Consider the following 137,639-nt stretch of genomic DNA (forward strand, 5'->3'; position numbering starts at 1 on the left):
GCTCCTCAGGATTCAGCTTGTATAACCAGCAACACTTTAAGCGTCCTGAAGTACTGGTTCTGCCTGCCTACCAGTGGGTAAAGGCAGGCACACATAGCAGCCCCCACCCCTGGGGTGTAAGAGGGGACTCATCAGGTGAGACCTATAGCCTACCAATTTTAACTTGTAATTTGACTACAGTAACCAATCCTTGGGTTTATGCCACAGCTACTGTTGATGCTTGATGTTTTTTGCTGATTGCTTTCTATTCTTCAAATTTCACAATCCCCTGCTTTGGTATTTGAAATTTGTTACTTGATTGTGGACTATATCCTGCCTTATACCCAAACTGTCTTATACCACTGCTTATTCTGTTCCTGTTTTGTTGTTTACTTCAGATGAGAAATGAAAAGTCAACTCAAGCCACCTCGTGAACTAAGGTCTGACAGCTCAATCCAATTCTCTGGATCAGAATCTGTTTCAGAGCAACTACTCATGCTCACTAACCACATAAATAGCATAAAAATCAAACATAAAATGCTAGCAGATTCACTACAACCTGACAACCTTAAATCTTCAGTGAAAGGGTTACTTGATGACCTTATATTGGCTAAGATCTCTTCCCAGGTAGATGAGACAGTGGTTAAAATGAAAGCGGAACAGACATACATGCAACATAATGTCACTATCTCTTCAGATAAGCTGGATGCAATCAAGCAGGAGGTGCATGCTGGCCTCAACCTAGATCTTAGTAATCTAGTGGATAAAACTCTTGAAAGCTATAACAGACGCATATTTTCTGTTGAATCTACTTTGACTACTTTAGAGTCATCCATGATAGACCTTAAAAACTCTTTCCAGCCTATCCAGTCCAACCTGGCAAGATTAAATGACCATTTTGAACAGCAGGCTTTGAGCAACCAAATTATTGTCTTTGGGGTGAAAGAGGTGACCTCCATTGAAAACACTGAAAGTCAATTCTTGTCACTATGCGCTGGGAAATTTCCTGGCATACCAATTATTTAGTCTGATGTTGTATCAGCCAAAAGAATTGGCAAACCATCTGCAAAACCCAGACCCATAGTTGTTGAATTTTGCAACCTACGAGTTCGTCAACTGCTTCTCAGACAAAAGAAGGATTTGAAGGGATCGGGGATTCTATTTTCTGAGACGCTTACAAAACCACGCTTACAACTTCTTTCATATGCCAAATCAAAGCTTCGCTTGCGTAATGTTTGGTCCAGTAAAGGTGATATCCTGTATAAAACCCAATCTGGAAGAGTGGTTAAGTTTAATAATCAGAATGAAATTGATTTATGTGCTGCAAATGCAGAAAAATTAAAGTGATGGATTTAGATTATTAATAGTGTCTTATTTGTTTTGTTGGCCCTTTACAAGCTGAGTTTCTTGGGCGTGTATAAACTTTAAGTTTGTAATTGTTTTGTTTTTAGTATTAAAAAATTGATTGATTGATTGATTAAATCTCTTTGTAAAGTCAAAAATACTATTCTGATTCATATTATAAAATTCACTTGTTTCAATTTGCTTATTTGAAGCAATGTCACATACAAAATTCTCATATGAAGAATCCCTTTCTGTAACAGCCCAATAATAGTCTGTAAGTCTATAGTCAAAGTAGCCAGTATCTTCATAGCGGTGTCGTAAAAACCGGACTCTTTTATTATTTCAGCAATTGAAGTGTAGACCAGGTTCTTCTTCCATTGATCACAGGTTCTTCCATTGATCACATTTGTCATAGAGACAATTAGAGTATAAGAATCCTCTATGAGAGTCACAAATCTCTTCAAGACAGGATTTACAGTCTTTAATTTGCACAGCCTATCCTTTACGCAATTTACATGGATTGCAAAATTTACACTTTTCATCAGATTAATCAACAAAGGTAAAATTACTACATGATGGACAATCGCTCAGATTATGCTAGTATATGGAACATATGTTGACTGTATTTTGATATTGTTTGTCTGACTTTTAGAAGGCAACCGACTCACTTTCAATAAAAATGTCTTCTAGGACGTCACAAACATGTTTAGAAATGATTTCGTACAGAATGGCCGTCTAAATAGTGTAGAAGAGCAAAACTATTTTGTTTTGTCTCAACTAAAATATTTGTAAGTTGAGTCGAAGTATCTGGGCCAGGAAGACAAAGCCTTATACAATGGTCAAAGTTGAGAGAATCAGTTCTCGGTATATGGTAAAATATTTCTCAAGGAAATATTTTTCGTTGAAGAAATAGTCCTAGAAAGTCATGATCTAAAATTAAACAATTTTCCAATTTTACCAGATTGCGTAAGATTTTCTGATTCTCAAATCTATCCATTCTACCGCTCTCGCTAGCAAATATAGACTAACAATTGCTAATAACAAACCATTTTCTATAGCTTCTTTTCTTCAGTATAATTTGCTAACACATTTAATCCATCTTGTAGTCACTGCATATCCACTATATTCACTTTAGCCGCAAAGCATAATTGTTCTTCCGAATTGAATTTGTTTAATGATATAGCATATCTGGCATAAATCTTGTCCCATTATAGGGCTAGGGCTAGTTGGCAACCCCTTGTAATTTCCACTGCTACTTTAGGCACTCTTGGTTCCATCTCGCTATTACTTTAAATATATTTACTTTAAATATATTACTTTTAATATATACTTTAAATATCCAGTAATTTGTAAGCATCGATTTTGATGTTGATACGCTGAACTCTTTTTGAATACTGAAGAAATACTAGAACACCTGGATATATTCCATAATAGTCGTCTAGGCAAATATATGGGGTAATAGATAAACAATAGGAGTTTCTCAGGGGAAATATTGGAACACCTGGAAACAGGGCTGCGTCTAAAATCCCATGTTACTTTCCCTGTGGTTGTCTTTAAAATCTCATGTTAATTTCCCCATGGTTGTCACAGATATCCAATGTTAATTTCCCTATCTGACCGTTTAAAGACGAGGGAACACCTAAACATCTTCCTTAATAGCCGTCTAGACACCTACATTGGAAAATAGAAAATCAATAGGGGAAATAATAGAATACCTGGGAAGTCTGCCAACTGGAAACAGGGCTGTCATGATGTCACAGAGTATGTGTTTGAAATCCTATGGGAAAAGGGAGGGCATGCGTATAAGTGCCTAATGGGAAAAGAGAGGGCATGTGTTTGAAATCCTATGGGAAAAGGGAGGGCAAGCGTTTGAAGTGCCTAATGGGATACTACTTGTTCTTTTGTTATTGGTAAGGATACTTAAACTATCATGCAATATATGATCTGGTTAGATATATGTAATGTAACCTAGGCTTAGAATTTCTCGTTTCACATCGGATGACAGTTCAAGCAAGCAAAAAAATACTTTGAACAGATCATTGAGCCAAGGCCGTATCTAGGGGGGGGGGGGTTACCCGGTTTGACCCCCCCCCCGAAATGTTTGTTTGACTCGGAAAAACTTAACAAAAATGGACATAAACAAATTTTGTATGCGTTTTTTGAGGTTTTTTATGTACCCCCCCTAAAAAAATTAATTAAATCCCCCCACCCCCCGAACAAAAATCCTGGATGCGCTTCTGCATTGAACATTCAAAGTTTTTGAAAATAGTTTCTTATTATGAATTAGGATTTTCATTTGAACATAATATGTCTAGTAACAATCGTAAAAGTTTGATGCGCAGAGGGATGGGGGGGGGGAAATCTCCCGCAATATTTTGTCGAATGATTAAAAAAGGCGCTCCGTGGTTTCATTGCTTTGTGTAAATTCAGTAAATCTCAAAAATTAAATTAAAAAGACAAACGCAATAAAATGAAGATATTGATATGACCATCAATGAAATCATGGCCTGGCAAAGTCTCTCCTGAAGACGTTATTTAGGTTTTCCTGACTTCCAAGACTAAATCGGGAAGAAAAACTTTTTTGGACTTAGATTATGGTGATTATTAAAGCATCCTAGATGAAAGTGTGAGCAAAATAAAGGAACTTTTAGAGGTTTTGCAAATTCAGGGTGCGAGTATAGGTTTCAAAATTAAAGTTAAGAAGACCAAGTCGCTAAAGCTAGGAATAAGTGAAAATTAAAGCGTGACGCTGGGTAAGAAGAATATTCATCAAGTGGACAGCTTCACTTACCTTTGTAGTATTATTAGTAAAAATGGGAGGAGCTGTGAAGACGTTAAGAGTATAATAGCCAAGGCTCAGGGTGTTTTTTCACAGTTGACAAACGTTTGGAAGAATAGGAAAATAAGTCTGCAAACCGAGATTAGAATATTGGAAGTTATAGTTCTGATCAAATATGGTTCTGAAGCAATGGGCGCTAAAAAAAACAGACGAAGAGTTTATAAATGTTTTCCAGAGAAATTGCCTGCGGATTGTTTTGGGTACCCGGCTGCCTGACCGTAATTCAAACTGTTGGGTGCACGAAAAGTGCGGTTCAATCTCACTTTCTAGGGCTATAATGAGAGAAAGGTTGAGATGGCTTGGGCAGTTTCCGCGGATGAAGGATGACATATTCCTGAAGATTGTCCTTATCGGCCAACCGTCTAAGACTAAACGGAAAGTAGGTTGTCCGTGGTTGGCGTAAGACGATGTGGTATAGAAGGATTTAAGGGAAATTGGAACTTACAGCGAGGGTGTGCAGATGGATGCTTTCAATAGGTTAGGATGTAGGAGGAGCGTTCGTAGCTGTGTTGGCCTCAGGCTGCTTGGTGCTGCGGTGAGTTTTCAGTAGTAGTAGTAGTAGTATTCTACAGGAAGGTTTCAAATTTGCAAAGTTTCAGAAACGGCTTTTGGGAGGCAGCAAGTTCGCAGCGTCCACTTAGCAGTAGTCGTAGCAGTTAACAGTTTTTGAGTCCTAAATCGGCAATCTTGGGTGATCGCTTCATTTCCTTCTTCTCCATCTGGTAAATCTTGAATATAACGCAAAGACACATGCAGTAGTCTACTGTCTACTAAGATTTAATGAATTTACTGTTACAATGGTAGAGTAGCAGTTGTTTCTCTCTTTCTCGCTCCCTATCTTTCTATCTCCCCTCTCTCTGACTCTCTTTCTCTCTGTTGCTCTTCAATATGCATATGCATGTTAATTTTATTAGCGGTTAATTTTATCATAGTCTTTCTAATTCCTACATTCCATCTTTTTCTTATCCGTTACGTCGTGTCACATTCACCTTCCACTGCTTATTATTGTTTTCCTCTCTTTTCTAGCTAATATACCTTCCAATGATTGCCGTTCCAAGGAAGTGAATTTGAAAAATTGTAGAAATCATTTTTCCAACTCATTTTTTCACTTTACTGTTTTCCACCTGAGCAAATATCTCGTGCAGATTTTGAGGGAAAAATAGTTTTCTTCGTATTTATTATCTTTTTGTTAGAGTTACTACTAAATATGAATTATCTTTTTATAGCGTGACAAGAGTAGCCCTTCTATTCTATATTTGTTTAAGTCCCTTGAGCTGAGTCTAAAATTGTTTTCCAAGCATGAAGAGCGAATAAACTATGCTATGATCTAACAAGTATCGTCACAAGTATTATTAATTGTAAACACAAAATTGCAAATATTTATATTCATAGTCAGTATGTTGTCAATTGTTGATAATCAAAATTCAGGCACGTACGCTTAGTTTTTGCGGTTTTTTGGGAGAGGGGACTTATAATAAAAATAAAGTTTATTCCATAATTTGAAAAAAAAGAAACAGAAAAATTCAGGAAAACTTAAAATTTTTGGAGGGTCGAGGCCCGGAGGCTACACCTCCCCGCAAGTCCCTGCCAAAATATATCTATATGAATTTAATATATATATATATATATATATATATATATATATATATATATATATATATATATATATATATATATATATATATATATATATATATATATATATATATATATATATATATATATATATATATATATATATATATATATATATTTGCATCAAGCCACAATTAGTAAACAAAAAAAAAAACAAATAATCATCAGTGAATTAAAAATGTACAGTAGATAATCATATCAACTAGTGTAAATATGACAAGAAACGGTAGAAAACAATTAAACGGCACTTTCGCCCACTGGTCTTGAACTCAGATCACTCCCAACAAATGATTCATTTACTCCCATATGCTTAGATATCAGATATAAAGAAATTATTCAATTACAAATCCTTTTACATCTTTACTTAAAGCGATATGCTTAAAAGAACCGATAATCAATAAACATTTAAATTATTACTAATATATGCAATATATTATTAGAGAAAAATTAACACCAAAATTGAGAATAACCAGTGTCACTTCAATTGGACTAATACAAAAAGAGAATAAATAATCAATCAGTTTAAAACTGTAGCAATTACACTAAGTGCGAAAACAAACACTTAAAAAAACAAAATAAACACAACAAACACATCTTAACTACTGGGCCAGTACCGACGACCAAGGATGGTCCAACTTCGTTAAACGGGAATTATAAGCATGAATTTGCTTTTCCACAGCTATAATTGGCTCAGTAATGCTGAATTCTCTAACTATATAAGAATTGCGGGTCCAAGAGGGAAAACGTAAAAGATATTTTGCGAACCGGATGAAAACTGAAAGAATTTTTGACTGGTCAGAATTTGTGAGGATTTTCCAAAACGGCGATATGTACAGATAATGTGGTAGAGCGACAGAGTTAAAAAGTTCCGAAAGAAGACGGTGGTTGAAGCGTAACTTATTAGTTACAAAAGAAGCATATGACAACCCAACTCTACGTTCAATGTGAGCAATTAATAGTTGTCGCGTGTGCATTATTGACGAACCAATGGGAAGACCGAGATAGGTGATATGATCTGCTGGCTTAATCCTACTATTTCCGAGAGGAATATCCTTAGGCGACGCTTACTTCCAGTTGAAGAATACAACTTCGGACTTTTCAGCATTGAACTGAAGACTTAGTTTTGCGTACTCAGATTGTAGCGTTGCGAATATTTCGCTTATGCGCTGGATAGTGCGGCTCAAATTCAGAACGTCGTCTGCATAACATAGCCTACGAGAGATAAATCAAGACCGGCAAATATGAAAGATGTGTAACATCTGACTGTGCATCAATAACTCCATTATTGAAGAGTGAAGGTGAAGAAACAGCACCTTGACGGGTACCTTTTTCGACATTGACAAAAATATTATGGGTTGGTGCGTAGACTTGAGAGCCGTCAACTTTAGCTAACGGGTGAAGTATTAGGCAAACTTTAAGACGATAATACATGTCTTGAAAGGCTCTGATATATGGAGGGCTCACTCCACGTTTTGCTGCATGGAGTAGCATAGCGGCGTGAATGAGAGAGTCGAACGCTTTGCGAACATCATGCCTGGCCAACACGAGAGTTTCACCTGATGCATCAGCATCAATCAATGCGTTCGCGACTACCGACAAAGCGTGAGCACAGCCGAGACGTGGCTGGAATCCAAATTAGTGAGGTGGGAACATAACATCTCGCGTTCAGATGGTCAATGAACAGAAGTTCAAAAAGCTTACAGAAGGTAGTAGCAACTGTTATAGGGTGGAAGAACGAGCACTGGGTAGCGAGTTTACCTTTCTTTGGAATTGGAGTGAGATCTCCGATTGAAAAAGAAGAAGGTACAACTCCTTGGCTAGCAATCATCTGCATCAAAAGAGCGATATGGTTTACCAGCAGCTCACTTCCATGCAGAATGTGAAGAGCACTGATTTTATCAATGCCAGAAGATTTCTTACGCTTTAGGCGTTGGATTGCTCGCAGTACAGAATCCACCGAAACAACAAAATTGTCGGTTGGACAACTAGACAGAGATTTGTCAAGCTTATCTTCATATTCGGACTATAGGGAGGCATCTGGTGGGGAGAATTCAGCAGATAAGTATGAATTCCATCCGGAATCATGAATAACTTGAGCAGACAGGCGGGCGCTAGGAGGATCTCTTGATACATTTCTCCAGAAGGAAGGTTGGGACAGAGAAGCTTGCTAGGACGTCTCTTCAACTATCTGGTCCATGTGGATCACAGTTCATATAATTATCCAGTAAGCTTATCGCAGATCATTTCTTGTCTTCGTTCTCGGTGCGAACAAAAAGCTCCTCCCACTTCTTCTTGCAGTTAATAATAGCGGGTTTCCACTTGTTTCCGATTGTTTCGCGTAAAGTGCATTATTCGTAATGGCGGGTTTCCACTTGTTTCCGATTGTTTCGCGTCTGACTTGTCTACCCGTGAAAAGATCTGACGCCGCTTATGTTTCTACGTTCTCTGGAGCACTCGCACCCCGGTCCGGGTTTTATAATGGGTGAGATAGGGAATGATCATACTGGATAATTATATGAACTGTGATGTGGATAGATAGTTCTCTTGCGAAATTTCTTTTGGTAGAAAGACGAATGTCAGAAACCCAGCCAGAGCGAGGACGGTCACACTGGAGCCACAAATGGTACCAAAATTTGGATTTTCTCCAAGCTTCAACTAGGCTCGAATTACTAGACCAATGCTTTGTGACACCCCGACGCATACGTTTAAGAGGTATAGCGGCTTTTTCTGCGCATCGCAGAGCGAGGCAAATTTGTGCAAGATAGATGTCTAGCAACACCCGTATTTCATTTGGAACAACTTGCTGATTTTTCATGAGCAGCTGGAACGGAACATGAATTTTATGTAGGACAGAATTAGTAACTGCAGCAAAAAGATCATCTTGGATGTTTTCCCTATCCCTGTAAAATTGGGTGTGGGGCTAATGTGGTTGTGCGGTGGGAGTAGATTGAGCAGAGGGACAATAAATAGATGCAGATATTGGAAGGTGGTCTGATAGTTGGAAATCAGTAACGACGTGAACAGATGACACTAGAAAATTTATAGAAGGAACTGCATTGTCGAGGTTTGACACGTGACTTGAATTAAAATCTCCTATAATAATACAACACTTACCTAACAGGCGAATCTTTGAAAGCCAAGACCCTAGTTTCTCACACGCAGAAGTAAATAAAAATTCCGATCGGTCATTGCGGTAATCTGTCGGGAGATAGACATTTACAAAACCTACTCTTTTACACGGACAGCAAGAAAGAAAGCACATGAATCAAAAATACTCGACCGGCACGAGGTATATATATATATATATATATATATATATATATATATATATATATATATATATATATATATATATATATATATATATATATATATATATATATATATATATATATATATATATATATATATATATATATATATATATATATATATATATATATATATATATATATATATATATATATATATATATTGTAAAGTTCTGCTGTCACCACTCTGTAAAACTCTCTTTAGGTTCTTTCTATATGCCCTTTTGTATTGGCAGATGTGATGGTTTACGTAAATTCCAAAGATAGACGATAAACGTTAGTACATGGTCTTTATTAAATAACGTGAGAATGCACATAGAGAAAATAAGGTAGCACAAGAACAACTAGCTACGATGGAGGCGAAAGATGGACTGCCTTTAGAACTGAGCCAAGAATGTAACTTTCCTGGAACGGAAGTTTTAGCTATTGGTTGTTCAACCATGCCTGGGAACGGACCCCTTTCCAACGACTAGCTTTAGTCCCAAAAGCCCCCCTGGACTGTTCTCGTTGACATATACATGGCCAAATATCTAAGAAACGAGACGCCGGAAAAGCCTTCTCGAATTTACGTTCCAAATACTTTACAGATTCTCCCCCCTGTTTTAAGTTAAATTTCCCAAATTTGGCTTATCCCCTTCTCATTAAACCCTCAAACTTTAATTGAATTCAAAACATTCATCACACTTCCCAAATTATTCACTTCTCACCTACTAACATTTTTCAGCATAAACTAGTAAAGAATTACATAATATAAACACTACACAATACTTGCATAAGTAAAAATTTATATAGTATAAACGAACCACACCAATAACAGTAGTCGGAAACTGGATATTTTAACACTTCATTTTTCTTTGTATACTTTAAAATAGACTTGTTCCCCATACCCCTGAATTTGATGAGGACAAGGAAAGTTGGGATTATGTATAAACTTTGAATTAGGGCAAAAGGAATGACCGGGAAAGGCTAATTAATCCTGAAAATACCAGCGACAAATAAATGAAATTGCAGAAACTCTAAAAATCATACCATGCAGCAATGACGTTAAGATATTATTCCCAATAAAATCCTCGGGGTTTTATTGCTATGGAACGCCTCGGTTTTGACCTATTTGGTTTTGCTCTACTAACTTGTGGTTCGACAAATGGCAGTACTACTGTTGATATCTCTACATAACTATTAGCGCTGCGCATTAAAACCATCCCGTGAGGCATCAACCTCATCTCGCGTGATATTAAAACCAGCTCCCTATCCCTGGGTAGCCAAACCGCCCTGCGAGGCATCAGTAACATCTCGCAGTGCAACAAAAAAAACCATCCCGTGAGGCATCAGTACCATCCCACGGGACCTCAAAACCAGCTCCCTTTTCCTGGGTAGCAAAACCGCCCTGAGAGGCATCAGTACCATCTAGCAGTGCAACAAAAAAAAAACATCCCGTGAGGCATCAGTAACATCCCACGTGAACTAAAACCCCGCTCCCATTCCCGGGGTAGCCAAACCGCCCGGCGAGGACTCAGTAAAATCAAACATTTACACCAAATTAAACACTCCCATGAAGCATCCGAACCCACCAACGGGACATTAAAACAAGCTTCATTTACATGGGTCGCCAAAACACCCTGCGAGGACTCAGTACCATCTCGCAGTGCCACAAAAAACCCATCACGTGAGGCATCAGTACCATCCCACGGGACTTCAAAACCAGCTCCCTTTTCCTGGGTAGCCAAACCGCCCTGCGAGGAATCAGTACCATCTCGCAGTGCCTTCTCATTATCATTGAGTCCAAATTTCACCCTCGTCAGCGCAGAAAGAAATTCATCGGAAAAAGAAGACGTGTCTCCTTTCCCCACTATCTGTTCTATCTGTTCATATTGTATTGCAACCTTATACGCATCACCTAAACAAAAAAAAATTCTACACTATTCTCTAACAAATACCGTTTGTAGGACGGTCTGATCCACTTCTTGAATAAATTTAGAGCAAATCTTCCAAGAACTACACCATCATCCCTGGCTTCTAAGGACACCCTAAATGACCTTCCTAATCTTTGCATCCTTCTATAGAATAGATATACCCTTTTCCTTAAATTGAGCCACGCCTACAAACCCTGCAACCATTTTGCCTACTATTTTGCCTGGGGTATATACTACAAGTAATCCACCTTTTATACTTGACAAATTTATAATCGTGGGATCCAGATTCCCAAAAAAGGAGCGAACCAAACCATGGGCCAAAAATGGCGCAAAGCTTTTGAATCAGACCAATTTAACAACAACTGAAAATTTTTTTTTTAACTTTGCAACAAAATCAATTTTTGTAACTTTGTAACAAATTTTGTAACAAACTTAATTATTTTTCCATTTTCTGACTTTGTGAGTGGCGTTATTACTAAAAAAAGGGTCAATTAGCGATCCTATTACTTGGGACTGTTGAGGCTGTTCTATTGGAGGATTAATTGGGGTGGTACTCAGGGGAGTTGGAGGGTTTGTTGGGACCCATGTCTTGATCTTTTGAAGGTAATCATAAAGTTCATCTTGATCGAAATTAGGATCATTTGAGTCAAATAAAAGAGGTGGAGATATGCCATCTCCCCTCCACTGTTTTACAAAATCAAAAGCAACCTTTTTTTTATATCTAGTTTCCGCCGGATCGAGAATAGGAATAAAAACTGACATATTGAGATTAAAATTTGAAAAGCAGTTATTCTAAAAATTTAAATATTTGTTTTAAACACAGTTCTTTAATTACGGACGCTAGATTTTGGGCAATAACTTCACCTTCTAACAACAAGGGTCTAATAAAATTTACTGGGTTGTTTAGTCGTGCTAAATCACTTACGAAAGGTCGTCTGTCTTACATCTAATTGCAGTTGGTCTCAATTAAATCACTAGCGTCAAATGGAGTCACAATTGAGAATTAATTTTCGATTATCGAATTCACAATTTTAAATTTTGTTTGGAAACAGTCAAATGTAGATCACACGTCAACTGTATAAAATCATGTAAAATAAACCACCAACCGTAGAATGGCTAAGTGAAGGTAGAAATCAACCGGAGACTCTCAGTTGTAGAAATTTGAATTAGTAGGCAGAAGCTATCGCGAGGAAATCCATATTAGGCATTGTGTAACAGCCTATTTCAAAATGTTCATTTAAAAGAAAGTGCTTCTCAAGAAGGCGCTTTGAATAGAAGAAAGTTCAATACCTCGTAACATTTCGATGTCTTTTTAATCAGTCTTTTGTTAATATTTGTGGCTCAATATCACAAGCAATTTTGGTAGTGGGCGAAATAGCTCTTCAATATGTTGTCTGTATTTAGCGTGAGATGTCGTCAGTACTTATAACGGTCACTCAAATGTCACTTGGAGGTTTTCCACTAGTGATATATGCTCCACTAGTCTTAACCGCTTGCCACCACTCTGTAAACCTCTCTTTTAAGTTCTTTCTATATGCCCTTTTATATTGGCAGATGTGATGGTTTACGTAAATTCCAAAGATAGACGATAAACGTTGGTACATGGTCTTTATTAAATAACGTGAGAATACACATAGAGAAAATAAGGCAGCACAAGAACAACGAGCTACGACGGAGGCGAAAGATGGACACCCTTTAGAACTGAGCCAAGACTGTACCTTTCCTGGAACGGAAATTCCAGCTATTGGTTGTTCAACCATGCCTGGGAACGGACCCCTTTCCCACGACTAGCTGTAGTCCCAAAAGCCCCCCTGGACTGTTCTCGTTGACATATACATGGCCAAATCTCTAAGAAACGAGACGCCGGAAAAGCCTTCTCGAATTTACGTTCCAAATACTTTACAATATATATATATATACTCTTTTACAAAACCTACTCTTTTACACGGACAGCAAGAAAGAAAGCAAATGAATCAAAAATACTCGACCGGCAACGAGGTATATATATATATATATATATATATACACACACACACACACACACACACACACACACACACACACACACACACACACACACACACACACACACACACACACACACACACACACACACACACACACACACACACACACACACACACACACACACACACACACACACACACACACACACACACACACACACACACACACACACACACACACACACACACACACACACACACACACACACACACACACACACACACACACACACACACACACACACACACACACACACACACACACACACACACACACACACACACACACACACACGCGCGCGCGCGCGCGCGCGCGCGCGCGCGCGCGCGCGCGCGCGCGCGCGCGCGCGCGCGCGCGCGCGCGCGCGCGCGCGCGCGCGCGCGCGCGCGCGCGCTGTGTGTGTGTGTGTGTGTGTGTGTGTGTGTGTGTGTGTGTGTGTATATATATATATATATATAATATATATCCTCAAAATCCCTGTGCCTTCCCAAGGCCAGAACATACATTTGCACTTTACGGAAAAAATACAGATGAATTTGTATTTTCAGTTTAATATACATATACTGATATTTAGTAATCAAAATCTTAATATTATTTGATTTATTAAAGTTATAAAAGTAAAAACACTTATATTTTTTTCAGTAAAGTGCAAATTATGATCTGGCCTTTGGAAGCATAGGGGTTTTGAGCCAAACTCATGTTAATGTCTGCTCGTTTTGAGTTGACTCGGTTATTTATTGTAATTTCTGTTCGTTTTGAGTTTCATTTATTTATCGATGCTGATTTGTGGTAGTTTCGCGCTTGGTAGATTATTTGATTTTATTTTTGCTCATTTTTTGTTTAATGGAGTTCTTTACTTTTCTTTGAAAAACTTATTTTGTGGAAAAAGTTTTATTAATTAATTTTTTAACAATACCCGTTACTTCTTCTGTGTCCAAGTAAATATTTCTGTAAACATTTTGATCTGCAAATAATTTCAACCGGGCCTATACCATAGATTTCGTGCAAAAAAAAGACAAATCGTGCATAAACTGATAAATCGTGCAAAAAGTAAAAAATATTGCAGAATAAATAATAAATGTCTAAAAATGCATTGAGGCTATGAGTGCCAACGAGAAGAAAGGTAAGGAGTGGGGCAATATTCCCCTAGATTCTTAAAAAAATACCTTTTTTAGTGTTTTCATAATAAAAATCGAAACAATGGCAAATACCCTCCATTCCTATATTATGAAATATCTTTTTTTGTATGCTCGATTAAAAAAATGAAAATAAATACACCCCTCCCTACTATATTTCCTAACTGGCATCCCTATATGGCACGGCCTTATCCAACGGGGGGGGGTTACCCGGTTTGAACCCCCCCCCCCGAAAATTTTTGACCGAGTTGAAAATAAGTCGAAAATTAGTAAAACCTAGGTAAAAATCAGTATAATTAGTCGAAAACTGAGTCAAAAATCAGTAACCCCCCCCCCCCCCGAAAAAGTCAAAAAATTATAACCCCCCCCCCCCGAAAATAAAAAAAAAAAAAAACCGTGGATCCGCCCTTGCTATATGGGACCTAATCCTAAAATTTCTATCCTGGGTATATACCCGTCCGTACTCAGGCTTCTTCAAAATTTTAATTCAAAATATGTATTTGGAGTATAAATAAACGAATAAAAAAATAAAGTATCTCTGTAAAGAGACATCGAATGTCTATCACATAGCACAATTCTTAAATAGAACATAATTAAATTCCTAACTCTTTTCCAAGATTTGTTGTAAGTAGCCCCTCAAATTTGTCCGTATCTTGATCAATCTCACTCAATCAGAAGTATTCACACACTTAATTTCACTTCTTTAAGAAAATACACCGCTGCCTATTAACCGCTTATGAAAAACATGAGAACTCAATTTAGCTTCTGCTTAACCCGTCCAGAAGAACCTGATACCCACCACCTCACTCAATGAGGCATAACCTCTTGTGTCGGCTGAAAACAAATTAGAGGTTAGGACCTCGTTCACTGGGAAACTGCTGAGTTTCTCTCTCACACATGGAAAAGGTGATAGAGAACGAATTTCTAATGAAGCATGATTTGAACAAATTAAGCAAGCAATTAGAGCAACCGGACACGTTTCCACATCTGGGCCAGGGAGAAATTAGAAAAGAGTGGCGGTGACAGATTTAAGGCGGAATAAAGTTCTAATTGGGATGGCTTATTTGGCCTTTGTTGCTCTTTTATTTTCAGCGTCTGGAGCTAAAAATTCAAGACAAAACTTATGTATTTAATTGGGGATTCTGGAAAATATAATGAAAGTTATATCGCACGAAGCCAGCATTTGCCCTTTTGCTCTATGGGAGGTTTCTGTCCTATCCATGAGAAAAAAATAAATATTAACCTAAGATTAATGAGGTTGTGAAAGGTTAACCTAAGGTTAAGTTAAGGTTGGATTAAAGTTTAGATTAAGGTTTGGTTAGGAGGTCATGTAAAGTTAAACTAAGAAAAGTATGTTTATTCAAATAAAAAGGCAGGGAGAAGTGAAATTCAAAACGAAAAGAACTTATTCTATATATGACGGGGCTGCCATCCCCACCTCCACTCTTTAGCACGAAGCATCAGAATTCATTACTTTCTGTGACACGATTTCTTTTTTAAACTTCTAAACAACACTACAGCTTAGAATTTTCGTTCGAACTAGCCTTTTACTGGTATTCTATGACCGCTGGTTCGACGAGGTCATCCCTGGGAAAAAAAGAACAAACGAGCCAAAAAAAACAACAAATAAACACAGATTTATAACCAAATTTCGCGGGAAAAATGAAAAATTGCGTTTTCTGCGCACAGGAACTTGAAACTAAAATATCAAATATGGTGACGTAGCTTTTATCAAGATCGCTTTCTTTTTTTTGGAGGGGAGTTGTCTCATTTTACCGAAATTTTCATGCGCTCACAACTGTTGATGGGCAGCTTTAAACTTAATAACTTAATGAAATTTATATATTGGGAATCAGCATGAAAATTTACTATTTTAATGGTTACAAAAATTTGTTTTTGTTACTTTAGAGTTTCGGTTACCGTTAGTACGAGTCACTCTTTACTTGCAGTTATTAACCACGAACTGTTTGACAAATTAACACTTGTACTTATCATGGTTGAAGTGGCAGCTACAACCTAGTAAAGAGCCAACCTCGGCCCACAGTAACTAAAACCTTAAAAGCAGTTTTTGAGTTTTAGATGAGAAAAAATTAACATTTGTACCCGATTCAGTAATGATAACAATTATTTCGATGAATCTTAACATTAAATGTTGTTACCAAAACAGATTATAGGAATTTCCAGAAAGAGCCTAACCTCCCTGAAATTGGCGTTAGATCGAAAAAAGTGTACCACAGGAATTTCAATGGTCAAAAGTCCTACTGATGGAAATTACAGCGCTCCATCTTGAACAACATACGAAATCATTTTTGTATAAGAAGCATGGTAAATTACTGAAAACGCAAAACCGAAGCAACAAAACAGACCTAGGAACTGAAAATCCTCAAGTATCCCGCAGAAGATAAATATCTAATTTATAAAGCTCTCAATAGCTTTTACCGGCAACGAAATCAAGGAATTAAATTATACAATTGGACCTTTCAACTATGTTGAACAAAATGGCTATCACCTAATTTTGATCAGACGACTTTAGGAAAAAAAGGATGTGCCAGGGGTGTAATGGCCGTCCAATTTTTGGTCATTTAAAAAGGACAATAGAGCTTTTAATATCCGCTCGAATGAGCCCTCTACCTATCTTCTAGGACTATTGGTTTGATATGGTCACCCCCGGGGGAAAAAAGTAAACATCCTTCCATTATCTTACTTCTGGCAAAAAGAATCTACATTTTTGCAGATGGGAGCTTGAGACCTCTACAGTTAGGGTTTTCCGATACGATAAATCTGATGGTAGGATTTCCATTAATATTTCTAGACGTTTTAGGGGTGTCCCGCCCCCTTTTTCGAAAGTCAGGCAAGTTTTCGCATGCTCGCAGCTTTTGATGGTTATCATTAAACTTAATGAATTTATATATCTAAAACCATCATGAAAAACCAATTCTTTTCATTTATCTATTGTTATAAGCAATCCGTTTTTTAGAGTTTCGGTAAGGTAAGATAAGTCTTCGAACCAAGACTAGAATACTGGATGCTACAGTGATGACAATGATCAAGAATGGTTCTAAACCGTGATCCTTTTTGAAGATGAAGGAGGATTTGTTAAATGTTTTCCAGATGAATTGTCTGCGGAAAGTTCTGGGTACCTGTTTGACTAAAGGTAGTTCAAGCAGTGAGCAATGCGAAAAATGTAGTTGTATCTCATTTTGTAGGACAGGGGTGCAGATAAGGGGGAGTTGGGCCCCTTGAAGTTCCAAGGCACTTTGAACCTTGGGTGTTTTTGGCGTCTTAATTTAGCTTATGTGTCCACATTTTTCGGTAGACTGGGCGATTTTGTCGGCCCATTCTATATCCCCTCCGCCCCTGTTGTAGGGTTATAATGAAAGTAAAGTTAGGATGACTAGGACACATTTTGATGAATGAATGATGACATATTGCCAAAGATCGTCCTTTTCAGATATCCGTCTAGGGCCAAACGAAAAGCAGGTTAATGGGAAGAGATTGAATTTAAAGGAAATCGAAACTTCTTGGGAGGTGTAATAAGGGGAATTCTGAATCAGTTGGGATGGAGGAGGAGCGTGCGGATCTGTGCTGGTCTTATGTGGCTTGATTCTGTAGTGAGTTGTAAGTAGCAGTAGCAGCAGTAGTAGCTGTGTAACAGCTTGAGGGTAAAATATGAAAAAAGGCATGGTTTCATTTTCTTTTCTTGTCCCTAGGCTGGACCTTTTACTTAAAGTAGGAGGTGTGTTAATGTACTAATGTCGTATGGAAAACCGAGAAAAGGTGACGCCGTGTTAACTTCTACAAGGGGCAAAAGATACTAGGGGCTAGATTTAGGGCAGGGTTAAGTATGCCCAAGCGTGCCGTCTTATACGCTATGTACGTAATTATAATGCTACATGGATAAGTTACGTCACATACAGTAGAGCTTCTCACGCTTAACAAGTCGTTTCACGCTAAACTAACGTAAAAACGCATAAAACCATCATAATCATTTTAAGGAAAACATTGATAAACTGTAGAATTGAGATGGATATTCTAGTTCAGATCAAGCATGAAAGTTTTTCTAGAAGAACTTCATGAATTTATTCTGAAATTTATAAATTACTCATCCAGAAACTCCATTTTGTTGCTGCTATATTGACTTTTCTAGGATGTAATGTAATCTTGCGCTGCGTAAATTCTAAGTAGGGTTCGACTTTTCTTGGCAGTACCTACGTATGGTCAAAATTTGCTCCAGATATTACTTAACTTGACGTAAAGTCTTGAGTCATACTAATGTGTCAGGTTCTACGGCGTAGTGTGAAAGAACCATAAGACTAAAGAAAACCCATCCTTAGTTTTATGTGCATTTCTTATGGGAAACCAAGAAAAGTTGACGCTATGTTAACCTTTACAAGAGGTCGAAAGATAAAGGGGGCTAAACCCCCAGGATGTCATCCGATAATGGTTGCCAATAAATGTCTCAAATCTATTATTTATCGGCATATACCTATTACTTTAATCGTTACGGCTCGATGAAACCTTTAATAAGAAATTTTCTACTATGCCTCGTAATAAAATTTTTACAACGCGGCCTATTTTTACGATATGACGGAAAATTAGGGTTTATTGGATGAGAGATTAGAATTTGGACTGGGTGCCATCAAACGTAGACATTGGAACGGGCAGATAAAAGAAAAAATGTTAGCCTATAAATTCAATTATTCACATTAAATTTAAAAACAAGACTGAAAAAATAAAACACTAACAAAAGTAAGGATAATTAGTGATTTTCCAGAAGATTATTATTCCGAGTGTTTATTGAATTTACAAAGATATCCGGTCTTCTTGTACGTCAACCAGCTTTATACTTTTTATAATTTTTTAACATTGTCTATTTATTACTTCACTCTTACAGCAAGAAATCTGACAATGGAAATGTAGAAACAAAATACTTCGAATGAAAAATAAAAATAGAAAATCATCCTATAAAGGATACAATTATTTATTAGTAGAACAAAATTTCAAAAAAGGGAAGAACTGTATTCGTTACAATATAAAGAACTTGCATAGGGCGCGCCTTCACAAGTTCTTCATCGATACGATACTTTTGTAGAACAAAGAATTATGTTTATTAAGGAGACTGAGGTAATACAAAATATTTATAATAGTAAAATAGTTTTTCTACTTCTCGAAAAGGATTCATTTTTTTGTGTGTACTTTTTACCGTTTTAGTGTGTACTGTTTGTGATGCACAATGGCAAAGAATTAGAGTTCTTAGAATGTCATTCCCTGCTTTTTTGCAGTATTTTAAGAGTTTTTAGCCATTGCACGAATATTGAGGTAAAACTTAAAACAAGGGTGGTCTTATTATCGCTGAATCAGCCAGGGAGTTAGCTTTTTTTGGAGAAGGGTGTATCCTCAAAAATCTTTCAAAGAAAAAGGTGCAAATGTCGCAACCATCATCATCATCATCATTATTTTTTTCATTATCATCACCATCAATATAACGTAAGAAAAGCAAAACTAGTGGAAAAGTTAAAAAAAAAAACAGTCCTCAGAAGTAAGCTTGTAGAGGATGCATTAAATATTTATAAAACTACAAACTGACAACACACACGAAAATGACTCAATAAATTATAAGAACATATGGCAAAGAATGGCAAAGATCGGATCAAACGAGTGAAAAAAGGGAGAAACAATAGGAAAAGAGAAAATGAAACCTAACAAAGGAGAGAGAAAAAACGCTGCTCAAAACTACGGAAAGACCCACCGAGAAACTATCTTCGCGGAGAGAGATAGAGTTACATCAGAAGGGATGGGGTTCCATAGTAAAACAGATTGGTAAAAAGACCACTGAGCTGCTGTTGGTGATCGTTTAGTCACAACAGTCTGCGGGAAGAACTACGCAAGGAAGAAGAGTACCTACATGAACCTGTCTGTTTGAAAAATTGATGCAGAGACGGTGGAAGTGCACCCTGAAAAGCAGAATGCGCTAAGTAAAGATTAGTTTTACCTACAATATGATCTAGCGGAGCTATTCCAGTATCACTTTATAGATCAGAAGGAGGGTATTGCCGAGGGAGAAGAAAAGTAGTCTTCACCGACCTATTTTGGGCTCTTTGAAGTGAGCACAGAAGAGATTTGTTAATTCTATCCAAGACAGAGCAACAATATGAAAGATAATGAAAAATAAAAGCATAATAAAGAGAAAACATATCATCTGGGGGGGATGAGTTGACCCGCGTGCAACATCGAAGACTGATGGGGATGAGGGAACGGACGTGAGAAATAGGGGGTTTAAAAGAAAGAAAACAATCAAGAAACACACCAAGAAATTCCACCGTAGTAGCTTGCGGTATAATATCATTCCCATAAGTCAGGATGATTATATCCTGTACATTAGACATACAATAAGGGGTTCTGAAAAGTACAAAGACACTCTTCCAGCTGTTAAGAGCCATGCTATTTGGCCAGCACCAATCCATCAAAAAGACCTTGAGCTAAGGAAGTGGTAGATGATTGGTCCATTGCAGCAATGAAACAGTTACTGCCGTCAGCAAAAATAGCAGGGTGTAAGTGACGATGAAGACCATCAACAAGATCGTTAATATAGACTGAAAAGAAAGCGGTCCAAGCAAAGAGCCCTGTGGAACACCTTTTGATATAGGCGAAGTAAATGAAGAAATACCATTAATCAAAACATACTGATATCTTCCTGAGAAGTAAGCCTTTAATATTTCTAGTGGGATTCCATGCATTCCAGATAAAGATTGTTTAGGCAGAAGAACAGAGTGGTCGACCATATCAAATGCCTTCGAAAAGTCAAGAAATAGACTCAAAACACACAACCCCTTGTCAAGATTAACTCGCATAAACTCTCTAACGTTTGAAAGTCCTTGCGAAGTAGAGAATTGAGGGACGAAAACCAAACTGATGGTTAGTTATGTGAGAATTTCCATAAGTTGCAATAGTACTAAATACAAATGAAGAGAGTCTGCGATAGATACTTTTCATTGACTACGGGAAGAAGAGAAATAGGTCGATAATTTGAAATTAGAGAGGAATTAATTACATTTGAAATTAAGAATCACCTTACTTATACAAAGGTACAATAATAGCAACTTTAAATAGATAAAAAAAAATACTGGAAGAAACAGAAAGGTAAGATATATGTGAAACGGGGTTAGAGACAAACTGACCAATTTTTTTCAGGACATTATTACTCAAACCATTACATTACGCCCATTACTTGATTTGCAGTCTCTCTACATTCTTTCGTGCGCGTCATAATGTTCCCACAGCCCTTCAAACTACTCCTTCTTTGGTCACTGATAGGTCTTCACATCATTTCACATCATCTTCGCAATTCAAGGAATATTAATATTTTATTTGCTCCATCGGTGAGGTCTGACTTTAATCCATTAACTGCTTGTCATATCATTTGGAATAGCCTACCTGAGTCAACTCAAGAATGTCAATCGTTTGGTAATTTCAAAAGAATTTTAAGAAAATTTTTAATGTCTTGATGTTTTATGTTTATAAAAAAAATAAATAAAGAATATTTTTTGTTTTATTATTATTTTTTTAGGGGAGGGGCGGACAGGTGACCCTATCCTGGGTTGGAAATGTTCGTTGTGATGGGTGTTGAGTTTGTTTAACATTTCTTGTGGCTTAGTTTCAAATATATATTTGGAATTTTGTTTAATTCATTGGATAGTCCTATATCTTCTTTTTGTTTCTTTTTTTTTGGGGGGGGGAAGTCTCTTAAAATCCCTTATTGTTTGGGTCTTTTAATTATTTCTTTTTCTTTGTTTTGTTGTGTGTTGTGCATTATATTAAAAATACTTCTCTTCTCTTTTTTAGTATTTGTTTCATTTCTGCTTTTCCCCTTTTTTTCCCGGCCATAGAGCCTTACGGGGGATTCTATGTTGAAGTATTTTTGTCGTAAATTTATTGGTTGAATAAACTGATTGATTGAAACCAAAACCATCAACCAAATGGCTATAAAGAAGCTGAGAAATAATACTAGAAATTTTAGTATTGCTGGCAGGGGGGAAGAAAAAAAACTTTTCTGCTAAGGGAATAATACATACTCTACTTCAGAGTGGATTGAGAACCGAAGGAAGTGTGGTGAAATATGAATTTAAGGTACTTGCTGTTGAGTTTTCTGTCCACAATGAATCCATCAGCTTTCTTGTAAGACATGGGGAAGAGTATTGGAACAGATAACTGAGAAGAGATGCGGGCATCAAGCAGAAAGGAAAAAGAAAACTGAAGGAAAAAGAAGGAAAAGGAAAAGTGGTGACCTTGGGGGTCACCCCTTGCACCCCAGAGGTGGAGGTTGCTAGTCGTGCCTGCCTTTTCCACTAGACTGTTAGGCAGGCTAAACCAGATCTTCAGACTATGTCAGTTTAAAGAGTAGGTTTGGATGACACCAGATATTCCAGTCAAATAAATGATATAACTTCCAGTGTGTTTATTCAGTTTTGGATTTTTAGTTTTAAATATTTAGTTGTTAATTCAGTTTTGAAATTAAGTTCCGATTTTTTAATTCTGAAGCCAAAAACCTGAAAAACTATCCTTCAATTCAAAAAATTAATCCAGGCTGTTCTTTCAAAATATTCAAAGTCAAAAGCTAGGCAACGATCATTTCTTAATGACAGCAAAATATTCTTATTAGTTTTTGTTTTCGCTTTTTTCATTTTGTTTTCCCATTTATGCTCCGTCTTTTTCGTATTTTTAAGATAGGATAATACAAGATATTTTTTCCAACAATAAACGAAAGTCATGAAACAAACATAATATAGTGACCCCCACAAAGGCTTTTCTGTCTATAGTAGCCTTTTGTAGGTCAGTTCCCAATTAAATAAATAAACGAAATTAATACTCGTAGAATTAACTATTCACCATTCCATAACAACAAAAGAAAATTCAAATATTTTTCCTGTACATATTTTGCAGGGGGGGGGGGATTTCAAAAAAACCTAATGTGTTTTATGCCACAATTTTAGTAGATAAACACTTGTTGCGGGAGACTTGCGCAGCTTATGAAAGTCATGGTAAAAGTAGGCTTAATAGAAATAATGTCTTTTTCCAGAATATGCCCCCCTTCGGAAGTCCTCTTCTCCTTCCCACATGCGTTTTTGCTGCGTGCATCAATACGGGTATACATTTCCGTAGCTTTCTAGCCCTTTTGCTCTCTATTTGTCCTCATAAACGCAACTAGTCAATTTCAAGTCATTCAACACGCTTCCCCTAGTTGTCACGTCAACCGAAATTCCATTTCCTTTGGACATTCATTTTTATAATATAATTCCAACAAATAGCTATTATCCTTAGATACGCGGAGTAATCAATTGATTGATGAAGGATTAGAAAAACAGTAGACTGCGATCAAGTGTATGTTGCACGCAAATAGATAATTCTTGAACGTATATAGAGATAGGGTTGCTGAGGACAACGAGAGAAAACACATGACGGAGTGCGCTTTTTTGCATCCTGTGTTTCATGCTAAATGTCATCATTGTTGATAATGGCTATAGTCAATTATTCACGATGTAGGTGTTGCTTAATGAATTGAAGATAGGATAAGGGAAATGTCTATCGTTCATTTATGAGATTTATTTTGGAGAGAGAAATGTTTTTTGTTTTTTTTTTCAATCCGAGCCCCAAGAAAATTTACAGCCTCAAACCAAGCATGTTCTTAGGGGAAAGAGTCCTCCCCCGCCCTTTCCATAAAAATACATATTCTTAGGATTTTCCCAAAAGTTGCGATATCCTTCATCCATAGGGAGATGGAGAAACCACTAAAAAAGACAAACGTGTGTGTCTGCCTCAAACCTTTTGCCTCTTGAGGTTAATGTTATAACTTTTATTTTTGCCTATATTATACAACATGAAATTCCTTAGAACTTTAAGTTCATTTTCATCCCGATCCCCCCCCCCCTCCCCAATACTTACTATCTCTGAACCACAGGCACGGAGCAGCACACGTAATTAACTCTTGCGGGGAAAACGCGAAAGTTCTGTTTCATGATCTCTCGAGATTTATACGCCTTAAGAAATAAGTTTGATGTTCAACAAGAAACATCAAATGGACGCACTGAAGAAACCTTTTTGTTAATATCTATATCCAAAAGGTTTCGGTTTTCAACGCCGGTGTGAAGACGCATTTCAGCTTCCCGTATCGACTCTCCTTGAAACGCCAGGCATAAATATTCGGTAAAGATGCACCTTGACTATACATTGAGTCTTATGGCACTTACTTCTAGTAGCAAATGCTTTTTAAGCAACCAAATTAGACTCAAACTCCTGAAGATGCAGCTTAAACCCTCGATGCTGAATCCTAAGACGTTTGGCAGAGATCTGATAATCCTTCTGATGTATGCAAATTAAGAGTTGTAAACCTTTCTACTACACCTTTCTGGTGATGACTGAGTTTACATTGATATCATCTAATATTGGTATTCATGTACTGGTAGACATGTAGCCGAATCTTTCAGAGCTAAGGGTTTACGTGGGAGGAGATGGAAGAAGAGCGTCTTTACTATAAACTATTCATTTATTGTACAAAGTTTAAATACACGGTTTGAAAACAAACACAAGAGAAGAACTTAACAAAAGTACTGTACGAGAGGAAATTCTTTTAGCACTTCAGAAAATCCATATATAATATGATTTTCAAGGTTCTTAGAAACACGATCTACATATCAAAACTATCTGAGTTCCATTATGGTTTTAAAGGTTTTTAGAGACACGTTCTACTTTCTGCTATTATAAACCTAGTTATTACTGATACCCATTTCCACAAGAAAAAAGCATCGTAAATTCTATAAGCCCGTCTCCCACTAAGACTTTTAGAATCCAATGTAGATCGCAAGATAAAACTGACCCCCATTGCATTAAAATTACGTGGCATGTTTCCCGCTCTAAGACGTACATTCAAAAGTTTGCAGTGTTGTATTTCCCTCACAGACGCTGAATTGTGTCTAGCTACCCGATAGATGTAGCCTATGCCCGGGTTCGATTGAATTGAGCCCGCCCACCAAGTAAATATGCATATTACGAAAAATTTTTAGACCCATTGCCCCCTCCACATAGGTGGAATGAGGTACAAACGCAAGAAAGGCACAACTATGGGCTGTTACATACTATGAAGTCTGGGTGGGATCAGACACTCTTCCCCTTCTGATAGACTTACTGATGTCAAGATTTTAGGAGTCTCCCTCCTTCCTCCACAACAGAGGTCAAACCGGTTTGGTTAAAAAAAAAGTATGACTATGTTATCTACTGTTTCTTCAAGCTAAGTTTGGTGATACCTAATAACCTATTTTCGGGTACAAATCTTGATGACTGAAGCCAGAAACGGATCCAGAATCGTGTCTTCTTTCTAGGGTGGGGATACGTAAAGAATAGAAGGGATCCAAATTTTTGAACATAACACAGCCAACTGTGGATCAATAATACCACGGATAATGCTTCTGACAAGTTTATCTATTACAACAATTTTTAGTTGTAAGAAATTCCTTCAACGTTTCGAATCGCTGTAAAGCTAAAAATAAAAAAGATTTTTTTTTTTATGGCTGCTACCGAATTGTATAAACCTACTGAGTTAAGGAACATTGCGTTTGCGTAAGGTGTTTTGGATTAGAGTAACAACAAAGTAAAAGATTTTTGGGACAATATTGTTGTAAGTCTAGTTTTGATTGAAATAAGCCCTTTTATAACTCATAATAGCAATAATAGCAGTCATAAAATCGAGAATCCGCCAAATTTTTTTATGGAACTTCGCCAATGGTGCGTTTTTTCTAGAAAATTTGCTTTGGAATTTGCACTTATTTGAATCAGTGTAATGCGTAGCCCAATAGATAGAAACAAAAGAATAGAGGCAGGATTCTGCAAAGTTCTGCGGTCATGTTTTGCCACTAACCTGGAATCACACTAAATTTGTCAATCATGGTTGTAATTTTAAGAGCTTAGCCTACTGCTTGTTCTGCTATTGGTTGGTCTAGGAGAGAATGACAATTGAAATTTTGTTGTTGTTCTTCTAAACTCTTGAAATTACGGCTCTAATTCAAGATTCGGTAATTTAGTTCCAGGTTAACGATGGATTTTGTAGAATCAGCCATTCTTTTTGTCATATCTCTGTGGTGCAGCCACCTAAAAAACCGCTAAAAGGGCACAAATGCATCCAACATGGCAACACTGACTTGTAAGTGTGATTCGCGCAGAAAAAGAAATTGTTCACCCGAAAAGTGCCAATGTTCATGATACGGAAGCTATTGAACTAATAATTACCAGAAAAAACACAAGAGTATTTTACTGCAAAAAATACACAAAATACATTAAGCAGATTTGACACTAAATAGGTAATTTACAGGGGCGTAGCTCCAGCATTTTTATTGAGGGGGCAAACAAGTTCCACATCCAGAGAGTCAAGGGGCATGGGCTATATAATAGCTTTTTTAAATTTATGGGGGGGGCAACTGCCCCCCCCCGTGCCACCCCCAAACGACGCCACTGGTAATTTACAATGTTAAGAAGTTAAGTTATGTTACGTTAAGTATAACGACCCACACTTAAACAAGTCCTTTCAAAACAGAGTAATTTTTAATGTTAAGAAGTTAAGTTAGGTTACGTTAAGTATAACGACCCACATTTAAACAAGTCCTTCAAAACAGGTTAATTTTCAATGTTAAGAAGTTAAGTTATGTTACTTTATGTATAACCATCCATACTTAAGCAAGTCCTTTCAAAACAGGCTAAATGTATACCCGTAATCCATTATAATCCTTGTCTAAAATCATGGTATTCATCATTAACAAAATATTCAAAATTAAATATGTGGAATGCAGATGGGGATTCAAGCTTCGATTAAGTGTCAAAGGCTTTCTGGGATGAGTTTATCAATTTTTCTTCAAATTTTATTATTATTCCATCCTGAAATTCCACCTTCTTGCTACTATGTTGAATTTCCCAAAATGTAAATAGACTTATGCAAAGTAAAATTATATATTTAGCTCGAGTCTACATAGCACTGCCTACGCTACGGACAAAATTTTCTCCGTAGGAGTACACACGGTAACATACACTTTAAGTTATGCTTTGTGAATATTAAACTGGAAGATAAAAATATAGTTTATATGCTGTGTCACAAGAGAATTTCAATGAGAGAATTTAAAAACACTTTTTCTAAAACTGTAAACGGCAATCCTTATACTAAGTAATTCGATTCATTGTATTTTGAAGCTTTTTCAATTTGTGATCTATTTAGACATTAAAGTTCTTAAAGTTTAATATTACAGTTTTTAAGCCCAAAACGCTTGGGTATAGGAAAAATTGCCTGTTCATACTGCCTATAAGATTAAGGCATATGCAACAAATTCACGAACTTGCTCAATCGAACCAAGAGGGTAATAAGCACAAAGAGTATGTTTAACTTAAAATAGTAAAAACAGAAAATACTCCCCAAGACACATATGTCATGTTTTTAAATTATTCAGCGATACCGGGGAAAGACCATTTAGAACAAAATTTTCGATTTGTCAACATTGGCAAACTTGGAAGTATGTTTCATAAGTTTTTATGAAGATAGGGGTCAGTCAACCGTCCAAATATTTGATGAGTTGCTTTAACTCAGTAAAACCTTAGGTTACAAAGCTGACACTTGCGCAACTGGATAAACCTCCAAGACTATCCCCCTTAATTCATGATCATAATCATGTTGGTAGTAACCTTGTATCTGGTGATTCTTTACAGACCATTTTCAAATTATGAAAATGCTTCACAAATATGCACAAATTTCATGCGGAACTCTAAATTCCGCAGAGCGCCAAACAAACCTGAAATTTTTGTGGTTAGCATTGGTATGAACTTATTCAGTAGCATGAATAATTTTTCTTTTTTCTCAAAAGTCCGTTGATTTTTTAATTGAAATCAACTGGGTTAAAGTGATGAAAAACTTCAGAGCCAGGCTAGTTAGAGTAAAGCCAAGACAGATAGTCTCGGTGAAAGGCAAAACTGGTACAACTTTTTCAGAATTGTATAACAATAATTTCACTTGTTGATCCTACATTTATTTAATTTATGAGCACATCAGTTTGTAAATTAACTATGAAACCCTTAGAATAGTTTTTTAGTCCTCTTTACTAACTATTTTAACCCGCTTTCTCTATCATTCTCCCAAAATACGGATAGCTCCGAAATTCAGAACGTAGTTGATCCCAAAGATTCCGGACAAAGACTGCCAACCTGTATTTCTTGCACCTGTACAAGTAATTCATCATCTGGAAGGATGTGGCAGCAAAAACGGAAATCAAATTCTAAACGCTTTAAAACATGAAAGCCTCCCTAAATTTTAATTTAGATCTGCTACCACCAACACGTGTTTTTTAACCAGTCACAACTATTTCACAGTTTTACACAAGTCATTTCCTTAAATGTTTAAAAAAAAATCAATTATCATTTGTCTAAAAAATTTATTGCACGATGTCTCTTAGTCCTTCCACTTTCACAGAAGACATAGAGGTACTATGAAAAACCGCTTGCATACTGAGCGGTAAAATACTCATAATTTCACACCGTTTTAGGCCTAAGCGATAAATCAATACTTTTAAGTGGGCCTATCTAATCCCTTTTGTCAGAGCGTGGTGTTAAATGGAAAAAACTATGTGGGTGTCACTTTTTTATTTACTATTTTATTACCATTAAATTGCCTCACACCGCTGAAAACAACCCAAGCTTCTTTCACCCGTTGAAGCTACCAAATAGCATAACAATGAAAACTTGACCATTTTCAAAAATGTACACAAGTGTTCTAATTTCTAATTAGCTAAAAAGAAGGATTTTTTGGGGAAGAGGAATAGGCACTGAAGGGTACACCATGTCAGAGTGGACCCCAGGAAACAATTGCTTCTTTTTCTGGGTCTTTGTTTTCACCTAGCTGCCAAACTTGAGACGAAGCTCAAAACACTTTGCACAGTATCGAAGGATTTAGGATGATATACTTAAACTTGTTGAAGTTTTTTTTCATTTTAGATGCATGTATGCATAAGGAAGACAATGCAGGTCTGAAGCCTCCCTCTCTTCACCACAAAATCTCAATCTTCTTTTTGTTTTTTAGTTTCATCTGTATTACTTCAAATATTTTCAGTATAACTCGCTTTTTTTATACTTATGTCAAACTGGTCCTTCATTCTTCAAAGAAAAAGTATATACGTGCCTATTGTATCAACAAGCCGAAAAAACGAAAAAAAAACGAAAGAAAATGAAAAGACCAGCTTTCGAAACTGAATTATTACGGATTCTAAAATTCGATGTAATTTTGAAGGGCAGTATTTTGAAGACTAGATATAATGGACTTTGTTTAAATGCAAGTTTTCTTTTGTTTCTTTTTTTTTATGTTACTTTGGTGTGTGTATTTGTGTTTTTTCTCATGTTTTTGTATAGTGTGTTTTTTTTTGTGTAACGTTGGTGTGTGTGTTTTATTTTACTTTTGATCATCTTTTTATACATTTTTCTAACCTAGTTTTTTTTTCTCTTTTTCCGTTGAACAAGGATTATGGAAGTGAAGCCAAAATATTTGGACTTTTATTATCATTTGAAGCGAAAGCTTCTTTTGTTATTTTCCCTGTTTTAACAACATTTTACCAGTCTTTCAATTATGTTTCTTCTCCTTAATTGCAGTTACAGTACATAAAATGGTGCTACACTGAAATATTTGGCATAACTTTATATATTGTGAGCATTATAACGGTTCAACTCACTGCAGCACCAAATCGCGTAAGGTCAATACAGCAACGCACGCTCCTCCTCCATCCCAATCTGTCCAAAGCCTTCCTCTTTGCACCATCCCAGAAAGTTCTCATTTCCCTTAAATTTTTTTTATAACATCCTCCCAACCCAACCGCGGACGACCTGCTTTCCGTTTAGCCCTAGACGATTGGCCGAAAAGGACAATCTGTCATCTTTCGTCCGCAGAATGTGTCCTAGACATCTCAACCTTTCTCTCATTATAGCCCTAGAACGCGAGGTTGAACCACACTTTTCGTACAGCTTACTGTTTGAAATAAGGTCAGTCAACCGGGTACCCAGAACAATGTAGCCTACCGGAGAAAAAACTAAATATCCTTAGAGGGAAGGGAGCAACAGGAAAGAATCGTTCTAAAGAGGATGAAAATATAATTTTTCGCTTTTTCGGCATTCTTAATTCAATGCTTAAGATTTTTTTTTTTTAGCTTTGAGGAGCTGTGAAAATTCTGTCTCCCTCCTGAAAAGAAAAACGATTGCTCCTTAAAGACACTTTTTGAAAGTCTAGTAAACCTGCACCCTCAAATAATTAAGTAATTTATTAACTATGCTATACTCTCTGTTCACAAAATGATCGTTGCCTTCTCTCTAGCCTTGGTGAATTCTTTGCTAAAGTTTTGTCCCGGTATGTTCTTAAATTAATTCGTGTTTATTTCTCTCTCTCAGTAAAATTCGAAGTTTCTTTCAAATTAATCCAAAAATTACTCTTTCCAACACGGCAAAATTAACCACTATTCATTTCCCCTCACAAAATTTCTTATTCCTGATCAAAGTTGAACTTTTCGCCTCGTGCATTCATTTCAATTTTCAAACCTTTATGAACTCTAGTAACACCAAAAATTGCTTTAATTCCGCCCCTTCCGCCTTTCATACTATCTGTTGACGAAATATGTGTCGCCTTCTCTCTAGCCTAGATGAATCTTAGCTAAGTTTTTGTCCTAGTATGATCTTAGATGAAGTTTTTATATGCCTCTCCCTCAATTAAGTAAAAGAAGGTTTCTTCAACTGAAAGTAAGGAGCAACATCAAAACTAAAACAAACAGAAATTATTACGCATATGATGGGGTTTGCCCTCTCTTCATCACCTCACTTTTTACGCTAGTACTTTAAAGTACGCAGTTACTACTTACGCAGTACTTACTAGTTTTAGATAAGTTTCTTATTCTTCTAACTAAACAACCCTTGTGTTTCAGGAGTCGTTCTTAAAGAGCTTAGACGAAACCAAAACTTTACCGCAAAGAGCAAGATGTTGAAGAGGGGGTAATCCCCTCATATACATAATATTAATTTCTGTTCGTTTTAAGTTTTGGTGTTGCTCCTTACTATCAGTTGAAAAAATTGTGTTATTTTATTTAATTTCTGATCGTTTCTCAAATAATGCCAGGATACACGGCTCCACCTCGACGGAAAAATTTCCCTTCCCCACAGAAAAATCATCTAGACAATTCAATCCACATTAACATCTCTACACGTAAAATTGAGTCGCAGAGAAGTAAGACAAATAAAAAGAATTTCAGAGTAGAAACTAAGAAATTCTCGATAGAACAGAAATTTTCGTTCGAATGACTCCTCTCCCGGTGTTCTAACATGATTGGTTCGGTCCGATAGCCCCTGGGGAAAAAAAAATAGACACGCGTCCGTGATCCTTCTTCTGGCAAAAAACACAAAAACCCACATTTTGGCATATAGGAGATTGAAACCTCTACAGTAGGGTTCTCCGATACAAAGAACCTTATGTTGTGATTTTCATTATGATTCATCGGCTTCTAAGGGGTTATCCCCCCCCCCTTTTTTAGAAATCAGGCAAATATTCTCAGGCTCGTAGCCTTTGATTGGTAACACCAAACTTAATGAGTTTCATATATTTCGAATCAGCATAATAACCCAATTCTTTTGATATATCTATTGGTATCAAAATTCCGGTTTTTAGTTTCGGTTACTATTGAGCCGTGTCGCCCCTTACTTACAGTTTGGTACCATAAATTGTTTGATAAAATAGCAAATTTCGGTACTTGTATGATATAGCGCCGACCACTCAAGTTGTTCATCCATTGACGAATTCTAGAACCGTTTTTTTTAGTTAGTTTCTTTCAGCTTAGCGTGAGACAAGACAAAGAGAAGTGACAGAATAGATGGGTAATATATGATTTTGGCTATATATTTGCACATTAGAGGGGGGGGGGTAAAGCATTTGGACGGTGTCAAGTTAAAAACAATTCTTACTTTATAATATGCAGAACAATTTTACCTAACACATTAGGAATGCATACCCGTTACATTTTACCCCCTCTCCCCCCCCCCAATGTGCAAATATATAGCCCGAATTTGTTTATAATTTAGCATATTTTTATCATATTTTGGCATATTTCATTAGGATTGAGCGTCAGAGAAACAGGTTCTACTTAGATGAAGAATATTAGGTTGGGGCTATATGATAAAAGTACCCAAATTTCTTTCAATTTAATCGAGGAGTTCCCCTTTTTACCACAGCAAGATTAATCACTATTCCTTTCGACTGACGACATTTCTTATGCCTGTTTAATGTTAAACTTTTCGCCTCACGCATACGTTTCAGTCTTTTAACCTTTATGAACTCTAATGACACAAAAAAATTGCTTTCATTAGAACTTTAGACTATTTCCTAGGCTATCCCCACCTGCCAAAGATATTTGATTAGAACAGGTCCGTACTCAAGGATAGCAATCTGATCACCGTGGTTTTAACACAAAGAGTAATTACCTATCAGTTTTTCCATACATCACAGTTTAGGGGGAGTTTTAGGTTTCAATTTCCTATATCTTCTCACTTTCAATGACAGGTTTCTAAGTTGCGTGATTTGGTCTGATTTGTAGCCTAGGCAATTCAATATGATGAATGATACAATTGGAAGCCTGATAAATGACAGGTTATAAATACTTGTTTATCATGAATGTGAATTGCCTCTCCCCCTCTAGATCCGGAGAATATCTTTTCGTTATTTTCACGGGGAAAAAATTCCCCCCCCCCCCGCCTCTAGATCCTCAGAAAGGAAACCAAAAAAAAAGGAAACCTTCTTTTTCCTCAAAAAGAAACTGGAAAAAAATCTTGTCCCACCTCCTACATTTTCGTCAATTGGCATCTTGTTACTTATAGCCTATTTAAAATACTTCTAGGTTAGATATCAGCCCCATCTATACGGTACATTAAACATACACACAAAGTGTACATCTTTTTAGTACTTGGAAATAACATGTCGCTATTTGGACGAAAAAAATGAAAGACCTTTTTTCTTTTAATCCGCATTTTCGGTAACTTACCGCGGAGAAGTTTTTCCTTGTGACCTTGGCCTTATGAGTCAAATCGTAGCGATTGGAAGAGAAAGCAGGGCCAGCTTCTCCCTATTTGATGTTTATTTATTCTATTACCGTTTCCATTTTACAATGTTGGATTAATGGCGGAACGTTACAGTAAAATTTTGTAAAAACTGGCCTCTACTTTTTTCTATCTCTTAGAGCCATGTCTATGAGAAAACTATTTTTTTTTTCTCAAGAATGAAGCGAGGGACTTAGCCGCCCTGTGTGGATATCAAATCACGTATATAAAAAACTATGCATGACAAATGCATGTATATGAAAAACGTATCCATACTTATTGATCAGTTGAGACTGTCAGAAGCCTTAAGCGTCTCGGGATGATTATGATAGTTAGAATAGTAAATATTGTCAGGACGCACGATTAGGTTTGAAAATCAGTGCCATGGAGACTACGTCACTGAGGCTGGGGATGAGTGAAGGTGAATAGGTTATATTTGGAAACGAGACGATCTATCATGTTGATGGCTGCACTTACCTTGGTAGTATTACTAGTAAAGATGGTGGATGCAATAAAGGATGTTTTCCAGGGTGTTCTTTCACAGTTGAAAATTTTTTGAAAGAATACGAAGATAATTCTGCGAACCAAGAGTAAAATATTGGAAGTTACAGCGATGATAGTGGCCAAGTATAGTTTCTGGAACATTGGCGCTCCGAAAGACGGAGAAGGATTTATTATATGTTTTCCAGAGAAAGTACCTAAGAATTGCTTTGGGTACCCGTCTGACTGACCGTATTTAAAACAGTAATCTTTACGACAAATCTAGCACTACCCGATTTTTCTATGCCAATAATGAGAAAAAGGATGAGATGGCTAGGAAACAGTCTGCGAATGAAGGGTGACACATTGTCAGCGATCGTCCTGTTCGGCCGACAATCTAGGGCCAAACAAAGAGCATGTCACCCCCGAGTTTGATGAGAGGAGCTCGTAGGGAAGGATTTAAGAAAAATTGGAACTTCTTGGGAGGGTGTAAAGAGGGAGGCTTGAAATGGATTGGGATGGAGAAGAAACGTACATAGCTGTGCTGGCCTCAGGTGGTTTGGTCCTGCAATGACTTGTTAGTAGTAGTAGTAGCAATTATAGTTGAACAGAGTAAATATGATAGTTGTACGGTGATTTGCCTCCAACTATACATGGCATTCGCTACCGAAGGCAGGGAATCAGGAGATCGAAACTTGTGCTACGTAAATATTGTCTGCATGCGAAAAAAAAGGCTTTTTAATTGTAAAGTCGATTTTATAGATAGGGTGCATCATCTATCTTGAGCAGCTGAATATCTGGAAACTGCTTGTTTTGGTTTCTTCTCTTCGTAATGCCCTAATGCCGTAATGCCGTAATGCCGAAGATTGTTCTTTTCGGCCAACCATCTAGGGCTAAACAGAAAGTAGGTCGTCCTCGTCTGGGGTGGGAGGACGTCATAAAGAAAGATTTAAAGGAAATGGGAACTTCGTAGGCGGGTGTAAAAAGGGAGGCTTTGAATAGATTGGGGTGGAGGAGGAGCGTGCGTAGCTGTGTTGGCCTCAGGCGGCTTGGTGCTATGGTGAGTTGTTAGTAGTAGTAGTAGTAGTAATACCCTTTTGGAATTTCACTGCTTTAAAGCACTCAGAGGCTAATTAACTGATAAAACAATCCATGTTAAATTGGTCAGATATTCAGCATTAGCTTGCTCCAAGCTTACATAGCCTAAGTTCAATGCGTTATGGAATAACAAAACTGCTTTCTTGGCTTTTTGTTGTGATTAGGGGTCTGTAGCTTAATAGCGGTAAGAGCTGGAAATTAAAGCCTGTTTTCCGGTACGGGGTTGGGAAATGGAGAAGAAAAATTACACTGAAATTTTAGCAATTTTCAAAAAAGGATTTTTTTTTCAATGACTTTTCATTGTGTTTATTGACTGTTTATTTAATTTTTGTTTGTTTTGGGTTTCCTTTATTCTTGAATAGTAATTTCTTGTCTTTTTGAGCTTGAAATATCATAGATTTTATTTATGCTGATCTTAAGTTTGATTTTGATATGGCCTTTACTTTTCTTTGGAAAACTTCTTTTTCGGAAAGTTTTTTTCATTAATAACGGTAAGAAATGAAAATTAAAACCTGTTTCCCGGTAGTTATCAGGTGTGGAGGGTGTGAAATAAAGAAGAAAAGTTTCACTGAAATTTCAGCAATTGAAAAAAAAATAATTCTAGCATAGTAATTGCATAATTAAGAAAGAAAACTAACTGTCCTAGCTTTTATAGTATATTTCTTTGAGATTACTTAATAGTAAACTCGTTTCGAACATAGAATTATCTCTTAGGGTACTGAGATAGAACACGTCTGTATTATCTCTAGATTTGTAGGAAATAATTCTTCAAGGTGAACCCGAAAGTTCAAAATTCCGATTCATTTTGAGTTTTTAATAACGTTTCTGATCTTGATTGATTTTTCGAAATGTTGTATGCATATACAGCTTGGGCCAAGAAATAAGCAATAACAACTCCAGCTGCGATCCAGCTCAGAGACTTATTTTCCGGAACCTTGTCATTTGCTTGTATTCCTGAAACTGAAAGGGTTGTCAGGTTTCAACTAAACTCTATGGGAAGTAAAAGCTAGCATCCCAGTTAAGCCTTCTGAGTGTTCATATTACATCCTATTTCTTTAAGGTAGGAGGCAAATTCTTGTCACGGAGATATCTACCAAAAGGAGTCTTTGGATCTCAACAAACTTTGGTGACAAAAAAGAGCTAGTGTCCTAATAATATTTTGAGGATAAGAACCCAACCAGACAAAGTTGAGGGGGTCCCTAAATTCATACATTAGGATATCTACCAAAATGAGCTACCATGCCTGGACAAAATTTGATAAAAAGTAGGAATAAGTGTCCTAGCAGTGCCTTTTGGAATTTTCATCTACCAGACAGGTTCTCAATAAAACTTGCTTGAAAATAAGAGCTTGTGCCTTAGTTATACCTTTGGGGGTTTAGAGCCGATTCAACTTTTATAAGATGCTATCAAATCTCTTCCAAACTTGGCGGTAAGTAAGATTATGTGTCCTAGGTGTGATGTTCGGTCCATATCAGTTCCAACCTCCATGAGGTGAGGAGTTCCTAAATTCTTATCATTAAGACATCCACCAAAATATGATACAGTATCTCAATTAAACTTCATGAGAAAAAAGACTTCGCTCCCTCGTTGCGCCGCTTTGTTACAGACTAATAGTATTTTGCTGCTAACAGCAGTGCGCCATAGTTTTGTTTTTGCGAGTTTGTCAAAACGAACTTTACCCAGAAGAACTGTCGAATCTCAACTAAAATTGTTGAAAAATAAGGAATAAGTTCCTTGTATGTGCCTTTCGGGAGTTTATAGCCAATTCGACCAGCGTGGGTAAGAAGATCCTTTAACTATTTTTTTTTTAATAGATTTACCAGAACAGGTTGTCAGATTTAAAATTGATGGTAAACCAAAGCCGGTGTGCTTATGCCTTTTTATGGTCTAGACTAATGACCTGATTCTCTATCCTTAGAGAACTAGGGAGATGCCTTGAAGTACTGTAATTAGGACGCTTAGAGGTTGTCAGGTTTCCACAAAATCTGGTGGGTAGCGAGAGCTTATTTCCACTCTGCTCCTCTTAGAGTTCCAAACCTAATCTGACTTATGCATTTTTTTTGAGTCCTTAAATGGTTGAAATTAGGATATCTACTTGAAGGGATCATCCCTTCAGGAAGGGTTGTTTTATAGTTTCTTCGTGCGCAAAAAACTTATTTCGTGAGTTCTGTGGTCCCAACGTGAACAACGTGAAAGAACAACGTGAACAACGTGAAACTGAACAAACTTTTTATCCGGGAGACGCAATTGTGGATTTAGCGTCATTTGGCATCAGAGGTTCAATTTTTACTGAATTTAAAATGCTTGTAACTTTTGATCAATGTAACTTTTGTAGAAGCGAAAAATAGAGTGTGTGTTTTCCTGCGTTTTGAGACCTAAACAAAGCGTTGTTGTCGGCATCTTTAATAAGTAGGATGGATTAACCTTTGCATAAAAAAAAAAAAAAACAGAATAAGTCGGGCCAGAAATCTAGTATATCAGTTGCATTCCATCGTCCACCCTCCATTGTCCTCGAATCCATCATACACTCGCTCAATCACTACACATAGTTATTTTCATATACTAATTTTACAAGAAAAAGTTTTCCCTGTTCAAAAAAAGGTTTCCCCCGGCTCACCCTCGGCAGTTTTATCGACAATTCTACGCCATTCAAATCTTTCAGGTAAAAATGATTTACATGTTTCTAATTCAAAAGTGCTACCTATAATACATTACGGAATTTGGGACATCACTTTGAGAAGATGGAAGCACTGCAGCAGCAACAGTTTAAAAAAGATTAACTGGTCCCATAGAACGACACATAATCAAGCTTTAAAGGTGACTTTGGATTGTTTTCGCTTAAATTAAGCAGGCCAGCACAAATACTACAGTACAGGCTGAACGTTTAAGCCTACCAGAAGACAGGTTGGAAAAGCAGCTTATTTGGAAATGCTATGATCGACACGGAAAAGATCGTGATATCAAATAAAAACAGTCTATAGATGAGGCGGGACTGTCATATTTTTGGAATGAGGGCCTAAGAAAACCAGATAAAGATAAAGTGCTTATGGGCCAATTTATGAGTAGAATGAAAGATCCAAAAATTCGGATTTGGACCCAGGCAGTGATAAGATCAGAGATGTATTTTTATTCCTACGCTAAAGAGGTATTCGGCTTTTTTTGGAGTATTTTAAACTTGATTTACCGGCTAAAATATAAGAGACTTGGTTTTGTATTCGAGCAATTCTTCTACCAAAAAAAAAAAAATCAAAGAGGGACATATGAAAGAAAAACATTGGCTTCAGATATAGATTACTCTTCACCCAGATTTAATTTGGGAGTTGAGGATTGGCCAAAATTCCTGTAGAGTGCGAGCAATTTTAACATTTAAGCAGTAATTTGTTGAGAAGGATAACGTTGAGATCCCGGGGTTCCTGCAGATGACCGTAAAAAAAGGAATTGTTCAGGTTTGTAAATAGGTTAGCAAAGAGGTGAAGAAAGGGTGGTAATTTAAGTAGTAACATTCTGTTACCACTACAATAACAAACGATTAGTATGATTCGACTCCGGAGTCCCAAATCATCACTATTTCCAAACATAATGGGTGGTATCGTGACAACGGAGCCTACCTTCAAATTGGGATAGATATGGTCATAGGCTATATACTAAAGTACAAGAAAACAACATAATAATAAAATTAGTGGAAAGTTTCCATTAATCAGATTTTCATGTTTCCTTAAATTTTAACCACGTTTTTCAATTATTTTGAAATAACATATTTATCAATTTGCTCTCATTATTCCACAATGATATGATGCATTTTATCAGGTTAAGAATGACTTGTCCGTAAAAGAAGAGGCATGATGGTTCGAACAATGAATAACAATGGATAAATATACTATTTAGGGCTATATCTAGCCCCACTAAGAAGAGGGATGGGACATATTTCAGGGTAGTGACCATTATATTCGAAAATAGTGTTGATTGGGAATTGAATGGTATTATTCTTTTTTAGCGTTTCCTTTTGAAGAGCCCGTAAAACATAAAATTACCATTTATGTTTTTGAGGGTGGAAGAGAGGATTAATATTTATGTGTACCAGTTGTGATGTGTATTATTGACTAATGTATTGTACAGCCTTGTTTGGCTTACAATATACATTCTATTATTAATATTATTAAAACAAGATTGTTGATTTTGGTTGCAAGTCCTCCAAATTGTTTTCAATTTTAGATTCAACTTTTGCTTAGAGTTCTCTTGGCTAAGAAAACTCAAAATCCTTAGCGAAAATTTGAAATAGTCAGGAAGAAAATAAGAACACGCTTCCAATGTTCTGGATTTATTTTAATTCTAAAAATCATCATTTTGGTATAGATTTCGCTACAGATTAATATAGATGTCATTACAGGTCTGAATTGAAAAACCATATCAAATAAAGAAAAACCTTCAAGTGATAGCTCTTCTAAAAATACATACTGTGATTTGATGCTACGATGAAGTACTTTTGGCTGGATTTATCTCAGATATTGCTTAAATCTGATGAAGAATATTTCAGTCTTTTCATGGACCAGTTGAAGATATTATTCATTTATCTTTTTTTGGATGTCTGAGACTTCGTAAAATAACCAAGCTATGGGGTGTTTTTTTTCGAACGGAAGAAAAGTTTGGAAGGATAGAAGGATAAGTCTTAGTACTAACATTTGAATATTGGAAGCCACGGCAATGACTTTGGTAGAGTTTGGCTCTAAAACGCTGACACTTTGAAAAGCCGAGGAAGCTTTTGTAAATGTTTTCTAGAGTAAATTTCTAAAGATTATTATAGGTGCCCGTTCGACTGACCGCATATCATATACTACTACTACTAGTATTACTAAAACTAACTGCAGCACCAAGCCACCTAAGGCCAACATAGCACCGCACATTGCTCCTCCATCTCAGTCTATCTAAAACCTCTTTCTTTACACCTTCCCAAGAAGTTGCAATTTCCCTTAAATCCTTCCATACGACCTCCTCCCACACAGCCTGGGGAAATGAATACATTCTGTGTATAAGAAAAAGGCAATTTAAATAAATGATTTGACAAAATGTTTTGGAACTGCTTTCTCTGTGTGTCAGTATAGACTCAACCTGATGTGTGCATTACCATGCCGAGTAATATAAAGTGGAACAAGAAATGACATCATGGGATAATCATGTGTAATTTTTTTTTTTATAATAGCCTAGATACTAGATTGAACTGTTATTCACTTATTTTATTTCACTGTTATTCTTATTTATATATTCTTTACTGTTATTATTAATATTTATTTCAACTGTTATTCACTTATTTATATTCACTTATTTTTATAATAGATTGAACTGTTATTCACTTATTTTTATAATAGATAATAGATTGAACTGTTATTCGCTTATTTTACCCTATGCACATTTAAGGCGCACGCTTAAGGCACATTTAACTCCCACCTGCTGCCAAAAAGCCCTCAAGTGTTTTCTTACAAGGTGCTGCAAAAATGTTCTATACTCTATTTGTCCAAAAAATTATCTTATCTCTCTCTGTCTTACAGGTCCACATGTTGAAAAACTGTAAAACATGTCCAAGCTGGCCATCACCGTAAGAAAAGGTCAACTGATTTTTATTCATATCAGGTGACGGAATTGGTCCTATGTTTATTAGATCCATACTGTTTCCGACCGTACTTAAAGGCAATAAGTTATTTATTAGTAGAAAGATCTCTCGAATAATGTAAAATTCAAACGAACTTTTCTCCTTGGCATTTATGAAATTAAAATAAGTATAGATAAAAGTGCTCTATTTCTAGATTAATTAAAAAAAAAACTTTCCGAAAAATAAGTTTTTCAAAGAAAAGTAAAGGCCATTTTAAACTTAAGCTCGGGAGATACAAATACCTGTTAAAATTCAAACTCAAAACGACCAAAAATGACAATTCAAGAATAAATTAAACCCAAAACGAACAGAAATTAAATAAACAATCATAGCGAAAAACATACAACAAATAATAATATAAATGAATAAATAGATGTTGAAGCGAGTAATGCTTAGATTGAATATGAAAATCAAGCTTAAAAGGAAAACAAACATTTTACTATTAAAGTATAAATTAAACTTATAATGAATAGAAATTAAATAAACAATCAATTCGAACAAACATACAATATATATTAATGTAAATGAATAAATAAATCTTGAAACGAGTGAAAAGTAAAATGAATATGGAAATCCAGTTTGGATCGAATAAAAATAACTACAAACAAGAGTTTGGGTGTCGCCTCACTGCAGAAGCCTAAAACCTACTGCGTCATTGGCGCTTTACTAAAAACAATTCTTTGAAATGTTTTCACTTTTGTAAATTTAAGAAATCAAAAAGTAATTAAGATTTTAAGGAATAAATATCAGCATGTGTATATTAAATTGACAGTGCACATTTTTTTCAGTAAACTCATTTGAATTTTTTTCAGTAATGCACAAATTATATTCTGGCTTTTAGAAAGCATAGGAGTTTTGAACCCTACTCATATTAATTTATGCTCGTTTTGAGTTTGACTCTAATATTTATTTCAATTTTTGTTCGTTTTGGGTTTCATTTATTTATTGATAATGATTTGGGGTAGTTGTATTCTTGGTAGATTATACGATAGTCCGGACGCCAGGTGTTGAAAATGTGAATCATACCACGACGGAATGGGGCTGCTACGAGAATTATCCTACCCTCCACCCCCTAAATTGACCATGCGGATTATTGACCATGCGGAAAATGCATGCTCCACAAAGTTTGAGGTGCAGTTTTCCGCTCAAATAGAAATGCCTAGAAGCCATAGAATGTTTTCATAACACACTAACACGATTAGTTATAAAAAATGGCAGAGTTAAAAAAAAATGGCAAAACTATATGAGTCTTGAACAGTCTTGGAAAGTATAAACAAAATCAAATTGAATATTAGATATATAATGATATTAATTGTTGAAAGATCGATCAGTTCAAGAATTTTTTTCACTGTAATTTTTATTTTCATTTTCAATGCTGTAAGAACTGGAAAATAATAAATTTGTAATATACGAGTAATTCGTTTTCAGTGAAGCACCAATGACACAGAAGGCTTTAGGTTTTTACAGTTAAAGAAGGGGGCAGTATTCAAATTTTGTTTGTAGTGAAACTATTTGTCTTGACCAATCTTGAAAAGAACTAATAAATTAAACTGAATATTTGATGCATAATGATATTAATTGCTAAAAGCTCATCAGTTCAAAATTTTACTGTGATTTTAATATTTATTTTCAATATGAAGTACAAAAGAAAACATTTGTAATATAATTCGTTTTCAGTAAAGCGCCAGTGACGCAGTAGGTTTTAGGTTTCTGCTGTGAGGCGATACCCAAACTCTTGTTTGTAGTTATTTGTATTCGATCCAAACTGGATTTCCATATTCGTTTTAATTTTCAATCGTTTTAAGATTTATTTATTCATTTACATTAATATATATTGTATGTTTGTTTTCATTGATTGTTTATTTAATTCCTGTTCCTTTTAAGTTTCATTTATGATTCAATAGTAAAATATTTTTTGTCTTTTTAAGCTATATCTACCTATTCAATCCAAGCATTACTCACTTTAATATCTATTTACTAATTTATATTATTACTTGTTGTCTGTTTTTTGCTATAATTGTTTATTAAATTTCTGTTCGTTTTGAGTTTCGTTTATTCTTTAATAGTAATTTCTGGTCGTTTTGAGTTTAAATTTTAACATTTATTTGTATATCCTGAGCTTAAGTTTAAAATGGCCTTTACTTTTCTTTTAAAAACTTATTTTTAGTAAAGTTTTTTTTAATTAATTTTTTTTCTTTTTTGATTTCAAAAAGTTTCAAGTTTTTATGGCATGGGGGGGGAGGGTACTTACTGTACGATTATTCTTGACTTTAAAATACAGATCTAGAACTTTCAATTTAAATCGAATGAGGCTTTTTTCAAAGTATATACGATTACCTCTTTGATAAAAACCTTATATATGAACAATAGACAGCTTGCATAACTTGTGGACAGCGATTGACAACAATGAATGGGTTGAAAAATAGCTCCAATAAGGGGGTTTAGACCATTTCACTTGCTGACACAAAGGGATCACGACTGTTTGGAATTGACCTTGGATTTTGACAGGATTTTGTGTGCCAAAGCAATTTTGCATCTATCACAGAGTATGTATTTTAACCTTATAATTGGATAATTATAATAGATTTCCTATGTGTTCTTCCCATACAAAACCCCTTCCCATAAGTTATAAACCCTTCTTAATAAGTTATGCCCCAGGGCATAACTTAAAACGCCTACCCCCGGGCCCTGGTGGGCTATGTTGACACCGGAGTTTTTTTGTTATCAGAAATTAGAACTATTTTAACAAAATGTCTATCTCAAAATTTTTATCTGATGCATTTATGGCGTGGAGGAGGGGGGGGGCTAGTCACCCTCCAATCTCTTTTGACTCTTAAAAAGTAAACAAGAAATTTCAATTTTCAGTCAAATGAGCCCTCTCTAAAGTTTATACGAGCATCCCTTCCATAAGAAATAATGGGAAGGATTCGGAGAATTCTTAAATTACAACCCTTGCCCTGAGGGCTGTGGGGGAACTGTCATCCTCAAAGACCTAATTTCCAGAACTTAAAACTACGTTTAATTAAATGGCTGTTTGATTGGATGTGTTTGGGGAAAAGGTGGGCGTGAGAGGGGGTTTAGTTGCCCTCAAATTACTTTCAACTATTAAAAAGGGCACTAGTCCTTTGAATTTCCAATCGAATGAGCCTTTTTTGAACTTTCTACGACACCGCCTTCTATAAAACCTTATATGCCCCCAGGGTATAACTTAAAACCCTTGCCTTGAGGGTTGTGGGGGAGTGTCTCCTCCCCTGGATCCGCTACTGTCTTACACTCTCTGTTTCTTTCCTTGTTAGGGAGGAGAGCAGATGCCTATTAGGTGTGTGTTAATATCAACACATTTAAACGCTCATTGAACCTTTCAGGAATAAACACAATTAGTTCAAAGGAAGGGGTGGGGGAAAAGGGCGCGTGGGAGGGTTGTTTGCCCTTTGATCAATTTTGACTCTTAGTAGCTGGACTAGAACTTATATTTTCCTATCGAATGAGCCCTCTCTAAGATTTACACGAGAATCTCTTCCTGCCCCCGGGCCCTGGGGTGTTTTGTCGATGCCAGAGTTTTGTTACTATTTTTAACAACTTTCAACTATTTTTAACAAAATGTTATTTTTAACCCTTGCATATAAAGCAGCTCTGGGGGGAAAGTAATAAAAAATATTGAAGCTATATAAGATTTCTTTATGTATTTATGGTTTGCACCAATTATCTTTACGTTTGTAAGATAGTTAATTTTAATTTATGTTCGTTCGTTTGACCCAAATAACATCACTTTCGACTATTAAAAAGGGCACTAGCCCTTTGAATTTCTAATCGAATGAGCCTTTTTTGAAGTTTCTACTACAACGCCTTCTATAAAAACCTTATATGCCCCCAGGGCTTAACTTAAAACCCTTGCCCTGAGGGTAGTGGGGGATTGTCCTCCTCAAAAATATATTTTATATCTGGAAATCAACTATGCTGAACGAAATGGCTATCTCAAAATTTTGATTGGATGTGTTTGGGGGAATGATTAGCGTGGGGGGGGGGGGCAAGTTGCCCTCCAATCACTTTCGACTATTAAAAAGGGCACTATTCCTTTGAATTTCCAATCGAATGAGCCTTTTTTGAAGTTTCTACGACAACGCCTTCTAGAAAAACCTTATAAGCCCCCAGGGCATAACTTACAACCCTTGCCCTGAGGGTCTTGGGGGATTGTCCTCCTCAAAAACATATTTTCTATCTGTAAATCAACTACGCTGAACAAAATGGCTGTCTCAAAATTTTGATTGGATGTGTTGGAGGGATTGATGGGCGTGGGGGGGGGCTAGTTGCCCTCCAATCACTTTCGACTATTAAAAAGGGCACTTTCCCTTTGAATTTTTAATCGAATGAGCCTTTGTTGAAGTTTCTATGACAACGCCTTCTATAAAACCTTATATGCCCCCAGGGCATAACTTAAAACCCTTGCCCTGAGGGTTGTGGGGGATTGTCCTCCTCAAAAACATGTTTTCTATGTGAAAATTAACTACGCTGAACAAAATGGCTATCTGAAAATTTTGATGGGCTGTGTGTGGAGAACGGATGGGCGTGGGGGGGGGCTAGTTCTCCTCCAAATACTTGCGACTCTTAAAAAGGACTCTATCCCTTTGACTTTTTCAGGGACTGAACCTCTTTGATGTTTCTACTACAATGATCTCTATTAAAACCTTATATAATCTCAGGGTATAAGTTAAAATCCTTGCTCTGAAAGTTCTGGGGGAGTGTCCTCCTAGTTTCTATCTGGAAATCAACTACGCTGAACAAAATGGCTATCTCAAAATTTTGATTGGATGTGTTTGGGGGAACAATGGACATGGGGGGGCTAGTTGTCCTCCAATCACTTTCGACTATTAAAAAAGGGCACTAGCTTTTTGAATTTCCAATCGAATGAGCCTTTTTTGAACTTTGTACGACAGCGCCTTCTATAAAAACATTATATGCCCCCAGGGTATAACTTAAAACCCTTGCCCTGAGGGTTGTGGGGGAGTTTCCTCCTCAACAATATATTTTCTATCTGGAATCAACTACGCTGAACAAAATGGCTATCTCAAAATTTTGATTGGATGTTTGGGGGAATAATTGGCGTAGGGGGGGGGGCTAGTTGCCCTCCAATCATTTTCGACTATTAAAAAGGGCACTAGCTTTTTGAATTTCCAATCGAATGAGCCTTTTTTGAAGTTTCTACGACACCGTCTTCTACAATAACCTTTATGCTCCCGGGAATTAACTTAAAACCCTTGCCCTGAGGGGTTTGGGGGATTTTCCTCCTAAAAAATATATTTTGTCTCTGAAAATCAACTATGCTGAACAATATAGCTATCGCAAAATTTTGATTGAGTGTGCTTAGGAAAATAAGTAGCGTGGGGGGGGGGGGGGCTACTTGCCCTCCAATCACTTTCAACAATTAAAAAGGGCACTATCCCTTTGAATTTCCAATCGATTGAGCCTTTTTTGAAGTTTCTACGACAACGCCTTCTAGAAAAACCTTATAAGCCCCCAGGGCATAACTTAAAACCCTTACCCTGAGGGTTCTGGGTGATTGTCCTCCTCAAAAACATATTTTCTATCTGGAAATCAACTACGCTGAACAAAATGGCTATCTCAAAATTTTGATTTGATGTGTGTGGGGGAATGATGGGCGTGGAGGGGGGCTAGTTGCCCTCCAATCACTTTAGACTATTAAAAAGGCACTTTCCCTTTGAATTTTCAGTCGAATGAGTCTTTTTTGAAGTTTCTATGACAACACCTTCAATAAAAACCTTATATGCCCCTAGGGTATAACTTTAAAACCTTGCCATGAGGGTTGTGGGGGAGTGTCCTCGTCACAAATATGTTTTCTATCTGAAAATCAACTACGCTGATCAAAATGGCTATCTCAAAATTTTGATTGGTTGTGTTGGGGGTACGGATGGGCGTGGGGGGGGGCTATTTCCCCTCCAAACACTTTTGACTATTAAAAATGACTCTTTCCCTTTGAATTTCCAAGCGAATGAACCTCTTTTAAGTTTCTACGACAACGACTTCTATAAAAACCTTATATGCCCCCCAGGGCATATCTTAAAACCCTTGCCCTGTGGGTTGTGGGGGAGTGTCCTCCTAAAAAATATATTTTATATCGTTAAATCAACCATGCTGAACAAAATGGTTATCTCAAAAATTTTTCTTGGTTGTTTTTGGGGGAATGCTGGGCGTGGGGGGGGGGGGGGGCTAGTTGCCCTCCAATCACTTTCGACTATTAAAAAGGTCACTAGATTTTTGAATTTCCAATCGAATGAGCCTTTTTTGAAGTTTCTACGACAACGCCTTCTATAAAAAAAATTATATGCCCCCAGGGTATAACTTAAAACCCTTGCCCAGAGGGTTGTGGGGGAGTTTCCTCCTCAAAAATATATTTTCTATCTGGAAATTCACTACGCTGATCAAAATAGCTATCTCAAAATTTTGATTGGATGTGTTTGGGGGAATAATTGGCGTAGGGGGGGGGCTGGTTGCCCTCCAATATCTTTCGGACTATTAAAAAGGGCACTAGCTTTGTGAATTTCCAATCGAATGAGCCTTTTTTGAAGTTTCTATGACAGCGCCTTCTATAAAAACCTTATATGCCCCCAGGGTATAACTTAAAACCCTTGCCCTGAGGGTTGTGGGGGATTGTCCTCTGTGTTTGGGGGAATAATGGGCGTGGGGGGGGGGGGCTAGTTGCCCTCCAATCATTTTCGACTGTTAGAAAGGGCACTAGAACTCTCGATTTCCAATCGAATGAGCCCCCTTTGAAGTTTCTACGACGACCCCTTCCGTATGAAGTGCCTCTGGGAAAAAAATAATAAATAATCAGAGGCAACGCTGTAGCGTTGCCTATTGTACAGGCCATACGGGTCCAATGTTTTATTATTATTATTTATTATTTTTTTTTCCCCAGAGGCACTTCATATGGTAGGAGTTGTCGTAGAAACTTCAAAGGGGGATCGTTCGATTGGAAATCGAGAGTTCTAGTGCCCTTTTTAATAGTCGAAAGTGATTGGAGGGCACCTAGCCCCCCCACGCCCACCATTCCCCCAAACACATCCAATCAAAATTTTGAGATAGCCATTTTGTTCAGCATAGTTGATTCCAAATAGAAAATATATTTTTGAGGAGGACACTCCCCCACAACCCTCGGGGCAAGGGTTTTAAGTTATGCCCTGGGGGCATATAAGGTTTTTATAGAAGGCGTTGTCGTAGAAACTTCAAAACAGGCTCAATCGATTGGAAATTAAAGGGCTAGTGCCCTTTTTGATAATCGAAAGTGATTGGAGTGTAACTAGCCCCCTTCCCCCCCCCCACGCCCATCATTTCCCCAAACACATTCAATCAAAATTTTGAGATAGCCATTTTGTTCAGCGTAGTTGATTTCCAGATAGAAAATATGTTTTTGAGGAGGACACTCCCCCACAACCCTCGGGGAAAGGGTTTTAAGTTATGCCCTGGGGGCATATAAGGTTTTTATAGAAGGTGTTGTCGTAGAAACTTCAAAACAGGCTCAATCGATTGGAAATTAAAGGGCTAGCGCCCTTTTTAATAGTCGAAAGTGATTGGAGTGCAACTAAACCCCCCCCCCACGCCCCTCATTTCCCGAAACAAAGCCAATCAAAATTTTTAAGATAGCCGTTTTGTTCAGCGTGGTTGATTTCCAGATAGAAAATATGTTTTGGAGGAGGACACTCCCCCAGAACCTTCAGGGCAAGGGTTTTAAGATATGCCCAGGGGGCATATAAGGTTTTTATAGAAAGCATTGTCGTAGAAACTTCAAAACAGGCTCATTCGATTGGAAATTAAAGGGCTAGTGCCCTTTTTAATAGTCGAAAATGACTGGAGGGCAACTAGCCCCCACGCCCATCATTCCCCCAAAATCATCCAATCAAAATTTTGAGATAGCCATTTGGTTCAGCGTAGTTGATTTTCACATAGAAAACACGTTTTTGAGGAGGATACTCCCCCACAGCCCTCAGGACAAGAGAAATAATTTATGCACTAGAGAATTATAAGGATTTCATAGAAAGTATTGGCATAGAAACTTCAAAAAAGACTCATTGAAATGGAAATACAAAGGACTAGGTCCCTTTTTAATAGTCGAAAGTGATTGGAGGGCAACTAGCCCCCCTTCCCCACGCCCATCATTTCCCCAAACACATCAAATGAAAATTTTGAGATAGCAATTTTATTAAGTGTAGTTCATTTCCAGATAGAAAATATATTTTTGAGGAGGACACTCCCTCAAAACCCTCAGGTCAAGGGTTTTAAGTTATGCACTGAGTGCATATAAAGTTTTTTTAGAAGTCGGTGTCGTAGAAACTTCAAAAAAGGCTCATACAAGTGGAAATTAAAGGGCTAGTGCCCTTTTTAATACTCAAAGTGATTGGAATGTAACTAGCCCCCCTCCCCTTCGCCCACGCCCATCATATTACCAAACACATCCAATCAAAATTTTCAGATAGCCTTTTTTTTCAGCGCAGTTGATTTTCCGGTAGAAAATATGTTTTTGAGGAGGACGCTCCCCCACAACCCTCAGCACGAGGGTTGTAAGTTATGCCCTGGGGGGCACATATAAGGTTTTTATAGAAAACGCTGTCGTAGAAACTTCAAAACAGGCTCATTCGATTAGAAATTAAAGGGCTAGTGCCTTTTTTAATAGTCAACAGTGATTTGAGTGAACCTAGCCCCCCCCCCACGCCTAGGATTCGCCCAAACACATCAAATCAAAATTTTGAGAGAGCCATTTCGCTCAACATAGTTGATTCTTCAATATAAAATATATCTTTGAGGACAATCCCCCACAACCCTCAGGGCAAGGGTTTTAAGTTATGCCCTGGAGTCATATAAGATTATTATAGAATGCGGTGTCGTAGAAACTTCAAAAAAAGCTCATTCGATTGGAAAGTCAAAGGGCTAGTGCACATTTTAATGTCGAAAGTGATTTGAGGGCAACTAACCCCCTCTCACGCCCACCTTTCCCCCAAACACATCCAATCAAAATTTTGAGACAGGCATTTTATTAAACGTAGTTTTAAGTTCTGGAAACCAGGTCTTTGAGGATGACAACTCCCCTACAGCCCTCAGGGCAAACGTTGTAATTTAAGGATTCTCCGAATCCTTCCCATTATTTCTTATTTATGGAAGGGATGCTTGTATAATTTTTTGATAGGTCTCATTTGACTGAAAATTAAAAGTTCTTGTTCACTTTTTAAGAGTCAAAAGAGATTGGAGGGTGGCTAGGCCCTCCCCCCCTCCTCCACGCCCTAAAGGCATCAGGTAAAAATTTTGAGATAGACATTTCGTTAAAATAGTTCCAACTTCTGATAACAAAAAACTCTGGTGTCGACACAGACCACCCGGGCCCGTGGATAGGCGTTGTAAGTTATTCCCTGGGGCATAACTTATTAAAGGGGCTTTTTAACTTATGGGAAGGGGTTTTATATGGGAAGAAAACATAGGAAATCTATTATAATTTTCCAATTATAAGGTTAAAATAAATACTCTGAGATAGATGTAAAATTGCTTTGGCACACAAAATCCTATTAAGGTCAATTCCAAACAGTCGTGATCCCTTTGTGTCAGCAAGTGAAATGGTCTAAACCTAGTTGCCCTCCAATCAATTTCGACTATTGAAAATAGCACTAGAACTCTCAATTTACAATCAAATAAGTCTGCTTTCAAGTTTCTACGACGAACTCGTCCATATGAAGTGCCTCTGAGGAAAAAAATAAATAAATAATAATAATAATAAAACATTAGAGCCGTATGGCCTTTACTATAGGCAGCTGATAAAAAATCCATATTTTCTCCTTAATCAATTAAACGAGGCAAGGATACTTTAACTTTACTTCCGAAAATAATGTTTGAACCTCAGAATCCCGGAAACCCAATATTTTTCTAAAGAACGTTTTCTCAAACGTTGTGACAGATTCGTTTTAGCTTTCAATTTTCTTTTCAACGGAATAAAAGAAGTAATAAAAATTCTGAAAAAATTTTCGACTCCAAAATTGAATTTAAAAAAGTATTTTAGCCAAAAAACAAATCCGAAGTTAACAGTAGTTACGGTTACTTAAAAATATTGTCCCAGATAAAAAGGTGAAACGATATTTAAGAAAGAGGCAAATATAAAGGATTTTGTTTTTTTCTGGGGGGGGGGAGGAAGGGATGAAGAGTAGATGTTATTTCGAAGGGGTGAAGGCAATGCCGTATCCAGGAGGGGGGGGGGGGGTAACGCATCAAAATTTGTTTAGGTGCATTTTTGTTATGTTTTTAAGAGTCGGACAAAAATTTTGGGGGGAAGGAACCCCCTAGTCCCCCCTGGATAAGGCCTAAGGTGTAGCCAAAATTGGCAAATTATTTTGAAAATGTAAGAAATGATATGAAAAATCTTAAAATATCGACGTTGCAGGGGAGGGGACATGACGTCAAAGTGCCTTTTTGGAAATTCTCTCATAATATGAAACAGTTCGTTCCACATTTCAGGTCAAAACACAAACAGAACAATTTAAACACAGTTTCATACAAGCACTGTTGGCGCATACTGGGCCATCGAAAGCCAAAATTCTTCATGACAATTCATAGTGGTGGGTAAGCACGTACACAAGGAGAGGGCCTTCCATCCGATATCCTAATTTTTTCCCAGTTTACAGACAGTAATTATTCAAATTATTAAGCAATATTTTTTAAGTTATTAGTCCCCTCCCCCCCCCCCCCGTAAAAAAATAGTGCGTAGGTGTTTGGTAGTGACAATCAAACAATTCGTGGTAATGAACTATACGCAGAGAGCGACTCGGCCCAATCGTAAGAAGAATTCTAAAAAAAAAAAAAAATTTGATAACAAAAGAAATGTAAAGAAAGTGGAGAAAGCATTGAAATATGAACTAAGGAGGTGTGAAGTGGAGGCCATGGATAAAATTGCCGAAGATTTAGAAGATGCAGCTAGACGGCATAATAGTAAAATATTGTACTGGCACGTTAACAAATTGAGAGGTAGTAGTCAATTCGGACTTGTCCCAGTTAAAGATACGAATGGGGCTAATACGAATTAGCGATAAGGAAAAAGCTAAAGCGAGATGGGCCGAACATTTTGAGAATTTGCTTAACCGAGATAGAGTTGCAGGAAAAAATATAGAGGAAAATGAAAAAGTTTGTGATACCTTGGATGTGAAGGAAGATTTATTTTGTGAGGAGGAATTAGCAACAGTACTAAAAGGATTAAAGAATAATAAGGCTCCGGATGCTGATAGGGTAGTAAATGAGTTTCTTAAGTATGGTGGCTCTGAGGTTAGAAATAAGTTATTGAAGATTATGAATATGATTTTTGAAAAAAAGGAAGTACCTAACAATTTTAGGAAAACCTTAATTAAGCCACTTTATAAGAAAGGTGTTAAAAGTGAGTGTGGTAATTATCGTGGCATTAGTCTGGTCTATGTAGGTAGCAAATTACTTAGTAATATGATACTCTTTAGACTCAGAGATGCCGTAGACAAAGTTCCAAGAGAAGAAGAGTGCATTTCTAGAAAAGGTAGAGGATGTGTCAACCAAATTTCCACTCTTAGGTTAAACGTTGAGAAGTGCCTGAGTTTTCAAACACCTTTGGTCCTCAGTTTTATAGATTATGAGCAAGCGTTCAATTCTGCTGACAGAGGAGCTTTAGTAAAGGTTTTATCCTTGTATGGTAAACCAGACACACACATTAAAGTGAGTAGTGCTATATACGAGAATAATACTGTTGTAGTTAAAGTAGGAAATTAGGTTAGCAGCTGGTTTCGTATTAAACCAGGAGTCAAGCAGGGTTGTGTTCTACCTCCCTTTATCTGAATCATTTTGATTAACTTTGCCTTAAGGAGCACAGGAAAGGCAATGGGAGACCACGGAGTCCAATGGGGAGGAAAAAGTCTCCTGAACTTGGATTATGCTGATGATTTAAGCATCCTAGATGAAAGTGTGAGCAAAATGAATGAAGTTTTAGAGGTTTTGCGAGTTCAGGGTGCTAGTATTGGTTTGAAAATTAATGTTAGGAAGACCAAGTCACTAAGGCTAGGAATAAGTGAAGATGAAAACGTGACGTTGGGTAATGAAAAGATTGATCAGGTGGGCAGTTTCACTTACCTTGGTAGTATTATTAGTAAAGATGGTGGGAGCAGTGAAGATGTTAAAAATAGAATAGCCAAGGCTCAGGGTGTTTTTTCACAGTTAAAAAAACTCTGGAAGAATAGGAAGATAAGTCTGCAAACCAAGATTAGAATCTTAGAAGCTACAGTGATAACAGTGATCAAATATGGCTCTGAAGCATGGACGCTCCGAAAAGCGGATGAAGATTTGCTAGATGTTTTCCAGAGAAATTGCTTAAGGATTGTTCTGGGTACCCGGCTGACTGACCGTATTTCAAACAATAGGCTATACGAAAAATGTGGTTCAATACTGCTTTCTAGGTCTATAATGAAAGAAAGGTTGAAGAGGTTAGGGCATGTTGTGCGGATGAAGGATGACAGATTGCCGAAGATTTTTCTTTTCGGCCAACCATCTAGGGCTTAACGGAAAGCAGGTCGTCACCATCTGGGGTGGGAGGACGTCATAAAGAAAGATTTAAAGGAAATGGGAACTTCGTGGGCGGGTGTAAAAAGGGAGGCTTTGAATAGATTGGGGTGGAGGAGGAGCGTGCGTAGCTGTGATGGCCTCAGGCGGCTTGGTGCTGCGATGAGTTGTTAGTAGTAGTAGTAGTAATACATAAAAGAGATTGGCTTTTAATACTGATTCCCAAAATATAAAATTAATCAAGTTTAATGTTGCCTACCAAAAGCCAAGAGCCTGAGAAAATTTGACAGATTTTCAAAAAAAAACGGGGGAGACAACCACAAAAAGTCAAGTGGTCTTAACAGAAATCACACCATGAGATTCAGTGTATCAGAGAACCCTACAGTAGAGGTTTCAAGTTTCTATCTAAAAAATGTGGAATTTCGGATTTTTTTTTGTCAGAAGAAAGATTACAAATGCGTTTTTATTTTTTTTTTTTTTCTTCTTCTTTTTTTGCAGGAGTTATCGTATCAAACCAATGGTCCCAGAAGATAGTGAGTGGCTCATTCAAAAACAAAAGTTCTAGTGCCCTTTCTAAGCGAACAAAAAGATTGGAGGGCAACTAGCCCACATCCCCCGATCCATGTTTCCCCTAAGACAACCGATCAAAATTCTCAGATATCAATTTGGTTCAGCATAGTTGAAAGGTCCAAAAACTATGCCTCTTGGGATGACACTACCCCTAGGATCCCTGAGGAAAGGGCTGTAAGTTATGCAATTTGCCCATCGTTTACACATAGTATTCATTATCGGGAAACATAAGCAAATTTTTAGGAGAGGGGAAGTTTCTGAGGGGGAGAGGGGTTCCATCAGAAAATTTTTCCAGGGGAGGAAATTTTCAGGGGTTTTTTCAAGGGGAAAATTTCCTATCATGATTCGAAAAATAGTCATGAATTAAATATTAGAAAACACGTTTTTCCAACTGATCGTAAGGAGGAATATTAAAACTTAAAACAAACGGAAATTATTTCGTATATGATGGGTGCTGCCCTTTCCTCATACCTCCCTCTGCAAACTAAAGTTTGAGTTTTAGTCAAAATTCTTTAAGAACCACTCCTGAAATAAAGGGTTGTTGATTTTGAATGAGAAATATTTTTGAAGAGCTTTAAGACTTTAACGCAAAGAACGATGGATGAGGAAGGGGCAGCCCCCGTCATGTACGGTACACATACCCTGGGCGCAGATACCTCTTGTGTGCCTGACACTTCCATTATTAGGGACATTGGTACTATTTACTTTATTTATACTGTTATTTTATGAATAAATTAGTTCAGTAACAATTTAAACTCTGGCAGGATGCTACGAAAAAGATCCGACGACAGGCAGGACCTTCAACGGCCCTTGTTTGAGCAGTTTTTATTTAAAAGAATGTGACAAAAATTTAGGGTAATGGTATTTAGGACTGAGGACAGCAGGACTGAGAAGGAGGAAATACAGAATAATTTTTATTTGTTTTAAGTCTTAATGTTGCTCCTTACTTTCACTTGAAAAACTTGTTTTTTTATATTTAATTTCGGACAGTTTCTCAAATAATGCTAGGAAATCCCCTTCCCTCTCCGCTTGTAAAATTTTCCCATATATTTTTCTCCCGACGGAAAATTCTCCTCGTGGGATTCCCTGTAGGAACAATAAGAACATATTTAATGCAGGAAAAATACCTTGAATGAAATAACAGGATAGCGTATAGGAAATTAAACAAATATATTTCCTCAGCCAGTAGCAAATTTTTATTTCCAAGATATACATTTTTTTTTTTAGGACATTAAATAAGTTTAAAAGGGGCAATCCAGCTGAAAACCATGAATTTGCCCTGCGATGTGAACTAGTTTCCATCAGTCTCCTTTTCTCTCTTAATCAATAGCACTATAATTCAATTATTAATTCGTAAAATTAAAGATAAAATTAAAATTTTTAATTTTACACATCTATAATTTTACTCATAGTCTTCTTTAATCAAAAATTAATTTTGTTCTCATTGTGGCGAAATTGCATTATGCAACCACTGACGATAAAAATGATGAAAATGATGGTGAAGAAATGTGGTCCATTATGAAGAAATGGCCAAATGTGGGCCATTATTCACGAAGGGCACTCATCTTGCACGGAGCAAATTATTTCCGAACTTCAGGATACAATCAGATTTCAGGGTCAAAGTGGCCACCTCAGTCACAAAATTTTTTTTTCCTACAATGCCTAGTACAAAATTAAGCCTTAGTTTAAGAATAAATATGGTAAATGAGCTTGTTAATATGAAATTGCTTATTTATTCAAGTATAAAATAAAATATGAAAATAATTATTCAGCTTGCAATTGTTGGACAGTACCAGACAAAGCAAAAGAATCGAAGAAGAAGAAATTGTCAATAGTCTTCTCATGCCAAGTAATGGCTCTCACAATCTCCTGAGACAGAACTCCTCCAACAACAGCGGCAACGGATATTTCATCTCCGTAGACATTCCTAAAATTAAAATAAAAAAATTGAAGAAACATAAAATTTATAGTTATTATAGTTTATATTTTATTAATTTCATTTAAATTTTTTTTTAATTTTTATTTATAAATTCTTCATTTTATATTTCACTTAAAGTAAATTAAAATTTATTAAAATGAAATTAAATTCCGTGTTACAAAGCTAACTAATATCATGGTTGCAGTCTCAGAATTGCACAGTCAGACTTTAGAATGGAGTTGGATGGGCCATGTGAACCACTTTCTCCTCTCTAATCTTATATATTGAAAATCCTTGCACAATTTCCGATGTAAACGAGGTGTAATATGCCAACCTTTCTACTAAAAAGTTGGGGTGGGGAATTTTGGATGACCAGGGGGCCCACTTTATTGTGGTCCCCCTGCAAATAGTGCCCCCTTGTAGTCATACCGATTTATAATCGTCGAATTGCTCCATTTAAACAACGTGCATTATGCCTACATGACTATCTTTCATCTAAAAAGTTGACAGCAGGATGGAAACTTTTTGGGTCTAACTAAAAGCAAAAATCTTACTTATGTATTGTGAATTTTATGTGATTTTTTCCCTGTGGTTCTAACTAAACTTTTTGGGTCTAACTAAAAGCGAAAATCTTACTCATGTATTGTGAATTTTATGTGATTTTTCCCCTGTGGTCATACATTTTGATAATAATCACATTATTCAGATTTGAACAGTGTGAAGCATATCTATCTTTCAGCTAAAAAATTCAAGACAGAGTGGACAGAATGTCCAGTTCACACTATCGAACCTATAATTTTTGTTTTTGTTTTTACCGAGAAATATTTAGTAGTTGACAAACTATTGCTAGTAATTAAAATTAATATCAACAAAAATAAACGTTTGAATTATTTTGAATTGAGTTGTACATATATTGATATAATAGTCTAAAATAAGCAAGACAGTAAGAGAATAAAACGCGTATAATTAATATTTTAATTAATTCCAATTATCCTGTACCGAAAAAAATTTTGTTCGAGGGATGGTCGTTTAAGTTTTTTTGCCTGCATATTTACGATTAATTTACGAATCTGAGAAATATTTTGGGGGTGTTCAAACTCGGTTACCCTCTCCCCTGGATATGGCCCTGCGAATCATACCTTTCTTTTTAATTTAAACCAAGCTTTGACATTACCTTAGACCTTAGTCTCTCCAGAGGCACACAGGGCGTCATTGAGTAGCCTCAAATTTCCCTCGAGTGGGTCGCTGCGTAGAAGTCCTCCCACTAACAAGCTAATTCGCATTAAAAAATCTTATCCGGGGACTCACATGAGCTGTCGTCAGGTTGAGAGATTTAGATCAGAGGCTATCATTGACGTTTCTTTAGCGGGCATTGTCTTACGGGCTTAGCTTTGGGCTTAATTTAAACATTTACCTTAAACCTAAAACCTTCAGTTCAATCGTTTTTTTTTTTTTTAAAGAAAACGAAATATATTAACTTAAAAGACGCTGCTCTGTGACGCAATCGACGTTGAGATTCCTAAACACAAAGATTCTTCACTATCACGCAGAACGGCTCTCACTTCTCTCCTCAAGACAACAACGCACCTCCTTCACAATTACAAATCACATATCATACCTTAACTATCGGATACCTCCCTCCCTCCCAGAAAGCACAATCATCTCACCTAAATAAAAAAAAATGATTATTCGGATTTGGGTTAAACTTAACCCAAAACCAAACCACATTAAACCTAAAACTTATACAAGAATTGGGTGCACTGTAAACTATAGGTCACATAAAACAGAATATTGACTTATTTCCTTTCGACATTCCTGCTTTTAATGAAGAAAACAATAGAAATGAAATTGTCTTACTCTAGCATAGCATCAGTAACCTTGTCAGTCTTAGAAAGCTGACGAATGGTCTCTCGAATTTCGACCAGTTTCTCTCTATCTTCATCTTTCTTGTCCTTCTCGGGAAGTCTATCAAACTTCTCACGAAACTCCAACATAACTGAAAGAAACACATCTTAAAGTACCAAGTACATCCAAAAAAAACCTCTTTCTCCCTGGACGTATCCTAGGATACGTCCTATCCTAAGATATCCTAGGACGTATCCTCCCTGGACATATCCATACCTTAAAACCACGATTTTCTAAGATTTTGCTTTTGGTTGTTTCAAAATCATGAAGTTTTTAGTACAGCCCCACACTTTTCTCAGAGTTAACACGTTGACACGCGAAAATAAACAAGAAAATTAATTGGTTAAGGTTGACAACCCTGTTCTTTGCGACGAAAGATACGTTTATTGTATTGAAAAAAAAGAAAGGATAAACTATCTACTGGTCACGTGTTCGATGGCAAAACGGCTTCAAAGGGAGATGTTTTTCGCCCTATGGTGTCGCTTACCTATTTTCACCCGATTGGGTTAAAGTGACTGGTTTGGAAGCTGAGGAGAATATGGTCCTTACTTCCGTCCCATGTGCGGTAAAGAGGAAGATTTCGTTCATTTTGTGGGGAAGTGTAGTGAATTAATAGATTTAAGGAAAGAATTGTTTGGGGTTGACGCTTGGGAGAGAGATGAGATAATAAATTTATTAGCAAGGAAAGATATGGGAGGTATAAAGAGATTCAGAAGGTTCCTGACGATGGGTATAGAGCACAGAGAAAGGTTTTTTGAGGATTAGGAGTGAAGGTGATATTTCACTAGCCTAGATTATACTTTTGTGCCAATTTAAGTTTGTATGAAAGTGTCTTTGATTTTGTTACCACGGCCCTTTGGGCTTTCGTGTCAATAAATTCTATTCTATTCTAAATTCTATGCGAAAACAAGTGCAGAATTGTGAAGACAGGCCTGTCAAAATCACGAAAGAGGAGACGCGATAGCTTCTGCAGAAAGGCGAAGATTTTATTCCTTTAGCTCCTTCTAATGACGTACCCAAGAACTATTTGTTGCAAGAATGTCGGAAAGCAGCAAAGAACGAGGAAATAGGATCGAGAAAAACAAATTTTGTGGAAGGATGGCATTTATAGTAACTAAACTTTAGTAACAGACATTATTTACATGTTATGCTTCTCGTCTCAGACGCCAAGGAAAAGAAAATACACCGCATTTCGTCATTTTCAATCCCTCTGAAACCCCAGTTGTTTTCGATGCTGTTTCTGCTACAGAGCCTACAGAAGTAAACGAGATTTCCCGTAAGCTAGATGGATTTATTAACGTCAACCGCTGCTGCTTACAGTTTGCAAAGCGTAAGGCCATCGTATACGATAGCACAAATAACTGGCCATAAAATATCAGGGATTCTCAAGACCGTAAATAGTTTATTGACAATATACGCAAAGAAGCTTCAAATGATATTACGGATCTGAAGCGATTGGATGACGACTGGAAAATTGTTGTGCGCTCTAAATCACTGGCTGGTAAAATAGTTGAGAGTGTGAAAGCCGCTCAACCTTCTACGAGGGCTTCTATGAGAAAACAAGTCGTCGCAGCCGTTGTTAAACAAGTGATTCAGTCCTTAGACTGTTCAAGCCTTCAACAACGAATCCCCTCAAAAAACCCGTAAGAAAAATAAGCGTGGCACCTCTCTCACTTTTAAAGTGCAGCTTGAGCCTCCATCCAACCCTTTTTCCTAAAGGAACCAGTGCTCATTCGTTATGAACGTCTGCCTGATCAGAAAGTTATCTTTCTTCGACGTCGATGCTTAAAGTGTCCCGAGGTATGTCACCTAGCAGTGAATTACCAATCAAGTTCTATCGTGACAGATGTGGTTCTGCCGATTACGCATCCGACCGTTCTAACGCGTTAACAGCTAATATGGTCTGTGTGTTATGCAAGGCTGTTGGCCATACATGTTACAGTGTAAAATGTCCAAATAATCGCCCAGCCAAAGTTGAGCCTAATCTGCATGGTCAGAGTGCCCATGGTCGGCCATAATGTCAGTATTACGTGCTTAACTCTAAACATTAACGGTGGGTTCGTTCGAAAGTGTTCAGTTCTCGATAAGCTCGTGTCAAAACATAATGTGATTCGCTTACAAGAACATCTTTAAAGTAATTTAAGCTTTAATCTTTTGGATATCAGAGAAGAGTTCACTTGCTATGCAACTCCAGCTAAGAAAAATAGTGCTGGAGGTAGACCGTCGGGAGGTTTGCGATTTACATGAATTCCGCTATACATTCGGTGCTTAAAGATTCCACTGATTACTTTCTTGCTGATTATGTATTTATCTATAATATTTATTTTCCGACTGATTACTATGATGATACGACTGATTACTATGATGATACATCTGAGCACCTTTTTTCTCTTACATCTGAAAAGTTATGTAGAGCATTATAGTGATTCTGCATGTCTAATAGTTGGAGATTTTAACTGTACCCTAACTGCTCTATCTGCCCGCTCTTCTCTGGGTGGTGAAATATCTGATAATCATTTGAATAGAGTTGGTAAAGACAAAGATGTCCCTAAACCGAAGATACCTTTTAATTATTTAATATCTTATCACATGCCCGTATTGTTTTCCTTCTCACCAAACTAAACTTTTCGTATAATAACCCCAAAACACCAAAACATTCATCGTATGTACGCAATTGGGCATCAATGAACACTGAACTGCATTGGGATAATATTTCTACATTCCTTTCCAAGATTAAGGTACCCTTTGTCCTGATGACTAAGTACTCACCGCTGCCCGCTGAGGAAAAACGTTTCCTCCTTGATATTTATTGTGCAGAGGTATACCACACTTTAAAATATGCACAATCTCGTGCAGTTCCGTCTAAGAACAGAATCTCGTGCAGAAGCGTCACAATCTAAGAACTGTTCCTAAGTGGCAGAAAAATCAAAATCTCTCAGTCACGTGATTCAGCCAAGTTTTGGCTAAATCTATTGAATGAATGTGACCAGCCACGGTCCGGTCCTGTTAATTCCATCTGCATCGCAACAAAGAAACAGTTTGCTCAGGAGCTTCAGAACCACCGCAAGCAAATCACAGAACATAATCACAGATAACCCTCATTTCTTTTGGTCGTTTTCTCCGTCCAAGGATCTCCAAAGCTTCCCTTTCCTCTGCCAATATTCCTTTACCTCATTGGTATTTTTTCTGCGAGGCAGAATTCTCTTTAATCGCCGCTATCCAATAAACCTATAAAACACGGTTGTTCTCCCCCACATCCTCTATATTCCACACTTTTGGAAAATATTTACACACGCTGATAAATTGAAAATCTCCTCTACTTTCTTCCATTTCAAAAAATACTTACTGAGATATCCAATCCAAGCCTACGGTCTTTGACCCCCCCCCCCCAAAAAAAAAAATATCTGACTCCTAAAAGCCTAACAACAATGCTTATAAGCAAATTTTTCATGTGTTTTGAAGGTGTGCGATTGAAACTTTGAAAAGTGGGTGTTACTTAAACATAAAAAATATTAGAACGTTGGTCCGGGTAGGTATGAGGTATCGTGGTGATTTACTTAGATAACCAGTTCTAGTGTTTTTTCATTTTATGTTTTCTTGCTGTATTTTTTCGCTTGTTTTGTGTATGTCACCATGACCCAATTGGGCTTTCTTGAGAATAAATCTATCTATCTATCCATATATCTATAGCAGATCCTACAATAGCTGTTGCTAAATTTATAGAAAAATACAACCAAAAGATTTTAAACCACGCATGGAAACAACTCCTACACTTGTTACATTTACGCCCTTCTTCCTAACTTACGTTACAAGTGCTTGTTTCCTTCTTTATTTAAGTGTTTATTGAATTGTCTGTCGTCCTAAAAAGTATAGCGCTCTTTTTCATTTCTTTTTCTTTGTAGTGCTCCGTCATTTTCGCAGGAATAGGGGAATCCCCTCTATGAAGAGGGGCTTCCAAAAAATAATATTACTAATAATAAAGGGTCCTGAGTTCACTTCCCACAGCGACTGCGATTTAATCTAGCATTTAATATAGTTTTCTTCTTTTTCGTATCGTTCTCTTTTTTCTTTTTTTCGTCATTTTTGACGAATTGTGGTTGTATGAAGACGGGTTTCCACTAAATAACAATAATAATAATAAGGACTTGTGAGTTCAACTCCCATAGCGACGGCGCACACTCTAGTATTCTTTTTCAAATAAAATACATTTTTCCAGAACAGGTTCTATTAAATTAGTAAATTAGAGAGCAGTTGGAATAAATGCAGAGCGAAAGATTCCTTTCTACTCTTTGGAATCCGGCGTTTATTCGAAAGAGTCATGGTTAACTAAAGCTGTATGCAGTAGGACATTTAACAGACTGTGAGGTGAAGTCCAACAAACTTTGAGAAAAACTTCAAGAGAAAAAAAACTTATAATTTCCAACAATCTAACCTATACAGAAAATGTTATGTTTCATATTTATGTTAGTTTTACCATTAATTCTTTCGTGTTAATGACTCATTAAAAGGAGGGAGAAAAAAAAAATAATAATTACAGCAATATACTTACTTTGAGAAAGCATGAAACCAGCACCAATAGATCTATTCTTTGCATTAGAGAGACCACTTTCAAAACTTAAAAAGGGGAGATGTCTTGCTTTCTTGACTTCAGCAATCATTGCTTTCTTAGTTTCTTTATCATTGCTTTCTACATCATTGCTTTCTTTATCATTGCTTTCTTCGTCCTTCCTAGAAAAAAACACATAATTATAGCAAACCGCTTCTTTTAACCAGTATTTTCCTAATGAAATACTCGCATAAAAAATCGGTTTATCGACAGAAATAAGCAGCTAAATAAAAAATGAAATTTCGGCATGTCCATGAGTCTTGGACTCCAAACTCAGGCCCCGTCTGCTGTATGTAGACACACACTTATCACAAATAAATAACGGGCTAACAGGCAACAGGCTAATGCCCGTTGTCTTGGAAACTCGGCTACCTCTTACAACGATCCAAAATTGTCCCTCGCCAGCCTCTACTATAGTGGACGATTAGAAGCATAAAAATGGTACACAAATATTTGTATAACTCTTTGTAATTAGGTACTCTCAAATATTTTCTTCAATGCTAACTGGACAAAGGGCAAATGTATTTATTTTCTTGACAATTTCATCTACCACCTCAATCCAGCACAATTGTACCAACTCAATGCAGCACAATGCCGTCTGAGGCCAACAAAGCTACGCACGCTCCTCCTCCTTCCCAATCTATTTAAAACCCCCTCTTTACACCCTCCCAAGAAGTTTAAACTTCCTTCAAATCTTTTTTTACGACCTACACCAAACTCAGGCATGACCTTCTTTTCGTTTGGCCCTAAATGGTTGGTCGAAAGGGACGATCTTTGGTAATCTGTCATCCTTCATCCGCTGAATGTGTCCTAGCGATCTCAACCTTTCTCTCAATACAGCCTAGAAAGCAGGATAGAGCTAAGCATCGGCCCTGTTTCTGTGTATCAGAAAAACAGACCCCCCCCCCAAAAAAAAAAAATAAATAAAATAAAAAACAGAACAGAAACAGACCCGACAAAAACAGATGACTTGTTTCTGCTGTGTTTTTTTTTCCAGTGTTTTTGCTTATCTTCCTCTTTTATAGGATGTGAGACCCTCTCATTTATACTGGGCGATATTATTCGCTGCAATTCCCAAATTAGCGTAAAGAAACCGTCACAAGACCATCTCAAATCCACTAATCCACCTCTTTCTTAATCGACCACATGCGCATACGACATGATCCTGACTGCACAAGTGATTCTAAAACCTATTACAGCACAATCTCGTTCTTACCACCTCAATATTTTGAACAACGGAGTATGAAATAAAATGGATCCTTTACTTTCAAATAAAAAATCACAACAGCTTCGAATAAAATGGAAAACAAACCAAAAATTCATCCAACCAGTTTGCAACTAACACTCAAAATTAGTCACATGAAGAGCGGAAAACAATGTTAATGCTATGCCTCCGTTCTGCGTTTCCTTTTCACTACAATCAAACTAACCAAGAAAAATGTACAGTTTTTACTTAATTTTGGGCTGTTCGGTTCATACAAGGTATACAAAAGACTAGGTCTCTGGATATAGGTCTGTAGTGTCAGCTCTATGGATAAAGCTGAATCCTTGATTTTTAAGGCAAGATTTTTTGGTATTTATAACTTCTATTTTGAATTTTTTTGTGTTTTTCCAAGTGATTTTTCCAGTACTAATAGAAGATCAGTTTTAGAGTGGCTTTTATGTATTCAAGGCTTTTTTTTTACAAAATAATCAAAAAAGAGTGTTAAAACTGCAAACAAAAGAAAACAAGCACCTGGATAAATCGACCTTTACCTTCTCTTGGAAAAGCACATATTTATGGAGGGGAGTGCTCCCGCAGCTTTACAATGAATCTTCGTTTTATAAATGTAGAAAGAACAATTTAAGGCAATTTTAAAGTTTTAGGTTCTCTAATTCCAGACCTAGGTTAGCTAACCTTTTCGGATCTCATGAGTTTATTCACAACAATGCAAAATTCAATGCTCAACCTTTTACCACTCTGGATCATTTATTCGTTGTCATTTCTTCGCTAGACCAAACTTGATTTGTTCAATCAACTGTAGACAAGCAACAAGCCACCTAAGGCCAACACAGCTACGCACACTCCTTCTCCATCCCAATCTATTCAATGCATTCCTTTTTAAACCCTCGCACGAAGTTCCCATTTCCTTTAAATCTTTCTTTATGACGCCCTCCCACCCCAGACGAGGACGACCTGCTTTCCGTTTAGCCCTAGACGGTTGGACGAATAGAACAATCTTTGGCAATCAGTCATCCTTCATCCACACAACGTGCCCTAGCCAACTCAACCTTTCTTTCATTATAGCCCTAGAGAGCGGTATTGAACCACATTTTTCGTATAGCCTATTGCTTGAAATACGGTCAGTCAGCCGGGCACCCAGAACAATCCTTATAATCCTTATTATATATATATATATATATATATCCTATTATATATATATATATATATATATATCCTATTATATATATATATATATATATATATATATATATATATATATATATATATATATATATATATATATATATATATATATATATATATATATATATATATATATATATATATATATATATATATATATATATATATATTGCAGAAGTAGAATACGGTATTAATTGAAATGATCTGCAAGATCAGCAGAAGTAGCAAGAATGAGTAGACTTACTTTTCGAGGGTAGGGACTTACTTTTTAAGCTGTTATGCAAGATCAGCTAAAGTAGAATAAGGTACTTATTGAGCTGTTCTGCAAGATCAGCAGAAGTAGAACAAGGTACTTATTGAGCTGTTCTTAAAGACCAGTAGAAGTAGCAAGAAGGGGTAGAAGGGACACTTACTTATTGAGCTGTTATGCAAGATTAATTTAAAAAAACTTTTTCCACAAGACAAGTTTTTCACAGAAAAGTAAAGAGCTCCATTAAGCCAAGAATGAACAAAAACAAAGTCAAATAATCTTCTAAGTGTAAAACTACCACAAATCACTATCAATAAATGAATGAAACTCAAAACAACCAGAAATTACAATAAATAGCCGAGTCAAACTTTTATTGGCAACCATTTAACACAATGCCGTTTGATTTATTTTAAAACAACATTTAGTTTTAAAGCATAATGGGCCAATTGCATAATTGTGGGGGGTTGACATGCCTAATATCCTTAAAGACAAAGTTGCTGGACCGTTCTACTATGCTGAACAATATGGCAGTCTCAAAATTGTGACTGGATACGTCTGGAAAACAAATGGGCTTGAGAGATGGGCTGCTTGCCCTTCAATCTCTTGTTACTCTTAAAAATGGCACCAGACAATCGTGCTAAAACTGGAGTGCAAGGGGGAGGTCTTCCCCCTTCATATATTTAGTAAAACATTTAGAAAAAGTAAAAACAAAGTGAAAACATTTTAAATGTATTTTGTTTTCAGTGAAGTGCAAATTATGTTCTGGTCTTGAGAAGGCATGGGGGTTGTCAGCCCTTCTCATGTTAATTTTTGCTCGTTTTTTAATTTGACTTGGTTATTTATTGTATGATTTAAATAAACAAAATTCTTTAAAATGTTCCAACTTTTTTAACTGCAGAAAGTAAAAAAATATTAGAATTGTAAGGAAGATATATCAGTATATGTATACTAAACTGACAATCCACAGCCATTTTTTTCAGTATACTGCAAATTATATTCTAGGAATGAGAAGGTATGGGGGTTATCAAAGATATCCTTTCCAGACCTTTCAACTACACTGAACAAAATTGCTATCTCTAATCAAAATTCTGATTAGATGCGTTTTATCAATTGATGGGCGTGGGGAGGGGGGCTTGTTGCCCTCCAATCACTTTTGACTAATAAAAAGGGCACTAGCCCTTTCAATTTCCAATCGAATGGGCCTTTTTTGAAGTTTCTACGACAACAAATGGCCATCTCAAAATTTCCATCAGAGGCATTACGGGAAATTACGAGATTTGGGGAGTGGGTTTTATCCACCCTCCGATCACTCTGAATCTTAGAAAAGGTTCTAGAACTTCCAATTACCAATCCAACGAGCCCCCTCCAAAGTTTATACGATCAACCTTTCTATAAATAACTTATATGCCCCCAGGGCATAACTTACCTTGCCCTGAGGGCTGTGAGGTGAGAATGTCATCCTCAAAGACATAATTTTCGGTCTTTTCAATTACGTTGAACAAAATGGCTATCTCAAATTTTTATTGAACGTATTTGGGGAAATGATGGACGTGGGAGGGGGTTAGTTGCCCTCCAATCATTTCTAACTATCAAAGAGGGCACTACGATTTTTGATCGCCAGTCGAGAGAGCTATTTTCGAAGTTTTTACAACAACAATTAACCATCCCAAAATTTCATCAGAAAATTCTCAGGAAAACGCGAGGTGTGTGGAGGGTATCCACCCTCCGATCACTCTGAATCTTCAAAAGGGCCCTAGAAATGCTGATTACCAGCGCAATGAGCCCCCTCAGAAGTTTATACGATCACCCTTTCTATATAAACCTTAAATGCCCCCAGGGCATAACTTACAACCCTTGCCCTGAAGGCTCTGGGGAGGGAGGATCATCCTCAAAGACATAATTTCCGGATCTTTTAAGTACGTTGAACAAAATGGCTATTTCAAAAATTTTGATTAAACGTGTTCGGGCATATAGTGGGTGTGGGAGGGGGTTAGTTGCCCTCCAGTCATTTTCGACTATTAAAAAGGGCTCTAGCCCTCTCAATTTCCAATCGAATGAGCCCCTTTTGAAGTTTCCACGATAACTCCTTCGATACGAAGTGCCCTGGTCTGTACCAAAAAACAAAAAATAAATAATACATTTTGCCCACATCGCTCTTTACTTAGGCGGCGCTATTGTGCTGCCTATGATCAGCAAAAGTACAATAGTACTTATTGAGCTGTTCTGCAAGATCAGAACAAGCAGCAAGAAGGGGAAGAAGGGTAGGCACTTAAGCTGTTATACAAGATCAGCAGAAGTAAAATAAGGTACTTATTGAGCTGTTCTCCAAATAAGCAGAAGTAGAAAGATGGGGTAGAAGGATAGGCACTTACTTTTTGAGCTGTTATGCAAGATGATCAGAAGTAGAATGAGGTACTTATTGAGCTGTTCTGCAAGATCAGCAGAAGTAGAGTACAGTACTTCTTGAGCTGTTCTGCAAGATCAGCAGAAGTAGAACAAGGTACTTATTGAGCTGTTCTGCAAGATCAGTAGAAGCAGCAAGAAGGAGTAAATGGGTAGAAGAAGGAAAGAAGGCACTTACTTATTGAGCTGTTATGCAAGATTAGCAGAAGTAGAATTAGGTACTTATTGAGCTGTTCTGCAAGATCAGCAGAAGCAGCAAGAAGGGGAAGAAGGATAGGCAATTTTTGTTTTAGCTCTTACGCAAGATCAGCAGAAGTAGAATAAGGTTCTTATTGAGCTGTTCTGCAAGATCAGCAGAAGTAGCAAGAAGGAGCAGAAGGGTAGAAGAAGGAAACAAGGAACTTACTTATTGAGTTCTGCAAGATCAGCAGAAGTAGAGTAGCGTACTTATTGAGCTGTTCTGCAAGATCAGCAGAAGTAGCAACAAGGAGTAGAAGGGTGGAAGAAGGAAAGCACTTACTTATTGAGCTATTATGCAAGATTAGCAGAAGTAGAATAAGGTTCTTATTGAACTGTTTTGCAAGATCAGCAGAAGTAGCAAGAAGGGGTAGATTTACTTTTAGAGCTGTTATGCAAGATCAGCAGAAGTAGAAGAAGGTACTTATTTAGTTGTTCTGCAAGATCATCAAAAGTAGCATGAAGGAGTTGGAGGGTATGCACAAACACTTGAGCTGTTATGCAAGATCCTCAGAAGTAGAATAAGGTACTTTTTGAGCTGTTCTGCAAGATCATCAGAAGTAGAATACGGTACTTATTGAACTGTTTTGCAAGATCAGCAGAAATAGCAAGAAGGGGTAGACTTACTTTTTGAGCTGTTATGCAGCATCAGCAGAAGTAGAAGAAGGTGCTTACTGAGCTGTTCTGAAAAATCAGCAGAAGTTGAAAGAAGGGATAGAAGAAGGAAGGAAGCTACTTATTTATTAAGCTGATACGCAAGATCAATAAAAGAAGAAGAGGGCACTTAATGAGCTGTTATACAAGATCAGCAAAAGTAGAAGAAGGTACTTATTGAGTTGTTCTGCAAGATCAGCAGAAGTAGCATGAAGGAGTTGGAGGGTAGGCACAAACATTTGAGCTGTTATGCAAATTCATCAGAAGTAGAATAAGGTACTTTTTGAGCTGTTCTGCAAGATCACCAGAAGTAGAATTTCTTATTGAACTGTTTATCAAAATCAGCAGAAATAGCAAAAAGGGGTAGACTTACTTTTTGAGCTGTTATGCAGCATCAGCAGAAGTAGCAGAAGGTGCTTACTGAGTTTTTCTGAAAAAACAGCAGAAGTTGAAAGAATGGGTAGACGAAAGAAGGAAGCTAATAACTTATTGAGCTGTTATGCAAGATCAATAAAAGAAGAATAGGGCACACAATGAGCTGTTTTGCAAGATCAGGAGAAGTCGCAAGAAGGGGTAGAAGGGTAAATGAAGAAAAGAAGGCACTTACTAATCTAACTCTTTTGTAAGATGAACAAACGTAGGAAGAAGGGGTAGAAGAAAAGAAGGCACTTATTGAGCTATTCTGCATAATTAGCAGAAGTACAAAGAAGAGGTAGAAGGGAATAAGGAGAGAATGCACTCACCTTTTGGGCTGTATTGCAAAATCAGCACAAAAGAAGCCAAACAATCCAAAAGTGTCACCAATAAACAAACATTTTTGTTTAGTGTCAGCTATGTCTTTCAACCGCTGTATTTCATCCCGACGACAGTTCGTTCCTAAGATGACACTGTATTCAGCAATCACATCATTTGAGATACTGTTTAAACCACCTTCAGCAGCGTTAACTTTAACCATCGGATTTAGACGTTGAATTCTGTTTACAGATTGCATAAACTCCTGAAAATGAAAAAAAAAGCTCAATTCAAAGCTAGCTTCAAAGGAGGGAGGGATAGGAAAATACAGAGAGAAAAAGAAGTAAAAAGGATAGAGAGAGAGAGAGAAAGGAATATAGAGGAGAGAGAGAGGGGGGGGGGGGTGAGAGAAAAAAAAATAATCAATAATTACGTTGGGTTCTTACAAAGTTTTAGGAAAATTATTAAAATCAAGAAACTTATCTATGGGCGTGATTAGCAAAAATAGAGGTGAAGGGAACATAAACTGAATCCCATTTATTATGGTATAATTAAAAGATGGGCCAAAATCTCATATACTTCAAATAATGGCTTTAAGCATAATCAGCCCAAAACAAGTTTAAAACCTAGTAAATAAAAGTTAAAATGAACCGAACTTGGGAAAGAGTCAATATGCTTTCTGCAGGATTGGATTGACAAGATAAAAGATTTATGTTATTTATCAGATGCAATAAAGTTCAGCAATGTTCAAGAAAGTTTAATATAAGTCAATTCAATAATTACCCTAAATTGAATTGTAGTTAACCTAGGGGATATGCAAATTTTGAAAATAAACAGCCTTTCATTTTTCTAAATTTCTATCAGTTAAACAACCAACTGTAACCTATTTTGTGGCCTTGTTACATCATGAATCCGAAGATATTTCATTTATCAGACAGACAACCTATTTATTTTGATTTGTCATTTCTTGCCTTATTGCATGGTGTCTTATATCATTTGCGCTTTGTTTCTTTCCTTTTATTTATATGTATTCTTCAGTTTAGTATGTTTTTTCTTTCTTTTTGGTTTTCTTTTATAGGGGCTTTCGAATTTGAAGCCTAAATATAAGGACTTTTATTATTATTAATTAAAAAAAAATGTTTTGTAACTTTTCCACTGTCTAACCGTGACTATATTACATTGAAATATTATTGAACATACATGTGTAAAACTTTGATATTTTTTACTCAAAACAGACACTGTAACAAACAAATGTTGAAAAAAGACATGCTCTCTTTTGTCTGGTACCAAAACAACCTGTCTTGTTATTTATCTATTACGCTTCACTTCTCAGCAATACACATCTGCTCGGTAATAACTCCGAATCCATAAGGGATGGATACTACTTGCTAGCATCAGAAAAATATTCAGTCCGCTGGAATGGCGCGGCCTTATTTAATCCTAGCAAATCCAAGAAAGGTTAATGACAGCACAGCTTCAACACAAGCATGGCAAGTGTAGTATAATAGTATGTTACCCCACGAATAACGATGCCGACGAGTCTACAGAAGATGAGTTTTACTCTCAGCTGTCAGTGTTGTTGCCATGGATATTGTCCCATGACATCATAACAGTTCTGGTTGACTATAACGCCCCTGTCTCTCATCCAGCTGAGGGTATGGCGCGGTGCGATTGGTGGAGCAAGTCCAGACCCTGTCAATGAAAGCGGAACCCGTTTCTTGCAACTATGCGCGGCAAATAACCTTGCTATCACAAGCAGATTTTTCATGGGGAAGAGTGAAATGAAATCTTTTTTTTTTAACTCGTTCAATAAAAACTTACACAGCCATATATATCTCAATAGACTAGAACAAAATTGGGAATTACTCTATGTGTCTAACTGATTATAAATCAGTTATGGGTCCTTAGATCGTACTATATCCTACTTGGATAGCTGTGGTAATTCTAGAGCTGATACATGCACAATAGCCCCAACTTCATGGAAGGGGTGCTTTTATTAGATCAAGACCAATCGGGCTTCGGCTCGTCTCTTGGTGACTCAGAATAACTATAGCCAATCGCACAGTCTCGCACCAGCGACTTGTCTTTCAAATGTCTGCTTTATCAGCTTTCGATGGTAGGCTGTGCGCCTACCATGGTTGCAATGGGTAACGGAGATCGGGGTTCGATTCCGGAGAGGCAGCCTGAGAAACGGCTACCACATCCAAGGAAGGCAGCAGGCACACAAATTACCCACTCCAATAATCCTGCAAAGTACGTGAGGGACTGCAGGTTCAGACATTTGGTCAAACTGCCAATGATGCGAGGCTACGTCCCAGTGATTATACCTGAAAGCCTCTGAAGGTAGAATACATGCTGGAGTTCACAACAGTACCGTGCGTTCAGACTCACTGGTGGCTAAACGTAACCTGGTCCTTTAGCTTTTCAAAATTCTAATAAAAAAGACCACCCCATGCAGTTATGATAGTGGCAGGCGACAAATCAAAAAAAGAAACGTGGGTGAAATAAGCTCAAATTGCACAGCACCAAACAGCTCAGAACAGAAGATGTAGCTTTCCTTCGAAGGTGTAGCTGTCTTTACAAGTCAACATAATGTTTATATTAGTTAATATAATGCATTAAAGGTAATTAAATGGTTTATATATAAAAACTGTTTTCCTACTTTAGCAATTTACATAAACAAGCGCTTGAACAAGGTCTTGACCTTGGCTCATCAGAGGAATACATACATGCCAATATGGGTTTCGAAACTTTAAATTCCTTAGCCTAGCAAGTGGTCTTCCATAAATTATGGCATCCCCGAGTATAATATTTTTAGTTAATGTTTATATCATATTTTCATATTATATTTATATTAGTTAATGTTTACATTTTTGCAGACAAAAAAGCAGTCAAATTTGACAAATTATTTTCTTATCTATTTTCATGGTTCAATGGGTCAACACTACCAAAAAAAGGTACTGTCCTTAAAACTACATCATTTTTAAACAACTAAGAGAAAAATCAGAAAAAAATCGTGTTTACAAATAGATCTAAGGTAGATCTAGGGGGAAGAATACTTTTATTTTGATGACCTTTATATTTTAAGCTTAAAGTAGCTTAAGCATTCAAGCTCGTGTTTAAGTCTTACATTTAGTTTGTAACCTTATGATTCAACCAAGCACTCATATGCTAATTTTGCTTCTAGTCTTTTAAACCCTTTTGCCAATTGTTTAATGGCCCAATTATTTTTTTGTCCCTCATATCCTTTGCTATTTCCTCTTTAGTTGAGAAGAATGAAAGGAAATCAAAAGATGCAATTTCTTTGGACTGGGACAACCAAGGTTTCAAAGTAAAGAAAATTTAAATAATATAAATTTTAGAAGTTCCTTTAAAAATAATTCCTTGAATTGATAATAATGTCCACGGTTAGCCTGCATATGTTGTAGTTGGCAAGAATGCTACAGACCCTAATACCTACAATCGACTTGGTGGGCACTATTTATTTATTTTCACCAAAGAAAGGATAAGGACATAGTAATTGTAGTTACACATGCTGGTATTTAATTCAGGAAAGATCAACGTTGAGGGAAGGGGGTTGAAAAAGTAAAACCAGGGAAATACAGTAAAAATTTTAAATATAGAAGGAAACAGGCAAAATGAAACAAATTAGGAACCGAGAATTCGAAAAACACAGCAAAAAAGGCGAGAAACACAAATCTTAAACACTTACAAACTTTAGATAATAACAGACTTATTTCCCCTGGGAAAATATTTACGGTCCTGTAAAGGGTTTAAAATAGTTGCATCTAAAAATATTAATAATAATCGCTTGTAACTAGGGAATATGAGTAACTGACTGTATCTGAGCCCTTCTTCTGATTCACAATCATAAGTTCATTCACTCCAACCAATGCAAGATTCTTGGCAACCTCATTAGCCAGATAAGACGAGCCTATAATGATAATCCTTGCAGCTTTCAACCTAAAAATAAATATGAAAAAAAAATATTAAAAAGCAATAAGTTGCTGGCATCAGTCTGGTTTAACAGCACTTTGACTTTAGAAGGTGCTCTGTTAACAGCAGTTTCTGGAAAAACTTCGAAAGTACAACTGGTACATACAACTGCTACATACTACACACAACTACATATAACTGCTACATACTGCATAAAACTGCAACTATACACGAATAAACAGGGGAGCAGTATTGCTCATTCAAGATTGGTCCAAACAAGTTCAAAGAAAATGAAAAGAAAGAACCGTCATTTTACCAAAATTCCCCCTTCTCTCCCCAAAGCTGCATATGTGCATAACAGTACACAAACATCTTTAAGTCTATGATGTTGAATTACTGGTAGTTTGTACAAAATCTTCAAAAAATATGACTGTGATAAACACCATTCCTGAAGAAACAAGGGAGGGGAGCCCACTTCCTAACATTAGTTCTAAGGCTTTCTATAAAATTTCAAAAGTTACATCTAAAGATGCATCAAATCCCTCTCCTAAAACAAATTATGTCTATGTTCCCCACACACTCACCCTAAAAGTTGAACTTAGGCAAATTTAATTAAATACATTTTCAAGTCTACCAGGAAACCTTCAATAGCACTTTTAGCATGCTACAAACTTTTTGTTCACTAGTTACACAGGCAAAATCCTTACAAGGGTGAGAGGGGAGGTGGTGGTTAAAATATGAACAAGATTATCAAAAACATGAATAGAAGTTAATGAAAACTATCAACGTCTGTTAAAAAATAAAAAACATTTCAATTATTATTCAAAAAATACCAATTCACAGCATATTTCTCAGTGCCAGGGTCACACAAGTACCTGATGGGGAGGGGGGGGGGTTACAAAAGGATTCTTTTTTTTTTTTGGGGGGGGGGGTAAAAAAAATCCTGTCTATTATGAAGTATGAATTGTTTTCTCAAGATGTTTCCTTTTCAATAGCCCTAATTCTGCAGTGATACCAAAACAAACAATAAAATTTAACAATGGCAAACACTCTTCACAGCAAAGAAAATAGTAAGCTAGAAGTAATGTAGACCACAACAATATGGTAGTCAATAGAGTAGGCCTGGGCTATTATTGATCAAATGGATGTGAGTGAATGAAGCAGTAGGCTTTGAGATAAGTGAGTATCAGTCTTGATTGAGAGTTCATACTGTGAACACCTCTGTTAGATATAGTCTGGATATAATCTCATTATACAGTAAGACTCAATTGTGATTCCCCATGGACTTTTCATAATCAACCTTGAATTTGAACTTGGATTTGAACTTGGATTATTTAGTTATTTTATAGTGTGGATTATTCCCAACCAAATTCCCATGAGACTTTTTTATAACCAGTCTATCTGTGATTAATTCAGTGACCTTCACCTAATAGGCGAATATTTTAAATCATTGACTGTTTGGAATTTTGGATCAATAATAGGGATTCAGTGACCTTGACCCAATAGGCAAATAGCTTAAATCATTGATTGTTTTGAATTTTGGATGAATAATACTGTTTTTATAACGATTACTAATTGCATCACCACTGTTGCAGTTGAAGAAGTGAGAATAAAAAATTCAAGGCCGTATCCAGGCGGAGGGGGGGTTGCAGACTAAGCCGTCTGCAGTAAGTGTAGACATTCTTAATTATGAATCTGAACAATTCGTCTAAGTGAGAAAATTAAGACCCTGGAAAACAGTTTATCGGCATCTCAAGCAGAAAATCTAGAAATCCAGACAAAGCACTCAACTTTTCTGTCAGAAATGGAGGGAAAGAACGATCAAATTAAAGTGTTGACAGGTCATTTGGAGGTTAAAGACTTTCTTATAGCCCAGCCGAAACAAGAACTCTTCGTGGCTATTGAAACCCGCCCTGGTGACCCTTCGCAAACTTCCCGGGACCAAGTTACCCTGTCAACGCAAACGGACAATGATTTCGCTGTTGCTAACTAAAATTCACCCCCTAATAATGAAGTGCAAAACATGAAATCTAGCCCAAGCGTAGCCCACGACTAAGTGATCTTAACAGACGAAATGAATCCTGGTGATACGTCATCAGCTAGTGCAAGTGTACCCATTCCGACTCTCGCAGTGAAGAGTGACGCAAGAACGTACGGCAGTAAAAAGGACAGTGCCGCTCGTAAATACTACAACACGCTTTGCCGGTTCTTTGAACGAGGGTTTTGTAGACGGAAGATAAAGTGTCTGTTTTTACATATATGCTTAAATTTTAGATCAAAATGTTGCAACAAAAATAATTGTAGTTTTTACCACGTAACTTTGTGTAGTGTTTTAACTTGTACTGACAGAGAATACGTTTTTACCCATGTCACTCCTGACTTTCGGAAAATAAGAGGGCATGCGCCAACGAGCACGCCATTATCGCTCCCTGATGGTAGCGCTTGCCGGTGTCAGCGACAATCTTGCGAATATCAGACAAAAACTAGTTTCGAATCTCTACCAAGCTTTCAACCACCAGAATTCTATCCCCAGAGCCCCCCCCCCCCATCCCTGAATACCCCTACTTTAGTATCCCCTTTCAATTTTCCTCCTCCTCCCATACGCACTTCTCCCCCACTTCTTCCCACCATGCCCTGGCATAACCATTTTCGAAATTTTCAGATAGCAGACAGAACAATCCACAGGTAATAGCTCCATGCAGAGGTTCTAAAACTTCAAATAGTCAGACGAACGCTAATGTATTTTCTGCTCCTTGGTCACCGTTTCTGTCTCGTAACCGTTTGCAGCCCTTCATGATGAATCAGATAGCCCTAGTTATTGAATTAGATGAAACTGAAGTCTCTCTCCTGCCTAAACAGATTTTCCCAAAACAGACAAAAGTAAGCAAAGTTAAAGTTGTTGAAAAAGAAGTCCCTCAATCACATTTTCATTTTCCTTCTTTTTTTACTTTAAATGCGGAAAGTCTCAACGTTGATAAAATGGGGGAACTTGAGGGTTTTGTTCATGTAACTGGAGCTGATATTATTAAAGTTACAGAAGTACATAAACAAAGTCGTGAACATCTTACAATACAAGGTTACAAACAATTTATTAAAGTAAGACATCAGAATCATCCGTTAGGTGAGAAAGGTGGCGGCGTAGCGTGTTTTGTGAAAAAAAAGGGGAAGTACCTAAAGATTTAAGGAAAACCTTAATTAAGCCACTTCATAAGAAAGACGATAAGAGTGAGTGTGGTAATTATTGAAGTATTAGTCTGGTCTCTGTTGGTAGTAAATTACTTATTAATATGATACTTTTTAGACTGAGAAATGCCGTAAACAAGGTTTTAAAAGAAGAACACTATAGTTTTAGAAAAAGTAGAGTATGTGTCGACCAAATTTTCACTCTCAGGCTAATAATTGAGAAGTGCCCGAGTTTTCGAACACATTTAGTCCTCAGTTTTATAGATTATGAACAAGCGTTTGATCAGTTGATAGAAGAGCTTTAACGAAAGTCTTTTTCTTGTATGGTACACAAGACAAATACATTAAAGTGATTAATGCTATATATGAGAATAACACTGCTGCAGTTAGGGTAGAAAATGAGGTTAGCAGCTGGTTTTGTATTAAATCAGGAGTTGAGCAGGGTTGTGTTCTATCCCCCTTTGTATGGATTATTTTGATGGACTTTGTTTTAAGGAGCACAGGAAAGGCAATGGGAGACCACAGAATCAAATGGGGAGGAAAAAGTCTCCTGGACTTGGATTATGCTGATGATTTAAGCATTCTAGATGAAAGTGTGAGCAAAATGAATGAAGTTTTAGAGGTTTTGCAAGTTCAGGGTGCTAGAATTGGTTTAAAAATTAATGTTAGGAAGACTAAGGCTAGTATTAAGTGAAGATGAAAAGGTGACGTTGGGTAATGGAAAGATTGATTAGGTGGGCAGCTTCACTTACCTTGGTAGTATTGTTATTAAAGATGGTTGGAGCAGTGAAGATGTTAAATATAATATAGCCGTATAATATTAGTAGCTACAGTAATGACAGTGGTCAAATATGGTTCTGAAGCATGGGAACTCCAAAAAGCGGATGATGATTTGCTCTATGTTTTTCAGAGAAATTGCTTAAGGCTTGTTCTGGGTACGCGGCTGACTGACCATATGTCAAACAATAGGCTATACGAAAAATATGGTTTAATACCGTTCTCTAGGGCTATAATGAAAGAACGGTTGAGGTGGCTAGGGCACGTTGTGCAGATGAAGGATGACAGATTGTCAAAGATTGTTCTTTTTGGCCAACCGTCTAGGGCTAAACGGAAAGCAGGTCGTCCACGGCTGGTGTGGGAGGACGTCATAAAGAAAAATTTAAAGGAAATGGGAACTTCGTGGGCGGGTGTAAGGAGGGGGGTTTTGAATGGATTGGAGTGAAAGAGGAGCGTGCGTAATTGTGTTGGCCTCAGAGGGCTTGGTGCTGTGGTGAGTTTTTAGTAGTAGTAGTAGTAGCGTGTTTTGTACGTGAGCAGTTGGCGCCGCAGCTTCTGCGATTCCCTATATTGATGACAATGATGAAATGATTTGGATTATGATTTGACCAAAAAAGCTTCCGAGATCTGTAACTGGTATTGTTATTGAAGTATTTTATTTCTCACCTAGTGTTGTATCTTTCCAAAAAAAGGTCTTGGATGAAAAGTTAGATTTGTGCATTGATTTTATTACTTCTAAGTACCCAAATGTTGGAGTTTGCGTTACTGGTGATAAGAAACTATCTAAGAATTGAAAGTTTCCTCAGAAGTCAAGGACTCAAGCAAATAGTAAAGTTTCCAACTACTAAAGGTAATACTAAACTCGACGTAATTTGCACAAATTTGTCAGAATATTATAATGAACTTCAAGACCTACCTCCCCTTGGTGGTAGCTACCACTACATGATAAAGTGGGCTCTGCTGCCTTCGCATAAAGTAAAATATGTCATTGAGAAAGTTTTCTACCGCCCTCTTTCGGATAGGGGCCTCTTAGAATTTGGAAATTGGATTACATCCGAGTCCTGAGGTGAGGTAGCAATTTTAGAGACCTCCGATGAAAAGGCTGAATTTTTACAAGATAAATTAAAAAACAAATATGAGGAATGCTTTCCTGAGAAAAAGTCCAAGCAGCGTAACACAGATTATCCTTACATAACCCAAAATATTAAAGATTTCATACAGCATAAAATTCAACTAAGAAAAGAAGGGAAAATAGGAAATGCTAATATGCTACGCAACAATGTACGTAAAATGACAAGAAAAGCTGCGGTTGAGTATTACCACAACAAAATTTATAACCTTTTTGAATCAAAGCTTAGCATAAGGAAATAAAACGAATTTGTGGAAAATCCTCTCGTGGTGTTGATTTTTCTTCAGATTCTAACGATGAAACAGTTGCTAAGCAGTAAAATGGTCATTTGGCTAGAATAATCCAGTCTTTGCCATGTCTTGATGTAAATAAAACAAACCAAGAGTATCAGAAAATTCCACACGACGGCGTGCCTTTACCTACTATTTCTGAGGATCAAGTTTTTAGTAAAATAAAGAAACTCAAACGAATTAGTATAACTCCTATAGATATTCCGATTGAACTTATAAAGGCATTTCCTGACAAATTGACTAAGCCACTAACACAAATTTTTAATTGCATTTCAACTTCTTCAGTTTACCCACATATATGGAAAACGGGGTATGTTAATCCAATCCCTAAAAACGATACTGAACTTAATTTCGATGGTGTGAGGCCAATCACTTTGACCCCCTTGTTCAGCAAAATGTACAAAGTTTTGTAGGTATTTGGCTAAAAGCTGAAGTTGAACCCTCTTTCATCCTCATCGGTACAGTAACAGAAAGAATACTCCAACATCCCATTATCTAGTCAGTTTTTTATATTTTATTTTTAAGCATGTTGATGAACCTGGTAAATGGCTAAACTTAATAACAATTGATTTTAAAAAGAGTTTCGATTTGATTGATCATACCATTTTAATTTCTAAGCTTTTAATTGATTTTAGAGTGAATGTTGCTGTTGTAAAAATGATTCAGAGTTTTTTAATAAATAGGTTCCAAATTTTAAAATATAAGAAGTCTTTCTCTGAACCCAAGCCAGTTTTTAGTGGTGTACCTCAAGGTACCGTTTTGGGCCCAATTATTTTTCTAGTTATGATCAATGATATTACTAATGAATGTGAAGACTCCTGGAAATATGTTGACGACCTTACTCTTGGAGAAATTTGTGAAGCCAGTAAATGTAGTAAAGCTCAAATTTGAACTTATAGTATGAAAACTAAAGCTTCCAGTTCAAATAAGAAAGTAAATGACAGTAAATCTTCAGTTTTAACTCTTTCATTTTCAAATTCTTCTGAACCAAATTTTCTACCAACTATCTCTGATTCTCTTAAAGTAAGGAAAATTAAACTCTTGGGAGTTATTATTACCAGTTATTTAAAATGGGAAGGAAACACATCTAGTCTAGTAAAAAAGGGGAATGCTGAGCTGCAGCTACTCAAGCTTATGTCGAAACATGGCGCCCCTCCAGATCACCCCCTCCGGATATTTACATCTTTTATTTGCCCATTTCTAGAATATGCAGCTTCTGTATAGTATTTTGGACTGACGGCTGAACAAAGCGCCAGCATCGAAAGAGCTCAGAAAAGTGCTCTAATGAAAGTTTCAAAGCAGGCAGAAATGTCGTATGAAGAGCTGGTGATAAAGTTTAAAATAGAAACTCTGAAAAAAAGAAGAGAGGAACTCTGCATAGAATTTGGAAGAAAATCTCTGAGCCACCCAATTCACAAAACCCTTTCGATCCACAACAACGCGACTCCCGCGCAGGGTTGCAGTGCCTGTTGAGAAACTTCAGCCGGTACGCTGTGCCCATCAGCCATTAGCAAAAAGTTTTATACCTAGTTTCGTAAATATGTATAAGAAAAACTTCTAAATTTTGACCCATCATATTTTTTATGTATTTTCATTAATTTTTAACTAAGCGTAGTTTTTTTTTAATGTATTTTTTACAATGAATTATGTATATATATATATATATATATATATATATATATATATATATATATATATATATATATATATATATATATATATATATATATATATATAGTGCTTTTTTTATGTAAAATTCAAGTTCGGCGATCATGCTGTGATAGTAATTTTTAAAATAAAATTCTATTCTATTCATTCTATTCGAGCATTAATGATGGGTTTAAGTTAAGCCTAGTTTTCAGAATTTTAATAGGGTTTACTTCAAATGGGTCCCAGGTCTTAAGTTTTACAAGAAACAAGTCAACTTTCTTATATAGCTAGACTTTATCTATTGTCAATACTGTAGTATTTAATATTATTAATTAAAAAAACTTTTTCCACAAAATAAGTTTTTCAAAGAAAATTAAACAACTTCATTAAACCAAAAATGAGCGAATATAAAATCAAATAAACTACCAAGTTTGAAACTACCACAAATCAGCATCAATAAATAAATGAAACAAAAAACTAACAGAAATTATGATAAATAACTGAGTCAAACTCAGAACGAGCAGAAATTAACACGAGTAGGGCTCAAAACCCCTATGCCATACAAAAGCCAGAACATAATTTGCACTTTACTGAAAAAGTATAAATGTTTTTACTTTTATAACTTTAATAGATCAAATAACATTAACATTTTGATTACTAAATATCAGTATATGTTTATTAAACTGACAATGCACATTCATTTGTATTTTTTTCAGTATCAATAAATAAAGGGCACATACAAAAACAAAAACAAAAAGACAATAATACATTGTACCCACATTGTTGTTTACTATAAAAATGCCAAGCCTTCCAATAGCTTTCGATTATTAAAAAGGGCACTAGGCCTTTCAATTTCCAATTGAATGAGCTCTTTTTGAGTTTCTACAGTGAGCCTTTCTATAAACACCTTATATGCCCCAAGGGCATAAATTACAACCCTTGCCCTGAGGGCTATGAGGGGGTTGTCATCCTCAAAGACCTAATTTCCAGAACTTTCAACTATGTCAAACAGAATGGCTATCTCAAAATTTTGATTGTATGTGTTTGGGGAAATCGTGGGCGTGAGAGGGGAGTTAGTTGCTCTCCAATGACTTTCGACTATTAAAAAGGGCAGTATTAATTCTCAATTGAATGAGCCCTTTTGAAGTTTCTATGACAACGCTTTCAATAAAAACCTCATATACCCCCAGGGCATAACTTACAACCCTTGCCTGAGGACTGCAGGGGGGGGGGGGGGGTTGTCATCCTCAAAAACCTAATTTACAGGACTTTCAACAATGTTGAAGAAAATTGCTATCTCAAAATTTTTATTGGATTTGTTTCGGTAAACGGAGGGCGTGAGAAGGGGGTTAGTTGCCCTCCAATCACTTCTGACTATTAAAAAGGGCACTAGCCCTTTCAATTTCCAATCAAATGAGCACTTTTTGAAGTTTCTACAAAAAAGCTTTCAATAAAAACCTTATATGCCCCTAGGCAAAACTTACAACCCTTGACCTGAGGGCTGTGAGAGGGTTATCATCCTCAAAGACATAATTTCCGGACCTTTCAACTACGTTGAACAAAATGGCTTTCTCAAAATTTTGATTGGATGTGTTTGGGGAAATTGTGGGTGTGAGAGTAATTTTTAAAATAAAATTCTATTCTATTCATTCTATTCGAGTATTAATGATGGGTTTAAGGTAAGCCTAGTTTTCAGAGAATTTTTTTAGGGTTTTCTTCAAATGGGTCCCAGGTCTTAAGTTTTACAAGAAACAAGTCAACTTTCTTATATAGCTAGACTTTATCTATTGTCAATACTGTAGTATCTAATATTATTAATTAAAAAACTTTTTCCACAAAATTGTTTTTCAAAGAAAAGTAAACAACCTCATTAAACCAAAAATGAGCAAATATAAAATCAAATAATCTACCAAGTTTGAAACTACCACAAATCAGCATCGATAAATAAATGAAACCCAAAACTAACAGAAATTATGATAAATAACTGAGTCAAACTCAGAACGAGCAGAAATTAACACGAGTAGGTCTCAAAACGCCTATGCCATACAAAGGCCAGAACATAATTTGCACTTTACTGAAAAAATATAAATATTTTTAGTTTTATAACTTTAATAAATCAAATAATATTAACATTTTGATTACTAAATATCAGTATATGTATATTAAACTGACAATGCACATTCATTTGTATTTTTTTCAGTATCAATAAATAAAGGGCACATACAAAAACAAAAAAGACAATAATACATTGTACCCACATCATTGTTTACTATAAAAATGTCAAGCCTTCCAATAGCTTTCGATTATTAAAAAGGGCACTAGGCCTTTCAATTTCCAATTGAATGAGCTCTTTTTGAGTTTCTACAGTGAGCCTTTCTATAAACACCTTATATGCCCCAAGGGCATAAATTACAACCCTTGCCCTGAGGGCTATGAGGGGGTTGTCATCCTCAAAGACCTAATTTCCAGAACTTTCAACTGCGTTAAACAAAATGGCTATCTTAAAATTTTGATTGGATGTGTTTGGGGAAAGCGTGGGCGTGAGAGGGGTGTTAGTTGGTCTCCAATGACTTTCAACTATTAAAAAAGGCACTATTAATTCTCAATTGAATGAGCCCTTTTGAAGTTTCTATGACAACGCTTTCAATAAAAACCTCATATACCCCCAGGGCATAACTTACAACCCTTGCCTGAGGAGTGCAGGGGGGGGGGGAGGGTTGTCATCCTCAAAGACCTAATTTCCAGGACTTTCAACAATGTTGAAGAAAATTGCTATCTCAAAATTTTTATTGGATTTGTTTGGGGAAATGGTGGGCATGAGAGGAGGGTTAGTTGCCCTCCAATCACTTCTGACTATTAAAAAGGGCACTAGCCCTTTCAATTTCCAATCAAATGAGCACTTTTTGAAGTTTCTACAAAAAAGCTTTCAATAAAAACCTTATATGCCCCTAGGCAAAACTTACAACCCTTGACCTGAGGGCTGTGAGAGGCTCATCATCCTCAAATACATAATTTCCGGACCTTTCAACTACGTTGAACAAAATGGCTTTCTCAAAATTTTGATTGGAGGTTTTTGGGAAAATGGTGGGCGTGGGAGGGGGGTTAGTTGTCCTCTAATAACTTTTGACTATTAAAAAGGGCACTAGCTGTTCCAATTTCCAATTGAATGATTCCTTTTTGAAGTTTCTACAACAATGCTTTCTATAATAAAAAAACCTTACGTGCCCCAAGGGTATAACTTACAACCCTTGCCCTGAGGGCTGTGGGGGAAGTGTCATCCTCAAAAACATAATTTCCAGACTTTTTAATTACGTCAAACAAAATGGCTATCTCAAAATTTTTATTGGATGTGTTTGGAGAAATAGTTGGTGTCAGAGGGGTGTTAGTTATCCTCTAATCATTTTCGACTGTTAAAAAGAGCAAAAGCCCTTCTAATTTCCAATTGAATGAGCCCTTTTTGAAGTTTCTACAACATCACTATTCATAAAACCCTTATATGCCCCCAGGGCATAACTTACAACCCTATCCCCAAGGGCTCTGAGGGGGGTTATCATCCTCAAAGACCTAATTTCTAAAACTTTTCAATATGTTGAACAAAATGGTTATATAAAAATTTTGATTGAATGTGTTTGGGGAAAAGATGGACATGAGAGGGGAGTTAGTTGCCCTTAAATCACTTTTGACTATTGAAAAGGGTAATAGCCCTTTGAATTTCCAATCGAATGAGCCCTTTTTCAATTTTTATGACAAAGCTGCCAAGAAAAAACTTACATGGCGCCAGGCCATAATTTATAATCCTCATACTAAGGGCTTTGGGGAGAGTGTCGTCCTCAAAAATGTAACTTCCGAACATTTCAGCTACATTGAATAAAATAGCTACTTCAACATTTTTAGTTTATGTTTTTGGATGAATGGTGGGCATGGAAGGGGGGTTAGTTGCTTTCCAAATACTTTCGACTATTAAAAAGGGCACTAGCCATTTCAATTTCCAAACTAATGAGACCCTTTTAAAGTTCCTACTACATTATGTTCAATGACAAGGCCTTACAAGTTCCCAGAGTGTTGCTAGCACCACTTGCCCTGCGGGCTGTGGGGGTATTGTCAACTTTAAAGATCATGTTTTAAAAGCTTTTTATTGCGTTGTACAATATATAGTTATCGAAATTTTGTTTGTATGTGGTTTGGGTAAAGGTAGGCATGAGAGGGGGGTTAGTTGCCCTCCAATCACTTTTGACTATTAAAAAGCGCATTAGGCCATTGAATTTCCGATAGAGCAAGCTTTTTTTGAAGTTTCTACGACAACACTTTCTATAAAAACCTTATATGCCCCCAGGGCATAACTTAAAACCCTTGCCCTGAGGGCCGTGGGGGAGTGTCCTCCTCAAAAACATAATTTATATCTGAAAAGCAACTAAACTATATAAAATGGCTATCTAAAAATTTTGATTGGATGTGTTTGGGGAAAAGGTGGGCGTGAGAGGGGGGTTAGCTGCCCTCCAATCACTTTTGACTATTAAAAAGGGCACTAGGCCATTGAATTTCCAATCAAACGAGCCTCTTTTGAAGTTTCTGTGACAACACTTTCTATAAAAACCTTATATGCCCCCAGGGCATAACTTAAAACCCTTGCCCTGAGGGCTGTGGGGAAGTGTCCTCTTCAAAACCATAATTTATATCTGGAATATTCAATTTTAGTGAATATTTTTCCTTAGTGAATATTTCCCTTAGTGAATATTTCCTGCCTTAGTGAAATTAACTAAAAAAAACAAGTTTTTTTAACTGAAAGTAAGGAGCAACATTAAAACTTAAAACGAACAGAAATCATCCTGTATATGAAAGGGGCTGCCCCATCCTCAACGCCTCGCTCTTTATGCTAAAGTTTTTTTATTGTTTAAAAAATAAAGTTGTAAGACAGAGTCAAACTTTAGCGTAAAGAGCAAGGCGTTGAGGAGGAGACAGCCCCTTTAATATACAGAATGCTTTCTGTTTGTTTTAAGTTTTAATGTCACTCCTTACTTTCAGTTAAAAAAAAAACTTGTTTTTTTTCTTTAATTTCTGAACATTTTTGAATTAATGCAGCTTTAATTTTGGCTCACCGTACATGAATAATTAAAACAAAATTCGCATATTAATTTCCTTTCTTTGGCGAATGGCCTTTCTCGAAATTTTGTTCTGACGTAACTTACGAATTTACTTACGTAACGAATTTCTATATTTGTATGTTTTTATTATGTATATTAGGGAGTTTGCTCCCTAGTCAATACCTTGCTCTTTATGCTAAAGTTCGAGTTTTGTTTTAATCACAAACCCCTGAATCTCAAAGGTCAGTTAATTAGAATACATAGCTCTTTTGAAAGTACAAAAACTTTAGTGTAAAGAGCAAGGTATTGAATAGGGGGCAAACTCTCTCATATATGTAATAATTTCTGTTTGTTTTAAGTTTTAATGTTGCTCCTTATTTTCAGTTGAAAATAAACTTGTTTTTTTATTTAATTTCTGATTGTTTTTTAAATAATGCTGGGAAATCTGGAAATTCATGTAAATGTTCCTTCCCCCAAGGAAATATCCTTCCCTGTAACCCCTACTCTGACCCCAACCCCCCAAAAGAAAAAAATTCCCCCTGATAACACTTGTATACTTCCCAATAACCAATACTATATGTAAAAAATGGGAAAAGTTTATAACTTGCAGCCCTTCCCTCAGGAACTGGGGGGGATCAAGTCATCCTCAAAGACATATTAATTAGATTTTTGACTATGCTGTACAAAATGGCTATCTCAAAATTTTGATTTGTTTATTTCGGGAAAAAAATGAGCGTGGGAGGGGGCCAAGTTGCCCTCCAATTCTTTTGGTCACTTAAAAAGGGCACTAGAACTTTTAATTTCTGTTTGTTTCCCTCTCATGATATTCTAGGACTACTGGATCAATACAATCACCCCTGGGAAACAAAAAATATTTCTTCTGGCAGAAAATACAAAATTCCACAGAGTTCTATGATTTTTAGGGGTTGTTTCCCCCTTTTTTTAAAATAAGGCAAATTTTTTCAGGCACGTAAGTTTCGATGGATAAGACTAAACTTGATGAAACTTATATATTTGAGTTTAGCGTAAAAATCTGATTCTTTTGATGTATCTATTGGTATCAAAATTCCGTTTTTTAGAGTTTTGGTTACTATTGAGCTGGGTTGCTCCTTACTTACAGTTCATTACCACAAACTGTTTGATACAGTGTTTCAATGATATCGCTTTCATAAACACAATCAATGAGTGGACATGATATTCTAGGACTACTGGATCAATACAATCCCCCCTGGGGAAAAAAAAATAAATAAACACGCATCCATGATCTTTCTTCTGGCAAAAAAATAAAAAATTCCACAGAGTTCTATGACTTTTTGGGGTTGTTTCCCCCTTTTTTTTTAAAGTAAGACAAATTTTCTCAGGCGCGTAACTTTTGATGGGTAAGACTAAACTCGATGCAACTTATATATTTGAGTTCAGCATAAAAATCTGATTCTTCTGATGTATCTATTGGTATCAAAATTCCGCTTTTTAGAGTTTTGGTTACTGTTGAGTCAGGTTGCTCCTTACTTACAGTTTGTTACCACAAACTGTTTGATACAGTGTTTCAATGATATATCTTTCATAAACGCAATCAACAAGTGGATCAATACATAACTGATCTGAATCTTTTAGCTAGTGAATGTGCATATTCCACAACAGCCATGAGAGATGAAATGGTAAGAGACTGACTTGTATGTGGTGTCTCTTCAGCAAAAAGAAAGAGAGAAACTCCTCCAAGCAGGTTCCAATCTAACTCTGTCACAAGCAATTGCTATAGTGTGAACACATATAGAAAACCAGGAGCAGCTCAGGACAATGTCACAGCCCAATACATGTGGCAGCCAAGCTTATCAAGAAACATGCATAAAGCATGAAGTGGATTTTGTCAGAAGGGTAAAGAAATCAAACCATGCTATTTCTGTGGAGGGGATTATTTACCTTCCCACAAATGCCCTGCAAAAGGAATAATATGCAGTAACTGTGACAAACCAAACCACTTTGCAAAGGTATGCAAAAGCAGCAAAAGGGTGGTGAATGTAATAAATCAACAACATCAAGCACACAAACATCAACTGGACAGCAATGATGAGCTCTTCATTGACACTATAAACATGGAAAAAGGTGATGATAAACTATGTGTGAAGCTCACAATCAATGAACACATCAGTATCACTTTCAAAATTGACACAGGTGCACAGGCCAACATCATACCTGAATTTTTTTTTAATAATCTCAAACCAAGGCCCAAAGTCAATAAGATGCTACAAATCCTTACTAATTTTGGGGGAAAGAACATCCCAACGCTTGGCATTAGCAGCCTTAACTGTGCATACACCAATAGATGCAACAAGACACAGCCCTTCTTCATAGTTAAAGATGCTCCTGTCCCAATCCTAGGCTTTAAAACCAGGAAAAAATTAAAATTAATTAAGCTGATACCAACCCCATTCAAAGAGGAATTCAAAAACATATTCCAAGGTATAGGACAGCTTGAAGGTGAGTGTCACATAACACTCAAAGAAGGAACCAAGTCTAAGGCTATACCAGCCAGACACATCCCAATATCCCTCCAAAATAGGTTCAAGAAGGAACTAGATAGGATGGAGGCACTTAGGGTCATCAAAAGGTTACTTACCCTAGAGACTGGGTAAACACTGCAGTTGTGGTTGAAAAGCCTGACAAAAGACTCCAGGTCTGCATTGACCCACAGGACCTGAACAAGGCAATCAAAAGACCCCACCACCCAATGCCCACATTTGATGAAGCAATACTAAAACACTCCAGTGCCAAATTTTTACTAAGCTGGATGCCTGTCATGGATATTGGTCTCTTGTCCTTGACAATGAATCATCTCAACTAACAGCATTTAACACTCCATACAACCAATACATGTTCAAATGCATGCCATTTGGATTGATTTCAGTGCAGGATGAATTTTAATGCTGCATGGAAGAGGCATTTGAAGGCATCAAAGGTTTTTCTGTCATAGTTGATGATATCATTATATCTGGTAAGACCATAGAGGAGCTCAATGCAAAGGTTTGCAGTGCACAAATCAGAGCACATGAAAGAACTGTGAGATTCAACCTGAAAAAATGTGTGTTTGGGTGCAACAGCATACCATACTTTGAACACATAATATCAAAAGGTAGCATCCACCCAGACCCACAAAAGGTCTGTGCACTGAAAGAAATGAGAGCCCCATCTACCAAGGATGAACTACAGACTATACTGGGAATGATGACCTACCTAGCAAGGTACATCCCCAATCTAGCATCACTAAATCAGCCCCTACATAACCTGGCAAACTAGTGACATCTCAAGTGGGAGCCACAACACAATATATTGTTCAACAACATCAAAGAATCCATTTGCAGCTCATTGGCATTTTTTTATCCAAAAGCAGGGATCATCAAGCTACAAGTTGATGCTTGGAAGTTTGGCCTAGGAGCCACCCTTATTCAAAATGGGAAGTCAATCTCCTTTGCATAACACTCATTGAATGCCACCAAGCAGAACTTGCAGATAGAAAAGGAACTACATGCTATCCTCTTTGGGTGCATACACTACCACCAGTACCTCTATGGCCAGAAGTTCATAATTGTATTGGATCACAAGCCTCTCCAAGTGATTCTGAATTGCTCAATATCAAAATTGTCACCAAGACTCCAGTTGACGCTACTGAGAATCCTATCATATGACTTCACCATAACATTCCCCCTAGGCAAGGAAATTCCAGCTGCTGAAGCCCTTTTGTGCATGTATCTCCTTAAAGAGGATGGAGAGATGCAAAAAAAAGATAAATCATATGTGCATTCTGTTATGTCAATCCACCCAATCAGCAGTGACAAACTTAAAAGGCCCAAACAAAAGACAGCAGCTGATAGTAAATTGGTTGAGCTGGCTAAGACAATCAAAAGTGGTTGGCCAACATCCAAAAGAAATCTCCCAGCAACTCTCACCCCATTCTGGAATGTCCAGCATGACCTGATAGTCATAGACCAAATCATACTAAAAGGAGATTTCCTGGTCATACCCAAAAACTCTCACAACAACATCCTAAGCTGCATACACACATCCTATCTGGGTATTGAAAGAACTAAACAGCATGCTCACTCAGTAATTTTTTGGCCAATGATGACAAAAGATATCAAAGAACATATCAAACACTGCTATGCATGCATCAGACTCCAGAATTCCAACCAGAAAGAGTCCTTGATGCCACATGATATCTCTGACTTACCATGGGAGAAAATTGGTTGTGACCTCTTCTACAAAAACAAGGAATACTTCCTCACTACTTTTGACTATTACAGTTGATTATTCAAAGTTACTAGAGTGGGAAGCAGTGCATATGCTCAACAAATCATACCACATCTGAAAAAGCATTTTGCACATTATGGAATTCCCTATATGCTCATTACTGACAACATCCCACAATTCACATCATCCATCTTCCGAAAATTCATGAAAAAAAGGAGCAAGTCTTGCACCTCCTCATCTCATAAAGTAACACCTTTGCACCTCATAAAGTAACATAATAATGTATTATGGCAGCATGTTTAGTATTTAAATTGAAATTTGGCTAATTATATTTTTGTACTAGCTTGCTAGTTCAGAAAGGAGGAAGGATGTAATATTCTTACCTTTTTGTTCTAGGTGACCTGGGTTTCTATGTCTAAAGAATAAATGTTAAGACTTTCTACATTATGATTGCTTTGCTAGTGCTTTAGTATTGTTATTGCTTGAACTTATATTACTTGTTCTTGTAGGAGCCTGGGTTAAATAAACTCATTACTTGAAATTGTTGCAAATACAGGGGGAGGGGTCTGGAATAAAGTTATGACAGCAGGAAACATTATAGCCTATTTGGAAAAACCAGGCCTATTGAATAGCCTAGAAAATGCAATAGTGGGCTCGACTAGTCTATATTCTTTTTTTCCCATCTAATATCTTAGTTCAGATAGCCTAGCCAGAAATGGAACAAGGTGCCTAATATGAACTGCAAAAAATTTACCCCAAAATAACCCAAACATTAAAAATTTGTCATTTCTAACAGTAGTGATTAAAGTATTTACTGGAAATAGTGTAAAGGTATATTGAATGGTAGACAAGGCTAGCCTAGCCTATTTTCATTTTTACGCTAGCCTAGCTAGGAAATTAAGATTAAAACCCTAGACCGGGTTTAACACAATTTGTTTACTTTGATAGTTATTAGGAATAAGAAAAGTTTTGCATTTTCTAATTATAGTGGAATACTAGTTGAGGCCTGTTGTAACAGGAGGCTAGGCCTAGCAAACTCTAAGGTGAATAGCCTAGGCTATAATGAAGCTTACGCTATCTGAGCATGTACACCCCAGAGCCTAATTTGCCTATCATATACATCAGCTTCATCTTCGGTTATACGGATAGCTTTGCTTCCATTTTCAGATGATACCATCTCGGAAATTTAGGCTGTTAGAATTTCTTCTGTATTCACGAGCTCGTGATTGAGTATTTAAATAAAGGAATGGCAATTATTTAATCCTTTCTATAGAATGAAATCAATCTTTGCCAAAAATTATTTATTCTTTGTACGCATTACAACTCTTATAGAATTATTATTGTTTTCATTTGTTTTTCATGAATTCCGTCTGTTTTTAACATGTATATATTCAGTTTTTAAGTGTGCATAAACTTGAAATCCTTAATAGCCTGAACAGTAGCAACAAAAATATCTTATGCAAAATGATCCATGAAATTTATTATGTTGTATTAGTATTTTGTGAAGTTTACCTATTACATAAGACAAATTTTCAAATGTTTTGTTACTTTTGTTTGGTAAATTATATCTCCATTAAACTCGTAATCGGTAAAATCATCACAAATCCACGCAGATTAAAAAAAAAAAAAAATTAGTCCTCCAAGATGGGAAACGTCATGGCAGCTTCTCCATCGATGCCAGTGGTGGAAGTCGGAGATGCGAAAGATAAAAAATCTGACTCGACAAATCCTGGAACCGTTGAAGAGCTCCATAAGAAGTGCAAAGGTAGGCTGCCCAGACCAGAAGTGCAATTGGGTTAGCCTAGGGGCTATTTCATGTGTGACAAAGTCTTGATTTAGGGCCTAACTAAAACCCTCACATCTTGTTACCAAAAATCAATTTAGAAGAATTTTATATATCAGAGAAAAGCTAAAAATCTAACCTATACATCAATATGTTTATTAGGCTAGGCTATTAGGCTAAAATTATTTAAGATCAAACACTTAAAATTATTAGTCTATTGGGTCAATATATACCAAATCATATTATTGAGTTAGGACTAAAGTGAATACACCATTCAATGCCTTTTTTTATGCTGATTACGAATATAATAAGCATTTCTATCAGAATGAATTTCAGCCCCCCCCCCCTATATATGCCAATTCAGGGTTTGGTTAGGTATAGCCTATATAGGGGGGGACTGAAATTCATTTCCGATAGAAATGCTTATTATATTTGTAATCAGCATAAAAAAGGCATCAAATGGTGCATTAACTTTATTTGAAACTCTATAATATGATTTGATATATATTGACCGTCTATTGACTTAAGCAGCATTCACAAGCATGTTTAGCTAGAATCTCATGTCTACACACGTGTCTAGCCAGAATCCAATGTCTAGGCAACAACCATTCACAAGTAAAATTCAGTGCTTAGCTTGACACCCTAGACAATGTGCTTGGCTAGACATTGAGTTCTAGCCTCTAGAACTCAATGTCTAGGATTTTCAATTACAGTCAATCAGAATGTGTGAAGATCCACTATTTTCATCATTTTAGGCCTGTTTTTTCACTCATCAATGTGCTAAGATCTTAAATCTTTTGTCAGAAAACGCTTAGAAGGAAATTCTTTGAACAAACATCTTATATCTTTTGTGGTTTTTGTTCAAATATCTTTTATAATTCTGCTCTGATCAGTAGTCTGAGAACTATGATGAGTAGATCATCAAAGTTCTCTCATCATTGTTCTAAATGGCAGAAAGATGGTGTTTTTCACATATTTTGCCAACATTAGCAAGCTGTAAGATCTTAGAACAAAGATGAGTTGAAAAACAATAATCTTTGCAGAAAGATGTAAGATCTTAGAGCTAAAAAACAGGCCTTTTGTTTACATTTGTAAACTGAAATTTAATTTTTGTTTTCTCATTAGCCTAATTGTTTTTTTCATTTTAGGCAAATATACAACACCAGACATAATAATGGGTAAAGTTCTACCAAATCATATTATTGACTTATGCATAAAGTGAATATACCTCTCAATGCCTTTTTTTATGCTGATTACAAATATAGCAGGCTAATCATTTCTGTCGGAAATGAATTTCAGCCCCCCCCCATATATATGCCAATTAAGGGTATATATTTATACAAACTAACCTAACCCTGAATTAGCATATATAGGGGGGGGGGGTGAAATTCATTTCCGATAGAAATGATTATTATATTTGTAATCAGCATAAAAAAGGCATCAAATGGTGTATTCACTTTATTCCTAACTCAATAATATGATTTGGTAGAACTTTACCTAATAATGAAGCACACTAAGGCAATTGTTTTGCTTATCTAATCCATTAGCTTGTGACAGTAAAAATAGGGATTATAATATTTGAAAGTTTTGCATGCATAAGCTGTTTTGGTTGGCTAGAAATGACAATTTGAAACTAAGTTTTTAATTTTAGCTAAGCACCAAATTTTACATGTGAACGGTCGATATCTAGACCTTGGATTCTGGCTAGACATGGGATTCTAGCTAGACATGCTTGTGAACACTGCTACAAGAACCTCTTTTTGGAAATAGCCTACCAATTATCCTATTTTGATTTGAACATCCTTTTAGTGTTTCAGCTTTATTCATATATTAACAGAAAGCTGATTTTCTTCTGATTCTAAAAATATAACTTTTCTTGCTTGATATTTAGCCTATTATATAAATTGCAAATATTAAATATAATTTTTTTCAATTGCCTGTCAAAACAGAGACCACATTTTTAATTTGTGTTGACAAATTGTTGGTGAAAACTTGACCAAGAAGGTGGAGTTCTTGTTACTGCCCTCACATTGCATCATGCTGTAGTAAAATAGGGATGGTAAAAAAAACATGGTAAAATTCTACTTTAGCTACTTTTGGCTCTCTTGGAAAGGGGTTAGGTTAGGAAAAGGAAACTTTCAGGGATAGGGCTAAAGGCCAAAGTATATCCCGGGAAGGTATTTTGAAGTACCTACCTTTACTCCTTCTCCCTTTAGAGGGTCCTGACCTTTGAAAATCTGTGTGTTATAAAAGTGAAACCTTGCAAAATAGATTTTCTGTGTAAATGAAGTACAACCAAATTGTTTTCAGATTAACAAATTTTCTCAATTCCAATTTATAAGGCTTTAAAGATATGTCAATACATTTCCTAAATTTTGAAAAAAATATTGATATGGCTTAAAATTCTACTAAAAATAACAGGAATTGCATTTTCAGAATTAAAGTCAGAGAAAAAGAAACTGATAACTGAAAATTAAGGTAAAATGTTGTTTTGTCAAAATTTCAATAGGTATATAGACCTGTCATGTAGGCAAATTTCAGGACCCTCTAGAGGGAGAAGAAGTGGAGGTAGGTACTTCAAAATACCTTCCCAGGGCTTACTTTAGCCTGTAGAACCATCCATGGAAGTTTGATTTTCCTAACCTATCCCCTTTCCAAGATAGCCAAAAGTAGCTAAAGCAGAATTTTTCCAAAACCATTGCTATTTTTCCAGAATGCCAAAGAAAAGTGGTATTTTACCCTATTGAGTCACCTTACCTTGAATTCCATTATGGTCAGAGATCAGACAGGTATAGACCTTTCACTTGTGCTATCTCCCAAGCCCTAGAAATAAGAAAAGATTAGAAATAACTGCTTGGCAACATATTCCAGTTATATATTGTTGGCACTGGACTAATTCCTGAAAGTTTCATTGACTTAACTCCACTGATTTCCAAGGTAGCCAAAAAGCCCTAAATTAGAATTTTACCATGTCCTTTTGTACAATGATGGCTGGGGCCATGACTGTTGCTGATGATGGTTAAGTTTTCTTATAAGTTAATATCATATCACTTTTCAAGCATCTACAAATGTTTTACTTAGTAAAGCATTAGTTTTTCATAATTCTACAAATTTAGGGAAATATTATGAGTCTGCTTATTTGAACCAATATTACTGATATATGTTACATAAACTGCAAAGCAATAATTTATGTTTATTTCAGGGTTCATCTTTGCTCTTTAAATTCATCAGATAAAAATTTATATATATATATATATATATATATATATATATATATATATATATATATATATATATTCAAATAAACTACTTGAAAAAAAAATTATAGAGTGGAACTGTACCAGTAGAAAATGCACAATATAGTTGATAATGCAATTTTGAGCTAATTACTTCTCAAACCAGTTTACAGCACTTTCTTTTTTGTTCTGAAAAGCTCACCTGGAATTAGAATTGACATAAACAGCAACAAAAACCACACTGCCTTTTTCTCTTCAAACAAAATTTTGGTTTTTCTTTTATCATGTTTTACTCTTTTGCTTTTTCTTTTAAAACAACTTTTAAACAAGTCTCCTTATCTGATGCATAAGCCATTCATTGACCAATTCTGGAACAAAATTTTCCCATGAAGTGTTTAATGCAAATATAAAAGTAGAGTTTTGTGGTAAGGATCCAAGATAAAGCTTAGAGAAAGGGTATACATATATGTGCTTTAATTTGAACAATATCACAAGGACTAATTTTTCATTGTAAGAAAAGGCAAGAGAGTACAACATGATAAAGAAAAACCAAAAACCTGTTTGAAGAGAAAAAGAGTTCAATTCTGATTCCATGTGAGCTTTTCAGAACAAAAAAGAAAGTGCTCAAAAACTGGTTTGAGAAGTAATTAGCTCAAAAGTGGAAAATCAACCACAGTCAACACTTTCTACTTGTAGAGTTTGCCTCTATAAAAATATATATTTTTTAAAGCAGTTTTAAAGTAATTTGCATCTCTAAAAAAAACAATTGTTTATCTGATCAATTGAAAGAGTAAAGATGAACCTCAAAATAAACATAAATTATTGCTTTGCAGTTTATGTAACATATATCAGTAATATTGGTTTAAATAAAAAGACTTATAATAGTTCCCTAAATTTGTAGAATTATGAGCAACTAATCCTTTACTGAGTGAAGTATTTGTAGATGCATAAAAAGTGTTATGATATTGACTTACAAGGAAATTCAACTATCTTCAGAACCAGCCATCATCACAGAAAAGGACATGGAAAAATTCTAATTTAGGGAGCTTTTACTATCTTGGAAAGTGGTGTAGTTAGGTCAATGAAATTTTCAAGAATGAGTCCACAGCCAACAACATACAACTGGAATGTATTGTCAAGCTATTATTTCTAAAAAAAAAATCTTAAAATCTAGGGCTTAGAAGATTATATAAATGAGATGTTTCCAATCATAGTAAAAGATGTGGTAAATATATAGAACTAATATACAATACATCTTCAGTGGAAAAAAAACAAAATATAAAAGAAAACTGAAAAATACTAAAAATGATAAGAAATGTTTAAAAATAATACTGAAAAGTGCATAAAAATAAAACTAAAAGATGAAAAAACTAACATTAAAGGAGTTAAAGTATCTTCAAATGCCCTAAAAAATTAAACTTTTTTCTCCTGCTACATAGAAAAATAGAAGTTGTTATTAATAAAAATGAAATATGGACCAGTGACTGTTTTGTGACTGTTCAATGATAAGTTTTCATATTTTTTCTATCCCATGATTTCAGTTCTACTCTGAAAAAATTGTCATTTCTTTCAAGGGAGAAGAAAAATATATATTTTTTTTTTCTTGGGATTTAAGCACATCATGAGACAGTTTTTTTTCATTTTACTCTTTGTTATATCTTGTAATCTATCTATGCCCTCAATATCCATGCAAATTTTAGCATGCATTGTATAACTGATCTGAGACCTGTCAACACCATCAGTTACTCAGCACCAGTGCAATATGTAATACCATGAGACCACACCTACTTCTCCTGTTAAATATACAATAGCAGTAGTTTGATATAAATTAGCTTGTGATCTTTTTTTTTACCTAAATAAATGAAGTTGGATTATTATGTTTCAAAAAAGGATACTGAAAACCTACAAATAAAAATACTAACAAAAAACCAAAAATTATAGAATAAATTAACTTTATATTTTAATCAACTTAACTTTTTAACTTTAGATAATGAAAATGAGCCACTATGTAACACTATCATATTCCAAAAGTCAACCAGACAAATAAATTGAAAATACTACATGTATGATTCCCTTTTTTGACAGCTACTTCAGTGAATTTCCAATTTGACAATGTTTCCTTAGATTATCTTAAAATTACCTTAAATCGCATCTTCTAGCGACTAAGGTTGCAGGAACCTGTAGATGTCGCCAGGTAGTATTGACAGGAGTTCGTTGCACAATTCATTAGTGGATCATCACATCCTACACATATACAGGACAGTTGAATATCACACACTAATAGACCCTAGTGGTGGATGCAGGCTCATCCCACTGCGTCCTCCATGGCTTGTTCCTCCAGTCATGGTCAACGCCAGTCTTGAAGCTGTTAACTGAAGCTGCGGAAACAGTTGAATCGCTCAGTGAATTCCACAACGGAACAACGCGATTGGTGAAGAAGTTGTATTTCTCACGCTTTCTGCTGAATCTTTGGCGGAGTTTTATGGGGTTACCTCGCGCTCTGCTAGACTGGTCCTGTTCGAGAATGGGCTTGATAACACTGCTGTTCATCAACTTATATGCCAAAATTACGTCCCCCCTTTTTCTACGGTAGGTCAGAGTTTGCAAATCAAGCTTTTCTAGGCGTTGCTCAAATGGGATTTGTTGGTTGGCAAATGGGAGCCTAGTAGCTCTTCTCTGGACTTTTTCAAGCAACTCTGCATTGCATTTAAAGTGGGGGTTTGCAACTGCCATCCCAAACTCAAGATGAGGGCGGACAAGGGCTGTGTAAAGCTTCTTAATGACCCTGGGGTGGCGACTAGTCACTGATCGCTTGATTAGGCCTAGGATCTTGTTTGCCTTTGCGGCTTGAGTTCGGCAGTGACTATGGAACTTCAGCTTATTATCTATGATTACCCCGAGATCACGTTCTTCCTCTGCGCTTTGGATGGGTGTTATAGCACCAGTAGAGTCCAACATATGGTAGCTATGGCAAGGGTTGTTCAGTCCAAGATGTAAAACTTTACATTTGCTTGGGTTAAACTCTAGTGTCCAAGTTGAGGCCCATTGGCAGAGGTTTGTTAAGTCTTGTTGCAGGGCATTGCAGTCTTCGTCAGAAGCGGCGGGTCCAAAGAGTTTGGAATCGTCTGCATATAGTTCCAGCAGATTCTGGACAACCTCAGGAGCATCGTTAATGTAGAGGTTGAATAAAGTCGGGCCCAACTTAGTTCCCTGTGGCACACCACTTCTGACATTTACTGCTGCCGAGTACACGAGGTTTCCGTTGTGGTCGTAGACTGCAGCAATCTGGATTCTATCAGACAGAAAGCTATGGATCCACTGGGCTACGTCTACATCAATGTGATATGCTGACAGTTTAATCATCAGGTACCGATGGGACATTTTATCGAAGGCTTTTGCCTGGTCCAGTAGGAACACGTCTACAGGGGATCCCGATTCGATAACCTCAGTGATTGATTCATAAGCTTGGATCAGGTTCGTTTCAATGGACATTCCTTTTCTAAAGCCATGTTGGCCGCTGTAAAGGAGACCATTCCTTGTCATGTGAGCTATAACGGCATCATTGACAATTCCTTCAATCAGCTTAGCAACGACTGAGGTAAGGCTGATGGGCCGGTAGTTCTCTGGCTGGCTTCTGGAACCTTTCTTAAATATTGGAGTTATTGTTGCTGTACGCCAATCAGGTGGTAGTTTCTTTGTCTTCAAGGACAGATTATACAAGGAGCAGAGCGGTTCGGTGACTATATCAGAGATTTCTTTGAGCAGCCTGGGATGGATGCCGTCTGGTCCTTTGGCTTTGTTAGGGTCCAGCTTTGATAGTCTTTTCTTAACCTCTTCAGTCGTGATGATGAGTTTCGGCATAAGATGTTCGATATGTCTGGGGTCAGGACATGAGGGTTCAGCTGATGAGTCTGAGGAGAAGTTCGAAGCGAAGGTAGTGTTAAGCAAGTTTGCTATAGCTTCTGGGTCTTCCAACTTTTTCCCTTCAGCGTTGAATAAGAATGGTATTGATCGCCTGTTCTTATCTTTCTTGGACACATACCTCCAAAATCGTTTAGGGTTTTCCTTTATACTAAAGGCTATCTTCTCCTCATATTCTGCCATAAAATGCCTAGTTAGATGTCTCAACTTATTCCTGGCTCTGGCATAATGCTCCCAGTGTCGTGTGCATACACACTTCTTGTACTTCGAAAGTGCCTTTTTCTTCCTGTTCATGGCTCTTTTAATGGGTCGATCTATGTGAGGCAGTGTTCTAGGTGCCTTGACAAAAGACGTTGAAGTACAAAGCTGCTCAACATGGAGGACGGCGTTCTTGAAATTTAGCCAGGCTTGCTCTATATCATCACTGTTAGTCACTTGATCCCATGCAACCGCCTGTAGTATTTCCCTGATCCTGCTGTAGTCGGTATACGTTCGTTTGGTGCAGTTGTTTGGTGGTTGACTTATTAGCAAGTCATGGGAAATACAGAAGTGATCGCTAGCGCCAATGGGGGGCAGGTAATCAGTATTCACTAGCAGTCCTGGGTTGTTAGTGATTGTCAAGTCTAGTAGAGATGGTATCTGGTTGTTTTTGTAACGGGTTGGCTGATCAATTAATTGGTACAGATTATTGTTGCCTAAATATTCCACAAACGGGTTAGTTGCAGTTGAACTTTGATGGTAACCTGCTCCATCCACCCACAAAATATCAGGCATATTTAGATCTCCAATTAAAATAAAATCTTGGTTACAATGCTTAGATGCATGATCAGCTAATTGAGTAAGAGCCCCATAAGAGGCAGCGGCATCTGGGCTGCTTGGGCTTCTATAAACGCATCCTATTAGAAGTGGGTTCCCCCCAATAACAATATTAACAAAAACACTCTCAACCCATGGGGAATAATCATGATTCAAAGTCAAATCTCTGACCTGTAATACATCCTTCACATAAACAGCAACGCCTCTTCTGGGGTGAGTTGAGAGATTCGAGAACAGGCGATATCCGGGGATCATGATATGATCATCTTCCAGTGGATTCGAGAACAGGCGATATCCGGGGATCATGATATGATCATCTTCCAGTGGAAGATGTTCTGTAAACTATCAAAGTAGTTTACAGGATTATAATTACAATTCACTTACCTTCTCTGAAAACTCATTATAAATCAAAACTATTACAATTTCCCTTATGGGCTATAATTTAAAAAGGTAAAGAACACAGTATTGGATTTTACAATCCCTACTGGTGGTGCTGTTCTCTGTTTCATGGCCCTTCAGCCAGGAAGTGCAATGAGGGGCAGGGGGACAGCCATCCTATGCTTTTGTACACCATTCCTGTTTACCTTCCTCAGATTTCTCTAGGTACCCATTTAGTGCTGAGTTGACTCTGGCTCTGCTTACAGAGTCATGCCACTGTTAAAACCTAATAACTAGCAACACCAGGACTCAGAACCAGGGGTGTCCCAAGGGTCTTTTTATTGGGGGGATGATCTTTGTAAATTTTACCAAATTTCTACCTGATTTATGCCGAATTTTCTGCAGAAATCAATAATCTTGCTAATTTTCTGCCAATTTTGCAAAATTTCTGTCAAAATTTTTGCCTTCATTGACAATTTTACTGAATACCAAAAAATTAAGGCGGTGGAGTGCCCCTCGCCACCCCCCCCCCCCCCTTGGGACGCCCCTGCTCAGAAATCCTCTTCTCTTGGACAAAGAGTTTCAAGTCTAGCATGCTAACCACTTGGCTAGGATGGTTCTAACTGTAGAATCCAAAAACTAATACTTCTCCAATTTAAAAAAATACACAATGTATTTTTATGTTGAAAATGTACTAGGAAAATATATAGGGTTAGTTATTGGAACCAACACCCCTTTAACTATAAATTGATCCAAATATGTGATATGTAATATTCAAAAGTATAAAAAATACACAGTTACTTATATTTTTGGTAAGGAAAGAAGATCTTTGTTTTGTTGTGTACTTAACAAGTTAAAAAAGAATGTTCCGTTTATTTTAAAGTTTTAGTCAGTAAATAGTTCCTTTTTTTATGATTTCAGATGTTCAGCCTTCAAACTTTGAAGGAGCAAAACTTCTCATCAGCAAAGGATTGAGTAATCACTTTCAGATCTCTCATACCATGTCATTAAGCTCCACAGTGCCAAGTACCTATAAGTTTGGTGCAACATATGTGGGGACAAACATTATTGGACCAGGGGAAGCATATCCTATACTACTTGGTGAGATTGATCCTGATGGAGACCTTAGTGCAAACATAATCCATGGGTGGAACAATATAAAAATGAGACTTGTTTCCCAGGTTTGTTGTTGTTTTTTTTTTTTTTTTTTTTTTTTTTTTTTTTTTTTTTTTTTTTTTATCTAGGATTTTAGTTCTGGTTCTGATGGTTTAACCCATATAACTTTGCATCAAAGAGAGGGTATCATAAGAATTTTTGTTTGGTGGGATTGAGATATTTTTACCTGTATTTTTAAAACAATTTTCACATTGGAGGAATATTTCTTATCTTAATCTTTTAAGACAAAAACTCTTTTTGCCTACATTGTATGACCAATTTATCAGTAAGGTAATTTTTTGGGGGAGGGGCCAAACCCTGTACCCCCCCTCTCTGTTACAGCAATGTCAGTGGCAGAGAGGCTTAGCTAATTTCCTTCTTCAGATGGGCCAGCTTGTTAATTATTAGTTATAGCCTAGCATTGCTCTGTAACTTTAAGTCTGCCTTTTGGGTGAGATTAATTTTTTTGCTCTTTATACAATTTAATGTCTTTCAACACTGCAGCCTATATAAAGATATCTCATTATTCCATAAATTCCGATTTCTAACGATGATATCCACTCAACTGCACACTTTTGGTTTTCCTTTTTAAGGTTTTTGAACTTTCGCGATACTTCTTCAAAATATATACAAATATTTTTTCTCATTACCAGTTTTTTCCCCTTTAAACAATTTAATATAAACTTCTCCATACATGAAAGTCTTCAATTTTCCACAAAAGTATAACAATGTTATTGCAATACTGATGTATATAAAAATTACATCCCTCACATAAATATTTTTTTTCCAAAATTAAGGCTCTTAACGAATTTTCTCAAACTTCTGACCTATCTAGATCAATTTTTTAGGCCAGAATATCCAAGGATACAAATTTTCCCAAAAAAATATGGAACCCTTTTTGAAAAAAAAAAATACATGCATAAATACATACACAATTATTGCTCACTTATAAAGATAGTATATATGTATATATATAAATATATATATATATATATATAAGAAGTTGACATGTAAACTTTTGCAAAGAAAATAAAGAAGTTGACATGACTTTTTATTAAGATGTAACTAATCACAGGAAAAGGCCTTGGCTTTTTTTAGCCAACTAGTAACTACTCACTAGTTTTAGCCACTAGAAAAGAACAAACTACCTTGTCATCGTTACCCAGGAAACCCTTTAAAGTATTTTACTATAATGTTATTTTTTGCCCTTGGGTCCATCTTATGATCCAAGGGCAAATCATTTTTTGCTCTTGGATCCATCTTATGAGGATACCTCTTAATGATTGATACTGATCTACAGGAAACAGTCAAGCTTGTACAAGAGTCTTGGAGGTGTAGAGTTATGTGTCTCTATGCTGGACCACCAGCAGGAGAATTAAGACAAGGGGTCAGGGGTACGACTGCAAACTCAGTCACGGTGAGTATGAGAAGCTTATGGTTAAACAAGTCCTCATCTAAATATCAGATGCCAGGTGACGTGGAAAAAGCATTTTGTCTTATTGTAAGAAAACCTTCTTAAGCTACGTCTATCTTTGAGCTTTGTCTACACGGAATCCATTGCTCCACTGATGTCTCTTTGCATCTTGTCCTACTGTAAGAAAACCTTCTCAAGCTTTGTCTATCTTTGAGCTTTGTCTACACGGAATCCATTTCTCCACTGATGTCTCTTTGCATCTTGTCCTACTGTAAGTAAACCTTCTCAAGCTTTGTTTATCTTTGAGCTTTGTCTACACGGAATCCATTTCTCCACTGATGTCTCTTTGCATCTTGTCCTACTGTAAGTAAACCTTCTTAAGCTTTGTCTACACGGAATCCATTTCTCCACTGATGTCTCTTTGCATCTTGTCCAACTGTAAGTAAACCTTCTCAAGCTTTGTCTATCTTTGAGCTTTGTCTACACGGAATCCATTTCTCCACTGATGTCTCTTTGCATCTTGTCCTACTGTAAGTAAACTTTCTTAAGCTTTGTCTATCTTTGAGCTTTGTCTACAGGGAATCCATTTCTCCACTGATGTCTCTTGGCATCTTGTCCTACTGTAAGTAAACCTTCTTAAGCTTTGTCTATCATTGAGCTTTGTCTACACGGAATCCATTTCTCCACTGATGTCTCTTTGCATCTTGTCCTACTGTAAGTAAACCTTCTTAAGCTTTGTCTACACGGAATCCATTTCTCCACTGATGTCTCTTTGCATCTTGTCCTACTGTAAGTAAACCTTCTCAAGCTTTGTCTATCTTTGAGCTTTGTCTACATGGAAACCATTTCTCCACGATGTCTCTTTGCATCTTGTCCTACTGTAAGAAAACCTTCTTAAGCTTTGTCTATCCTAGAGCTTTGTCTACACGGAATCCATTTCTCCATCCATGTCTCTTTGCATCTTGTCCTACTGTAAGTAAACCTTCTCAAGCTTTGTCTACACGGAATCCATTTCTCCACTGATGTCTATTTGCATCTTGTCCTACTGTAAGTAAACCTTCTTAAGCTTTGTCTACATGGAATCCATTTCTCCACTGATGTCTCTTGCCATCTTGTCCTACTGTAAGTAAACCTTCTTAAGCTTTGTCTATCCTTGAGCTTTGTCTACACGGAATCCATTTCTCCACCAATGTCTCTTGGCATCTTGTCCTATTGTAAGTAAACTTTCGTAAGCTTTGTTTATCCTTTAGCTTTGTCTACACGGAATCCATTTCTCCACCAATGTCTCTTGGCATCTTGTCCTACTGTAAGTAAACCTTCTTAAGCTTTGTCTATCCTTGAGCTTTGTCTACATGGAAACCATTTCTCCACTGATGTCTCTTGGCAGTTTGTCCTACTGTAAGTAAACCTTCTTAAGCTTTGTCTATCCTTGAGCTTTGTCTACATGGAAACCATTTATCCACTGATGTCTCTGCATCTTGTCCTGCTGTAAGTAAAACTTCTTAAGCTTTGTCTACATGGAATCCATTTCTCCTCTGATGTCTCTTGGCATCTTGTCCTACTGTAAGTAAACCTTCTTAAGCTTTGTCTACCCTTGAGCTATGTCTACACGGAATCCATTTCTCCACCAATGTCTCTTGGCATCTTGTCCTACTGTAAGTAAACCTGCTTAAGCTTTGTCTATCCTTGAGCTTTGTCTACATGGAAACCATTTCTCCACTGATGTTTCTTGGCTTCTCGTCCTACTGTAAGTAAACCTTCTTAATCTTTGTCTATCATTGAGCTTTGTCTACATGGAATCCATTTCTCCACTGATGTCTCTTGGCATCTTGTCCTACTGTAAGTAAACCTTCTTAAGCTTTGTCTCTCCTTGAGCTTTGTCTACACGGAATCCATTTCTCCACTGATGTCTCCTTGCATCTTGTCCTACTGTAAGTAAACCTTCTCAAGCTATGTCTACACGGAATTCATTTCTCCACCAATGTCTCTTGGCATCTTGTCCTACTGTAAGTAAACCTGCTAAAGCTTTGTCTATCCTTGAGCTTTGTCTACATGGAAACCATTTCTCCACTGATGTATCTTGGCTTCTAGTCCTACTGTAAGTAAACCTTCTTAAGCTTTGTCTATCTTTGAGCTTTGTCTACATGGAATCCATTTCTCCACTGATGTCTCTTGGCATCTTGTCCTACTGTAAGTAAACCTTCTTAAGCTTTGTCTCTCCTTGAGCTTTGTCTACACGGAATCCATTTCTCCACTGATGTCTCCTTGCATCTTGTCCTACTGTAAGTAAACCTTCTCAAGCTTTGTCTACACGGAATTCATTTCTCCACTGATGTCTTTTTGCATCTTGCCCTACTGTAAGTAAACCTTCTTAAGCTTTGTCTATCTTTGAGCTTTGTCTACATGGAAACCATTTCTCCACTGATGTCTCTTTGCATCTTGTCCTGCTGTAAGTAAACCTTCTTAAGCTTTGTCTATCTTTGAGGTTTGTCTACACGGAATCCATTTCTCCACTGATCTCCTTGGCATCTTGTCCTACTGTAAGTAAACCTTCTTAAGCTTTGTCTATCCTTGAGCTTTGTCTACACGGAATCCATTTCTCCACCATTGTCTCTTGGCATCTTGTCCTACTGTAAGTAAACCTTCTTAAGCTTTGTCTATCATTGAGCTTTGTCTACACGGAATCCATTTCTCCACCAATGTCTCTTGGCATCTTGTCCTGCTGTAAGTAAACCTTCTTAAGCTTTGTCTATCCTTGAGCTTTGTCTACACGGAATCCATTTCTCCACCAATGTCTCTTTGCATCTTGTCCTACTGTAAGTAAACCTTCTTAATCTTTGTCTATCTTTGAGCTTTGTCTACATGGAATCCATTTCTCCACTGATGTCTCTTGGCATCTTGTCCTACTGTAAGTAAACCTTCTTAAGCTTTGTCTATCCTTGAGCTTTGTCTACACGGAATCCATTTCTCCACTGATGTCTCTTTGCATCTTGTCCTACTGTAAGTAAACCTTCTCAAGCTTTGTCTACACGGAATCCATTTCTCCACTGATGTCTCTTTGCAATCTTGTCCTACTGTAAGTAAACCTTCTTAAGCTTTGTCTATCTTTGAGCTTTGTCTACATGGAAACCATTTCTCCACTGATGTCTCTTTGCATCTTGTCCTACTGTAAGTAAACCTTCTCAAGCTTTGTCTACACGGAATCCATTTCTCCACTGATGTCTATTTGCATCTTGTCCTACTGTAAGTAAACATTCTTAAGCTTTGTCTATCTTTGAGCTTTGTCTACATGGAATCCATTTCTCCACCAATGTCTCTTGGCATCTTGGCCTACTGTAAGTAAACCTTCTTAAGCTTTGTCTATCCTTGAGCTTTGTCTACATGGAAACCATTTCTCCACTGATGTCTCTTTGCATCTTGTCCTACTGTAAGTAAACCTTCTAAAGCTTTGTGTATCTTTGAGCTTTGTCTACATGGAATCCATTTCTCCACTGATGTCTCTTGGCATCTTGTCCTACTGTAAGTAAACTTTCGTAAGCTTTGTTTATCCTTGAGCTTTGTCTACACGGAATCCATTTCTCCACCAATGTCTCTTGGCATCTTGTCCTACTGTAAGTAAACCTTCTTAAGCTTTGTCTATCCTTGAGCTTTGTCTACATGGAAACCATTTCTCCACTGATGTCTCTTGGCATCTTGTCCTACTGTAAGTAAACCTTCTGAAGCTTTGTCTATCCTTGAGCTTTGTCTATATGGAAACAATTTCTCCACTGATGTCTCTTTGCATCTTGTCCTACTGTAAGTAAAACTTCTTAAGCTTTGTCTATCTTTGAGCTTTGTCTAAATGGAATCCATTTCTCCACGGATGTCTACTGTAAGTAAACCTTCTTAAGCTTTGTCTATCCTTGAGCTTTGTCTACATGGAAACAATTTCTCCACTGATGTCTCTTTGCATCTTGTCCTACTGTAGGTAAAACTTCTTAAGCTTTGTCTATCTTTGAGCTTTGTCTACACGGAATCCATTTCTCCACGGATGTCTCTTGGCATCTTGTCCTACTGTAAGTAAACCTTCTTAAGCTTTGTCTATCTTGTCCTACTGTAAGTAAACCTTCTTAAGCTTTGTGTATCTTTGAGCTTTGTCTACATGGAATCCATTTCTCCACTGATGTCTCTTGGCATCTTGTCCTACTGTAAGTAAACTTTCGTAAGCTTTGTTTATCCTTGAGCTTTGTCTACACGGAATCCATTTCTCCACCAATGTCTCTTGGCATCTTGTCCTACTGTAAGTAAACCTTCTTAAGCTTTGTCTATCCTTGAGCTTTGTCTACATGGAAACCATTTCTCCACTGATGTCTCTTGGCATCTTGTCCTACTGTAAGTAAACCTTCTTAAGCTTTGTCTATCCTTGACCTTTTTCTACATGGAAACAATTTCTCCACTGATGTCTCTTGGCATCTTGTCCTACTGTAAGTAAACCTTCTTAAGCTTTGTCTATCCTTGAGCTTTGTCTACCAGGAATCCATTTCTCCACCAATGTCTCTTGGCATCTTGTCCTACTGTAAGTAAACCCTCTTAAGGTTTGTCTATCCTTGAGCTTTGTCTACACGGAATCCATTTCTCCACCAATATCTCTGGGCATCTTGTCCTACTGTAAGTAAACCTTCTTAAGCTTTGTCTATCCTTGAGCTTTGTCTACATGGAAACCATTTCTCCACTGATGTCTCTTGGCATCTTGTCCTACTGTAAGTAAACCTTCTTAAGCTTTGTCTATCATTGAGCTTTGTCTACATGGAAACCATTTCTCCACTGATGTCTCTTGGCATCTTGTCCTACTGTAAGTAAACCTTCTTAAGCTTTGTCTATCCTTGATCTTTGTCTACAAGGAATCCATTTCTCCACCAATGTCTCTTGGCATCTTGTCCTACTGTAAGTAAACCGTCATAAGCTTTGTCTATCCTTGAGCTTTGTCTACACGGAATCAATGTCTCCACCTCTGTCTCTTGGCATCTTGTCCTACTGTAAGTAACCCTTCTTAAGCTGTGTCTATCCTTGAGCTTTGTCTACATGGAAACCATTTCTCCACTGATGTCTCTTGGCATCTTGTCCTACTGTAAGTAAACCTTCTTAAGCTTTGTCTATCCTTGAGCTTTGTCTACAAGGAATCAATTTCTCCACTTATGTCTCTTTGCATCTTGTCCTACTGTAAGTAAACCTTCTTAAGCTTTGTCTATCCTTGAGCTTTGTCTACAAGGAATCAATTTCTCCACCAATGTCTCTTTGCATCTTGTCCTACTGTAAGTAAACCTTCTTAAGCTTTGTCTATCCTTGAGCTTTGTCTACAAGGAATACATTTCTCCACCAATGTCTCTTGGCATCTTGTCCTACTGTAAGTAAACCTTCTTAAGCTTTGTCTATCCTTGAGCTTTGTCTACACGGAATCCATTTCTCCACCAATGTCTCTTTGCATCTTGTCCTACTGTAAGTAAAACTTCTTAAGCTTTGTCTTATCTTTGAGCTTTTTCTAAATGGAATCCATGTCTCTAAGGATGTCTACTGTAAGTAAACCTTCTTAAGCTTTGTCTATCCTTGAGCTTTGTCTACAGGGAATCCATTTCTCCACTCATGTCTCTGGGAATCTTGTCCTACTGTAAGTAAACCTTCTTAAGCTTTGTCTATCCTTGACCTTTGTCTACATGGAAACAATTTCTCCACCGATGTCTCTTGGCATCTTGTCCTACTGTAAGTAAACCTTCTTAAGCTTTGTCTATCATTGAGCTTTGTCTACAAGGAAACCATTTCTCCACTGATGTCTCTTGGCATCTTGTCCTACTGTAAGTAAACCTTCTTAATCTTTGTCTATCCTTGAGCTTTGTCTACAAGGAATCCATTTCTCCACCAATGTCTCTTTGCATCTTGTCCTACTGTAAGTAAACCTTCTTAAGCTTTGTCTATCCTTGAGCTTTGTCTACACGTAAACAATGTCTCCACACCTGTCTCTGTGCCTCTTGTCCTAATGTAAGTAAAACTTCTTAAGCTTTGTCTATCCTTGAGCTTTGTCTACATGGAAACCATTTCTCCATAGATGTCTCTTGGCATCTTGTCCTACTGTAAGTAAAACTTCAGAAGCTTTGTCTATCGTTGAGCTTTGTCTACATGGAAACCATTTCTCCACTGATGTCTCTTGGCATCTTGTCCTACTGTAAGTAAACATTCTTAAGCTTTGTCTATCCTTGAGCTTTGTCTACACGGAATCCATTTCTCCACCTATGTCTCTTGGCATCTTGTCCTACTGTCAGTAAACCTTCGTAAGCTTTGTCTATCCTTGAGCTTTGTCTACACGTAATACATTTCTCCACCAATGTCTCTTTGCATCTTGTCCTACTGTAAGTAAACCTTCTTAAGCTTTGTCTATCCTTGAGCTTTGTCTACACGGAATCCATTTCTCCACAAATGTCTCTTTGCATCTTGTCCTACTGTAAGTAAAACTTCTTAAGCTTTGTCTTATCTTTGAGCTTTGTCTAAATGGAATCCATTTCTCTACGGATGTCTACTGTAAGTAAACCTTCTTAAGCTTTGTCTATCCTTGAGCTTTGTCTACATGGAAACCATTTCTCCACTGATGTCTCTTGGCAACTTGTCCTACTGTAAGTAAACCTTCTTAAGCTTTGTCTATCCTTGATCTTTGTCTACATGGAAACCATTTCTCCAGGGATGTCTCTTGGCATCTTGTCCTACTGGAAGTAAACTTTCGTAAGCTTTGTTTATCCTTGAGCTTTGTCTACACGGAATCAATTTCTCCACAAATGTCTCTTGGCATCTTGTCCTACTGTAAGTAAACCTTCTTAAGCTTTGTGTATCCTTGAGCTTTGTCTACATGGAAACCATTTCTCCAATGATGTCTCTTGGCATCTTGTCCTACTGTAAGTAAACCTTCTTAAGCTTTGTCTATCCTTGAGCTTTGTCTACATGGAATCCATTTCTCCACCAATGTCTCTTGGCATCTTGTCCTACTGTAAGTAAACCTTCTTAAGGTACTTAGTTCCTTTTTTTTGCTTTTTTTCGTGCTCGTTATTGTTTATTAAATTTGGTTCCTGCTACTTTCAGAATCGGCATAACTGCGTATGAACGGGTCTGTCCACCAATCCTAGGAACGGGTCTGTTGGCCATATGTATTTTATTTGTTCATCTTTATTTACAAAGCATACAGTTCATCTGAGAACAAAGTCAGAGATTTGGATGTTCATATTTGTGTGGGTTTATTTCTGTGGTCGTTGTTGTATTAACAGCTGTAGAATATCTTTAAATTACATAAATAATAAACACATATAAGTTATATATATAGGCTACTACATATTATATATGCGTGGGTTTATTTAGATATGTAAATACATGTATGTTCATATCGGTCCCTGATTGAAAGGTAAAAAACACCCATTTAAACTACAGGTTTGAATCAACAAAATGTATTTGCCTCCTATTTCGTTGCTTAACAGAGTAAAAGGTCATGTTTTTTGCTATTTTTGTGAGCTTTTTATGGAAAAGAGCCATTTTAGGTTATTATGGAGGATTTATTATTTGAGGTTATGTTTTGAAGACTTGTGTAAGCTTATTATACAGAAATAATTTCATGTCTATTCATAAATAAATATATAAATTTATATATTAAATATATAAAAAAGGATATTAAACAAACTCCTTTGAAGCCATATTTTTAAAGAATGGAACTCTACCAATGGAAAGCACAGATTCAGGAGTTATTGTTTTTAATTTCTTCAATTTTAAATTGATTACTTCTCTCGCCGCTTTTAGAGTACTATCTCTTTTTCTTCTAAAATTTTGAACAGCTCACTGCAGCACCAAGCCACCTGGGGCCAACATAGCTACGCACGCTCCTCCTTCATCCCAATCTACTGAAAGCTTCTCTCTTTACACCCTCCCAGGAAGTTCCAATTTCCCTTAAATCTTTGCTTACGACCTCTTCCCGTCCCATTTGGGGGCAACTTGCTTTCCATTTGGCCCTAGATGGTTAGCGGCTCTTGCTTTTTGTTCAGCTTTAGGACTACTACTACTACTAACAACTCACCGCAGCACCAAGCCGCCTAAGGCCAACACAGCTACGCACGCTCCTCCTCCACCCCAATCTATTCAAAGCCTTCCTTTTTACACCCGCCCACGAAGTTCCCATTTCCTTTAAATCTTCCTTTATGACGTCCTCCCACCCGAGACGGGGACGATCTGCTTTCCGTTTAGACCTAGATGGTTGGCCAAAAAGAACAATCTTCGGCAATCTGTCATCCTTCATCCGCACAACGTGCCCTAGCCACCTCAACCCTTCTTTCTGTATAGCCCTAGAGAGCGGTATTGAACCACATTTTTCGTATAGCCTACTGTTTGAAATACGGTCAGTATTTAGTATATAGCCTATAGGCAGTATAGCCTATTGTTTGAAACAGGGTCAGTCAGTTGGGTACCCAGAACAATTCTTAAGCAATTTCTCTGGAAAATATCTTGCAAATCTTCATCTGCTTTTCAGAGCGCCCATGCTTCAGAGCCATATTTGACCACTGTCTTCACTGTAGCTTCTAATATCCTAATCTTGGTTTGCAGACTTATCTTCCTATTCTTCCAGACTTTTTTTAACTGTGAAAATACACCCTGAGCCTTGGCTATTCTATATTTAACATTTTCACTGCTCCCACCATCTTTACTAATAATTCTATCAAGGTATGTGAAGGCCCACCTGATCAATCTTTTCATTACCCAACATCACCTTTTAATCTTCACTTATTCCTAGACTTAGTGACTTAGTCTTCTTAACATTAATTTATAACCCTATTCTAGCACCCTGAACTCGCAAAACCTGTAAAACTTCATTCATTTTGTTCACACTTCCATCTAGGATGCTTAAATCATCAGCATAATCTAAGTCCAAGAGACTTTTTCCTCCCCATTTGATTCCTTGGTCTCCCATTGCCTATTCTGTGCTCCTTAAAACAAAATCCATCAGAATAATCCATATAAAGGGAGATACAAAACCAGCTGATAACCTTATTTCCTACCTTAACCGCAGCAGTGTTATTCTCGTACATAGCACTAATCACTTTAATGTATTTTTCTGGTATACCATACAAGGATAAAACCTTTGCTAAAGCTCTTCTATCAAAAGAATCGAACGCTTGCTCATAATCTATAAAACTGAGGACCAAAGGTCTTTGAAAACTCAGGCACTTCTCAATTATAAGCCCAAGAGTGAAAATTTAGTCGATACATCCTCTACCTTTTCTCAAACCGCACTGTTCTTCTCTTAAAACTTTGTCTACGACATCTCTCAGTCTAAGAAGTATCACATGACTAAGTAATTTACTACCTACATAGACCAGACTAGTGCCTCGATAATTACCACACTCACTTGTAGCATTTTTCTTATAACGCTGTTTAATAAATGTTTTCCTAAAATCGCTAGATGCTTTCCCCTTATAAAAAATCTTCTTAATAATCTTTAGAAACTTATGCCTAACCTCAGAGCCACCATATATAAGAAACTCCTGTACAACATTATCACCACCTGGAGCTTTATTATTTTTTAATCCTTTTAGTACTGTTGCTAATTCCTCCTCACAAAACAAATCTTCCTTCACATCCAAGGTATCACAAACTTTTTAATTTTCCTCTATATTTTTTTCTGCAACTCTATCTCGGTTAAGCAAATTCTCAAAATGCTCGGCCCATCTCTCTTTAGTTTTTTCCTTATTGCTAATTGCGACCCTATTCCTATCTTTAACTGGGCCAAGTCCGGATTGACTACTCCCTCTCAATTTGTTAACGTGCCAGTACAATATTTTACTATTATGCCGTCTAGCTGCATCTTCCTGATCCTCGGCAATTTTATCCATGGCCTCCACTTCAAACCTCCTGAGTTCAAATTTTAATGCTTTCTCCATCTTCTTTACATTCATTTTCTTTTCATATGATATATCATTCAGATAATTCTTGTGCATATCCTTTCTCCTTTTTATTGAACATAAAGCTTTTTCACTAATATTCTTAGCCGCAGTTCTAGCTTTCTCCCCTAATACACCTTCAGCAACTTCACAAATTATTTTTCTAAATTTATTCCAACCATCTTCCACATTGTCAAATTTTAAACTATCAAATTTAGTGTTCAACTGTTCCTGGAAAGTGTCTCTCAAATTTCTCATCCTGAAGTCTATCAACATCATAACTTCCCGGGAGTAGTTACCATTCTGGATACTTCAGCTTTAGATTAACCCTTGGCACTACTAGGTGGTGATCTTTACTTTTAGACTCAATAACAGCACTCCTATATACCCTAGTATCTTGTATTGATCCTGCCAGTCTTCGGTTTACTATAACATAGTGAATAAGGTTTGCTGTCTTACCATGACGTGAATACCATGTTAACTTATGAGGCATTTTATGACATCTTTGGTAATCTGTCATTGTTATTTATTGAATAGAAAATATTAATTCGTTTGAGATAATATTATTTGATCAATAAAATTCGCGACTATTTTTTTTAGGTGCAGCAGAATAAATTTGTTGCAACTCAATTTTCTACAGATTATAAAAGCAATGATTATTCAGCTGCAATTACAGTTGCGAACCCTGATGTTGTTAATGGCTCAGGTAAATTAATTATGTCTGTTTCTTTTTCCTATTTTTTTCTAAATGTGCTATGCTAAGATAGGGTATGATTTACTGCTTAAAAAGTTATAGGGAGTCATCATCCCTGCTAGGTGTCGCGATGGTAGGAGTTTAGGGACCTCATCTCCCTACAGAGTTTAGGTGTCCCAACGCTCAAAAGGTGCAAGTAGGATGCTGATAACAAAAAAAAATGACTTTTAGGAACTTGTTGATTTTAGAATGCCTAGCAAAAGATTGTCCTTGCGTTCAATATAATATATTACAATTAATTTTCGTACGTTTATCTGTAAACATGGCCACTAATTGGTTGAAAGTGATTTGATTCCCGACCAATCAGAGACCTTTTCCACTGACAAATTTGCGAAAATAATTGCAGTAAACTCTATTGACCGCGGGGTGTGTATTGATGGTGATCCTGCTTCAATGTGATTAAAACACCTTCTAAATCATTGGTAGTTGCATTATACATATAATAACATTATACATAAGAGGCTTATTGACTGAAACAATCTGTAAATGTATCCGATTGGCTTATGGGAAAACTGTCAAATGCAAAAGGTCATTCAATCAATTTATTATTTCAAACCTTTTCCATGCTGTTGTCTCTCCCATTATCTGGTACAGATCGCCCTTGTGGGATATATATATATATTTATATTTATATATATATATATATAAATATATATATATAAATAAATAATATTGTTTATCTGATGAATTGAAAGAGCAAAGATGAGCCCTAAAATAAACATAAATTATTGCTTTGCAGTTTATGTAACATATATCAGTAATATTGGTTCAAATAAGCAGACTCATAATATTTCCCTAAATTTGTAGAATTATGAAAAACTAATGCTTTACTAAGTAAAACATTTGTAGATGCTTGAAAAGTGATATGATATTAACTTATAATAAAACTTAACCACCATCATTAAATATATAATTTATTAACCCAACCAAAAACAAAGGCAGATGGAGCAAAACAACAAGAAAACAAAAGAAAACACCACTTCAAAATAAATAACACAAAATATAAAAAGCCATACAAAGTCAACAAGACAAAACTTGACAGTCCTTTACTGTCGTAGCAATTCAGCCCACGGGTGGCCGCAAATACAAAAATTAAAACGCCGGGTTTGCGCTCCTATAGCATGCTCTGAGTCAACTATTTTAGACCTCCAAGACATGTACCAATTGCTTGTCCACAGGGTCACCAGCAGAAAAAACTTCGCGAACCTCTAATATGTAGCTCAATGATTACGCCTATCACTCAGAGTAAAAATTCGCCAGCACGGGCCCAAGTACAGCAAATGAGGGAGCACCATAGCGCTATAAAGTCGTGATTGAATTTGGCGATCAAATTTCGGCTTGTTTGCAACAATACGGCTGTAGATGTACGACACGTGTTTGTGGAAGTGAGCCATACGGAGGCGAAGGGTTTCAGTAATTGATCTCCCAAAGGGAAGACCCAGCTACAAAATAGAATTAAATGGCTCAAATTCGGCATCACTTAATTGAACTGGCAAATACTCATTTTCTTTTAAATTAAACAACAACACAGAAATTTATCAGTGTTAAACCGGAGGCCTATTTTATGATACGTGCACTTGAGTTGTAGAAAATTTTCTTCCAGGCCACATATTGGATATACAAGATATTTTAAATATAATGTGAATTTCTAATGTTCACAATCTGTAAGAAAAGCTATAAAGCGAGAACAAAATATTTATTTGGCAACGTTGGTGTTCGTACTATTGCCTTGAGGCTACCAGCTATTTGATATAGTATCATATAGGCTACCACTCTTTGATATCTAACACCACAGTGTCACCACTGGCGGTACCGTTAGCGTCTAGTACCGTGTTCGAACGATCAAAAGGGCCAAGGATGCCACAACCTGTGTCATCACAAATATCCCTAGCTATCTCTTTCGAGGGTGAACAGACCCCCATGTCGATATATTAATGACTTTATTTCTCGCAAACTCTTTTCCTACCCTGCCTGGGTTTGGGGAAAATAAACTTACATGGTTGGAGAAAATAACTCGCTTTTATTCTCCCAAAGATCAACTCCAACAAAACATGTATCTACAAACTCTGAAAAAAAAACTAAAAAATTAACTGGTGTATAAACAAAATATAAACTGCATTATACCTGCCTAGTACTTAGGTTTAGATGAAGAATAAATAAGAGTTCAATTAACCCAGCGAAAGAAAATGTTATAGGATGAAAGTGTGTTTGCTCTAATTATACAAATTCGATGTTTAAACAATTGAGAAAAACCTTGATATAGGTTTTAGAATATGATTTTATCCAAGAATATAAATGAAATCCTACAGATAAGAATATTTCATCCCTAGCTTGCGGGGAGGCTAGAAAGCAGATGCCAGAAGATGGAGCGTAGAAAGAGGGCAGAAAGATTTCCTGGGGAGTTTTTTTAATGATTACGTAGTGCTGAGTCCTTAGGCAGTCAGGGTTGGAGGATCGCCGTGAAAATTCTGAAAAGCCTAATAGAGGGTTTTTCAGTCAGAACGAGACATTGGTTAGAGATATTTCATAGTCTGGATCCCAGTTAGAGGATATAATTATTAGTAATAGTGCTGGCCTGGTGGAAACTTTGTGATCGGGGTGAGAAGACCCGAAGGGTTGCTCCCTTTCTGCCAATGAGTGTACATCACAGGGTGTCACGTTTGCTGCACAATGGTGAAGGACCCTTTGCGAAGGGTTATTATAGAAAAAGGGTTTTAGTGCTCCCCATTTTTATTTTTCCCTTTTTTTTCTCGGTCCCTATTGCTTTCTCTCTCTTCTTCTTTTTTTACCTTTAAAGTTGAAACCATAGATTTATTTATTGGTTCTCTTTTCTCCTCTTTTTTTCTTCTTGATATGTTCAGTTAAAAAAAAAATTCTGTTTGTTTTTAATTAATATTAGTTAATGTCCTGCCCTAGCCAAGCATTTTTTTTGTGCTTTCCTGGCAGGAATGTTATGTAAGTTATGTATTTTGTTTTTAAATATATATAATTGAAACTGAACTGAAACTGAAACAGTTCCGCCATGCTCGGCACATTCCCCACACGACACAGCTCCGCCGTGCTTGGTACACTTTCACCTTGCTTGACACGCACCATCTATTGTACGCGATTTCTGAAAGTTGGGGACTTGTTGGGAAGACTAAAAGCCAACCCCGGTCTTTGGCCCACTCGTGATTTTTGAATTTATGAAAAGGCTGATGTCTCTTATGCCCTATGAAGTACACATCAATTTTAGGATTATGACGTCTCATGTCCTACAAGTGTTTTACTGCCCCAAAATGTGGGACAACTAATGTTGTTAAAACAGAATGTCATTGTGATGAGACATGTGATAGTATATGCTGTGGACTTAACTTCAAATGCAGTGAGTGGCTGACTGTATGTGTGGCCAGGCAGTGGCTGGCTGGCTGACTTAATTTTCCATTCTTTATTGTAGGTATAGCAGTTGGACAGTACCTGCAATCGTTGACACCAAATTTAGCTTTAGGAGCTGAATTGATGTATCAAAAAGGGGGACAAGTGCCTGGTGGAGAGATTGCTGTCATTTCACTTGTTGGCAAATATTCAAGTCAGTTTTTCAATTACTTTTTTTCACTTTCATGATCTCGCTATAGATGTTAATTTTTTCTCTTCCTGTGAAATCCGAGAGTAATGAAGCAAAACAAAGTTAGGTGGACTTGGTCTACATTGGCCACTACGAATTAATAGTAGGAGCTATGGCTAATAGGACATCTTAAGAGCCCTGTAGCAACTAATTTAATTACGCTATAGACCAACACACTAATGCCTTCTTATTTTTTTTTTTAAGTGGCGTATTGTTTAATTACGGTAACATATGAAAATTCAAGACTTCACGGTACAAGGCTCTTGAGATTTCTGGAGAGCCAGATGGTTTTGTCTTTTTAAAATATGATTGGTCCTTTGTGAGAAATATTAGCGACGTTTTTTTTTACAAGTAAACTCTTATGTTTACCTATGGTACTGAATTAATAGTCAAACGAGGCTAAAATCCAAAAAAAAAATAAACAAAATGGATTTAATGAATTTAACTTCTGAGAAAAGTTGAGGAGTCAACCCCTCCAATCTGATGTCGAACCTTGACGCACATTCTTCTATTTGAAAATCTCCGGAGAAAAAGAAAATCAGAGAGAAAAGCCTTATTTTCTAGCTTATTTATTTTTTATTTATCAACGCAAATGACGTTTAGCACAATGCTTGTCGTGTAAATATGAACACTCACTGCAACACAAATCACGAAAGAAAAATTTAGGAAATGAGACAAAAAGAACCCAGAATTGTCTTAATTATTCCCCCCTCCTACCCCGCAAAAAAATTCAAGGTTGCGTGCATGAGTGAGGGGTATTGTTAACTCGATGGAACCGACTAAAGACCGAAGAACCTACAGCATTTCAATAAATGGTAAGGAATGCAACTCCTGAGAAACTTTGTAAGCACGAATCTTGTTTTTATTTCCAAACATCAAATTAGTGATGTTTTTATTAATATGGCTGGTATAAATTTCTGTAGCAATTGCTGGGGTTTCTTCTGTTCAAGAGAGGAGAGGAGAGGGGAGACTAGTACAAATCAAAAAATAAAATATAGGAAGTGAGACAAAAAGAAGAAACAACTAAATAAAAAAAATATATATGTAGAAACATATTTAAGAGTCTACCATATAGTAAATTGATCTGTATAAAAAGGTTGAATAAATAATAAAAATGACTGATTTTTAACAAAAAATTTATTTTTTATATATTACCATATTTATTATACTAATTTTTGTCTTTCTTCAGCTCCCACTACAGAATCCTGTGCCACCATTGGACTCAATAACATTCACTTATCACATTATAAAAAATGTAGTGAACAGCTCCAAATGGGAGTCGAAATGGAGACACGAATACCAGCTCAAGAATCTATAGCAACCATCGGATATCAAGTGGATTTACCAAAGATTAATCTTACAGCACGTGGTAAGTAAATATTACCAAATCGTAACTGAACCCTAGGGAAAATTGTGGTTTCCTGTCCCCTTGTTCACTTGACAGTCAAATAATAGTATTCTATGGGGCTAAGCTCAGTGGTACTATCCTTAAATAAGCAACAGCATAAAAAAGAAAACACTTTTGACCCCCTAGATCCATCTATGGTCTTTTCATATCCACAAAAACAGGATTTAATAGGATTTTTCTGTTGGTTAAATCAAAATTGTGAAGTTTTCCGGGCAAACCGCATTTTCGTCAGTGTTGTCACGTTAAACCGTCTAAAATTAATACGCCAAAACTAATTAGTTTAATTTGACAGCACTCTTTACCACAACTACCAACGACTCACCGCAGCACCAAGCCACCTGAGGCCAACAAACCTGTGTACGCTCCTCCTCCGTCCCAATCTATTCAAAGCATCCCTCTACACCCTCCAAGGAAAATTTCATTGCATCGTTTCTCATCTTTTGAGGACAGAGCCATGGGGCGAATTACAGAAAATGCTGGGGTGGCAAAATGAATTTTTCAAAATTTAGTGGGCAAGCTTTCGTAATTTTTCACTGAAAATACCAAAACATCATTTTTCGAAATCTGGCAGGGAGAGGGCCCCTCTCATTGTCTCTCCTAATTTGCACCGCTGCTTTTTGAGCTGCAAGGGCGGATCCAGGATTAATCGGGGGGGGGAAAAATAAGGTGTTCCGATAAATTTGCATTAGGAGCAAGTTTAATTAACGCAAACTTGCGTTAATTAAGTAAATTACACTACTTTAGACTACGTGGGGGGATCCCCCCCTCTGGATCTGCCACTGGTGAGCTGTTGGCTCACTGTCTCCTCAAACCTTCCCTGGGGAACGCTTTCGAAGCTCCGCGATATTCAATCAAATCTAAGCATCTTTTGCTCCGTACTCTTTTATGTTCTAAAAAAAACTTTGCTATTTTTTTTTTTATATATATAACCCAAATTTGTTCTAAAGTATTATATTTTCATTATATTTTGTGATATCTCATTAGGATTGAGAGTCAAAGGAACAGGTTCTAATTAAATGAAGCACTTGAGTGGTGTATAATAGACATTTATCACCCAACCATTTCATTAAGTTTTTCCCAATTACCCTGTGATTGGTTAATTGAACCTTGGTTAATTAATTGGTTTACACTTCCATATTTTACTTAGCTCTCTCCTCTTTGTGATTTAATACCCCCCTCCCCCTTTCCAAACTACCCCCCCCCACTGAATATGCCCTTGAGTGAAATAGTCAATGCGCAGTGAGTTTTCATTTCTCGGTTTGGGGGTTAGTTTGTTGTTTTTTGAAATGGGAAATTCCCATTTCCCTTAAATATTTTCTTACGACATCTTTTCGCCCAAACCGAGAATGATCTGCTTTCCGTTTAGTCCTAGACGGTTGGCCGTAAAGGAAAATCTTTGGCAATCTGTCATCCTTCATCCGCAAAATGTGCCCTAGAAATCTCAACCTTTCTTTCGTTATAGCCCTAGAAAGCGGGCTTGAACCACACTTTTCGTACAACCTACTGTTTGAAATACGGTCAGTCAGTTGGGTTAATGTTGTTAATGTTTCAATTTTTATGGACAGAGAGCGTTGTCAAATTTATCTAATTAGTTTTGCCTCATTTTTTTTCACGGTTCAACATGGCAACAGTGACAAAAATATGCTACGGCACTAAAAACTTCATAGCTTTGAAACAAACAAAGAAAAAATCTTGCAAAATCGGGTTTTCAAGTAGGAACCGACCCAAGGTAGGTTTAGTGGGCAAAAAAGTTTGTATTTTGACGTCTTTGGAACTTGAAGACTTTCATTCTTGCAAATGTTTCAACAGAAAAAAGAACACAATAAACACCTTGCGTTTTGCCTATTCTACATTCTACATCTACACTGCATTCATCTTCCTTACCAATAATGCTACCTATGTAAGTGATAGGTAGGTACTATAGGCTTGTTAAATTTTCGTTAACTAACATTACCTCTTTGGACTCATTTGTTCCTAATGTAAGCGACTAATGCTTTTTATCCTCTGTTTTATAACTTACTCTCCATCTCAGGGCTGAAAACGTCCAGGAATTCATCCAATGTCGGTACAGGACATTCATGGGATGGGAACGGTATGCCCTCATAGTAGTACATATCTTTCCTGTAGCTAGACTTCTTATATCTTTTAAGCTTATTAATTTCAGGGGTGTCAATTAGGAGGGGGATAGGAAATCCACCCCCTAGATTTTTTGGCTCCTCATAGATTTTGAAAGCTATCTTCTTCTGGTATTTTCATTACAAATACCCTTTTCAGTATTTTAATTGAAAACAAAATCGAAGAATTAGCAACCCCCCCCCCACGCAAATTGACGCAACTGTACCAGCTATTCATTCTACTACATTCCTTTTCCTTAGATAAACATTAACTTATCTCTTCAAACCTTTTAATTTCAAAGGTGTCAGTTTGGAGTAGAAGCTTAGGGTAATTGCCTCCTCCTCTTCTCCCCCTAGGTTAAAAAAAAATGGATTTTTGGCATTTTAATTAAAAAATGAAAAAATAACAAAATGGCCTTCCTTGATTTAAAGCAATACATTTTGCCCCCCTCCCCTCCCCTTTCATTTTCGCGAGTTGACGCCCTGATTAATTGTAAATTTATTTAACTTCCCTAAATTTGTCGTTTTTGTTATTCGTTTTTATTAATTGACCTTTTTTTTCAGGTATGGTGGACACAAACTGGAACGTCGGAATAGCCTTAGAAAGGAAGTTGGTGCCACTTCCATTCACATTTATATTAAGTGGTAGATTGAATCATGTTGAAAATAAGTTTCAGTTAGGCTGTGGACTGATGGTTGGGTAATTTTGTAATGTGTGATATAGCGAATTAATGTACTAGGGGCTTCGTTTTGATCGAAAAACAACAGCTTTCCAATTGTCCAATTGACCAATTGTCCAAGCAATTGGACAATTGAGTCATTTTGTTTTAACCGTCAGCATCAATGATTGGTATGTTTTATAGTAAAAATGTTTTACAGTAAACTACTGCTCTATTTTGGTGGATTTTTCTATTTGCATATAAAGCAATTGACATTATATGCAAATTCCTAAAAGATGAGTGAAAGAGAAGAAAAAATCGGTAAACCTATATATTAATAGAGTATTCAAATAGCCAAGAAACATACCATACTTACTTCTATACCTTCGAAACATATTGAGATTGGTGGAATTAAAATTGACAATAATTGTTTATTGTTTTTTGTTTTTTTGTCTTCGGGATCATGATATTATGTTGTTTTATTGTGTATGAATTATTTATGAAATTTTTTTTTCGGTACACGGTTTCACCCTTCTGATTTATTTTGTTTTTTTCCTTCTAGTTTTGTTTTCTTTTTGTAAGTAGCACACTATATATATATATATATATATATATATATATATATATATATATATATATATATATATATATATATATATATATATATACTAAATTGCTATTAGTATTACTATAGTCAAAATTTAATCCAGAATCCAAATATGAGATTCGTTTCCTTTGCAAATTGAATCCCTTTAGAGACTCTCAGAGATGATGCCCTTTTCTCTTGTTTTAGATGGCTTATATACCTGTGTTAGCGTAAATCAAAACCGGTCAAACCGGTTTACCCATGGGCAATGTATAATATGGGCTAGATATTTGGGTAAGGTTAGGAAGGTTAGGTTAAAGTTGAATTTACAAGGGAAACGAACTTCATACTTGGATTTAGGATGAAATAGTGATTATAGATGTAAGTATGTTTCTTGGCTATCTGAATACTCTGTTACTATATAAGTTTACCAAAAAAAAATGAACTAAAATATTTAAAACATAAGTTTACTTCACCAGAGGGAAGTCTCTAGAGACTTGTTTGAATAGTCGCTACAGAGGCGTCAATTCACGATCATTAAAAGGAGGAGGCACAAAGTGTTTTTCAAAATCTGGAGGGAGTAATTTTTTTTTTTTTCAGTGAAAGAACCAAAAAAGGTATTTTTCAACAATAATATCCCTAAAAACCTTTTTTCTAATCCAGGAGGAGCAAATGTATCCCCCTCCTAATTGACGCCAGTGTTTCACATACGTCCGTTAAAAAAGACTTAAATAAAGAAATGAAAAAAAAATTACTTTAAAATTAAAGAAAAAATTAGAAAAGAGAAGTAAATATGACTTCTTCCTCTTGACTGTTTTGCGGTTAAAGATCCATTCACTGTGGCCTTAAATGCAGCAAGATGTGCAGTTTCACAAACATTACCCTGGGTGAAATCCCTTACAATCGATTCAAAATTTCCGTGACAAAGCAAAATTTTGTCACAAAACCAAAAATTTTTACGAAAGGACGAGCAATTTTTATTTTAAATTTCTGAATCCATGATATGCTAAATTCTTATAAAAATACCTAATGCTTAAATTTTGCCCAATGCGTTTTAAAGAAGAAATGCCTAAATTCAAATCAACAATAAGAAGAAAAATAAAGAACTAAATTTTAACAACCGAAGCCAAATCTGCTAGATGGACAGGAGGTGTCACGTCTGATGAAAAAATGTTTTCATTTCTTAACAAATTTTTGCTTCGCTTATCTTTCGGATTAAAGTTGAAAAACTGAGTTCTAATTTGTCGCCACATATGCTAAATTCTCTCAAAGACTATAGTGCTTTTTTGGGGGGAATATAGTAAAAGAAAATCAGTGATTAAAAAAAAGAACCAAATAAAGAATTGACTTTTAACAGCCAAAATGAAATCTTCCTGATTTCTTTTTACGCTTATTTCTGACAGGAGCGTGTGTCACTTTGACAGCTAGATTTCTCAATGCCTGATGAATAAAAATCCGGGCGAATATTCGGTTCACTTCTTGTTCGAAGAACAATTTGTTTCTACAGCGGGCAAAAGTTGTTTTTTTTTTTTTTTTAAAAATAATTAATACTTGTTTTTGTTTTGTTTTTTTAATTGTCCAGGAACACTTCAAAGAATGTTATTGTTAATATTATTATTATGGGCAGGTTCAAAAATGGTTCGATGCTGAGGTCACAAAGGCCCATTACCTCCTCGCCAAAAAATATAGTATAGCACCAATGTCGCTGGGCTTTTCGCTTTTTAGAGAGCCCTCCTTGTTAATGTCAAGGTATCCACCATTGCTTTCCCTCGACCCACCTGCCAGCTTCAGATTGGATTGGACAGGTACAACTCGTTTATTCAAAGGAAGGGAAGATTTATCCACAGTCTTCAGTCATCAGCGGCTCTAGATCTTCAGAACCGGCAATAGCAAGGGAACTTCTTTCTTCCCTGAAATTGCCACTTAATAATCGATTCTTGTGCCATGGTTGGCGCTTCAGATGTGCATGATTTTGACAGCCATTGCTCAATCCGGCAGCGTATTCTACAAAACACACTGCCCCATAGTCGGACACTGGGCAGAACGATCAGTGGCTGGATGGTGACTGAAATTAGCAGTAGCGGGCCCATACTTGTACCTATTGCTGTCAAGGGCACTACGAGAAGGTTGTCGCCACTACCTCCCTATCCCCCTATGGAAAACACTCAGACACCTCTCGTCCTTGGTGTCACCCTTCTGTACCTATAATTACAGTACACTTATGCTAGGATGCTTGAAATAAACAAAAAGCGAAACTATAAGATATTAAAAAACACAGAAAGGGGAAATAAATTCTTGGAAATATTAGTAAATAAATTCTTTAATTGCTCTCAAATAAAATAGTGAAAAAAATATATCTCAAAGCGATAAAAAATAACAAAAAGATAGAACGAAACTATCGTAAATAAGTAAATTGAAATCGAATGACATATTGGTAAGACGATATACTGAACGATTAGAAAAGAGATCATCAACTATCAATAAGTAGATTCGTAAATAATACTGGAATGAAGTATAGACAAAATACATCATGCAAAAATAAAAAAGAAGAGACAGGAGAGAAATAATCGGAACTAACCATCAACAAATACATAGATTGCCGTAAAATAGAATATTAACAAGAAGGTAAGTTTCTAGTAAATAATTGAAACCAAACAGAATAAGATTGGTATTTGGAACTATTAATAAATAAATACGTTATCTTCTCGAATAAAATAAGATAAAATAGTGAGAAAAAAAATAAATATAATAGTGAGAAATAGATTTCTGAAATGGATAAAAAAGAACTATTTCGAGAACTGTTAACAGAGAGAAATATTTGGAACTATTCTTAAATAAACACGTAAATAGCACCTGAATAAAATGTTGGCAAGAAAATAACGCTGGCTATGATGTTCGTCTGTACGAACCGTTCTGGTAAGTCACAATTTTGGAAATTCCCAAGCCATATCTATTAGATCATCTTATCCAACGAGTTGTAAATTTTTTTAGCTACGATCAATTGGATTCCTTCAGGAAGTTTTTGGTAGAATTCCAGAGCGATTTGTAGCCGAATTTCATAAACATTCCGGATCTATACTCTCGTATATTCTTAGCCAAATTTAGTTTTATTTCTTGAGGTAAGTTTCGATAGATTCTACGAGGCTAGTTACGATAGATTCCTGGGGCAAGATTCTGATCAATTTAATAATCAAACCTCCGCTGTGCTACTTGAACAGTGACCTGGAACATTCTGAGTTCCTCTACCGGATCCTAGTTGGCTCCCTTGGCCGATTTCCAGTTTAGGATTCCCTTAGCCTATTTTTGGTACATTCCCTGAGCAATAATCCTGTATATTTTAAAAGAACTATCAATATACGATTTTTTAAACGTTGAATTAACGATAAAACGATGATTTAAACGTTGCCGATTTTTTCCTAGTCTGGCCAGTAGAACATAAGTTGTTATTTCAGCTTCTTACTTTTAAGTTTTAGGTTAATTTTGTCGCTCTAAAGTAATTTAGCTCGTTCTGACATTAGAATCAGATTTTACATAAGAAAAAAAATATAGAGCTCTTGTCGTTTTTAGCTCGAACCGGCACGCACGATTTTCCTTTTAGGCGATGAAACATGATTTTTCATAATAAAACTCATAACCGGCACGCACGATTTTCCTTTTAGGCGATGAAACATGATTTTTCATAATAAAACTCATAACCGGCACGCACGATTTTCCTTTTAGGCGATGAAACATGATTTTTCAATATGATTTTTCATAATAAAACTCATAACCGGCACGCACGATTTTCCTTTTAGGCGATGAAACATGATTTTTCAAATATGATTTTTCTTTTCAAATAAAAGTGTTAAACTATCGTTTTTCTTGCTACCATTTTCACTTGTTTGTTTTTTTAAGTACAGCGCTTTAAATAGGCTAACCGAACTTCCGTACACTAAATATTTCTTTTATATTCTTTAAAAAAAAATCTGATAAAAAAAAACCTAAAGTGGAGTAACAAAAAAAGAAGAAAAAAAAACGCTTCAGTAGAGAAAAAAGTAAATTAGTCGAGTAAGGGTACTATAATAGAACTCTTAATTCATTCCCGTTGCTATAATCTATTAGGCTCCCTTGGCCGAGTTCTAGTAGATTACCTTAGCCTTCTTTTGGTAGATTTCCTGAGTGATGTCCAGTAGATTTTTAAAGTCAGTTTCAGGTTTATTTGACAAACGTTGGCAATTTTTTCTCAGTCCTGCCAGTAGCACCTAGTTATTATTTCAGATTCTTCCTATTAAGTTGTAGGTTAATTTGTCACACAGGACTAATTTAGCTCGTTCAGACATTAGAATCGAACTCTATGCGCTCCTTTGTGAATTTTGAACTCCTTGGTTATTTTCGGCCCGAATAGGCATGTGCGATAATTTACTCTCAGGGGACGAAACATCAATTAACGTTTACTTTTCAAGTGAAGATTTAAAACTACCATCTTGCTTGCTGAGATTTTCAAAGCTGGATCTAGAGACAAATCTTAGGGGGGGGGGGGGCAATGTGACAAGCGCGCGAATAATTGACAAGTTTTTTTTAAAGAGTAGAAAAAATGGAATGAGGGATCCAAAAAAATCTTGGGGGGGGCCAGAGTCTCCCTGGATCTGCCCCTGCCCATTTTCTTTTTTTTTTTTTATAGGCAGCGTTTAAAATGTGCTAACAATTCTTGCCGACAACAAATATTTTTGTGTAACAAATAAAGAAATAAAGAACGAAAACTAAATTAGACGAGTAAGAATATTTTAAGGGGTCACATACTTCTGTTTGACTAGGGTACTTTGCCGTAAGTGAGCTCCGTAATTTTCGAAGTGATCCAGGAGGTCCTAAACAGATACGAGTTTTCTATTTTTATACCATCAAGACGTATGCAGTAAAAACTGGAAGTAATATGAATGCACATTTTTATTATGAAGATAATAGAAAAAGATTTGCAAACTGGTGAAACAATCTGATTTCAAGGTGATAAAGCGGAGATTTTACAGTAACCTAAATGTTGAAGTAGCCTAGCAATTAAGTGTTCAACTACTGGGTATTTTACCCTATTGTTTTAAGGAAGAATATAAAAAAAAGGCATAATAAGTTGTGTTCACCTTGTCCCTATGTGATAAAAGAGTCGTCTCCAAATTTTCCAACACAGATACTGCCTATTTTCCTATAATAAGTGTTATTGGCAATCTGCATTTTGAATGTATATGATCACCCCCCCCCCCCAAAAAAAAAGACAGTAAATTTTTCTTTGAAACACGTCCTCTTTTTAAGGAAACGCCCTCATTCATTTTCTGAATTTTCAAATTATCTGAATTTTTTATGGTCTTTCTGATTTTTACTGTCTGCTATAACTTTCATTTGTCTTTTAAAATTAAAACTTAATAAGCAGGTAAATCCCAATAAATTTGGGAATGATTTTTTTTTCTTCAGAAAACATTTTCTATTGCATTCTGAATTAAAAAGTGAGTAAAATAAACAATCGGTTTCTTGACAAACTCTTAAATATTATAAAGAAAGTAGGCTTTCTATTCTTCAATAGAAAGCCTGTTAATCATACTATTAAAAAACACAGCCTCAGTATGCGTGAGATAAGATACATTGGGTTGAGAACGCAAGTGAATAGTTGTAGTTCAGCTTTTCTTTTCCAATATTCTCTTCTTCTTTCTGATTTTATAATTTTTTCTTCTCTAATTTATTTCTCAAGATATTTAGAAGTTTCTCGGTTCTTTAAAATATACTATGGTTCTTTCCTCAGTCATAGAAACGGTTGGAAATTTGAGCTTTTGATATCACAATTTTTTTAGTGCATAACTGTCTTTTGGCCATGTCTTTATTTGCAATTAATAAAAAAAAATCCGAAAAAGAAGTTTTTCAAAGAAAAGTAAAGGTCATATTAAACTTAAGATCAGCATATACAAATACCTGTTAAAATTCAAACTCAAAAAGACTAGAAATTACTATTAAAGAACAAATGAAACCTAAGCGAACAGAAATTAAATAAAAAAAACATACAAAAAGTACTAATATAAATTAATAAATAAATCTTAAAGCGAGTAATGCTTAAATTGAACAAGCAAATAAAGCTTAGAACGAAAAAACGAATATTTTGCTATTGAAGTATAAATGAAACCCAAAACGTACAGAAATTAAATAAAGAATCATTGCAAACAAATACAATAGGCAGTAATGTAAATGAATAAATAAATCTCAAAACGAGTGAAAATTAAATTGAATATGCAAATCAAGCTTTAAACGAACAAAAGTCACTACAAACAAGAGTTTGGGTACTCACTATAAAAGTCTAAAACCAACTACTTCATTGGCGCTTTACTGAAAACTATATATGTCTTGAAAATTACAATTAATTGTTGAAAGATCATCAGTTCAAGATTTTATTTCACTGTAATTTTTATTTTCATTTTCAATGCTGTAATAACTGGAAAAGAAAATATTTGTTATGTAATTCGTTTTCAGTGAAGCGCCAATGACGCAGCAGGCTTTAGGTTTTTACAGTTCAGGAAGAGGGCAGTATCCAAACTCTTGTTTGTAATGGAACTCTATATTTGTCATTAATAGTCTTGGAAACGAACTAATAAAATAAAAGTTTGATGTATAATGATATTAATTAATGAAAACAACATCATTTCAAAGTTTTACTCTAATTTTAATATTTATTTTCAATATTAAGTACAAAAGAAATTATTTGTAATATAATCCGTTTCCAGTAAAGCGCCAATGATGCATTAGGTTTTAGACTTTTGCAGTGAGAGAAAGAGGCGATACCCAAACTCTTGTTTGTAGTGATTTCGTTCGTTTCAAGCTTGATTTGCATATTCAATTTAAGTTTCACTCGTTTTAAGATTTATTTATTCATTTACATTAATATCTATTGCATGTTTGTTTGCATTGATTATTTATTTAATTTCTGTTCGTTTTAAGTTTCATTTATACTTCGATAGCAAAATATTTTTTTTTCGTTTTTAAGCTTGATTTCCGTTTTCAATCTAAGTATTACTCGCTTTATGATCTATTTATTCGTTTATATTATTACTTGTTGTATGATTTTTGTTATGATTGTTTATTTAATTTCTGTTCGTTTTGGGTTTCAATGTATGAAGTGTATAAGACCGCCTCTTCCATAAAAACTTTTTTTTCCATGGGCATAAGTTAAAACCCTTCCCCCGGGCTGGGGATATGTTGAACCCGAGTAGTTTGTCATCTGATCGCAAGGCCGTACCAGGTTTGACCCCCCCCCCCCCGAAATGTTTGTCTGACTCGTAAAAACGTAACAGAAATAGATATAAACAAATTTTGTATGCGCTTTTTGAGTTTTTTTTGTGTAACCAACCACCCCCCCCCCCTCCCGCCAAATTTTTTTTTAGTAAAACCCCCTCCGAAATAAAATCCCGGGTACGGCCTTGTCTGATCGGTGGACTATCTAAAACTTAATGGATATCTCAAAATTTGTTGCCAATGGGCTCGTTGCCAACGGATCACTTTTGACTCTTAAAAACGAAATTATAAATTTTAATTTCTAATCATTTGAGTACCCTCAATAGATGCCCTTCGATCACTTTTGACTAATAAAGAGATAACTAGAATTTTCAATTTCCAATCAAATGAGCCACTTCCGAAGTTTATACGGCCACCCATTGCATAAAAACTATGTGCCCCCGGGGCATAATTTAAAATACTTGTCCCAGGTCTCTGGGGGTTTGTGTCGACCCCATAGTTTTTGTTATCTGACTTTTCAACTATTTTTAAAACATGGGCTATCTCAAAATTTTAATCGGATGGGTTTGGAGAAAAAAGGACGAGGGGGGGGGGGCTAGTTTCCGTCCGATCTTTTTTTACTCTTCAAAAGTGAACTAGAATTTATAATTTCAAATCAAATGATCCCCCTATGAAGTTTATGCAAGTACCCCCTCCATAAGAACCATATATGCCCCCAGGGCATAACTTACAACGCCTGCCCACGGGCCCTAGGGGGTTGTGTCGACCGTGGAGTTTTTGCTATCTGATTTTTGAACTATTTTTAACAAAATGGCTATCTCAGATTTTTATCAGATGCATTGGGGAAAAGCGCGAAGGGGGGGGGGCTAGTTGCCCCTCCGATCACTTTCGAATCTTAAAAAGGACACTAGAACTTCTGATTTCCAATTTAATGAGCCCCCTCCGAAGTTTATACGACCACCCCTTCCATATGAAGTGCCTTTGGTGAAAAAAGAATAAAACATTGAAGCATTTTGGTGGGGGGGGGGGCGGGCTAGTTGTCCACAAATCTCTTTTGACTCTTAAAAAGTGAACTAGAACTTTCAATTTCCAATAAAACGAGCCCTCTCTGAAGTTTATACGAACATCTCTTCCATAAGAACCATATATTCCCCAGGGCATAACTTACAACGCCTGCCCCCGGGCCCCGGGGGGCTATGTCGACACCGGAGTTTTGTCATCTGAATTATTTGAATTTTTACAAAAAAAAATTGAATTATTCTTAACAAAATTGCTGTCTGAAAATTTGTATCTGATGCATTTAGGGAAAAAAGAGCGTGGGGGGCGGCTAGTTGCTCTCTGATCACTTTTGACTCTTATAAAAGGGCACTAGAAATAGAACGCTATAGCATTGCCTCTTATTTAAATCAGGCCCTCTAGAAGTAGACCCCCTCCCCCATCTGAAATTCTTACATTACGGCCATGTTTGTAGAACGACCAAGAATACCCACGTGACAACCAATTTCCCAATGGATGTCAAATTTCGGCAATTCTTGGCTATTATGATCTGTTAGTAAACCTTCATCAATTCTATGCCTAGTTTTGGTTTAAATTAAGATTATTTTGGGCCAGGGTGAGGCAAAAAGAGATGGGATAAAAATATAGGATTGTGGTTATGTAAGAGTATTAGAGTAAGAATCATCAAACTGTGCCTCCGAATAGAGTTGTCATTATGACCAAAGAGTATGGGTAACTCATAAGAGCGGGAACCTGCGCATGTGTCGACAATAAAAAGCACAGTTTATATAATTATCCAGTAAGCTTATCGCAGATCATTTCTGGTCTTCGTTCTCGGTGCAAACAAAAAGCTCCTCCCACTTCTTTCTTCACTTATGGATCAGTGTGTTTGCGTCTATCAATGAGAAATGGTTACAAAGTGCATTATTCGTAATAGCGGGTTTTCACTTGTTTCCGATTGTTTCGCGTCTGACTTGTCTACCCGTGAAAAGATCTGATGCCGCTTATGTTTCTATCTGCAAAATCGTTCCCCGGGGCACTCGCACCCCGGTCCGGGTTTTTATAATGGGTGAGATAGGGAATGATCATACTGGATAATTATATAAACTGTGATAAAAAGTATCAATGCCATCTTGCGTTTGGTGATTCTTAGCAGTTTTTTCAGTATGATCATAAGAATAATTATTTTAATCAGTGTAATTGATAAAAATTAGAGTGGTAATGAGTGCCTGATATCAGTTTCTCACAGAAAATGATTACAGAGCTTGAAAAATGCCAAGTGTCATCAAATGCTAAATGTTTTCGATAGTTTGTGCCAGTCCCACTCTTAAGTTACGCATACTCTCTGATTACGACACTAGTTACAAGTACTGAATTGACAAGTACGCAAGTCTTACAATTTCCAAGGATACTTGATGCGTCAACCAAGTTTTCAAGCAATGTCAACAGTTAGTAAACATTCATGGGTTATGATCAGTTTGATTAAGGTTTTTGGTCTAATTTCAAGTATCAAGTACAGTGAAGATTAGATGTGCTGAATAGAAACTTACGTAACATTACACATAACATTGCTAACATTACTTACGTAACATTACTCATAAGAGCGGGAACTTGCGCATGTGTCGACAATAAAAAGTATCAATGCCATCTTGCGTTTGGTGATTCTTAGCAGTATTTTCAGTATGATCATAAGAATAATTACTTTAATCAATGTAATTCATAAAAATTAGAGTGGTAATGAGTGCCTGATATCAGTTTCTGACAGAAAATGATTACAGAGCTTGAAAAATGCCAAGTGTCATCAAACGCTAGATGTTTTCGATAGTTTGTGCCAGTCCCACTCTTAAGTTACGCATAATCTCTGATTACGACGCTATTTACAAGTACTGAAGTGACAAGAACGGAAGTCTTACAATGGCCAAGGATACTTGATACGTCAACCAAGTTTTCAAGCAATGTCGACATTTAGTAAACATTCATGGGTTATGATCAGTTTGATTAAGGTTTTTGGTCTAATTTCAAGTATCAAGTACAGTGAAAATTAGATGTGCTGAATAGAAACTTACGTAACATTACTAACATTACTTACGTAACATTACTCATAAGAGCGGGAACTTGCGCATGTGTCGACAATAAAAAGTATCAATGCCATCTTGCGTTTGGGGATTCTTAGCAGTATTTTCAGTATGATCATAAGAATAATTACTTTAATCAGTGTAATTGATAAAAATTAGAGGGGTAATGAGTGCCTGATATCAGTTTCTGACAGAAAATGATTACAGAGCTTGAAAAATTCCAAGTGTCATCAAACGCTAGATGTTTTCGATAGTTTGTGCCAGTCCCACTCTTAAGTTACGCATACTCTCTGATTACGACGCTATTTGCAAGTACTGAAGTGACAAGAACGGAAGTCTTACAATGGCCAAGGATACTTGATGCGTCAACCAAGTTTTCAAGCAATGTCGACATTTAGTAAACATTCATGGGTTATGATCAGTTTGATTAAGGTTTTTGGTCTAATTTCAAGTATCAAGTACAGTGAAAATTAGATGTGCTGAATGGAAACTTACGTAACATTACCCATCTTAAAGAGGAAGAATAGAGACTTCCATGCACAGTTATGCAGTTTTTGATAGTAGCGGGCGCAAAACTTTCATTAGAAGAACGTGGGTAAAAAGTCAGCAGAAATAAACTAAAAACATACGACACCAAAGAGCTTAAGAAGTTGTAGGTTTCTTTTGAAGGTGTATTGTCTTTGGGAACTATCAGATGGCTAGTTTTTGATTTTTACGGTTGAAAAGTATTGTTAGATTTATTGAACTTTATTATTTTTAGATTTATATTTAGATTTTAATGAATATCATTAAGTTTCTCGGTTGAAACACAAAAAACACGTCTCTTGACACTGTTCTTTACAACAAAATTTAACTTGTAATTTACCACTACTACTAACAACTCACCGCAGCACCAAGCCGCTTGAGGCCAACACAGCTACTGACGCTCCTCCCCCATTCCACTCTATTCAAAGCCTCCCTCTTTACACCGTCCCAGGAAGTTCCCATACCCCTTAAGTCTTTCTTTATGACTTCCTCCCACCCCAACTGTGGATGAGCTACTTTCCGTTTAGCCCTAGACGGTTGGCCGAAAAGGACAATCTTTTGCAATCTGTCGTCTTTCATCCGTGGAACGTACCCTAGCCATAACAACCTTTTTCTCATTATAGCCCTAGAAAGCGGGATTGAACCACGCATTTCTTACGGTCTACTGTTCGAAATACGGTTGGTCAGCCGGGTACCCAGAACAATCCGTAGGAAATTTCTCTGGAAAACATCTAGCAAATCTCCATACACTTTTTGGAGCGCCCATGCTTCAGAACCATATTTGACCACTGTCATCACGGTAGCTTGCAATATTCTAACCTTGGTTTGCAGACTTATCCTCCTATTCTTCCAAACTTTTTCCAACTGTGAAAATACACACTGAGCCTTGGCTATTCTACTTTTAACATCTTCATTGCACCTACCGTCCTTACTAATGAAACAACCAAGGTAAGTGAACCTGTCCACCTGACCAATCTTTTCGTTACCCAACGTCTCACCTTTTAATCTTCACTTGTTCCTAGTCTTAGCGACTTAGTCTTCTTATCATTAATTTTCAAACCTTTTTTAGTAGCCTGAATTCGCAAAACCTCTAAGAGTTCATTCATTTTGCTCACACTATCATCTAGGATGCTTAAATCATCAGCATAACATAAGTCCAGGAAAGTTTTTCCTCCTCATTTGATTCTTTCCTGTGCTGCTTAAGACAAAATCCATCAAAATGATCCGTATAAAGGGGGATAGAAGGCAACCCTGCTTAACTCGTGATTTAATACGAAACCAGCTGCGAACCTCATTTCCAACATTAACCGTAGCAGTGTTATTCTCGTGCATAGCACAAATCACTTTAATGTATTTGTCTGGTATACCATACAAGGATAAGACCTTCGCTAAACCTCTTTTATCAACAGAACTGAACACTTGCTCATAATCTATCAAACTGAAGACCAAAAGTGTTTGATAACTCAGGCACTTCTCAATTATTAACCTGAGAGTGAAAATTTGGTCGACACATCCTCTTCCCTTGCTAGAATTGCACTGTTCTTCTCTTATAACTTTGTCTACACCCTCTCTCAGTCTATAAAATATAATATTACTAAGTAATTTGCACCGAAGAGTGAAAATTTGGTCGACACATCCTTTACCTTTTCTAAAACCGCACTGTTCTTCTCTTATAACTTTGTCTACAGCACACCTCAATCTAAAAAATATCATATTACTGAGTAATTTTCTACCTACAGAGACCAGGCTAATGCCTCGATAATTACCACACTCATTCTTATCACCTTTCTTATACAGTGGTTTAATTAGGAATCTCCTAAAATTGTCAGGTACTTTCCCTTTTTCAAAAAACATATTCGTAATCTTCAATAACTTATTTCTAATCTTAAAGCCGCCATATTTAAGAAACTCATTTACCACACTATCAGCAACTGGGGCCTTAGTATTTTTAATCTTTTTAGTACTGTCGCTAATTCTTCCTCACAAAACAAATCTTCTTTCACATCCAAGGTATCACAAACTTTTTCATTTTCCTCTCTATCTTTTCCTGAAACTCAATCTCGGTTTAGCGTATTCTCAGAATGTCCTGCTTATTTCTCTTTAACTCTTTTCTTATCACTAATTGTGGCCCGTTCCTATCTTTAACTGGGACAAGTCTGGATAGACTACTTCCTCTCAATTTATTAACATGCCAGTGCAATATTTTGCTATTTCACCGTCTAGCTGCATCTTTAATATACTCAGCAATTCCCTTCACACCTTCAGAAATCCACTTCACGCCTTCTTAGTTACTATTTTAGTGCTTTCTCCACTTTCTTTACATTCCTCTTGTTTTCATATAATCCATCATATGGAAATTTTTTTGTACAAGTCCCTTCTCCTCTCTATTAAACATAAAACTTTCTCACTAATATTCCTAGCTGCGTTCCTAACTTTTTTATCTAAGACACCATCAGCAACTTCAAAAATTGTTTTCGTAAAATTATTCCATCCCAGTTCTACATTGTCAAGTTTTAAACTCCCCAATTTATTATTCAACTGTTCCTGGAAAATTTCTCTCAAATTCTCATCCTGGAGTCTACCAGCAGCATAACCTCCAGGGAGGTAGATACCCTTCTGAAATTTCAGCTTTATATTAACCCTAGACACTACTAGATGGTGATCTTTATTTTTAACATCAATAACAGCACTCCTATATACCTTAGTATCTTGTATTGATCCTGCTAGTCTTCGGTTTGCAATAACACAATCAATAAGGCTAGCTGTCTTACCATCAGGTAAATATCATTTTAACTTATGGGCCATTTTATGATCTAATACCGTATTGGTTATAAATAGATTGTTATGCCTCCAAAATCGCAACAGTCTATAGCCATTACTGTTTTCTTTTCCTACACCAAATTTACCTAGGCTAGGATACCATGTATCCCTATTTCTACTGACCTGGGCGTTAAAGTTTCCTAGTATAACACCATATTTCTACCTGGGATCCTGTCTATTTGCTCCTGTAACTGGAATTAAAATCCATCTGAGTCACGAATATCAGTCGTCAGTCGACTCTACAGGATTATATACTGCTATAACTGATACCCTGAACTCTTTAGTCATGAAATGAGCGATTAGTATTCTATTATTAATACCTTCCCCGCCAAAACAAGACTTAGCAGCTTCTTTATTCATCATGAGCCCTACTGCCTGTCTATGTACCTTATCCTTCCTGCCCGAGTAAATAAATTCTATATCACCCAATTTCATGCTTCCTACCCTTGGAATATGAGTTTCAAAACTCTTAGTAAGTCCAGTTCAAATCGTCTGAATTCGTCAGCCAAAACGTCGATAAGATAGTTATTTTTTAACGTCGTAACATTCCAATTTTCATGTTCTTTAAATCATCGGAATTATTTTGGCCTCAGGAAAAGCAATGGTCCCGGACACCAGGACGGGGACCAACACATATTCTCAAGTCTACACCGAAGTGCTTAAGCCGGCTTAGAACTGGACAGCAAGGAACCTCTGGGACCACCAGTATGAATGGGGACTTTGAGCAATCCTGGGCCCATCTTGGTCACAACATGGTTTTCAGCACTTGGCGATGCTCTTCTAACAACAAGAGTCGAATCCTGCACAGACAATCTCAAGCCTATTACCTTCGACTCATTATATATTCATGCCTACAAATATTATGCAACTACGAGGAGGAGACCCATAGTATATAACTAAGCTAGGAAGAGATTTTTTAGCCCAAAAATATCCGCCAAAACAGACCAGGTCCAGAAGAATCATCTATTAATCAGAATCCCGTGCGAATGCTGTGTCGTTTACTAGGCTATAGTTTACTCGAGTGGCGCCACGCCTCAAGTGGGAATAAAGTTGACCGTAAGGTCTCCAGTCTTACAGGTACCCCGAAAGGGTCGAGGCAGCCCTTTGCAGAGGCTGTTGTCCGTAAATCTAGATCTTACGCCATATCGCAGTTGTCCTCCTTTGCAGGAACCTCCCACGATGGTGTTCTGTATCACCATACAATTTAACCCATTACTGGGAAAAGGCTTGTAGCTCACAAGACGTGTGTACACACCGATGGACCCTGCTGAGTGTACATTTGAGGGGCCTTCTTCCTTCACCTGTATTTACGGCCCCAGGTGAGGGTGACCCAGTTTCTATTGTGGACCTCCAGGGACAAGGAATCCCTTGGTCTGTGCCTCCTATTGAGTTACCCTACATATCTGTAGGGTGTTCCTCTATCGCCACGTGGGAACAAACTGAGTGACCTGAGGGAGGTCTCTACTAAACAATACACTCATAAATCTACTATGAAAAGCGTAATAGAAGCTTAATGAAAATCACACCATGAGATTCAGCGTATCAGAGAATCCTACTGTAGAGGTTTCAGGCTCCTTTCTGCAAAAATGTGGAATTTTTGTATTTTTTGCCAGAAGACAGATCTCGGATGCGTGTTTTTTTTTAGGTGTCCTAGAATGTCGCAAGAGGGCTCATTCGAACGGAAATTAAAAGTTCAAGTGCCCTTTTTAAGTGACAAAAAATTGGAGAGCAATTAGCCCCCCTCATACGCTTATTTTTTACCACAAAGTCACCGGATCAAAATTTTGAGTAGCCATTTTGTTCAGCATAGTCAAAAAATTTTATTACTATGTCTTATCATAACTATGACCCCCCACAGTCCTTTCAGGAAGGGCTGCAAGTTGAGAGCTTTGTTACCAATAGATACATCAAAAGAACCGAATTTTTATGCTGATTTCAAATATATAAGTTTCATCAAGTTTAGTTTTACCCATCAGAAGTTACAAGCCTGAGAAAATTTGCCTTATTTTCGAAAAAAAGGGGAAAACACACCCTAAAAGTCATAGAATCTTAATGAGTCACAACCTCAGATGCAGCTTATCAGAGAACCCTACTGTAGAGGTTTCAAGCTCCTACCTTCAAAAATGTGGAATTTTGTATTTTTTACCAGAAGAAAGATCACGGATACGCATTTATTTTTTTTTCTTCCCAGGGGTGATCGCATCGATCCAATGGTCCTAGAATATTGCGAAGGGGCTCATTCGAACGGAAATTAAAAGGTCTAGTACCCTTTTTAAGTGACCAAAAAATTGGAGGGTAACTAAAACGAACATTCCAGGGGAAATATTGCACTGGGGGGTTTTGACAGAATTACCATACGAAATTCTTTTTAATTGTCTCACATTCTCTTTGCCAAATTTTTTATGTGGAGATGTTCCGGGGGAATTATCCTGGGGTTTTTATCCGCGTGTTTTGTTTTCTGAGAAATAATTTCCAAGGAAAGAGGCTTTCTGGAATAATCGAGAAACCGATTAGAGATTAAAGTCTTATTCAAATGAAAGAATGCAAAGCAGAATTTTTCAGGGTGAATCGTCCAAAAGCAATGTTACAGGGAGGGGGGGGGGGGGTTCTCAGCGAGGATGGAACTGTCTGGAGGGAATTTGAGGAGGGGGTGCACTTTAAGTTGGATAAAATTTTATGTGGAGTTTTTCGTTAGGAGGAGTGGCATATTTCATAGAGGGTGAGCCAGATTCGCCGGCATTATTTGAATAACGAACAGAAATTATGGCCATATATGAAGGGCTGCCCCCTCCTCAATACCTTATTCTTTACGCTAAAGTTTGATTTTAGCGTAAAGAGCTTTTTTAAAAGTGCTAACAGCTTTAGCGTAAAGAGCAATGTATTGAGGGGGGGGGGGCAACCCTTCAAACCGGAATAAATCTGCCAAAATTAATATGCAAATTTTTGTTTTAATTTTTCATGTACGGTGAGCAAGTTCGAACCTGCATTAGTTGAAAAATGTTCAGAAATTAAAAAAAGAATTTTTTTAAAATTAATATAAGGAGCGACATTAAAACTTAAAACGAACAGAAATTATTCCGTATATGAAAGAGGCTGCCCCCTCCTCAATGCTTCGCTCTTTACGCTAAAGTTTT

General features: G+C 36.6%; 2 protein-coding genes across 2 annotated transcripts; one reads left to right on the forward strand and one right to left on the reverse strand.

Annotated features, from left to right (window-relative positions):
* Positions 1 to 55,389: 55,389 nt before the first annotated feature.
* Aos1 (SUMO1 activating enzyme subunit 1) lies at positions 55,390 to 90,392 on the reverse strand. Its single transcript, XM_089092837.1, has 6 exons — positions 90,155 to 90,392; positions 72,630 to 72,753; positions 68,802 to 69,055; positions 62,051 to 62,229; positions 57,454 to 57,592; positions 55,390 to 55,605 (listed from the first exon to the last, which is right to left on the reverse strand). Exons 1-6 carry the CDS (start codon positions 90,256 to 90,258, stop codon positions 55,443 to 55,445), a joined length of 963 nt encoding a protein of 320 aa, XP_088948963.1. The 5' UTR covers positions 90,259 to 90,392; the 3' UTR covers positions 55,390 to 55,442.
* A 273-nt stretch (positions 90,393 to 90,665) lies between these two features.
* Tom40 (Translocase of outer membrane 40) lies at positions 90,666 to 120,498 on the forward strand. The gene is made up of 6 exons (XM_089093200.1): positions 90,666 to 90,846; positions 100,137 to 100,396; positions 112,323 to 112,428; positions 115,913 to 116,044; positions 117,270 to 117,449; positions 120,167 to 120,498. The coding sequence occupies exons 1-6, from the start codon at positions 90,726 to 90,728 to the stop codon at positions 120,304 to 120,306; spliced, it is 939 nt and encodes a 312-aa protein (XP_088949326.1). The 5' UTR covers positions 90,666 to 90,725; the 3' UTR covers positions 120,307 to 120,498.
* The last annotated feature ends 17,141 nt before the right edge of the window (positions 120,499 to 137,639 follow it).

Source organism: Artemia sp. Qi Xiang Cuo, chromosome 8 (assembly GCF_049724085.1).
Source record: "Artemia sp. Qi Xiang Cuo chromosome 8, ASM4972408v1, whole genome shotgun sequence".
Taxonomy (NCBI): domain Eukaryota; kingdom Metazoa; phylum Arthropoda; class Branchiopoda; order Anostraca; family Artemiidae; genus Artemia; species Artemia sp. Qi Xiang Cuo.

Bases quoted from the DNA above. Each gene is read 5' to 3' on its own strand.
- Aos1 (XM_089092837.1), bottom strand. From the start codon at position 90,258: ATGGTATCATCTGAAAATGGAAGCAAAGCTATCCGTATAACCGAAGAT. The intron at 62,230-68,801 runs GTGAGTGCATTC...GTTTTTTTCTAG, and splicing joins TTTGCAATACAGCCCAAAAG to GAAGGACGAAGAAAGCAATG. The intron at 55,606-57,453 runs GTAAGACAATTT...TTTTAATTTTAG, and splicing joins GTTACTGATGCTATGCTAGA to GAATGTCTACGGAGATGAAA.
- Tom40 (XM_089093200.1), top strand. From the start codon at position 90,726: ATGGGAAACGTCATGGCAGCTTCTCCATCGATGCCAGTGGTGGAAGTC. The intron at 90,847-100,136 runs GTAGGCTGCCCA...TTATGATTTCAG, and splicing joins GCTCCATAAGAAGTGCAAAG to ATGTTCAGCCTTCAAACTTT. The intron at 117,450-120,166 runs GTAAGTAAATAT...CTTTTTTTTCAG, and splicing joins GATTAATCTTACAGCACGTG to GTATGGTGGACACAAACTGG.